Raw genomic sequence first — 144,179 nt, forward strand, 5'->3', positions numbered from 1 at the left:
CAGACCAGGGAGGGCAGAAGGGTGTGGCAGTACAATGGACCATGTAGGACAGGAGGAAGAGGATAGGGGCATGGCATGTGGACAGGCAGGGTGGAGGTGGCAGGGACAGGTTACAGTCATCTGACAATGCTAGGCAGGTGGGAGGGGAGTGGCAGCTCAACAGAACACTCAGAGTAGATAGGAGTGGCAGGTCCATGGGACATGGTGGGCAAAAAGGATGGAGCAGGGGCATGCACAAAGACATCAAAGGGCAGGGGGAAGGAGAATAGGGGCAGCAAGCTAAGCACAGAGTTTAAGCAGGAGGTCAATGATGGGGCATAGAATTGGGCAATGGAGGGCAGGAGGAGTGGACTGGTACATCATACTAAATTGAGGGCAGTGGCAGCACATCAGACCATGCATGGCATGAGGGAGGAGGCTAGTCGATGGATTCACACAACAGAGGATAGGGAGGAAGGGGATGGGGCAGCAAGCTAACTGTTCAGAGAAGGCGGGTATTAGGAACTTTATTGTTTTTAAAACATTGTGTCTGTGCGAACTACTTAAAATATGAACAAGTATGCAGCATAATCTCACTTTTATTCAGGAAGAAGAGGACGTTTGTGACTGTGACTCCGGGCTCACTTGGCAGAAACACCCCCTGACCCTCCACCCCCTATCGCAAAATGTAATGCCCGTGAAAAGGGTAGGTGAACACAGTGTTATATAGAACATAGTCCTGAGAGCACGATTGAAAATGAAAACTAGATATAGTGTATGGTATAAACTATGCACCAAAAAGTGTGATATAAGATGAACTGGGCGTGAAATATAATATGCAATACATTGTGCGCAATGACAGATTCATTGGAGAGCGCGAGATAGCACAGGCACTAGCGCGTGCTATGCGATATGCGCCTTGGAGTGTAATATGCACAGGGCAGTGTTGTGTAACCTAACTAGTCTCTAAAGCTGTAATATAAAATATGTGCTGGGGAGTGTAACGTTGCATATGCACTGTGACAAAGATATGGATCCCAGATTGTAATATGTATGGCATAGCACTGTGCGTTATAACATAGGCATCGAGAAAGGCACGTTAGATGGGGCAATATAACCCGTGCGAAGACAAGTGTGGCATGACATATTCACGGGGTGGTGTTACAGTGCACATGGGCTAGAGAGTGTCATAGCATATGCACTAGCTAGTGGAATACAACACAGAGGTGTGTGGCACTCGGCAGGCAATGGTGGGTGTAACACAGCATTGGGCTCTGTCAGGAGCACGCTGTGACTCTCAAGTGATGTTCGTCCCCTTTCCAGAGAGTAAAATAAAAAGTATTACACATCCGGCAGTGGATGTGTGTTTTATTAACCGTGAGGGGGGTTTCTTGCATAGTTTTGGTCGAATTTTTGTCGAATCCCCTTTGAATGGCTTGGTGTGCATGTGTATTAAATGTGCCCGTCAATAGCTACCCATGTTTGTATAAATAAACGACAAGGGTGTCTACCAGGATTAGGCACGGTAGGGCATCAGACATGTCAGAGCTTCACTAGTGGTGTAAATACATTCCACGTGTATTCATTGCATGCATAGTCGCCTTTTAATGAATATCACGCAAATCGTCATGGTGATAGGTACGTACGGTTTGTCCAGCATGTCCTAGGTGTGTCTATAAATATATATTTTTTAAAAATAATAAAAAACAGTGGCCGGCCCTGGGGATTGGGGTCAAAAAAATATAATTAGGAGACTGGCCCTGGGGGATGGGGTCATCAGGGCCAATAAATTAGAATAAGAAGGGGAACCAAACAGCCCCCCTTCTTAAAAAACTAAAATAAATAAAAGACTGGCATCGTGCCGGAGGCCATGCCCCCTCCGTGCAGCACTCTGCAAACGCGCCCCCAACAGGCATCTCCAGTATGCGCCAGGGAGCTGCGCTGCAGCCAGGTGTTCTGAGGCCAAGCCCCTTTTTACACCTCTCTGCAACGCAGCTCTGTGGCGCTTACTGGAGGTACCTAGTGGTCTAGTTTGACCCTAGGGACCCTTAGGATTCAAGGGGACTTAATCTCTCAACTTAGAACAGCCACAGGGCGTGTTTACACAGGGGTGAATGGAGGGGACGGGGCCTGAGGTGACGTGTGCAAACACGCATTATGGCACGTTTTAAATTGGGGATATAATTTCCCTTCAATACTGAGGGCCCCTGGGGGCTAACTAGCCCACCAAGTGCTTCCAGTAAGCGCCACTGAGCTGCATTGCAGAGAGGTGGTCCAGGCCGTGCCACTTTTTACACCTCTCTGCAACGCAGCTCTGTGGCACTTACTGGAGGTACCTAGTGGGCTAGTTGGACCCTAGGGACCCTCAGGATTCAAATGAACTTAATCTCCCAACTAAAAATGGACACAGGGCGTGTTTACACAGTGGTGAATGGAGGGGACGGGGCCTGAGTTAACGTGTGCAAAAACGCCCTGTGGCCTGTTTTAAGAGGTAGTTTTAATCCCCATGCCCTATTATATACTAGGGGCTTACAGAGGAGGTCATGCTAATCACAGGGGGACCCCAACGCATAATGTTCCCTAGTGTATGTAGGTGTTTTCACTGTATTCTAAGTGTCTTTTAACATAGCACTGGCTCTAGGACTGGTTAGTCAGACTCAGTTACCACCAGTATCCGTCTGAAAAAGTTGAGGGTACAGGATGATTTTGCAACAAGGCTTCTTTCTGCTCTTCTTTTTGTTCTTTCTGCACGTTATCCTTCTTCCTGCACTTATCTTCGTATTTGAGGACTTCTGTTGCTTCTTTCTGCACTTCTTTTGTTTCTTTCTGTGCATTTTTTCTTCTTTCTTCACATGTCCTATCTCTGTAGGCATAGTTAGAAATTAGCATTTAAAAAACCTTTGAAATTCACAGAAAAAACCATAGGTTTCAGGCACGTTATAGTTAGGAATTAGCATTTAAAAAACCTCAGAAATTCACTGAAAAAACCATAGGTTTCAGGGGTGTTATAGTTAGCTGGACTTTTCACTTGTACAAAACCATTGAAATTCCCCCGTTATAGTTAGTTCAGCTAACTATAACTCGCGCGCCCGCAATGCACTGCTGATGACGTCACATATTACATCACTCATGACATGGTCAGTGACATCACTCATGACATCACTGATGACATCTCAAATGACATCACTGATGACATCACTGATGACATCATCCTTGTGATAGAGTGGCAGACCTCCTCTCACCCTAATATAACCTTTGATACACACATTCAAAAATAGAGACTAAAATTTTCAAAACAATGGACATACCAATACCAGTTACAACAACCTCTTCAGTAATTCTAAGATCCACATACACATCCACTCATTCACCAACAGTCCTATACAGTCACTCATACATGTACTCACTCATCATATGTACTCATACACCTATACATCCTGTTACACAATGCCACTCATCCATAGAGTTACTCACACACATAGTCACTCATGCTAATAAAGAATCAAACATACATTTACTTGCATATACAGTTATACACACACCACCATACTTACTTCTACGGAAACTTACACATACTTAGTCTTTTAAACAATCACTTATAGAAACACATACTTATTCATACAGGAACTCTTTCAATCTCTCACTCTCACATATACTCACATATATACACCAATAGTCACATATACTAGTTTAAAACATATGTAGTTACTCATAAAGACACTATTTAGACAGTCATTCACTCACTAACACACCCATACACACACTCATCCACCCATACAGTCCTGCACACATGCTGTGTTCAACACATACAAACAGTGAGTCACTCATTCATGCACCTATGCACTACGTAATACCCCCCACCGAACCATGCAGACACTCAGACTGATACTCAAAAAAACAACTAATAACCTATATAGACACCCATGTAGCTACTCACCAACCCATGCAGCCACTTATACACAAAGTGAGAGACTGATACAGATATTTACATATTTAAACATTACTCACTAAGCCATGTATTCACTATGATACACTTAATCAGTCAGTTACACAATCAATTTTTCAAAAACAAATCATCCATTTAGACACTTATATACCCATTTATTCTTTCATCGACCTTGAGATATACATATATAAAACATATTTAATTTTCAGAAAAACACACATTCACTGGATGATGTCATCAGTGATGTCATCAGTGATGTCATTTGAGATGTCATCAGTGATGTCATGAGTGATGTCACTGACCATGTCATGAGTGATGTAATATGTGACGTCATCAGCAGTGCATTGCGGGCGCGCGAGTTATAGTTAGCTGAACTAACTATAACGGGGGAATTTCAATGGTTTTGTACAAGTGAAAAGTCCAGCTAACTATAACACCCCTGAAACCTATGGTTTTTTCAGTGAATATATATATATATATATATATATATATATATATATATATGAAATCATGTTTTGTCCTGTGCTTAAGGGAGCACTCCACGGCAGGCAATTCTTCTGAATTATTACCAACAGGGGAACCGGCAAATTGCATGCTGAGTTTATTTTTCGCCTGACGCGTTTCAGAGCCCCCAGCTCCTTTTTCGAAGGCTGCCTGCAGCTTTGCAAAAAACACCCAAGGTTCACTGGCTTTAACAATTTATTGCCCTTCAGTGGGAACAGGTGAGTATTTACACTAAGGATTCTGGTACCCGTAGTTTACCTTGGTGAAAATCCAGCCTTTCAGTAGGTTTTTGCGTGGCTGCAGACACATAATTAAAATGTTCAAACCCTCCAGTGGGCCTCAGGGTGTAACTTGCTCAGTCCGTTTATTTTCGCTCTGCTATGTCGCATGAAAAGTTAAGGAACAGTTCTTTAACTTGCGCCCCACGTTTCCTTAGTGGGTGGTGCTCTCCTCTACGGCCAGACTGCCGCATAGAATATGAAATCATGTTTTGTCCTGTGCTTAAGGGAGCACTCCACGGCAGGCAATTCTTCTGAATTATTACCAACAGGGGAACCGGCAAATTGCATGCTGAGTTTATTTTCCGCCTGACGCGTTTCAGAGCCCCCAGCTCCTTTTTCGAAGGCTGCCTGCAGCTTTGCAAAAAACACCCAAGGTTCACTGGCTTTAACAATTTATTGCCCTTCAGTGGGAACAGGTGAGTATTTACACTAAGGATTCTGGTACCCGTAGTTTACCTTGGTGACAATCCAGCCTTTCAGTAGGTTTTTAATTAATAATAAACATTTTAATTATGTGTCTGCAGCCACGCAAAAACCTACTGAAAGGCTGGATTGTCACCAAGGTAAACTACGGGTACCAGAATCCTTAGTGTAAATACTCACCTGTTCCCACTGAAGGGCAATAAATTGTTAAAGCCAGTGAACCTTGGGTGTTTTTTGCAAAGCTGCAGGCAGCCTTCGAAAAAGGAGCTGGGGGTTCTGAAACGCGTCAGGCGGAAAATAAACTCAGCATGCAATTTGCCGGTTCCCCTGTTGGTAATAATTCAGAAGAATTGCCTGCCGTGGAGTGCTCCCTTAAGCACAGGACAAAACATGATTTCATATTCTATGCGGCAGTCTGGCCGTAGAGGAGAGCACCACCCACTAAGGAAACGTGGGGCGCAAGTTAAAGAACTGTTCCTTAACTTTTCATGCGACATAGCAGAGCGAAAATAAACGGACTGAGCAAGTTACACCCTGAGGCCCACTGGAGGGTTTGAACATTTTAATTATGTGTCTGCCGCCACGCAAAAACCTACTGAAAGGCTGGATTGTCACCAAGGTAAACTACGGGTACCAGAATCCTTAGTGTAAATACTCACCTGTTCCCACTGAAGGGCAATAAATTGTTAAAGCCAGTGAACCTTGGGTGTTTTTTGCAAAGCTGCAGGCAGCCTTCGAAAAAGGAGCTGGGGGCTCTGAAACGCGTCAGGCGGAAAATAAACTCAGCATGCAATTTGCCGGTTCCCCTGTTGGTAATAATTCAGAAGAATTGCCTGCCGTGGAGTGCTCCCTTAAGCACAGGACAAAACATGATTTCATATTCTATGCGGCAGTCTGGCCGTAGAGGAGAGCACCACCCACTAAGGAAACGTGGGGCGCAAGTTAAAGAACTGTTCCTTAACTTTTCATGCGACATAGCAGAGCGAAAATAAACGGACTGAGCAAGTTACACCCTGAGGCCCACTGGAGGGTTTGAACATTTTAATTATGTGTCTGCAGCCACGCAAAAACCTACTGAAAGGCTGGATTGTCACCAAGGTAAACTACGGGTACCAGAATCCTTAGTGTAAATACTCACCTGTTCCCACTGAAGGGCAATAAATTGTTAAAGCCAGTGAACCTTGGGTGTTTTTTGCAAAGCTGCAGGCAGCCTTCGAAAAAGGAGCTGGGGGCTCTGAAACGCGTCAGGCAGAAAATAAACTCAGCATGCAATTTGCCGGTTCCCCTGTTGGTAATAATTCAGAAGAATTGCCTGCCGTGGAGTGTTCCCTTAAGCACAGGACAAAACATGATTTCATATTCTATGCGGCAGTCTGGCCGTAGAGGAGAGCACCACCCACTAAGGAAACGTGGGGCGCAAGTTAAAGAACTGTTCCTTAACTTTTCATGCGACATAGCAGAGCGAAAATAAACGGACTGAGCAAGTTACACCCTGAGGCCCACTGGAGGGTTTGAACATTTTAATTATGTGTCTGCAGCCACGCAAAAACCTACTGAAAGGCTGGATTGTCACCAAGGTAAACTACGGGTACCAGAATCCTTAGTGTAAATACTCACCTGTTCCCACTGAAGGGCAATAAATTGTTAAAGCCAGTGAACCTTGGGTGTTTTTTGCAAAGCTGCAGGCAGCCTTCGAAAAAGGAGCTGGGGGCTCTGAAACGTGTCAGGCGGAAAATAAACTCAGCATGCAATTTGCCGGTTCCCCTGTTGGTAATAATTCAGAAGAATTGCCTGCCGTGGAGTGCTCCCTTAAGCACAGGACAAAACATGATTTCATATATATATATATATATATATTATCTACTGGTGGTCGCCAGTAGATAGTTATAGTTAGGACCGTGTTTCCATAGGAAATCTGAAAATTCTATTTTGAATAACTTTGGCACCGGTTGACGAATCCTCGCAAATTTTTCAAAATAGGTGGGGCGCTCCGCTCCGCTCCTACCCTGAAAGTCTCAGGGTGATTAGTCAAGCGGGGGCCGAGAAAAAAGGGGGGTCCAAAAATGCGTATTCCCCATGCATTTTTCCATAGGGACCTTTAGTCCAAGGTACAGCCCGAAAGGCTGAACAGAATTATTTGAAATTTGGCAAAGAGAAAGTCCTCAGGTCAGGGATGTGTCTTTTGAATATCTGGAGTCAATCTGTTCAGTAGTTCCTGAGAAAATTTCAGTTAAAAGTACATATATATCTATAGGCGCGCACCGTGCGCGTACGGTAAGCATAACGTACGCGCACGCTGCCGTGCGTGAGCATAATTCTGATTGGTGGTTACATGACAGTAAACATTCCAGTCGGTCGAAATCAGGAAGTGTCGGCCACCATTTTGTCTCTCGCAGTCTGAGGCAGTGAAAAACAAATGTGGAGAATGTGAAAAGGGGGCAGGGTGGACAGTTCCTGACCCCCTAGCCTTTGTCAGAGGGTCACTGAAGGACCCCCAAGGATGAAAAAAACTTTTGTTTTTTTTCCGAAAAAGCGCGGGGTGCGCGCACTGTGCGTGCACGGCACGCACAACGCATCGTGGGCGCTCGGTGCGCGAAGCGCACCGACCACCCACAGCACGTGCACGGTGCGTGAAGCGCACCGTGCGTGCCCGGTGCGCGCACGGTGAAGAACCTGAATAAAAAAAAATATTAATAGAGACATAACTTAGCATTTAAAAAAACGTACAAATTCACTTAAAAAACCATAGGTTTCACACACGTTATAGTTAGGAATTAGCATTTAAATAACCTTGCAAATTCACTTAAAAAACCATAGGTTTCACACGTTATAGTTAGCTGGACATTTCCCTCGTAAAAAAACAATGAAATTCCCCCGTTATAGTTAGTGCAGGCAACTATATCTCACGCGACTGCAATCCTCTGCTGATGACGTCAGATATTACATCACTGTATTTAGACACCTATTTACCCATGTCTTCTTCCATTAATCTTTAGCTATACATATATTACAAATATTTATTTTTCAGAAAGACACATATTTAATCGGGGGAATTTCATTGGTTTTTTACAAGGGAAATGTCCAGCTAACTATAACATGTGTGAAACCTATGGTTTTTTAAGTGAATATATATATATATATAACTAAGGTAGGGGGTCTCTACTTTGCACGCTATTTTAGCATGTGTAGCCCCTCCTCCCCTTTTTCCACTGCAGGTGTTGTAGCTTGTTTCATTTAGATATTTTTTAAAGTATGTTAGTTATTATATCTCTTGAAAATTTTTTAGGCTGGGTCTTCCATCATCTTGAAATATTCATAATCCTGAAGATGATCTCATTGATTCACAGCGACAGAGACCTAAAACGTCAGTGTCCAATTTCCTTTAAAGTTATTGTCAAATGTGTTATTTGTAGCCTAGTTCTGCTTGCTAGACAGGTTCAAATAATGGATACAGGAATTGGGCATTCTGTACATTAGCGTGTGGTCTCTAAAGATATATGTGATTTAAGAAAAACTGTTGTCAATATATGTTGAGATTGAATGTTTGTGAACCCTATTGTATGTATAAATCTATTTTTTTCAATATAAAATTATTAATCTACACACCTGCTTTAGAATTGTTCTTTTTCTTCTTGAAATCATGTTTTCTTGAAGTTACTTTTAAATGACTGTCAATTGAATTGTTGATGTCAAAATATGACATATTGAATTGCATACAAATCGATGAAATGTAATTTTGTAAATAAATCTCTTACGGTCATCCTTACCTATATATTACTGTAAACCATAGGTCTCGCGGGAATATTGGTTTGCTCTTCTTTCCCCAATTTTTTTTTCTTTTTTTTTTCCTCATATGACCTCCGTAGCTACAGCCGCCTCTCGACCTGGTCCACCTCTGGTGCATATAACTTTGATGGTTCTTAGTCTCAGCTGGTATTTTCCTTACGGGGAGTGCCCGTTTATACGCAACTTGAGTTGACCCATAGGAAGGAACTTATCCTGTACCTTGATCTATTCGAAACTAATCGCAAAGTGGATCATCCAACCAATTCCAAAACAACCCAGAATCTGGCCTCTCTCTAGATACATTTACCCTCTGATCTAAAGCTCTGAAATACTTAACGGAATTCCACCAGGCATTCCAATTAGGAGGAGCTTCCTGATGCCACAATTTACAAATCTCTCCCCTTGCCAACAAAATAAAGTAGAATACCAATTTAAGTTGTAGCCCAGTCTGGTCTCGTACCGCACCCATCATAGGTACAATGCCAAATAAAATAAGAGTTGGGCTTACCTCCGCATAAGCACCCATGACCCTGGAAATAGTCTTACCCACATCACTCCAAAATTCTTGTATCTTAGGGCAAGAAGTCAATACATGAACGTCATCTACGTTCTGAAATCCACATCTCCAGCATCTAGCCTTTCCTCCACCCTTCATTCTGGATATTTTAAGGGGGGACCAAAATATCCTGTGGAGTGTAAAAAAGTGGTTTCTTCTGAGTGCAGCCGATTTAATCAAAGGGTAAAGCATGTCAATAGATACTTGCCATAACTCTTTCCGCTCTTCACTCGGCAAATAATACTCCCAGATCCGATGTGGCTTATCCATCTTTCTTTCTGCTGCAGCGAGAAGATAGTTATACCATAGAGCAACTTCTTTCTTCCTTGGGGCCTGGTTTTGTAGTTCATTTTCCATAGGATTATCCTCCAAGAGAGACTTGCATTGACTCTTGCACCAAGATGTAAGCTGATAAAATTTAAATCTAGACAAGGCTCCATTCGTAGTATGGCTCCAAAATTCCCAAGGGGGACATTTGTTACCCACTACAACATCCTTCCAGTGTGAAACTTCTGCCTCTTTTAGTGGCTGAGCGAAAGCGTCCAGAAGGCACTCCGGAGTTCCAGGGGAGTCCCATACCGGTGCCCAATCGCTATAGTAGGTAAGCCCCAGGCAGTCTCGACAGTCTGACCATAACTTGGCCGCCATACACAACGTCTTCAAGAGGATTTAAATAAAAAATTTAGGTGAGCCAAATTTATACATAAAGCTATACTCCCCTACCCCATCTAACATGGCTTTAAACATGCTGTCAATCAACGAGTCATCTGGAGTAAGCAGTAACATCCTGGTGTTTTTTAATAGGTAAGCCCAACAATAGAGCTGAAGATCTGGTAAACCCATACCTCTTTGTGTTAATTTGCGCCTACTTTTTTTCCAGGACAGCCTAATCCCTTTGCCTGCCCAGATAAATGAGGAAATCTTGCCCTGAATTTTAAGAATCTCAGCTTTTGCAAATTCTATTGGAATATTAGAAAAAAGATAATTGTATTTCAGCAGAACACACATTTTAATCAGGTTAACCCGGCGATAATGGGAGAGTGGTGTGTTCAGCCATTTTGTTAATAGGACCTCAACTTCCTTTAAAACCCTATCTAGGTTAACTTTTGGAATTTCTCTCGGGTCTTGTGTTATTGTGATTCCAAGGTATCTAAGCTCTGTGGCAAAGGACCCCTCCTGATTGGCAATATTCCATGCCATGATCTTCGTTTTATCTTTATTTCATAGCCAGAACATTTTCCAAAAGTTTTAGTTTCATTAATAAGTTCCTGGAGTGTAATACCTACATTAGAAGAGAATACAACTAGGCCATCCACATAAAGTGCTATTTTCCTCACAAACCCACCTACTTTAAAAGGAGCAATCTTTTGATTTAATTCTAAACTCTGAGCCAGGGGTTCTATATAAATGTCAAATAAAATAGGAGACAATGGGCAACCTTGCCCAGTGCCACGTTCAATATTAATGACAGGAGAGAGGCTACCATTAACCTGGATCCGAGCCCGTGGTGATCTATAGATTTTTTTAATAACCTCTCTGAAACCTGCAGTAAAGCCAAAGGCGTTCACGGTCCTATCCAAAAAATGCCAGTTCACATGATTGAAGGCGTTGGCTGCGTCTACCGTAATAATTGACAGAGGGAGACCCTGTGATGACACCATATCCACTGCTCCTACTAAGGTATATAGGAAATCTAACATCTGCCTACCTGGAAGAAAGCCCTTCTGATCCTCATGGATTATTGGGCCTATGATCTTACAAAGCCGATCATTTAAAATCCCTGCAAAGACCTTGTAATTGATGTTTAATAAAGAAATTGGTCGATATGAATGGCACTGAGAAGAGTCCATGCCGTGCTTCAGGATCAAGGTGATAACTGCATCACACCATGAGTCAGGCAAAGGAGATATACCCTTTAGTATTTCATTAAAGAGTTTCAGCCAAACCGGAATGATTTCCTTCCTCGGCATGGAGTTGACCTCAATCGGGATTGCATCCGGGCCAGCAGCTTTCCCTTTTTTTAAGCAGAATCTAACACAGCTAATATCTCACTCCTTGTTATTTCTAGAGAGAGAAATTCTTGACTTGCCTCAGTTATTTTTGGAAGCTGTTTCTCTTTAAGCCACCTGTCAATACACTCCTCCACCCCCTGAAGATCTTTGTGATATAAATCCTGGAAAAACTGTGCGAAAGCCTGTTCTATTTTTTCTTTCTCCTCTGTCATTTGTGTACCCACTTTGATCTTACTTATGTAATTATTGGCTCTATCAACCCTGGTCTTCATGGCAAGAAGCTTACCACAATTCTCCCTTTGGTCAAACTCCCTCATTCTACTTGTCTCCCATTTTTGGTGTAAGATCTCTTCTGACTTAAGTCTATACTTTAACTGAAGTTCCTCCACTCTCTTTATCCGACTATCTTTCTCAGGATCATCAGGACGACTTGCCTTTAAAACGGCTTCTGCCCCCGCTATCTGTTGTTCTGAGTCAGCCAGTTCTTCCCTCTCAGTCCTTGCCCATCCCACTACAGCCCCTTTTAGTATCCCACTTAACCAGGCCTTAAAGGTATCCCAGACAATGTGAAGGGGGGCAAACCCTACAATGTTTTGAAAAAAGGTATCAGTTTCAAGCTTCAGAAAGCCCGGGGTAGAAGATAACAAGAGCAATCTCCTATTTAATGTCCATCTCCTAGTAGTGAGCTCTGGAGGAAGATCAGTGTTAAAAACTATGGCTCCGTGATCCGATAAGTCAATAGGCAAATATTTAATTAGACTAACTTTATCGAGTTCCGAATGCTCCATGAATATGTAGTCAATTCTAGAATAATGAGAATTCTTTTTACTATAGAAGGAGTACTCCCTAATCTCTCCATTTTTTTTCTCCATACGTCACAAAGGTTAAAAAAAATTGAGATATTCAAAAGATGTGCATTAACCCGAGGAGCTGCTATCTGTGTACGAGGAGAAGACCTATCTAGCTTATTATTTAACCCCTTGCATGCTCATGACGGAACCACTCCGTCATGAGCCACGGGCGCCGTGTGCTCATGACAGAGTGGTTCCGTCATGCTGCGGCCGTTGGCGGCCGCTCCGCCCACGCGGCGCTGTTTTCCCGCCTGTGCGGGCGATCAGCACAAGTGGGTGGAGTCATGACGGAACCACGCCGTCATGAGCACAGCTCGCCCGTGACTCATGACGGCGTGGTTCCGTCATGAGCATGGTGGCGCCACGCTCACCCCAAACCCCCAGCGCTGCGGCGGAATTCGCGCCGCAGCGGAGGGGTTAAGAGCACGTTAAAATCCCCTCCCAAAATCAAAGGGGCCTCAATGTCAGCCAGGGCAAGACAAAGGTTATTCAAAGGTGTGGTGTCATCTTCATTGGGCCCATAGTAGCTGACTAAGGTATATTTGACCCCCTTACATTTGATTTCCACAATATTATAGCAACCCTTTTTGAACAACATTGCTGATCAGAGGCTATGATTTTGTCGACCCATCTTTGTTTTCCAAATAATGCCTAACATTCTGCTTGTTAAAGATGGGTCTCCTGAATCAAAAGAATCCTAGCTGAACTATATTTTAAATATTGAAGTATCAGGTGCTGTCTTCCTTTGTCTCTTAAGCCATTAACATTCCAGCTTAAACATTCAAGGTGTTGATTCCCTACCTGAGTAGGCCTATCCCCCACCATAATCCTGACTCCACCCTTTTCTGTAGCTAGTGAAGGTTATTATGTCACGTGAATTTAATGATACTTTTTTTATTTTCTCCCAATGCTCCCCACCAAAAAACATGAAAACCCCTACTACGCCTCAACTCTCCCCACCTCCCCCCCCCAACCCGCGGGAGCCCTCCCAACCTACCCATCAGCAATAGATATTGCCTTTTGAGCCAAAGCCCCCTAAACTCCTATGTGAATAATGAAAACAAAATAATGTTAGGACCACTTTCAAGAAGGCAGGAAATCACAGCTGGACTTGGGCTCCTATGTCTCTTAAAGCCAATTCCAATCTCCTGTCTTCCGTGACCCGAGAGATATCGGACCGAATTCTAAAGGTGGCATCTTGGACCTGTATAGTTTTGAGTTTAAGGGCCACCCCCAATAATTGCTCCTTAAGAGTATAAGAATGAATATAAACCAAGATCTTTCTAGGTTTTTTCCGGGCAGGATTCAACTTGAAAGGATCTCTATGAACCCGCTGAATTTCAGCTTCCCAGATCGGTACCACTGCAATCTGGGGATGTTGATAACATAGGATTTTCGGTTATCACCTTCCAAACTTTCTTTTAATTCCAATATTCTGATGTTATTCCTTCTTGAAGGGTTTTCAAGCTTCTACAATCTCTCTGCCAAGTCCAGCTTTCTCTCTTTCAGCCTGATCACTTCTTGGGCGTTATCTTTGACCTCCAGCCCCAGTTCCCCCACTTTATGTTCCAGATCTTCTATCCTTTTTGTCAGTGCCATTAGGTTTTCCTCTAAACCATTACAGGTATCTTGTATTTTTTTTTGGTTTGCTTCAGAGGTAGAGAAACAAGCTCCAATTTCTATTGTCAACTGCGTTAGCATCCCATGTACTGTTTCCGGGCTCTGAGTAACAACCTCTGATAGCATATCCCTCCCCTCCCCTCGTTCTTCTTGTCCGCCCCCCCTGTCGTAGAGGTCATTATGCTCAGGGGAGCGAAACGATTAGAGAGTGTAATGGAGGGAGCTACTTCCAAGCTTTCCTCTCCTACAACTACTGTCCCGCCATGTTTTACAAGATCCATGTTGCCCTGTGAATTAGCCAAAAAATAGGACCTAAGTAAGGGGGTCGCCTTTACCGGGACCAAGTTTATTATTTCTCTATTCGCTCTTTGCAGGAGTAAGCTTCGCCGGTTTATTAGGGGGCTGCCTTTGCTTATGCCTCTGCCTACTTTCACCAGTCTCAACAGCTTGACACGGCTGCATCGCAGGAGGTTCCCCCCCCAAAAGGTACGCGATCTTAATTTATATCTCTTGCCCAATAATATCTCAGTGATAGGAGCGATAGTAGTGGCCCCAAATCTAGAGACGCCTGGGTTTGACTGACCCTCCTTAATGGCCTCGGTATGTCCAGATTGCTGAATAGTGACCTCCATGGAGTGCAGGCACATATCTCAGCTTCGTATCCTGATTTAACCGTGCACAAGGTGTGACGAGCCTATCCACTAAAAGACTTTTTCTTACTACCCCTTTTGACTCTATACCAAACTCAAACTCAGTCTCAAACTTAATCTCAGGATTAATCCCAGGGTTGATCTCAAAGTAGCCCTTGCCTAAAATGGGGGTAGGACTGGCTATTCACTGATTTGACCTATAGTCAAAATGAAAATCATGTAAGGTGCACCAGGCACGATGGTGCTCTGCTAGCGCCCCCGCTGCCCTAAAAAGAATAACCACAGCAAAGTCACGCATCTAGTGCCAGAGAAGAGAAAGAAAAAAAAAAAACACCAGAACTGTCTCCTCTTACTTCTCAATCTGCCTTTTCTACAACCTTTTCTCCGGGCTCTCTGGGCTCTCTGGGCTCTCCACGCCAAACACTCCTCTGCACTCTACACCTCGCCTCCCCCACCTCCTACACCACGGGAAGCCAGAGGGATCAGACTACCATCTGGCGCTAGCGCTCGATCAACAGCGGGGAGCGTGAATCTCTGCTCTCTGCCCTCAGCGCTCTCTCAGAGCTCTCCAGAGCAGAGACGCCGCCCAGCACAGCCACGGCCCACAGCAATCCTGCTCAACCATCCGGTCCCGACAACGGCAGCTCCCAGCTGGGAGAAACACAGAAACAGAATCAGCAGTCCAGCACAAGGCACGAGGTACGATAAGCCCTGAAATCAGCCGGAACTCCACATATTCTCCACATATTCAACAGAGAGTCAGAATCAAAGCCGGCCAAAAACAGAGGTTTTACTGAGCGCTCGGCTCACAACCGGCTTCCTAGCTGGCCGCCATGTTCCCGCCTCCTCAATTTCTTTGGGTCTAAATTTTAAACACTTTCTCAAAGTGGAATTTTCAAACTCACAACTTAAAAACCACCTTTATTGTAATATGTAATTCTAAATCCTGATATCAGGTAGCTTAAACTCCAAATCTCTAGCTCTTCCCAATTAAAAGTTACACTTGTAAGATGTTACAAGGCAGATCCAATGATAACCTATGGGAGAGCTAGTCCTTGCATTAGTGAAAAACAAAATTGGCAATATCTCACTATCAGGACATATAAAATACACAAGTACATGTCCTTACTTTCACATACACTGCACCCTGCCCAAGGCACTACCTTGGGCCTACTTTAGCGGTTCCTTACATGCAGAAAAAGAGAAGGTTTGGGCCTGGAAAATGGTGCACTTATCAGGTCGACATGGCAGTTTAAAACAGCACTCACAGACACTGCAGTGGCTGGTCTGAGGCATGTTTATAGGGCTACTCATGTGGATGGCATAATCAGTGCTGCAGGCTGTCGCCAGTAAGTAGTTATATTTAGGACCATATTTCCATAGTAAAAGCTTTTGATGAATCTGCCTGAAATTTTCAAAAACAAATGTGCTGGTGATTCTAGTTAAGAATGGAAATTTTCAAGGTGATCTATCAAGTGGGATTCGAGAAAAGCAGGGGTGGGGGAGGTGTAAAATAAGTGTGTTTCCATGTTAATTCCTGAAGGAATTTTAGACATGACTACAGCCCAACCTCTGAACGGAATTACACCAAATTTGGCAGAAAGGTAGCTGTTGGTCCAGAAAGTGTCATTTTTGTAAATGAGTGCAAATCCATTCAGTAGTTTGGGAGATATTAAAGAAAACTCTTTTTATTCAGCAAAACAACAAAAAGGTCAGCATTACAGTCAGTAGTTTGACAGAAATCAGGTACATCACAGGTGCTTAATACATTTGATCTTTCAGTCCAAGATATTGCAGCATTGTTATTTCTCCCCTTCCGTATCCAGTACATCTCATGGTCTCCCCTCCCTCTGGTGTAGCTCCACTGTGGGAGATAGGCATATTTCACCCCGATACATCTTCAAAGCCACCCAGTTGCGGTCCCATTTTTTAGTGCATCCCCTGTTTCTAAAAATGCCTATCATTGCCCTGTCCATGTTGGTCTCCCATCTTCTTTTTAAGGGAGGTTCCCATACACCGCATTTTTGTGCTATGTTCCTTTTAGCGAGAGCCCACCCCAGTGAGGCTCAGGATTGTTCGATTTGAGTTAGGACGGTGGCCTCCCATATATTTAATAAACAGAGCTTTGGGAAAGCGTTCCCCCCCCCACATTTTCCATTATAGATGTAATTTCGGCCTAGTTTGTTTGAACGACCAGACATTCCCACCTCGTATTAAAGAAAGTTCCCTCCTGGGAACAGTTCCGGAGGCAAAGTGCGTCTGCCCTCCTCCCCATTTTAACCAGAACTCTCACTGCTTGGTAGGCTCTGTGTCATGTTTTAAGTTGTATTAGCCTTAGTTTCATGGAGATGGCAATTTCCCGGGGGGAGGCGAGCGCCAATCTTCATCTTCTAAGTCTCCCACATCCACCTCCCATTGCTGCCTAAGGCGTGTTGGCTGATCTGGACAATTATTATTCAACTTCTTATATGTTAGAGAATAGGGTCTAATAGCAATCTATCTTCTAGAGGGGATGAAACAGGTAAAGGGCCCCCCTCAGGTATAGTTGCTTTAAAGGTGTGACTGATCTGCAGATATCTGAAGGTTTCAGACTGTGCTAATTGATACTCTTTTTGTAGCTCTGCAAATGGTATCAACCCCTGTTTGTTCCACAGATCCCCCGTGCTGAAATGCCGATTAGACCCCATTTATCAAATCCGGGACAGTTGCTTAATCTTCCATACCACTCGGACTCCCAGAGTGGGGTTACCTGTGTGATTTTCCTATTCCATCCCATCTTTTCAGTGACTTAATGCCAAATTTCTATAGTACGGGCTGCAGGGCATGTTAGGTGTAGGCATTTGGAATTTGTGTAAAGGGCTCTATGATATCCACCCTGTCCCATAAGGCACCTATTTATCTGGAGGCTTGGCTCAGTTTGTGGACCAAGGACCAAGAAAAACAAATTTGAATATCTAGCAACGCTTTTGCTGAGATCTGAATGGCTGCCAACTCGTCAACCAGACAGTGTTGACAGCCATCTTGGGACTCAGCTTTTGCTGAGTTCCTGAAAAAAGGTTAAAAAAATGAAAAGTGGGGATGTTATGAATACCCTGACCTCTTAGTGTTGTTGCTGGGGTCCTAGAGGAACACTGCCAGGGCAAACATTTGAGCAGATTGGACTCTGGTTGTTTTCTCTTTTTTAAAGCGCAGTTTCCCATGCTTGTTTGTGAAAAAGCCCCTGGGTGGGCCAGGTCCCAGAGGGCATTGTTTAAAAGAAAGGAAGTGGCGCAACAGGCCCCCCTCCTGCCTTCTGGGGCTCACCACCTCCCCAGGCAATATAAAATGGAGGGAGGAACACAGGGCCCCTCCGTGGGCTCTATAAGCCCTGGGGATCACCACCTCTCGGGGGCTATTGAAACATTGATGGGGGAGGCCACACAGACCCCCCCCCCATCTTCAGTGACCACCACCTCTCTGGGGATAAAAAACACCTAATGGGAGGCCCACAGATCCCCCAGGGCCCAGGGACTACCACCTCCCTTAAAAACAATGGGAGAGGGCCATTCTCTGCCCCAGGGACCACCACCTCCCTGGGGCAGGCACTTGAAAGTCAAAGTAGGCGGGTCCTGGAGCCAAAAATGGCCCTGGGGACACCACCCGCCAGGGCCAGCTCCTGCTATGTCCCAGGGTGACCACCGGAATGACAGCTCCTGCCAAGCTAAAGCAAACACTCTTGTTCCAGCAGATGTTTCATCTCTTTCCCTGCCCACAAAAACGCAGGCAGAGAAAGAGATATACTATTGCTCCTACAAGGAGGCTGCTGCATTTAAAGCAGCTCTCTCTGTGCAGCAGCAGTGCCGGCTTCTGCAGGAGGTGGGGAGACGGCTGGGACCACAGGGGCCTTGAGGCTTCCCTGCAGGTCTTGTGTGAAAGAGAAGAAAGAGGCAAAATAAAGGTCAGAAATTAGCAGAAAGATGCATAATAAATGTCAGAAACGAGCAGAAAGAGGCGGAATAAAGGTCAGTAATGAGCAGAACAATGCATGGTAAAGGTGAGAAACAAGCAGCAAATGGCAAAATAGGAGTCAGCAACGAGCAGAAAGAGGCATTCTAAAGGTGAGGACTGAGCAGAAAGAGGCAGAATTAAGGTCAGCAATGAGTAGAAAGAGGCAGAATAAAGGTCAGCTATGAGCCGAAAGAGGCAGAATAAAGGTCAGAAACAAGCAGAAAGAGGCAAAAATAAAGGTGAGAAACGAGCAGAAAAAGGAGGCAAAATTAAGGTCAGCGATGAGCAGAAAGAGGCTAAATAAAGGTCAGCAAAGAGCAACAACAGGCAAAATAAATGCGAGAAACGAGCAGAGAAAGAGGCAAAATAAAGGTCAGTAATGAGCAGAAAGAGGCAGAATGAAGGTAAAAAACAAGCAGAAATAGGCAAAATAGAGGTCTGGAGTGAGCAGAAAGAGGTTAAATAATGGGCAGAATGAGGAGAAAGAGATAAAATAGAGGTGTGAAACGACCAGCAAGAGCCAAAATGGAGGTCAGAAATGAGCAGAAAGAGGCAAAATATAAGTGAGAAATGAGCAAAAAGAGGCTGAATAAAGGCAGCCAAGAGCAGCAAGAGGCAAAATAAATGTGAGAAATCAGCAGAAAGAGGCAAAATTAAGGTCAGAAATCAGCAGAAAGAGGCAGAAAAAAGGTCAGCAACGAAAAGAAAGACGCAAGATAAAGGTGAGAAACAAGCAGAAAGGCAGAATAAAGGTCAGAAATGAGCAGAAAGTGGCAGAATTAAGGTCAGCAACAAGTAGAAAGAGGCAAAATAAAGGTCAGCAATGAGGAGAAAGAGGCAAAATAGAGGTCAGAAACAATCAGAAAGAGGCATAAAAAAGGTCAATAGCAAGCAGAAACAAGAGAAATAGAAGTCAAGAGTGAGCAGCAAGAAGCAGAATAAAGGTCAGCACTGAGCAGATGGGGCAAAATAATGGTCAACGATAAGCATAAAGAGGTAAGATAAAGGTAAAAAAACAGCAGGAAAAGGCAAAATAGTGGCAATCAATGAGCAGAAAGAGGCAGATTAAAGGCCAGCAAAGAGCAGAAAGAGGCAAAATAGGGATTAGAAATTATTTTAAAAAAGGCAAAATAGAGGACAGACATGAGGAGAAATAGGCAAAATAAAGGTCAGTAATCAGCAGAAAGATGCAAGATAAAGTTAAAAAACAAGCAAAAAGAGGCAAAATGGAGGTCAGAAACTAGGAGAAAGAGCCAAGATACAGGTAAGAAGCAAGCAGAAGAGGCAAAATAAAGGGCAGAAATGAGCAGAAAGAGGCAAAATAAAGGTCTGAAACGAGCAGAAAGTGGCAAAATAAGGGACAAAACTGAGCAAAACTGAACCCGCTCATTCACTTGTGCATCCACTCACAAAACAACTCATATGGTTTCACACCCACTCACAGAACCAGATACTAATGCACCCACATACAGAATCACTCATACTCTATCTCACTCACTCACAGATCTACTCAGAGACTCACGCCCCGACTTACAGGCCCAATTAGAAACCACGCCGCCTTTCTCTACCACTCTGAAAATGCACCTCCTGGCATCCTGCTGCTTGGGGGATGAAGTCCACATTAGTCCTGAGGCCCTCAGGACGCAAGAGGACCTCATCGCCCTACCAGCAGTGAGCCGAGAGGCGCGTTTGCAGAGTGATGGAAAAAGGGTGTGGACTCCAACCACCTCTCACTGTGTGGGGCTTACTGGAGGTAGTAACAGGAGGGCTAGTAGGCCCCCAGGGACCCTCAAGAGGGAAGGGGACTTCAACCCCCAACCAAGAGCACGCCAGGAGGTGGCTTTGCAGATTAGTGGAGAAAGGGGGTGCGGCCTCAGGCGAGTTGCCAGCTTCATTTCTTTTTTTTTAATTTAGGAAGGGGGCTGTGTGGCCCCCCTCTCTTGACCCTTTTGGGACTGGGGACCCCCTCCCCCCAGGCCTCACCTATTTTATTTTTAAAATAAACATGGAGAGGGGCCGTGAAGTGCCCCTCCCAAAGCCGATTTCAGCCCTTGGGACCCCATCCCGGGGTGAGGCCTCTGTTTATATATATAGTTTTTTAAAGGGGAGGGCGGGCTGTGAACCCCCCTCCCAGGCCAAATTTAGTCCCAGGGACCCCATCCCCGGGGCCTGGCCAATTCAATTTTCTTGATTTATTTTCAAGGGGGGGGGCTGAGCGCCCCCCCTCCTGGGCCATTTTAGGCACCGGGTAACCCATGCCCCGGGGCCAGGCATTACTATTTTTTTAGATTCTTTTAAGGGCGGGAGTCAACGCGGACCCCATCTCCAGGCCTATTTTGACCCCAGGGACCGCATCCTCGGGGCCAGGCCCATTTTTTGTTTACATAAAAAAAGGGAGATGGTCAACTCCTTCAGGACTGTGGGGGGTGCCTAAAGACCCCCACGGTCCCGGCCGGCTCCCGCCTCCTGTGGGAACCGGCATTGCTTTTTACTCCCAGGGAGATGCTAAGATTGAGCTCACTGGGGGTAAAAAGCAAAGTGTGCTCGCTTCGATCAAACAAGAGCAAAGTGCTCTTGTTGGTTCAAAGCAAGCACACTTATTTGCTCATCCCATAGCAAACTGAAATGTCCCGGGGTGGGCACCCTGGGACATTGCTGGAGCCGGCCCTTGGGGGTGTCAGTCACCCAGGGCCATTTACGGCTCCAGGAAAGTGGCAAATTTAGCAAAACCAAAGGGGATGATGGACGGAGTGTTGAACATTGCAAGCACTCACCCCGAGTAAACTGATCTGGTTTTAATCCATCATCATTCTTTAGCTCACTCCGCCACCCCAGTTCAGACATGGCCATATGCAAATCAGTCTGACCCCGTGCCTCATGGGAACAATCCAGCCCAAACTGCCAAGCCATGTCTTCCCTGGACCGGAAACAAGCATCCTGGGACCGGTTTCGGGTTCATAACCTTCATCAGCCAGGCTATCTTGAATCCAGTGGCAAAGTTCCAGGAAAGGGGCTGCTCGAATCCCTCCCATCTTTGAAATAGCCCCGGGGAGTTAATGGTCCCCGGGACTGCATGAGTGGGCTAGAGACCCGCACATCTGTTTCTAAATATTGCCCGAGGGAGGTGGTGGTCCCTGGAGCTGCGGGGGGAGGGCTGTGGCCTTCCCGTATTTAAAAAAACTAGCCCCGGGGAGTTGTCGGTCCCTGGGGCTGGGGGGGGGTCTTATGTCACATGTCTTACGGATATAAAGATGTCTCTCCAGTCCTAGATCATGATGCATTTTTGTTTATAGCATTGTAGGTGGCCGCTACCATACCAGAATGCTGAATGGGGCACCAGAGCACAACAACCAACAAACATAAGTAATTGTAATGGTTTTGGACTCTGCTACATTTGAAAAATGATGATTTATCAATTCTTTGAAAACAAGTGATGTAGAATGGTTCGTGTTCTAAAGCTCTTAGCAATCACTTATCATGATTCCAGAGAGCGTTCTCTGCAGCACAACTTGTTAACCAGATGCAGGTCACTGATCAAACCGCACAGCATGATTCTGTTGCAGCGTGAGCATGTCTATTCAGTGCTGTACCTCCTTCATGGGTGCATTATTGGACAAGTTTGATCTGCTTCATAATCTGCATGCTGACTGTTAGACCTGGCATCCTTAGGGTGGTGTTCCCCTGAAGCCTTGGACTTTTTGCCTCCACATTTTGCTGATTCTTTTCATTGGCCTTAGGTCTCTGTCCATTTTACCACATTTAACCAGTGCTAAAGTGTATGTGCTTCTCCCCTAAACCTGATGAAATCGGTGTATACTGGATTGCCATATTTGATGTACTGGTATTTTCCTTTTAAAGTGGTATACCATATACCTAGGGCTAGTACCTCAAATGCTACTAGTGGGCTGCTGCACTGATTGTGCCTCTGTCAAAGCCACTCACCTGAACTCCAGGATGTTCCTCTGGGAAGACAATAGAACCCAAAGCCCCCTGGGACCTGACCAGGTAGAAATGACAATAGTAACAGCTCTGTATCAGGGAATGTCCAAAGGTGAAGGAGGTTTGGAGAGAAAAGAGAGAGATAAACAGACCGCACTGGACCACAGGACATTTTGTCATCAGGCGGATGCTCAGGTTGGAAGTCAGGGGTCTGGAGAGTTCTGTACCTTGGAGCAGATGTTTGGGATGTGCTGGATTTAGGTAGACTGTAGTATAATCTGTAGAAAACAAAACGCATTAATTATGACGTACAAATAAGACAAATAACCCAAACATATTACACATCTGACTGGCAATCAGCCCTAAACTGAGCACACATTCCTTATTTATGTAGTTTCAGAAGGGTCCTTCAATTCCAACAACAGTATTGTGCTGTGGTAAACCTTCTACAACATAGTTTGTTTTTGTTTAGCATGTACAATATTCCTTTAACACAATCTGCAACTTGGTAGGCTTTGTCTCTGCTCCTGAAAGTTGCTGAGTGTGTTGTAGCTGTTTGCCACAGCCAGCAAAATCAGGGCGCAAATGGTTATGCTGCACTGCCTTAAACCCAGTTCACTGCTTTTCGCACTGTCAATGTTCTCAACAAATGTCTATGTCCTTTGATTCCAATAAAAAATTATTTCTGGCCAAGTGATTGTTTTTTTCAGTGTCCTAATAATTCTAAAGGTAATTACCTTGTGAGTGCTTGGTAACTGCAAAACATGGCAATCAAGGAATTCCTGCTGTAACTTTCTTCTCTTCTTGTCTTACAGGAACTGCACGGGTTGGAACATTTAGAGAATCAGAACGCATTGCTGAGGAGAGAATGGGCATGTCCAAAAGGCAGGATCCAAAGACGACAAGCACTGAGCTGCCTTCTGGCAGTGAGAGCCGGAAGGAGAGCCGTCGGATTCCACTACTGCTGGACCGGAAACCAGGAAAGTGACGAGGCTAATTGAGGCCAAGCATCTCACACTGAGACTGGCATCCTTAAATAGCAGAGTTTTGGAACATGCTAGAAGAACACGTGGGGTTGTGGCTGCAGACTTCAGGTGCACGCTTCTGCCCTGCAAAGCATGTGGTGATAATTATAAATGCGGTGATGATTACAAACTTACAGGTCTTATTAAGCAATTGATGATAATTGCAAACTGACAGTTTCTTGCACGTGTAGCACATGGACAACCGTGCACGATAGTATACAAAACATCTCGTGCCTACCGCTTGCCACCAGGGATATGACATCTTGTTGGACATTGTTGAAAACACAGTACTATCAGGGCCAGACTGGCCATACCAGCACCGGGTGTTTCACTGGTAGGCTGGAAGGGTGGGGACTGGTTTTTCAGTAGTGGGGGCTGGTTTTGTTACTGGAGGCAGGTTTTGAAGCGATGCTTCAATATTAGCCCACAGTAACAACACTGCAGTGCTTAAAACGTGTGCCCTCTCACCTCCCCCCAGGGGCTGGTCTGACAAAATTGCCAGGGCTACAGTGAATTCCTAGTCTTGCCCTGAATACAATGCTTCAGACCATTTATATAACCCAGCCTGAGAATGTATATAACAATGAACACTGCCTACTCATGAACATCAGTGAATATATATCAATTAACATGGCATACCAATGAAACATCAATGAAACACCACATGAAAGTCTCAGGGAGGAGTGCCACACTCTTCTGAATTCATGCGTACCATGGCATGGGGCTGGAGCTCATGACAGAGACCCATAGAAGCAGCCTTTCAAACTTGTCTCATGCCTGCCACTGCAGTGACTGTGTGCAGTTTACTGCCACTTTGACTTGGCTTTTGAAACTGCTTGCAAGCCTCAAACCCCCTTTTATTATCTCTAAGTCACCCCTAATGTAGGCCATAAGTAGCCCTAAGGGCAGGGTGCATTATAAGTCAACGGTAGTACATATACCTTAATGTTTTCCATGTCTTGGTAGCGAAAACAGCCTGTTTTCATTTTTCCCTACCGTGAGGCCTACCTCTCTCATACACCAACATTGGGAATTCCTTAATACACTTTCAAGCTGTAAATCCAGATCTGAGAGGAGTAGCTTTTTAATGTTTCATACCTTTGGAATGGTGATGATACATCTTCCTTACTGGTGAAGTTGGATTTAACATTAGTATTTAGAAATGCCACTTTTATAAAGTGGACATTTCGCTGCACTTACTGCTCTATATGCCCGACAGCCTGTCTCCAAGATTCGTCTGGGGTGGTTGACTGCTGCACTTTGTGCATTCCCTCAAGGCAGCCACAAACATAGGAAGGTAAGGCTCATCTGCATTCTGAACACTCATCTGCATTCATCTGAATTCTTAAGTGCAGTGCTGGACAGGGAGGAATGGGAGGCACTGACACTTCTACTTCAATAGGTACTGTCCTGTCCACACACACAGCACTGATTTACCCCCCACAGATATCCTGACAGACAAGACCGAGATGAAAGGGATCCTTGTGCTCTTCAGAGAATTGCTTTGAAGCCACCTCCTACATCAAAGGCACTTTTGGGTATAAGTGCTGAGTTTCTGACCCCCTGAAATCAGACACTACTGGATCTTGAACTGAGCCTCTGTCAAGAGGACTGCTGAGCTGCTTAAATAACTCAGCTGGGCTGCTTTTCAGGACAGACTTATTTTCTACATGTTGCCCTGCTGCCTGCCGCTTCCTGACTCTGCTAAAGGAGAGCTGGGCTCTGCCTTCCCTTCAAGTGATCTCCAAGTGCTTGCTGGCTTGCCTCCTGTTTTTTAAAGTCTCAGGAATACAAAAAACGTCTTGCAATTCGGCTGGTGCTGTTGGGCTCTTCTTCCTGTGAGTGCCGGAGGTGCCCTCTAATAGTTCCAGCCTCAGAAGTGGGTTCTGCAGCTGTTTTCTTCAAAACCAACGCATCGTCACCACTGCGCTAATGGGATCTGACACATCACCCTGTGACGCTGACACAGAGGCTGCTCGATGACAGCAGTTCTACAACATGTGCACCCTGATGGCAATGCTCTACGTGGCTCATTGATGACACATTACCTTCACTTCAGAGAAGCTGAAAAATGACCCAGCGACCCAAATGCGAGGAAAAGTTCAACTCCTCAAGCCCTCAGTGTCAACCCTCTGCTGCGTCCAAGGTTCTTTTTTCAGAGCACCCTGCGTGGGTTATGTAGCCAGCCTTCCCTCCATTGCGGTTGGCCTGAACTTTGGATTTTCCCCTGTCCCTTGCAACGTAAAGTAACCTTTTAATCGCTATTGACTTCTAAGCACAATTTTTGCTTTTAATCTTTGAAAATTCACATCTTGACTTCTGCTGATTGGATTTTATGCCATTTGGTCTCATTTTGCTCCGATTAATATTCTCTATTTTACTAAACCTGAGTAGAGTCTTTGTGTGGTGTATTCATTGTGTGTGTGTTTTGCACAAATACTTTACACATTGCCTCTTTAGATAAGGCTGACTGCTCTGTGCCAAGCTACCAGAGGGTGAACCCAGGTTATGTTTTTGTGTGTATTTAGCTTACCCTGACTGGAGTGGTCATTCCTGCCTGGCCTGGATGCATGCCTCAGCCAACCAGGAATTCCATTTCTAACACTGACTCACAGGAATATCAGCACAGCACACCTATGGTGACAGGAACCACTGCAGAACCAAGGTGCACAGCCTGTTTAATGAATGCAGCAGAGCAATTAGCTCTTAACACTCACTCACGCAAACACTGGTTAAACTCAAAATTCTCCTCAGAATTACAATAATACTCCCACTTTTCTCTCTCTCGCTCACCTCAGACTCTAACTCAAACTCACACTCACCCTCATTTTTAGACATACATTCACATAAACAAAAACAACAGCTTGTACTCTCAATTCCTATCTGAAAAAACATGAAGACTGGAATAGACAACACTTCATTCCTTGCTATCTGTGAATGTGCTTTCCTTCTCTGCTGTGGATTGGCAGTGCAAGTCTTTGCCTCTCCTGGGGAAGTGTCAGCCTCGTAGAGGTTAGGATAAAGTTGGAAACTGGCCCTTCATGGACTGCCCTACCTTTGCCCAAGAAGGCTCCCGTACTTGACATGATGCACTTCCTGACCCCATAATCTTTCCAACAGGTAAAGGTTTCCACGTGCACTTCTGGAAATGCCACATGACTTTCCATGCAAGCTCCTATTCCCATTGTCCCATTTTTTAAATAATTGGTGTCTCAAAAAACAAAGTTATCTGTAGCCAGATCTGAAAATGATGGGTCGAGCCCATTACTAGAGAAACACATATGTTTTCTGGTGATAAGCATTACTGAATTCCAGACTCCAAAAAGTAGAAATCACAGATGTAGCAGCCACATTAATAATCAACCAATCAATCAATCAATAATATTAGGAGCCTGTTTCATGGCACCTGGGGATTGGATTGAGATCTTAAAACATTTTTGAGATAGATCTTTTCTGAAATTACATGAGCACGTGTAGGCTAAATGTTAAAGCAATCAAACTGCTTGCCAAAGTATGTTTACCAGAAGAAAAGTTGCCAAAAGGGACATAACAGGCCACAAAGAACACACTTACCTTTGCTACATCCACATCAGAACCTAAAATAGTAGAGAGACTACTTGTGAAAATTATCCTGAATCACTTGAACCTGCAACTCACCATCGAAAAAGGAATCAGACTTGAATCGAGGAAGTATGACTTGGTCAGGCTCTGGCTCCAGTAGTTATGGATGACCCAAGATGTGTTTCTAATTATATTTACACTGGTTGCTGGGTAACATTACATCAATGTGACAATTTAATCATGGAAGAGATTCCATCCATCATTCTGTATTGCGATTGTCCCTCAACATCTATGTACCTTTCTGATGTCTGGTAATGGAGTTATGCATGACAACTCAAATGCATTCTCCTGGTGGTTCAGATGCCTGCGTGGCCCTTTTGTTTAACACCGATAAGCAGGTGTCCTAATTTGTGTCTAGGGAAATCAACAGGAAATCATAATGTCTAACCGGTCAGAGAAGACCCTGGAGAGTGCAGCTTGCAAAACTATCTTTTTATGTGCGAAGCCTCCAACACCAGTCTGAAGACTCCGCAGTCGTGTAAGGTAATACTCAGAAAATGTGTTTGCGAATACCAAACACATCGCAAACTTACACTAAACAATGTTTATGAATTGGGCCCAGAGTGACTAACAATCATTTGGAAAGAAGATTTGAAATAGCTAATCGAGAGAATCATGGAAACTAAAGTTAAATGCGAGCTGGAAAAAAAGAAGCAGTCACATCCTCACGTTAATGTAATGTAATGTTAATGTATAAGACTTGTAAAGAGCTCTGTTACCAGATGGTGTCCGGGCGCTGGCCTACTGATCGAACCAAGGAAGGACAGGTATCTTACCATAAATCTGAAGAACTGAAAAGCCAAGTTTTGAGCTCCCGCCTGAAGTTAAGTAAGGAAGAAGCTGATCGGATGGAGGTCAGGAGTTTATTCCATATTTTTGTGGTACCCAGATAGAAACTTTGCCACCCCAGTTCCTTCTTTTAAATGTAGGTACTACCAAAGTTCTGGAATTAGATGATCTAAGTGCTTTGCAGGGCGTGTACCATCTGAATTTCTGGCGGTGCTTGTTTATGTAGTGCTTTATACACAATGCACAATGCTTTAAAATGAACCCTCTCCTTCACTGGTAAACAGTGTAATTGTTTGATAGTATTCCTGACAGATACATACTTTGATGTATGGGAGTGAAATCTCACGGCTGCATTTTGCAGCACCTGCAGTTTCCTAAAATGCTTGGTCCGTAGATTGACATAGAGGCCATTACAGTAATATAATCTGGCCAATATAAAAGTTGATATGACCAGTTGTTGAAATCTTACTGGGATAAATGGCAGGATCTTTCTAATTTTCCTCGGAATGAAAAAAGTAGAAGATGTAAGGGTGTTAAGCTATACTGCAAAAGTGAATTTATTATCTATAATTATCCCAAGACTTTTGGCCTTTACTACTGGTACTAGTAGCTCAATAAGTTTTGTTGACCACCAGTCTGTGGACCAAAAAGAGGGATCATTTCCAAAGATGACCACTTCCGTTTTGCTAGAGTTAAGCTTCAGACTATTAGCGCTCATCCATGAGCTTACTGCTAGCACACAGTTATGAAACTGCTTGCTAACGGAATGTGGCTGGTTCCTAACTGATACAACTATCTGTGTATCATCAGCAAAGGACGTTAAGTCAAAGCTAAAAGCTTTTCTAACTGGGGCCAGAGCTGCAGTATAGATATTAAAAAGAGTTGGGCTAATTGATGAGCCCTAAGGCACTCCACAAGTAAGCCGAAAAGTATCAGATTCAAACGGGTCCATAGCCACAAATTGCATCCTTTCTTCCAGGAATGATTTTAGCAGGTAGAGAGCAGCTCCCTGCACCCCAATTTCTGCTAATCTGTCCACCAGAATGGTATGGTGGACAGTACTGAAGGCAGCCGATAGATCTAATAAAATCAGTGCAGCCTTCCCTCCATTGTCTAAGGCTATCCTTATTTCTTCGACTGATTTATTCAAGGCAGACTTGGTGCTATGACCGGTTTTAAACCCGTGTTGAGTATTGTCCGAGCAATTGTATGTATTAATGTACTCCAACAACTGTTTATTCATTGCCCTCTCACCAAGTTTAGCAGGAAAGGGTAAGCGTGATATGGGACAATAATTATTGACTTCCCCCGGGTGAAATTATTATTATTTTTTTTTTTTTTAAATGGGCAAGATTGATGCAGTTTTCCATATTTTAGGGAACACCTCCTCTCCTAAAAATATGATTAAACATATTTGTCAAGTTATCCGCCACTAAATCCTGGGCCAGTTTTGCTGCCACTACTGGCCACAGATCGATTGGTGATCCTGATTTAGTATGTGCCATTAGTTCTACCACTGACGCCTTTTCCAGACCTGCAAATGTAGCAAAACAAGGTTTTCCATAGGCACTATCTACTGCTCTCTTCCTCTCTATAATAAAGGAATTGTCCTTAATTGTACTACTACCTACTTTGTTGTAAATTCTTTTCACCTTGTGCACAAAATGCTTAGCAATCTGATCACACAGCAATTGAGTTGGCGCTGTTACTGGAATGGCTGGCGAAGAAAGTGACATCACAGTTTTAAAGAGCTCCTTAGAGTTGTTTTTTGCACCCTCAATTTTTGTGTGAAATGTAAGGTTTTTTCACTCTGTATCGTTTCCTTATACTTGCTTAATAATTGCTTATATTTTAGTGCTTCTAGAGGATTGTAGGCCTACCTCCAGATTCGTTCCTGTTTTTACAACCTTATTTACAGGTCTTCAGTTTATCTGAGTACCACGGGCAGTCATGCTGCTGCGTTTTGAACCTACAAAGGTCAGGGGGACTAGTTGTGAACCGCTTAATTTCAGCCAGTGATTGTAGTTACTAGCATTTTTATCTACATCCTCCCCATATTCTGGCTGAGACTTAGCCAGGTTAACCAGGAAATCATGTTCATTGATCCTGCGCCATGCTCTCACTGCTCTTTTACTGCCAATTCCGCCAGTTCGAAAGGCAGATACTGTTAGCCTTATTTTAAATAGGATGGCTGAATGGTCTGACCAGGTAAGTGGCAGAATATCAGAAAATTAGGATTATTAGTAAACATCCCATCAAGTGTATGCCCAGCTTGATGGGTAGGCCCCTTCACTACTTGTGTGAGCCCAAAGCTCTCCAAAAGATCCTAAAAGGAGACTGTATCAGTCTCTGCATTGGCTTCTAAATAAAATGTGAAGTACCCCAGCAATGTGAGGTTTGAGTTTGCTAAATAAACTTCTAAGAGATTACGGACATTATTGATGAAAACACCTCTCCGGCCTGGTGATCGGTAAACTTGAATGCCTTTAAACTGCTGTTGGGCATTCGATTGAAAGCTGAAAGAAAGCGCTTCACAAAACTGTAAGGAAGAAGAGGAAAAGGCACTGGCCAATGACTCATCGTTAATAATAGCTAGACCCCCCCCTTTCCTATCCTTCCTATCCAATGTAAAAATCCCATACCCTCGTGGAGTAGCCTCTATCAAACTGGGACCAGAGGCCCCATACGTCCAAGACTCTGATGAAAATTAAATCACTGCCTTGACTTTCTATCAATTCTGCACGCTCATAACTGTGTTTGACTAAAGATCTGGAGTTAAATTGTTGCAGGGATTCTGCTTATACACAGAACTATGCGTAGAACCCCAGGACCTCAGTGAGTTGTGGTGTACCAGAAACTCACCTCAGAACCCAGAACCCAGTATCCGGCTAGCATAAGTGTCCCATTCGTTATCCGAGATTTAGCTCGGCGGTCCCAATGAAAAGACAACCCAGAACACGCGACTCAGTACATACTCAGGAATGGTGGGAATCGGAAATACTTGTTCGTATATTATTCTCACATCAGTCCACAACAAGAATCAACAGAGACACGGTGAAAATAAAAAGAGTTTATTTTTATAGACCACGTGTCCTAATATGCAGTACTTTGGCTAATACAAGCAGACAAATGATTAAAATCAAAACCATCAACATAGTTACAATTCCATAGAATATAAAAGGGGTGATCATGTTATAATGACAGTGGATACTACCACTTTCCCTTTACTAAGAAGCTAATATTATTATTAGTCTAACAGAAGGTCTCTTAGGCTTGAATAGGGGACCCCATACCTCAAAGATCAGCTTAGTGAAATCACATCACAGGAACATCAGGAGTCTTCTCGCAGGAAGGCTCGTCTTCGGTCTGAATAATAAACATGATGTCCGTGATATTAAAAGCACCAACTTTCAGGTATGTGCAGCTGCTCGTGTGTTATGACTAAATAGTGGGTCGATCAACCTAGAGTGGAAAACATGCATTGTCTAACAACTCAGACTGTTTGTCACATCGTGTGCAGACCAAGGTCGCTTCGCAGAGCTCGGGATGGTAACAACAGATTGCTCTCGTGTGAGGCACAACTCGAGTCAGCAGTCCGTTTAAGCAATAACATGTGAACGCAGTGTCGTGTGCAAAAGCAGCAAGATAGCTTTCTAACTTCTAACGTGGTTATGCTAACTTAACAATGTATGTACGTATTAAGGGAGTCCTTACTACATGCCCCCTTGATCGAAGCACTACTTAGTATGCAAGAAAAGAGAGAACGCAGAGTTCAAGCGCGACAGAGCAGAACAAGGCGTATCCAATTTAAAAAGGAACAGGTCTGTTCAGGCAAAGTTCGAACAGGAAAAAAAACCAAAAATAGAGAGAAAAAACAAAAAACCTCAAACGTGCCGTGGGAGGTGAAAAAAATGAAAAAACGCCTCACCGGGCAGAAGTGCAGACGTACAGGGACAGTTCAAGACACGTGAGGAAAACATTGTGGACGAAAGTTCACTCAATCCATAAAAGTATATGCAGCATATGTGGCCACTGCTTCCAGCAAAAAATCATTGGCACGGCCACTGAAGGTTTCAGCCATCCAGTTAAGTAAAGAAAAGGAACATACGTGTTCTTCTATCAGCGGAGCCTCTAGCACCATCAGAGGGCAACCAGCGTGTACTTCCAAGTAACTCATATTCAAGAAGTCATATGCCGCTCTCACGATGTCCCAATTACCCAGGATACCATGTGCCGCACCGCAGGCCATAATCCGAACACCAGAACAGGCAGACTCGTGAGACACTAAGGGCCTCATCAGTCGATCAAAATCCGGGTCCGGAGACACCATGTTGGTTAAACACAAATCCATAGGCCATTCAAAGGGACAATCTAGGCAGTGGAAGACAGGTTGCACGCAGGTGAAGTAGGAATACCGGAAGGATAATCCATATGCCAGGCTCAAAGTCGCCAACGGCAGGACACCATAGTAATCAAGCATCCTGTCACGAAGAAGCTGCAGACGGGACAGGCTGTCGTGTGGCACAGAAAGAGCAGCCATTCCGCAAGATGAAAAGTAGAAGTAGCACACCTGCCACTAGAGCCAGAATTAACGGGACACCTCCAAAGACGCTGGAGAAAATAGAATGAAAAAATGCCGGAATCACACCAAAAATAGTTTGGAAAGAGGTCACGAGGCCCGAGCCCACAAGTTTAAAAAAATGAGCCAGGCCTGTCGTGGACGAGGCATTGAAAATTGTTTGGATCAAAGCACCAAAATGCAGGGGGAGGTCAGTATTCAAAAGCGCCTGTACCTCGGTGCGCGTATTTGCTACGTGAAGGACAAATGTTTCCCGGGAGGAAGTCAATGGCACCTCCTTTTGGGACAATAGCGCTCTTATTCTGCTCATTTTGTCGAACTCTGCTTTCAAGGTTGGAATTGAAGGCCAGATAGAAGCATCCAGCCTCCCATGCGGGGGTGGAAACAGGACGTTATTGCAGCAGACAACCCTCTGTGTTACAGTTACTATATACGGGATCCCTACTAACATCCCGCAGCAAGCTTCATTGTTTAAAATTAAATAACTACCGTTTGCAAGCAGCGTGAAAGATGGCGTAATCACTGGTACCGGGATACCTTTGAGGACGCAGGCCAAATTCAGAGCATGTACATTACAAGCACCGTGCAATTGAATGTGCCTACATACAACAGAATGATCAGGTGACGTTGTACATTCTTCACCCTTCAGATAAACCTCAGTACCGTCCCTTGTACATCTATACGTAAAGGGGAGGGACCAGACTTCATGTATGAAAGCGGTACCCAGCTGTTCATATCTACCCAGAGCATAGTGTTTCATACAAGAGGTAAACTTAAAAAGCGCAAACGGTAGACTTATCAATCCGTGTAAGAGCCACACAGCGGAATCGACTTCCGCAACAGAAAAAGGTAACGGCTCCAATTTCTCAATATGGAGCAAGGAATATGTAGCATCCTTCATGGACATGAACTGCTGTTTGTCAGTAAGGTTAAAGGGAAGAAATAACGATGTTGTATTCAGATAGTCCCAAGGGACCTTCCCTGCCTTCAATGTTTGTAATGTCCATGCAAACTGCATAACAGAACGCAACTGGTTTTGACCATGATACAACACAGACATATCATCTTGCACAATATCAACAATTGAAGATACAATATTATCTAACGTATAAATGCGAGAAGAAAGAGTGTTAATGCTGTTATCAATAACTGCTAATACTTTTTCCATATTAGCCTGATCAATAGCTCTCAATCTTGAAGCTGCCTCAATTTGCGACAGTTTCCATACTTCGTTGTAAATAGCATACGCCCATCTCTTGGATCTGCCACCCACAGGACCTTTAACAAAATCATTCAAATCTATTTTGTCATGTAACTTTGATAAATGAACTTTGACAGATGCCAAGGTGGAATGTCGCAGCCAGGACTGACATAATTTCCCCACAGAGTATGTAGTTACTGTATGTGACGACTCAAAACGGGGGTCCACTCGATCTTGAGTATACCCCGGTTTCAGTCCTAGAAAACGACGTTGACAGGTATCAGAACTGCTTTGCCAAATTAACCATCCCTCACTATTAAATTTCGAAATATTGAAAGACGAATTGGAACCAATAACTGCAAAGCAGGAAGGGACAGATCTGTGTGATTATTCCAATTTGGGTAAGCACCCAGATCCGGCACAGAAGGCAAATTTAGTTTTTTAGAAGTGGCCAATCCGAAACAGGTGGTTTGGAAGATGGTTGCATTTAAAAACAACATATGATTTGGTACTAGACAGGCACGGTGTAAAGCTTCAGTTCCCTGAACCTGCCACGGTTTGGAACCCCAAACCGACTTAAGATCAATAGTAGCCTTCCATAGATCATAACCTTTGATTGACAACTCATCCATAAAGGACTTGGAATATAGCAATTTGGTGTGTGTCAGTCTAACCTTGGAGGCAGACTCAGGCTTAACTTTAAAATAAAAGGATGCCGGGGCTGAAACACTGAAATCAGTAAAATAAGTAAACTTATCAACTAATGTGTGTGAACTGCCAAACGAGGGGGTGGGACAATGTTCCCACTGGGTAACATTTACAAAATTCCTAAACGAATTTGATTTATGCAAGAAGTGATTGCCATAATGTTGAAAACAATACTGTTCCGCATAGTTAGCCGCATTGTCATACAAATCCTCAGCATCAAAGGCGGCATAATATTTCAAATCTGAAAACAGTGCTTCAATGGCGTGTACATCCCAATCATCAGAACGTATGTTCTGTTTAACTACATCACCCATAGAAACACTAAATACATTAGGCACATTAATGACCTCTGTAGGCCCATGAATTTGAAATTTAACTGCATCCCATGCGATTCCATCCATGACGGGCCAGGCAGTAATATTCACAAAAGTCTGGTCCCTTTTCATGATGTGGGATGAGGAGTGGGGGGCCAAAGTTCCATTGATAAGTCTAATTGTCGATCTCTCTTTGAGATAATGGCCATCCACCAAACGGAAGAAAACTACAACAAATCCAATGGACATAAACAAAAAAATACCAAAAAGCATCAACCAGATGTATGTCCAAGGAGCTATCAAAAAATGTTTCTTAAACCAGCTCACAAAAACAGCAATGTTTGACGGGGGAGTTGAGGGCAAAGAGTTAGTGTCAAAGGAAAAACGGGACTGGCCAAGTGCTGTAGATTGTAAAACAGGCGAAGGTCCACGTGTAGGATAAGCATACTCAGTCTCATCGGACAAACCACCAGCCGGTGGTATCAGCAAGGGATCAGTAACTGAATGCATCTCGATTGCAACATCAGACAAGGTGGTAGAAGCAGGAACCATCATTGAATTTCTTTGCATTGTCTGGCATGAAACTGCCGGAGTCATACTAAGAAGTATCGGCCACTCGCTGAAGTTTGACATTGTCAATAGAGATGTACCTGTTTTCTTTGCGACCAGGAAGTGGAGGTAAAATGACTGTTCTTGTACCCTGCACTCCAAGCACTGGAACTGGTGCACGATAAGAGGGGCCGAACTCCTTCTTGTTCTCCACCTTCTCACGGACCAGATCACCAACTCGGGGTAGCCAGCCGACTACCGGAATCTGAACCTCAGCTTCAGACGTGGAGGGCAAATGTTCTTTCGAAAGAGAGTCTCTGGCTTCTTGTAGAGTCTGCAAAACAGCACAGTGATAATCTACGTCAAAGGGTGCGGTCGACGCCGCAATGTCTAGACCATCAAGGTCTGGAACAAACATTCTGATTCCGAAGAGCATCATGTACGGGGTCCGCCCACCCAGAGACCTTCTAGGGAGATTATTTAGTGCACGTTGGACGTTATACAAATGGGCTAGCCGTTCCGGCCTGTGCCTAAAACACGTGCTGTCAATGATTGCTTTAAGTCACGGTTCATTCGCTCCACCACACTATTACCCTCAGGTCGGTAGGGAGACGAAAATTTGACAAGGACCCCCAAATTTTTCATAGCCTCCTTGTAAGCCTTAGAGGCGAACGCAGGGCCCTGATCAGAATGGAAGGTACCACACGCAAAAGTTCCCACAAAGACACGCAAATCCCTGATGACAGTCTGCGAGTCAGCACTCCTTTGTGGCCACACCCATAGAAAACGTGTGCACGAATCCACTGCAACCAAGATGTACTTGTACGCAGTATCAGAAGAAAAAGGACCGCAGTGATCTAAATAAACACAACCAAATGGCTTATTAGAGATGTACAGCTGTGTCTGTGGTGGGCGCGCAACAGTAGAAGGTTTAATCTGTTGGCAAATGTCACAATCAAGAACATAAGCGCGCGCTTGTTTATATAAACCAAACCACCAGTAACGTTGTTGTAGCAGAGATATTGTAGCTGACACACCGGCGTGGGCTGACGCCAACCCCTCGTGCGCAGCCAAGATCAGTGCTGATCTGCAGTCCGCGTTGGGAATTATTCTATCACCAACGTCGTTAATCCTCACTAACGGGACGTTATCAGGACTTAAATGATAAATATACCGAGAGGGAAAACCCTTCGGGTAATCTCCTCCCTTCTCTGTAGCAGCAATGGCTGCCAAGATGTCATCATCAATCTTACTTTTGGATCTTGTAACTGCTGCCACTAAGTATGTAGCCACTGCTGTTTTCGCAGCCTCGTCAGCTAAGCTGTTGCCGACAGCATGGACACCAAGCCGCTGGTGACCAAGAGTGTGTATAACACTTACGAGAGGGAGACGTTCTTTAAAGTCCGCCACTCGAACCCAATGCGTTTTATGCTTAATTGTGCTACCTTTAGTGTCGCGGTAATCATTCTGAGACCAGAAGTGTAAATTGTCATTGTAAGACTGGACACAGTAGAAGGAGTCACTCACTATAAGAGTAGTGACTCGGGGATCAGCAAACTCCAGTGCAAGCACCAGAGCCCGGAGCTCCGCCAATTGCGCGGTACAATCACCCAATGACTGCGTATGCACTGCATCAGATTGGAATTCACCATTTACGAATGTACCTACGACAATTGCGCAAGCCGCAGAATAAGCGTGCTTCGATCCAATTGCGGGTTGCGCAGACCCGTCAGTGTATATGACACAATGGTATTCTTCGAGCGGGCGCAAAGACAGAGGTGCCGGATGAACGAATTCATACTGCAAGTACTCTTGAGTCTGTAATGAGGCATCAAAGATGTAAGTGACGTCTGGCGACGTCAGTGTTGTAGCCCATTGTATCCACCGTGGATGCAAAGCTTTAGAATTGGGTACACTTGCTTTAGTCACTGCCTCTAAAGCAGGATATGGAGTTACAACCAGAATCTGTTTCCCATGCGACAGTGCGCGTTCCTTGAGGATCGCCATCTGCACAGCAGTCAGAACTTTTTCGACCGTGGAAAAACGTAATTCAGCAGAGGTGTACAAGTGGGATTTGTACGCAATGGGGACTGTGTCGCCCTCATTAAACGTCAAATACGTGAACCCCACGGCGCCTGGTACTATTCTTATTACCAGGTTGGTGCGGTTATCACGTGTCAGCAAGTATTGTGAAGCAAGAAGGTCAGCCTGTAAAGACTGTAAAATAGCAGAGTGTTCTAGCTGCCAGCTAGATTTCGAAAACGAAGGCTGTACCAAGGCGTAAAGCGGCTTGATACGCTGGGCATAATCAGGAATGTACGTACGGCCGAAATTCAGAAATCCCAGCAGAGATTGTAATTTCTTCAGTGTTGTAGGAGCACTTAAGCGTGCACACTTTTCCAGAAAGTGAGGGGCTAACCCCTTACCTTCATTGTTGAGCTCGTAGCCCAAAAACAACACCGTATATTCTGCGATGTGTGACTTCGCAAAATTGAATTTGTAGCCATAGTCTGCAAAACTCACGATAATATTGTCAACTCGAGACAGATGCGGCATCAGCTCATCATCCGTAAGATAGATATCGTCAACATATGAGTATGCTTCGGGGTCTATTCTTTCTAAAAGAGAAACCACGCGAGCAGAAAAGACGCCAGGGCTATTTTTGTAACCCATGGCTAATCTTGTAAACTGTTTTTGTTTTCCGCCCGAAGTAAACGCTGTCCACTGGCTACTCAGTGTGGACAGGTTGTGGCTAAAAAAGCCATTGGAAATGTCAAGTGTCGTTTTAAATCTTTTACGCACGAGACTGTCGACCAAAGCCGAGCTATGTGTATTTTGTACCGCGCAGGTCCGGCAGTGGGAGTTTAGGTGCCGGTAATCCAAAACTAAACGGTACGAGCCGTCAGGCTTCGTTACAGTGAATAAAGGGTTATTCATAGGGGACACACATGTTTCAATAACACCCTGATATTCCAATTGTTCAAGGATTGCCGCGACGTGGGGTCTCGCTTCACGACGCATAGGATATTGAGGTTGAGGCTGGGGCATAGACCGCAATGGAATCTCATGGCAGGGGGACAATCTGTCCCATCCCACCTGAGTACGATACACCGCCGGCGCAAGCGCAAGCGCCCACTCCTCAGCATACACTTCAGCTTGGTCCTTAGGCACTGTGTGCGCAAAGGACGGGAGGATTACTTCCTCCCCTCTAGGAGCCTCTAAAATGAAAGCTGGGGCCAATCTGCCTCCGCTAGGAGGATATCATAGGTGGTGGTCAGATTATCCCAAAAAATCCCTTTTATTGTACGTTGTATGTCACCCTCAATTAATAAGACTATTTCATAAAGTCTATCAGGGGGAGCCACTCTGGTGTCAGCTGTTTCAACAGTAACCGATATATCAGTTGCTGTCACCGCCAGAAATGGACGCAGAGCTTGACGGACTATGGTAATTTCCGCTGCGCTGTCCAGGAGCGTCAGCGCCCATGTCCGGTTCCGAAGCTGTGTCCGCACTATCTGAGGCATACCTTGCCGTCAGAGCCGCCACTTTCTTCTTCTGAAACGGGGGTCTTTGTCTTGCAAATTCGTCCTGCTTGCCTTTACCCTCAGTCTGTCGGGGCTGGTCACGCTGTTGTGGAGCACCCCGACCTTTGCCACCGCCTCCGCCACCGGACTGTGTAGCCGATGTTTCCTGTGAAGAACGAGGAGAGCGCTGTTCAGAAACCTGAAATCTATCAGGAGACTTTATAGCAGCACGATCGCGTAGATCATAAGTGCGTTCACTACTTGACTGTACGGGAGAGGCAGGCCGAGAGCCCTGTTTCTGTTGCTGCTGCTTTCCCTGTTGTTTAACCTGCCATTTTTGTTTAGGAAAAAAGGGCCGGTCGTCCTTACCAGACGTTTCTGCCTTACCCTGCTGTTTTAGATCGGGATTCTTTATTACAGGCTTAACTCCTAAAGAGCTACGACCCAAATCCCGATATGCCTCTGCGATTATTTTCGCAAATTCCTGCGGTTTGTCCTCCTCAGGAATTCGTTTCAGTTCATTACGAACCTGGAAATGCAAAGCATCACCCTTCAGGTTACCAATTATCATGGTAGCCACTAGGTCAAATTGCCCGAGGAGCCGCATCCCTAACTCTATCGCAGACTCCGCACCATGGTTCTCTTGAACTCTTTTGATTACGGAGGGCAGCTGCAACATAGACGGAGTGCCATAGCACTGCGCGTACGTCGCTGCAAAGACCTTGCCCCAATTTGCACAATCATCTATGTGGGGGACCAAGTCCTTAGGCAAACTAATGGTGAGGATCCTGTGTTTCTCCACAGGAGTAGTATTCGGATAAACCGCTTCTATTTGGTCAAATTTTTCAGCAAGCCAAAAGGGGAAATCATCCCTAGTTTGGGGGCGCTTGCCCATAACAGAATTGACCATAACAGGACTAATGACCACCGCGTGATGATCAGTAGGTTGTCCCGCAACAACAGGTGCCCCCGCCTGCATATTGCGTGACACATACTGCACTAACGCCCTATATACCGTAATGAGGGCAGTGTGTAGTACACGCAACTCAGCCACCGTCACCGTGAGGTAACGGGGATGAGGCGTAAATCTGGCTAGTACCGGCCAAGTGGCCCCTGCAATTGATAAAGGGCCCATTCTCGGCGGTATAACCACATGGGGAAGGGCGCCATTAAACCAAATAAGATGCTGCCAAGCAGATATTGGTATTTCCTGTGTCCTATACGGCGTATAGTTCGCCGGCACTGCAGCGGCAGTGTAAGAATGAAAGGTGTCATCATCCCCCACCGCTGGAATCATCACCCAAGAGTAGAACAACTCATAGGGATGAGCCGCATCGGCTCCCACTACAAAGATGACGTTCATACCAGTGTCCGGTACCCCATACTGCGTCAAATGACGTTTCAGAGCTGCACGGCTATGCGCCGCAATATCCACCGACATGAGGACAACACACGTGAAACTATCAGTAGCACAAGGGTTCAATAACCTTTTTAATTATCAAGCTTGAAAGAACCTATATCAATAGACCTAGGTAGGTTTAACTCCGTCAGACTTGTTATCCGGAAACAAGAATGAGGGTGTTGTGGACAAACGCGAGCACTACTAAGGCGTTTCAACTCATAGACCAAACGTTAGGTGCGCCATGTTGCAGGGATTCTGCTTATACACAGAACTATGCGTAGAACCCCAGGACCTCAGTGAGTTGTGGTGTACCAGAAACTCACCTCAGAACCCAGAACCCAGTATCCGGCTAGCATAAGTGTCCCATTCGTTATCCGAGATTTAGCTCGGCGGTCCCAATGAAAAGACAACCCAGAACACGCGACTCAGTACATACTCAGGAATGGTGGGAATCGGAAATACCTGTTCGTATATTATTCTCACATCAGTCCACAACAAGAATCAACAGAGACACGGTGAAAATAAAAAGAGTTTATTTTTATAGACCACGTGTCCTAATATGCAGTACTTTGGCTAATACAAGCAGACAAATGATTAAAATCAAAACCATCAACATAGTTACAATTCCATAGAATATAAAAGGGGTGATCATGTTATAATGACAGTGGATACTACCACTTTCCCTTTACTAAGAAGCTAATATTATTATTAGTCTAACAGAAGGTCTCTTAGGCTTGAATAGGGGACCCCATACCTCAAAGATCAGCTTAGTGAAATCACATCACAGGAGCATCAGGAGTCTTCTCGCAGGAAGGCTCGTCTTCGGTCTGAATAATAAACATGATGTCCGTGATATTAAAAGCACCAACTTTCAGGTATGTGCAGCTGCTCGTGTGTTATGACTAAATAGTGGGTCGATCAACCTAGAGTGGAAAACATGCATTGTCTAACAACTCAGACTGTTTGTCACATCGTGTGCAGACCAAGGTCGCTTCGCAGAGCTCGGGATGGTAACAACAGATTGCTCTCGTGTGAGGCACAACTCGAGTCAGCAGTCCGTTTAAGCAATAACATGTGAACGCAGTGTCGTGTGCAAAAGCAGCAAGATAGCTTTCTAACTTCTAACGTGGTTATGCTAACTTAACAATGTATGTACGTATTAAGGGAGTCCTTACTACAAAATAAGGCGCTGAACAACACTCCAGCACTGAACCAAGACACTACAGTTTATTCCTACCTACGTTAGCTTTCCTACCTCCTGGCTGTCTAACACCTTGACTAATGAAAGCTGGAAGGATAGAATTACAAACTGGACATAGCCGGTCCCATGCTTGCCCCTCACTCCCTGTATTAAGGCATGCAATACAAACCTTGCCCCTTGTATAGTTCCTCCCTTGAATAGATAATCAATTGCAGAGGAGGTGAGGTAAAATGCCGGGCCCCGGGGGAAGCAGAGTCGCAGACTAGTCTTCCCCCGGGGTCATTCGCGCAGGGGTAGGACCAGGTAGGGTCAAGGGGTGGAGTTAGGAGTTGGGTATAAGAGCGCAGTGGAGGAAGGCGACTTCCTCTTCCTGCGCTTGGCACCATCGGGAGGGTTTAGCAAAGGAGGGGGAGAGTTCTGGGATGTAGTGTAGGGCTAGGGCCTGGTCCGGTGATTGTCGTGTCCGGCGGTTGGGAGTGGCGTCGGGTAGGTGCGGACGAGAAGTGCGGAGCGAGCGGCACACGGAGGAAGCGGCGGGATGGAGATCTCTGAGGAGGTGAGGCGGGCTTTGCTGGTCTTGGGGCGTGCCGGGCGGGAGGATCTCCTCCGGCCCGGTGTGCTAGGGGAGGCGTGGGTGGGCTTCGAGCGGGCCCCGCGGGCGGCTTCGGCGGGGGTTGCGGCGGCGTTAATGGCATGTCAGGAGGAGCCCCTGCCGCCGACACTGCCGTCTCACTCAGGACTGCGCGGGAGGGGGCGGGGCACTCGGCGCTCGTGGCAGGCGTGCGGAGGCCGGCGTAGTAGCCTGCCTCCACATCTTCATTTCCCCCCGCTTGAATTTCATGCCCTCGGGGCTGAAGGGGGCGGGTCTTCTGTTACGGCAGCAGAGGAGCAGCTATCGGGGGCATTTTTTTAAGCCGGTCGGGCTGGATTGGGGGAAGGTGCGGCGGGCCTGGGGGCTGTGGGGCCCGGGGATACTCTACTGGTTGCTGGGGAGGGCGGGGATGCAGAGGCGGTGGCGGTTTTGGGAGGGGAGGCTTGGTGGCTCCCGGGGGGGCAGAGTGCGCAGTGGTTGGCGCAGGGGGGCAGGGGGGGTCGCGGGGGCGGCGGATGATGCGCCCCTTGATCTGTCTTGGGGGTCTAGGGCCTCTACCCCATGTTTGGCAGGGACTGGCGTGGGGGGGCAGGGAGGGGGGGCTGTCTCTGGACCATCCGGGGGGGTTTTGACACAGGTGGGGCCCACACAGTCTGGTTTTGGGCCGCCTGGATGGGGGTTTCTGGGCTCCCTCCCCCCCCCTCCGCTCCCGGGTTGGGGCGCTTGGACGTGGGAGGACAGGCTCCAGGAGCAGCGCATTTTGGCGCAAGTGGCCGAAGCGAGGCGGGTGGATCAGAGCGTGCGGAGGGTGTGGGCGGTGTGGGAGGGGGAGGTCGAGGGGCCCCCGACGCCCACGTCAGAGGAAGAGAGGTGGGCGGAGCAAGAGGAGTTGATGAGATAGGAGAGGGCGAGGTCACGGGTGGGGGGAGTGTCAGGGGGTCGCGGAGGCAGGCAGGGACGGCCGGGATGGCTTTGAGGCCCAATGGTGCCGGGGCCCACTCAGGTTCGAGCGGCCTGAGGGGTAGGGGGGATCCAAGCCGGCGGCTGTCGGCAGAGTCCGGGGGAGTACGGCGGGGCGCAAGACGGCCCCATGTCGCCGTCACGAAGCAGTAGGGCGGTCCGCGGCAGCCATCCCTCCGGCACGGGAGCGGGCAACGGAGGCGGGGGTGAAAGGGTCACGGGTGTCTGGCACTGTGAGTGGCAAGGGTGTGAAGAGAGCGGTGAGAGAGGTGCTGTGGATGCCTGAGGGTGTGGATGCAGAGGTGGAGTTGGATTATGGTGAGGAGAGTGAGGAGCTTGAGGATGGGGAGGTGAGGGATGACTGTGACCTGATGGGCGCGGGCAAGGACAACAGAGAGGTTGGTGTGTTACAGGTGCCCCAGAGACCAGCGTACAAAGATACGGCAGTGACACGATGGGCAGCCCCCTCCGGAGGACGGCCCAGCGAGCGACATCCGACATTGGCAGGTGAGCAGGCTTGGTGGTCTGTGTGGGATGGTGGCCCAAAAGGTGGGAGGAAGAAGGCTTGTAGGTCGATTGGGGTGGGAGAGGGTTCAGTGAGGGAAGTTGGGGAGGCTCCGAAGGCCGGCTCGCGAAAGGGGACAAATCGATCGAGGGCAAGGTGGTGACTTCGGCGAGGTGCAGACGGAGAAGGATGACGGGCCTGGGAACAAGGGGGACAAGTCAGGGGTTAAGCTCCCGAAAAATCTGCCCTACATGGGTTTGGCTATGCCCTTGGGGTCGCATCTGTCCGAGAAGATTAAGGGTAAGATCTGGAAGCACGAATACGTGGACGTGTTTAAATTGTTGCATAGGGAGGTGCAGGCCAAGGAGGGCTCAAAGGAGGAGGAGTGGGAGCTGACTAGGCGGCCGAGGGTACCCGTGAACATGGAGAATTGGACCTCGGCATTTCTCATTTATGCGAGCATATATTGCGAGAAACATCCCGACAGGGCAATCGCATTATGGAATTATATGGACATAATTAGGAAGGCTCAAATGCAGTTTGGGGGTTTCGCCTGGCTGAGTTATGATGAGGAGTTCAGGGCATGGGTTAGCACGAACCACGAGAAGCATTGGGGTGAGGTGGACCAAGAATTATGGATGCAATGGATGGCGTCAACGTATTCCTCAGCATCGACGCACACGGCTAGTGGTTTACCAGTCACGTACCGGTCTTTTCAGTCGTGTCCCACCCACAGTGGGGCGGGAGGGAACGCAGCAAGTAAAGGGGGCGCAGGACAGGCCAGCAAGCCCGGCACTTACAATACTGAGGCCTGTTGGAGCTACAATCGGGGATATTGTTCCTGGTATCCGTGCAAGTTCAAGCACGAGTGTTCTAAGTGCGGGGGAAGCACGCCCTTACGCAATGTTTTACGCTCACCACTCCTTCCGAACAATGGAGGAATTCCAAAGGTAGGGGGCAAGCTGGACAGAAGGGCCACTACACCGGTTAAGGTGGAGGCGATGGCCCCGTGGCTCTCCCTTTACCCGGACAGGGAGGCCGCCTTGAAGATTCAGTGGGGCTTTACGGAAGGTTTTCGGGTCGGTTATCAAGGTCCCAGATCACGGAGATGGGCCGACAATCTCAAATCAGCGAAGGAATTGCCGGGGGTGGTGGCGGCCAAACTCTTGAAGGAGGTGGAGGAAGGGAGGATTGCGGGCCCCTTTTATGACTGGCCGATGGAGGATTTGAATATTTCTCTGTTGGGGGTGGTGCCGAAAAAGGAGGAGGGTGAGTTTCGCATGATTCATCACCTTTCATGGCCAGAGGGACAGTCTGTGAACGATTTCATCGCGGAGGAGGATTCACGGGTGCTTTATGCGTCGGTGGATGATGCCATCCGCCTTGTGCGGGTGTGTGGGCCGGGGGCAGAATTGGCAAAATTTGATGTGAAGTCGGCTTTCCGCTTGCTGCCTATACACCCTGCGGATTTTGCGCTCCTCGGAATGCAGTTCGGGGGCCATCTTCGTGGACAAAGTCCTTCCCATGGGGTGTGCGATTTCATGCCCATTGTTCGAAATGTTTAGCACTTTCCTGCAGTGGGCATTTACGCAGCTGAGTGGGCATCGGGATGTCACGCACTATCTGGACAATTTCCTGTTCCTCGGGAGGGTGCGTTCGGGGGACTGTGGCAGGGCTCTGACCGGGTTCCAGGAGTTGGCGAGGCAATTTGGGGTCCCTTTGGCACCTGAAAAGACAAGTGGGCCATGTTGCATTTTGACATTCTTGGGCATTGAGCTGGATTCCATTCAGTGGACAGCGAGGCTCCCGGCCGCAAAGGTAGTGGAAATTTAGGGGTGTCTCCAATGGGCGATTGGTGAGAAGAGGATCGCGTTGAGGGCAGTGCAGCGGTTGTTGGGGTTCTTGAACTTTGCGTGCAGGGTGGTCAGGGTGGGACGGACGTTCTGCAGACGGCTCGGCATGGCCATGTCGGGGGCAGTGCTTCCACACCACAGGGTCAGGATCTCCATGGGAGTGAGGGCGGATCTGCGGACATGGTTGTTGTTCTTGATGGATTTCAATGGGGTGTCTTTGGACTTTGCGGAGGAAAAAACGGTTTGGCAAATCCAAATTTACTCTGATGCGGCCGGGGCGGATGGTTTTGGCATTTTCTGGGATGGGAGGTGGTGCGCAGAGACCTGGCCGGATCACTGGATGAAGCAGGGGACGAGCATTGCGGTTTTGGAATTCTTTCCTTTGTTGGTGGCTCTTGAAGTGTGGGGTCCCGAGTTTCAGAACAGGGCGGTGTTGTTCCATGTGGACAACATGACGGTGGTCGAGTTGGTCAACCGGCAGAGGGCAAGGGACCTGAGGGTGTTGCGTTTGTTGAGAAGTTTCATGCTGAAGTGTTTGCGTCTGAATGTGATGTTTCGAGCCAAGCATGTTCCGGGGGCGAATAATGACATTGCGGATGCTTTGTCTCGTTCGCAGTGGCAGCGATTCCGGCGATTGGCACCTGGAGCGGATCTGTGCAAGACGGGGCTGCCGGATGGCATTTGGGCCCTGGGGGAGTGAGGATGGTAGGCCTAGTGGAGAATTCTGTTGCTGCTACCACCAGGCGTACCTACAGACTGGCATGGGCGGAGTTTGGAGGTTTTATGGGCTGGAGCAGGGATTCTGCCTCTGGGCAACAGGCGACAGTGGAGCGAGGAGTGTTACAGTTTGTATTGCACTGCATGGACAAGGGGTTGTCGGCTGCAACCATTTCAGGGACGTTGGCAGGAGTGTCATTTTATTGTTGTTTGTTTTTTGGTTTTGACCCTACAAAAAGTGTAATTGTAAGTAGGGTGCTACGGGGTTGGAGCAGGGAGAGAGCGGGGGAGACTGTTCCGAGGGAGGCCATAACGTTTGAGGTGTTGGTCCAGTTGGTTGCGGTGTTACCGCTCTGTTGTTATGATGAGTTTGAGGTTCGGATCTTTCGCTTGTGTATGATTTGGATGTTTTTTGGGGCGTTTCGGGTGTCGGAATTGTTGGGCACGCGTGCGGGGGAGGGGCGGAGGTATGAGGAGATCAGATTGGATGCGGGGCGACTGGGCATTTGGCTGGGTCGGTCCAAGACAGATCAGTTGGGACGGGGCAAGTGGGTGTGGTTGAATGAGAATGGTGGTGGGAGTGTATGCCCGGTGGCTGAATGGAGGTCATTTGTGCTGGCTACACAGGTAGGGGAAGGGGAGATTTTCTGTCACAGGTCGGGGGCATGGGTGACGGCGAGGCAGTTGTTGGCAGTGCTGCGCATGGCATTGGTGCGTTTGGGTTTGGAGCCGGCGTGTTTTGGAACTCACTTGTTTCGGATTGGGGCAGCGACGGCGGCAGCCGGCTGGGGTGGTCCTGGGATAGGATTCGGCAGATTGGGAGATGGAGGTCACGGTGCTGTGAGCGGTATGTGAGGAAGTGATAGGGCTGGTTGCTGAGAGATGGAGACTGTGAGGGATGGGGGTGGCTTCTTTTCTGTGTGTATCTAACATCTGTTTCTCCCTTAGGTTGCGTGGGAGGACCTGGGGCCAAGACGGTCACATGGATTGTGGGGCATTCCTTTGTGCACTGGACGTCAAAATATGCGGAGCAACAGGTGTACGGCCGTAACCTGGGACTCAAAGGACAACATCACGAGGTGCACTGGTGGGGAAAAGGGGGAATGCGATGGGGGGCACTACTGCCCTGGCTCGCGAAGATGGTCCCACAGAAGGGTTGCCCGGATCTGTTGATCATCCATTTGGGGGAGAATGATTTGGTTCGGCTTTCGGGTTTGGCGCTCTTACAGCTGATGCAAAGAGACTTGGAGGTACTGAAGCACAGGCTGGCAGGGACTTGCATTGCCTGGACTGAATTTGTTCCGATGAGAATCTGGAGAGGCGCTGTTAAGCATGGGGCAATTGAAAAGGCGAGATAGAAAGTTAACAGAGCAATGCACGTTTTTTGTGGGGAACAAGACATTAAGGTGATCAGTCACCCGGGACTGCGACTGGAGGAACCACTACTTTTTAGGGATGAGGGAGTGCATCTTTCCAGAATGGGGAACGCGTACTACATGATGGAAATGAGAGATGTGGTCAGCAAGCTCTGGAATGAGGCAATCTGGTGTCGCAGGGATGTGTGAGCGGGCGGGGAGGTGTCTGCGTGGTGCCGGCCTAGGGGGTGGGGCAGGTATCCGCCCTAAAGGGGGCTACCTGGTTGGCGGTACTTTGGAGGGGTGGGGGGAGTCATTAGCGGGCACACCCATCCCTCGGGTGGGAGAGTGAACGAGGTGGGGGTAATGGAGGCATGAGTGAAATGGCCGATGAGAGCGGGGAGGATGCAAGGAGGTTTGTGGAATGGTGAGGAACGGAAGGGGCATGGAGTGGTACAAAAGGGGAGTGTGGAGTGGGTGAAAGGAGTGAAGGATTATAGAGTGTTGTGGGGAAGTTGTTATTCAGGTAATGTTTGGTTATTGTTTATTGTTGTGCAGCCTGGTCCTAATAAATGGCCTTTTACGCTTAAGACACGGTGTGGTCTATTTATTGCACGATGCCGGGCCCCGGGGGAAGCAGAGTCGCAGACTAGTCTTCCCCCGGGGTCATTCACGCAGGGGTAGGACCAGGTAGGGTCAAGGGGTGGAGATAGGGGGTGGGTATAAGAGCGCAGGGGAGGAAGGCGACTTCCTCTTCCTGTGCTCGGCACCATCGGGAGGGTTTAGCAAAGGCCACCCACCCACCCTGCAGTTGGGTTGGGGTTTAGGGTTGGCTAAAGCGTGCCAGTTTAGGACAGGCTGCGAGGGCTGGCGGTACTTTGGAGGGGTGGGGGGGAGTCATTAGCGGGCACACCCATCCCTCGGGGGGGGAAGAGTGAACGAGGTGGGGGTAATGGAGGCATGAGTGAAATGGCCGATGAGAGCGGGGAGGATGCAAGGAGGTTTGTGGAATGGTGAGGAACGGAAGGGGCATGGAGTGGTACAAAAGGGGAGTGGGTGAAAGGAGTGAAGGATTATAGAGTGTTGTGGGGAAGTTGTTATTCAGGTAATGTTTGGTTATTGTTTATTGTTGTGCAGCCTGGTCCTAATAAATGGCCTTTTACGCTTAAGACACGGTGTGGTCTGTTTATTGCGCGATGGGCAAAGTGGCTGGCACTGAGCCCGGGCCGAGAGCGGATGGCCGTAGACGGGCTTGCCTTTGGCACGTTGCGGACGCGCTGAGGCCGCTACTAAATACTCTCCCATGTGGGAGGGGTGCGTGTCTCCGTACCGGCCCTCATTAGGATCAGTTGGTCTGGAGGAATAGAACTGCAAAGTGTTCTTGTATATCCAACAAGAGATTCCGGATTGATGCCTCTCTCTCTTTCTTCTCCAGATTTCACATAACCCCCCAACATATCAAGTAGTGTTCCTAAAAAATGTTGTAATTATCATTTTTTTAAAATTATTACACCTAATCAACCATGAAGCAGAAAATGGGAGAGGATGGAGAGATTGCACTTTAAAGGTATAGCGCTGGATGAAGAGAAAATTGGGAGTGGGGCAGCCTATCACTCTGCCTCATTTGCGGGCAATAGCGGCATTTGCATTCGGATTCAAACATTAAGCTGGGTAGTTACTCGGATGCTCCATTTGCAGTCTATAATTGTGGTTACAGGCCTGCCCAGCAAGCATTCTATGGCTGTCAACTCACAGTCCTTCCAGTGCCCTCAGTATGGGTGGGCTGAGGGATCATTGCCCTCAACCCATACCCTAAATCCCTCCTACGTGGCTGCATGCAACATACATAGGGAGTGCAGTAGAAGTAGTGCTGTGACTAGGAGCTCAGAAAAAAATGTCTCCTGAGCGCTATGCTCCTCTCTTCATATAGAGCCCCGTGGCCCTCCTCTGCCTCTCTTTTGTCACATACCTTCTTGTGACATCATCTCCCTCCACTCTTGATGACACAAAGCTGCCCTCACTTCTTCTGCACTCTATGTCTGCTTCACCTATCATTTTGCTGAATGGCAATCCAAGCTTAAATGCTGAACCAGAAAAAATAGACAAAATGGTTGCCTGTGTGTGATAATTGGGCTGATATTTCATTCTTTTATTTGAGAGCTGGAAATGGCACACCACGGCAGAAAAGAAGTTCTCAAGTTGAGTTTCAGGAACTTCTTTTGGGTGTACAGGGCAGGGAGAATGGCCAGTATGACAGGGGGTAGGCAAGTAGACAACCAAACACACTGCTTTAGCCACTTAATTGTCGCTCTTCCATTTTTTTTCTGGAGGTGTGTAGGCTGGTGCTAATAGTTTCAAGTTTATTATTGTTATTGCAAAATTAATTAAAACTATTGCAAAGCAATAAAATGCCCTAACAAAATGCCACTTGCAATGGAGCATTACTACGCGTCAAAAAGCAATACAGTATAAGATACACCATAATCACAATTTTCCATTCATGCTGTGCCAATGCTACAAGTCATCGTTCTTCAGAAGCAAGCCCAGTTCACGTATGCTTTTAGCACAATTTAAAATTGTGACACAGCTTGTAAATGAGGTTCAAGGTGTCCATGATTACTTCACATTAAAACTCTGCAATTTAAAATCGATGTGCGAATTAATACAGTCACGCTTTTGCACAAGGAGTCCACAAGTGGTCGCCAAAGACCAAATAAAGTGCTATGCAAACAAATGATGGGCGGAATGCTGAATAAATCATACATTCACCCCCAGTCAAGACATCTTGGTTAAATCCATCATTCTTTTGCTCACCATGCCACCCCGGTTTAGACCCAGCCGTATGAAAATCAGTCTTGACCCTGTGCCTCATGGGAACAGTCCAGACAGAAACTGCCAAGCCTGGTACTCCCTGGACCAGAAACAAGCATGCTGGGACCCTTTCTGGATATCACCCTTCATCAGCCAGGCTAGCTTGAATCCATTGGCACAGTGAGCAAGGGACCCATTTCTGGGCATACCCATCCCACTTATGGTGAAAAGTGCTACGCAAACAAATGATGGACGGAATGCTGAATTCACCCCCAGTAAAAAGATCATTCTTTTGCTCACCAAGCCATCCCAGTTTAGACCCAGCCATATGCAGATCAGTCTTGACCCTGTGCCTCATGGAACAGTGCAGACCGAACTGCCAAGCCAGGTCCTACCTTGACCGGAAACAAGCATCCTAGGACCAGTTTCTGGGTATTACCCTTCATCAGCCAGGCTAGCTTGAATCCAGTGGCACAGTGAGCAAGGGACCCATGTCTGGGCATACCCATCCCACTTAGGGTGAAAAGTTCTTCGCAAACAAATGATGGACGGAATGCTGAATAAATCATACATTCACCCCCAGTCAAGAGATCTGGGTTAAATCGATCGTTCTTTTGCTAACCATGCCACCCCAGTTTAGACCCAGCCATATGCAAATTAGTCTTGACCCTGTGCCTCATGGGAACAGTTCAGACCAACTGCCAAGCCAGGGCCTCCCTGGACCGGGTTTCTGGGTATTACCCTTCATCAGCCAGGCTAGCTTGAATCCAAGGGCAAACTGGAAGTAGTCACCCTAGCTGAGACAGGCCCCTGCAGCAGTGAGTACTTTCCCCGAGGCTGTGGGTTCAGTTCGGTGAGACGGCTCAGGGCTAGTCTGTCTGAGAGCCAAGTTGTCCGCTTATTGACTGCAGGTTGTTTTCTAGCCAGTTTGTTCTCTGGGTGGCGGACACTTGGCTGTGACCAAATTCACAAGGTTTAATAGGGAATGGTCAGTTGGATGTGCAGTTTCTTCCCGTCGAAGACGTTGTGGAGAAAAGCGAGGAAAAAGTAGCCGTCCTTTAACTCTGTATGTGCCTCTACATGTGAAGCGATGTAATTTTCCGCAGTTATGTGGCAAAATCCTTAAATACATCCTCCAGTTATATAGATAAATCAATATTACATATAATTGATGACATGAATTTCATTTTTTAACCTAAAGTGTTTCTAGAACATTTCAACTAAAAGAAGTCATTTAAAAAAATGTAAGATCTTTATTAGTCTGAACGATCATTTCAATTATCATCTCAAAATCATGTGGTTGTGAATTTTATTGGCATAGTGCAGTGTCTTTAGGTTCATTAACCATAAAATGAGTTTGATCTGCTGCTTTAAATAACTTCAAGGATGAAATCACTTTTCTCCTTAAATGCCAGTTAATTACTCTGTTACTGGCCTGTTAATCGCCAGTTGTAAATCTTCCATTAGGTTGGAATACATGTTAAATGCATAACATATTGCTCGTTTTATGAGTAATTTGAGTATTGCTCCAAGGTGGTGCTGCAATAATTGCATGACTGGAGGTTTTGAAAGTGAAATTGCTCCCTGCAGTTTTTGTTTTAGGATTGAATCACAGGGACAGATGTTTGCTGTCCTGGTTACTTCAAACACCCCTGTTGAAAATATTTCTTGATGGATTTTGGGAGATTTTTGTGGAATGTAGTGAAGCTACAGTGCATTGATGGTGCTATAGAAATAGACTAAAACTCACATAAATAATGATTCAGGTACAAACCAAGCAATTTGTTTTTTAGCACATGGAACTGTGTTTGGGTATACCCGAAAGCAGCTAGGGAATCCTACTCAATCAATCAATCAATCAATCAATCAATCAATCAATCAATCAATGACATTTTTATAGTGCATAGCTGCTTCATCAGAAGCATCCCGGCTCTCATGGCTAAGAGAGACTGAATCAGGCGATAGCAGTGCAGAGGGGACTAGCCTTTATAAAAAATAATTGTTTTTAGTACTTTTTTGAAGATAGAGACAGAGGCAGCCCTATGGAGGTAAATCAGGAGCGCATTTCACAGTTTGGACGTTAGGAACATAAAGTATCTGCTCCCTGTCTAACCTTGGAGGATTTTGGAACCTGCAATAGTCGAAGGTTGAGTGATCTGCATAGCTTGTACAGGCGCAGTATGTTTCTCAGATGGGAAGGGGCCTTACCAGCAAAGGCCTTAGATGCAAAAGTAAGGGCTTTCAATTTGATGTGATTAATAACTGGAAGCCAATGAAGCTGCTTCAGATGAGGCGATCTAGATTTCATAAGAGTATCTTTCTGGATCAGTCTTGCTGCTGCGTTTTGAACAATCTGGAGTCTTTGAGTCGATCAAAAGAAAAGCACTTCTGTTTTATCTAAATTTAGCTTAAGTATGTTGGCATTTGTCCAACTAATAACTCCTTTAAGACACTCCTTAAGCTCCTTAAGCTTGGTAAGGGCATTTTACAAATTCTCCTGAGGGCAGTAAGAGCTGGGTGTCATCCCCATATGACACCACCTGCACACCCCAAGATTTAATCAGCTGGGCCAGTGGTGCTAAATATAGATCGCGGAGGATATGACTAAAAGTTGACCCCTGAGGGACTCCATATAGAAGGGGTTTAGAGAGGGATGAAAAAGGATGGAGATGAACCCGTTGTGATCTATCTTCCAAGAAACATTTCAACCAGGAGAGAGCCATGCCTTGGATGTTTTCCAGTCTAAATCTGTTTAAAAGGGTGGCATGCGAGACTGTATCAAACACTGCAGATAGGTCAAGCAGAACCACCATCGCTGAATGTCTGCAGTCCAGGATCTCTCCGATGTACTCTGCAACTTCCAATAGTGCAAATTCGGTGCTAAAGATTGTGAGTAATGAAGCAGGCCGCTAGTTTCCTCAAAGGAAGATAGCTGGCGGTTTACAAATTTCTCCAGAATGTATTCAGTTTGGGAGGGTCTGCATTAAGTTTCTTAAGTGGGGACAAAAGGAAAGCTAATTTACAGTCAAAGGTAAAAAGATCTACTTCTAAAGAGGTATTCCAAATTATATTAAGCACAGGTTTGATAGTGGTGGAAATCATCCTTAGGCTTTGGCGTGGGCAAGGGTCTGCTGGGGATCCTAATATAAATTGCGATAGTTCCTTCGGAGAAACTTCTTCTGGAATCGGGAGAAAATTGGAGAGTAGATGACTTTGAAATGGTGTGGAATTTGCCTGTGCCTCAGATATAATTCCTGTGGGGAAAGTTGCATATATTTTCTGACTTTTCTTGTGAAAAAAAAAACATTAGTCATTACAGAGTTCATGAGAAGGACTAACATTGCTTTGTGAAGCCTCAGTAGAAAGAAATGAGTGTGCAATTTTAGATACATTGTGTGATGTATTTGCAGCCACAGAGATTTGAACAAAGAAATACTCTCTCTCAGCCTTTGCACACAGTACCTTCTCAAGGTGCTTGACTCCAGCCAGGCAAACCGCGGACTGGGAGGTCCTCGTAGACTGATCCATTGATGCTGCAGTCATCTGCCTGGGGCCGCATGTGGCACTGTGGCAGTCTCCCTCCTGAAGGATAGGTGGGGCCCAGCATTTGCCAGGCAATGCTCTCAATCAACAAGCACTGTATTTCGGCTGCAGCAGACATAAGTTCGGAAAGGCAGAAAAGCCCCAACAAAGTGCGCATTTAGAGCATAGCACAAGCAGGCAATTAGATACCGTCCACTGTGTGAAAAAATGTGGCCAATCTCTCTCCCAGCAAAGTGCATGTTTTGAGCAAAGCCCACACGAGCGATCAGACACAATTTGCGGTGAGCCAAAGTGCAGTTGACAGACTTACGATGATCAGAGTCCCACAGCAGTGGTGAAGCCTATGAAGACCCTGAGGCTTCGAAACAGGGAGCAAGCCAACAAGTCCTTGGAGAGCATGTTCTAGGTAGCTTAGAAGAAGTTAGCAGACAACCGACCAGCACAACAAGGCAAGCAGCAGAGTGGCAGTCCCACCTGGCAGCACAGCAGTCCGTTTGGTATTGTGCAGATGTTTCAAGCAGCGGTGTCTGGTTACAAATCTAACAAAGTGTCTCATTTTAGGAGATCTGAGACCCAACACTTATATCCAGAAGTGCCTTTATTTTTGGGGTGACTTGAAAGAAGTTCTCTGAAGTGCACAAGAATCCCTTTCAATCCAGTCCTGTATGGCAGGCTCCTGGCAGAGGGTAAGCAGCCCTTTGTGTGTGTGTGAAGGACACCACTTATTGAAGAGTAAGTATCAGCCCCTACCATTCCTCCCTGCCCAGGAAGACCCATCAGAATGCAGGTGAATGCAGATGCTGTTGAGTGTCCTGTGTTGTGGCTGTCTAAAGGGACTGTACAAGTGTAGCTCTCACTCAGTCCATCCCAGATGTGTATTGGAGGCAGGCTGTCAGGCATGCAGAGCAGTGATTGCAGAGAAATGTCCACTTTCTAAAAGTGGCATTTATAAAACAGTTATACTAAACCTATCTTCACCAGTAAGGAGGATTTATCATTACCAATCCAAAGATATGAAACATGAAAAAGATACTGCTTTCTGATCAGGAATTACCACTTAAAGAGGTATAAAGCAATTGCCAATGCTAACCTTTGAGAGAGGTAGGCCGCACAGTAGTGACAATGAAATAGGCTGTTTGTCACTAACAGGACATATTAAGAAAAAGAGTACATGTTCCACCTTTTACTTACATAACACCCTGCCCTTAAGGCTATTTAGGGCCTAACTGGGGGTGACTGATATGTAATAAAATGGAGTTTGGGACTTGACAGGAGGTTTTAAATGCTGCATCGGAGTGGCAGTAAACTGCACACACAGGCCCTGCAATGGCAGGCCTGAGACAGGTTTGTAAGGCTACTTCTATGGGTGGTGCAATCAGTGGTGTAGCCCACTAGTAGCATTTAACATACAAGATCTGGGTATATGGTATTCCACTTTACAAGGGACTTACAAGTAAATTAAATATGTCAAGCGGATGTACATCAATCATACACGTTTAGGGGAGAAGCATATGCACTTTAGCATTGGTTAGAAGTGGTAAAGTGTTAATAAACCTAAGGCTAACAGAAAGAGAATTTGCAAAAAGCAGGTAAAAAGCAAAAAGTCTAGGGAAAGACCACCCTAAGGATGTCCGGTCTAACACAAGTGATCTCTAAAATGTGCTTGAAATAAAAGAGATGTACTCTCATTGTCCAACTGAGCTTTTGTTGCAACCCAAAACGTTTTTTGAGGTTTTTATTTACTTGGCTAATTCATGCAAATACTCTGCTGTATTCGTTGTTTCAATTACATAAAAACTAAATACAAATTGGAAGCTGTGAGTGGGATTTTTAAAATAAATTTTAACACTGTATATATGGTATACGTGAATGCATACTACATCAGATATAACCAAAGTGGAGAAACAGGGAGCGGCAGAAAGTAAAAGAGAGCATGAGAAGCTGACTGTGAGATTAAAGCTTTGACTGTGCCAGGCAGACGTCCTTTTCGGGGAGACTTTTGTCTCTGGAATGGAAATGTGAATTGTGACTATCCAAAATGCAGTTGACAACTGCCAAATCCATCTCCTCACAGCATAGTATATTGGGGAGTGTCCAAGGATATCCTGTTTACCACTTATTTGGACAGCCATGAAACCCAAGCAGGAATCATTCACAGAAAGGCTCTGTTAGAAATAAAATACTCTCCCCTTTCCCATCAGGCCTCTTCCCTGCTTTAAGGTGGTAAACATTTAAAAAGCCCCCGGCGCAAACTCTGGGGATCTGTTCAAGGGGGTGGGCCCAATTGCCCCCTCTCCAGGTAAGAGAAAATGGATAATTCTTATTGACTCCTTAAGGAGGGAAAGGGTCGGTCTGCTGGATGTGGGGCTGACCCACCAAAGCATCCATGGTTTCTAGTTGTGTATTGCTTCTTGGGAATTGTGGTGTGGCCATGATCCCTGAGTAGGAACCCTTCATTGAGAGGTACTGTTGGAAAGAGACTATGGGGGTCATTAGCATCGCGGGCGGACATACCCCTGGGAAATGGGACCGCCCGCAATGCATGCGGCGGTCCCGCACATACCATTAGGATGCGCCCGCCACACTGGCGGGTGCATCCCACATTCCTAACATTGCGGCGGACGGTGCTGAAAGCACTGCCCGCCGCAATGCCATCAATGCAAGTTGTGCATTTCAATGCACAACATGACAGGCACCGCTCGGTGCCTGCCACGTTGTACATTGAAATGCAGGGGGGTACCATAGTTACCCCCCATAATCCCTGGGGGCCCGCTACGGGCCCCCAATGTAGAAGACCGCAACGCCGCCACGGAAAGGAATAACCCCGCATGTATCTTAAAATGGATGGCGGTGTCTACCAGACACCGCCACCATATTAACAGCTTTTCTGCCCGGTCGACTCTTTGTCCGGGTGGAAAACCGGCGGCTGGTCTTTCCGTCTGCCAGGGTCCCCCCCCCCACCATAGTAATATGGCGGGGGGAATTTACATGCAGACGGAAGGAAATGTCGGGCGGATCGCCAACGCCATGCGGGCAGTGGCATCCACCCGACATACTAATGGGCCCCTTAATTTTTTACGTCAATTTAATTTTAGATGGATACCAGTCTTAACAATGATAATAAATAGATTTTACAAAATGCAGTATGACAAATTGTTTTCGTATATTAATATGGAATCATTTTCCTTTATTGTTTTACAAGAAAATATTTCTTGTCCTTTGGGAATATTTCACTGAACACAGCTTCTGTTCAAATAAATGAAGTGAAGAGTTGTTACAATATGGCATCGATTTAAACTCATTCATCTTCCAACCCACCAAGACTTTCAAAACAGAGCTAGCCAAAGTCAAAAAATGCAAGCATCTGTACAAAGGGTGTGCAGTTCCCAGTAAAAATCTTTTTTGTTGGAAAGTCTCCCTTTTTCAGCACAGTACTTTGTGCTGCTTTGCACCACTTTGCATGAAACACATCACATGGGAGGTATTTCGCCTTCCCAGAGCAAACTCCCACCTTCTAAATTTGTCTGAGCAGGTTTTGTGTAAAAAACATAACACTTCCTTGAGGCAGGTGCAAATGGGAGAAATATATTTCTTCAAGCAGTTCACTCGTGTCATGGGTGCTTTACTATATAGCACACATCCAATGTCTGAAATATTATAAGACGGCTAGGGCTAGGAGTTTGTAGTGCAAAGGTATACTTTGAATTCAAATCGTATGCTAGACATCATTCACATCTATGCAAAGGTGTGTGCATGACACTTGAAGTCTATTTGTGACCCAGCACAGGGGAAGAGAGCATAGCGGACCATACTTTGTAAATTTGGACTGTGCTGCTATCTCCCACTTGTGCAACACAGCCCAGCAACTTTGGTTGCTGGGCTGCGTTACACTACATTTTAGGATATTAATCCCTACAAATCTTAACCTTGAGCAATGAAGCAAAACAGCAGCTTGTAACAACTTCCTGATCCTCCTGCCAAATCAGTGCCATTGGGAGTGCAAATAGCAAAACTGAATTCAATATAACTGTAACTATTGTAATATGGAATAATGTTCTGTTTGTTTAATTTGAGCTCTTTTGCTAAATGATTTGGTTAACACCCATCAATAGCACGGTTGTTGTTCAATGAAATAAGGCAACCAGTCATGCAATATGAGGGGTCAACTGAATGGGACTAATTCTATGGTAGAAGTGCACACTGTGTTGAAGCAAAATGCCATCACTCACCCTGAGCCACGCCAATGACTGAAGTTGGCTGCCCCACTGCACATACCTTATACTGTAGTGGGCATAAGCAACATGTAAACAACTATTAAATGACCAATGGATGAAAGCCCCTCTTTGTACGTATATTATGTATATGTATGCTTTAAGAACAATAGTCTGGCGAAGCAGTGAAAGTTATCTCAAACGTCAAACTTAAAAATAAAACCTAAATCAAAATATATACAAATATATACATTGAGTGGTTTTGGATCATCCCTCTTCTTCCATTGGTCTGTTCAACTGTCATTCACCTGTTGCTTCTTATACCTCTCAGCATACAGAAAGGGGAATGGGTGGGGGGGCGTGGCTAGGCACCCGAGGAGAATGGCGGCGCCGACGTGAGAGCTCCGTCCGAACCAGAGCTCACCGGCGGTTTGCGCGTTATACGCGAACATTGGAGGGAAGGCTCTGCGGTTTGAAGATGCTGGGCATGCCCTGAGCCCACTTCTGCCGCCGTGGCGGTCTTGTTTCCGACTCTGGTGTTCATTTTAGTCCCGGTCGCGGCTCTGCAACGGCCGCGACCGCCATTTTGTTTTTTACATGCCCGGGATCCCCTCAGCAGCGCGTTTCAGCGCGCATTGAATTCCCGGCTGTTTCAAAGAACCTGCATTATTCACAGCACTACCAGCGACACAGATGCCACAACCATGCATCTCCAGGTGATTATTTTTTATTTTTTTTAATTCTTATGGCTTTTACATGACTTAATGGACATTTTTTGTTCTCCTCAAACCCGGCAGCCATTTTAGGACTTCATTCTGCTTCTCCTGGCTCTTGGAATTTTTGTCCTTTTGGCCTGACATATTTTCTCGCCAACTCTTTTTAGTTGCCTCTCTTTTATTTTTCACGTTCTTTGGATTCCGCAAAGCGCCTGTTTTGCTTCCAGTCTTACGGTGTGTTCTCAGTGAACCTGCACTTCATAGATGCGTCGATGGCTGATTGTTCCAGCAAGGTCCAAAAGCGCAATTATATTAAGAACTCCAAGCTTTTCACAGAACTGGCCCATTTAGAAGCTTCTCAGTCTCTCCCTACCAATGAGATGACGTCGCATATGGAAGCCTCTTCACAGCCTTCAGCAAAAACGATGCCTAAGAGGTTGAAAAAAGATCCACCTTCGCCTCCCAAGTCTTCTTCGGTCATCTCAATGGAGTTACTTCTTGAAGAGATACGGGCCTTGCGCCCTTTTATGGAAGAAACCAACGCTAAGTTGCAGGTTCTTACTGACAATTGGGCTTTGATGGATGAAAGAGTTTCGTCAGTGGAGCGTGATGTCTTCTCTCTTCAGGACTCTGCAGCTAAAGTGACCCATCTGCATGCGCAGGTCTCCTCTCTCCAGAAGCAGGTGGAGGACTTGGAAAATCGAAACAGGCGCAACAATCTTCGCCTTTACGGCCTGGTGGAAGGATGCGAGGGGAGTGACCCTATTATTTTTTTCAAGTCATTTCTTCCCAAGCTCTTACACTTGCCCGAGGACACACCGCTCAATATCCAGCGTGCCCACAGGCTTGGAGGAGTTTCCTCCTCTCTATCCGCGCCAGCGAAGCCCAGTGGTGTAATAATGTATTTCCTGGAATACACAGATCTGCTGAAAGTTCTTTCAGCAGCCAGAGCCTCTCCTCGTCTCACATGGTCGGGTTCTACTTTGTTCTTTGCGCAAGATTATGCCAGAGCCACTGCGAATCGCCGTAAGGCCTTTTTGGACATGAGACCTGACCTTCGTTCCATTGGTGCCCGATACGGTCTCTTCCACCCCTGCTTATTTAAAGTCACCTACAATAATAAAACTACGACATATGAGGAGCCTACGCGACTTCGGAGTTTCCTGAACTCTTGCGGCCAGGCTGACATGGAGCTTTCTGGGCCTTCCTCTTCTCTCCCACCGTGACTTTTTACCGAAGTTGTATTATGATGCTCCAGCTTCATGTGTTCGCTGATTTTTCTAACTCAAATGTTCTTAGACTTGTATGTTCTCCTGATGAGTTTATACTTTTTACCGAAATGTTTGTTACTTACGTTGTAGTTTCTTGGTTCGCCCTATTCATTGTTTGCCTTATGTCTCTGTCGTTTGCCGTTGCCTAACCCTGTTATTTTCTTCCCTCACAGCTCATTGTTCCGCATTCCGCCTTGTTCCTTTGGTCGGACGTCTCACTGACCGGAGTGTCCTGCCTTCTCCAGTTGGCCCTACCTTCCTCCCCTCGTCTCCACGTACGTCTTTGCATGTTCCTGTTCCTGATCGTACCTCCCCTAACTTACCCCTTGTAAGTATTCCTCATATCCTTTATGATATGTCTGTTTTTGTTCTGTTTCTTCTGACCTTGATTTTTCCTTCCATGTTTTCAGGTTTATTGGTGTCAATACCTTTTTTACGACCTTTTTCTTCTTCTCTCTCTCTTTCCCCCTTTCTCCTCACCCTTCATTGGCTCCCTCGGTCATGCTTCTTTCTCTTTATACATTTTATCCCCTTGTCACTTCACTTCTCCTTTGACTTATGCTTACGTTCCTCTCCTTTTGGCCGTCGTCTCTCTCATCCTGCTTCTTTATTGGTCTCTTTGCGCATGTTCTTTTTTCTCTTTCATTGGACCTTTCTTATTATTATCTCCGGACTTTATTTTATTGTTTCATTGATCTTAGTAACACCCTGGCTTTCCTCTATCTTTATGGTATCTCTCAGTCTTCTCTTACTCTTCTTGCTCCTGTCCATTTCATTTCTTCTCTATTCTTTTTCTTTCTTTCTTTTTTCTACGTTTTTTATTTTCGCGAGGCTTTTTCTCAATGCTTTAATCTCTTTTTGCATTACTCTTTCAATAATCTTTAATGTCAGTACGTATTGTATCCTGGAACGTTAAAGGTCTTCATTCTCCTATTAAGAGGCAAAAAATTATTTCTCATCTAGCCAAGTTGAATGTAGATATTGCCTTCTTGCAAGAAACACATTTGTCTGATATTGAAGCTGCTAAGCTGAAGAGGGGTTGGGTTGGTGATGTTTTTTCTGCTCCTGGGGATGGTAAAAGAAATGGTGTGGCTGTGTTAATTCGCAAATCTCTCTCTCATTCTCTCTTGACTTCTGAGTCAGATCCCGAGGGCAGATGGTTGTATGTCAAACTTTCCTCGAAGGGTATTCCAATCTCCCTTCTCAACATTTACGCACCCACTGGTGGTGACCCCGCCTTTTGGCGCACAATGGCTTCTCGTATTTCTGAATACGTCGATGATAATTTTATTTCGGCAGGAGATTGCAACTTACCCCTTGACCCCTTTTTAGATAGACATTCCAAAGCATCCTATGTCCCTAATAAGTCTCACAAATTGTTTGTTCAGGCAGATTCCCAGCACAAACTCGTTGATGCCTGGCGTTTATGCTATCCTACTACTAGAGAGTTTACCTTTTACTCCCCATCCCACCAATCACAGTCCCGCATTGATTACGTTTTTCTTTCCCATCATATCTCTCAATCCCTCACTCACGCCGATATTGGCCCCATCTTGTTCTCTGATCATGCCCCTGTTCTGGTTAACATTGATGTCTTACCCAAATCCACAGGGCCAAAACATTGGCGCTTTAATAACACTCTCCTTCTTGATCCCAAATTCATAACCTCCTTTGTTGAATTTACCACAGAATTTTTTGCCATCAATGATACACCCAATGTGCCCAAGCATGCTATTTGGGACGCTTACAAAGCTGCAGCCAGAGGCTTCATCATTGATTAGGTGGCTAAAAAGCGTAAAATTGCTCGCAAGCGTACTAGTGATCTCCTCCTCACGATAAAAAAACTGGAGCATTCTTTTTATACCTCCCACTCGCAGGAAAGTTTGACTACTCTTATTGAAGCTAAGATGCAATTTAACAAACAATCCACTGATGATGCTTCGTTATATCTGTTGAAATCTAGTTCAAAATTTTATGGGGGTAAGAACAGAGCGGGGAAGGTTTTAGCCAATTATTTAAAAGTTAAGCAACACAAACTGAATATTGAGTCTGTTTTTGATGTTAATTCTGTTTTAAGGCGCACAGATGCTGATATTTTAGAAGAATTCTCCCGCTTTTATTTCACACTTTACTCATCTGAAACTGACCCTACTCCCCAATCCCTTGCTGCCTTCTTCTCCAGCATTCAGGCTCCCCCCAACTTTCCTGTTGATTTATCCATTCTTGAAACGCCCATCTCCAGTTCCGAACTACACACTGCACTTCAGTCACTTAAGAAGGATAAAGCCCCGGGTCCGGACGGATTTACAATTGAATTTTATTTGCAATTCTCTAAATTACTATTACCCAGATTACACTCTCTTATTGATTCTTTTATCCTCAGTGGCACCTCCTCTGGCACTTTCTCAGACACCCACATATGCATAATACCCAAAGAAGGAAAAGATACCCAGTATTGCAAGAATTATAGACCAATCTCTTTAGTTAACATTGATTACAAGATATACGCTAAATCTCTTGCCGTAAGACTAGACCCCTTTCTTCCTGAATTACTGGGCCCAGAGCAGTCTGGATTTGTTAAAGGTCGTTTCATCACAGACAATACTAGACTTCTGTTTAATGTCTTGTCCAAATCCTCACGATTCCAGGAATCGTTAGCAGCAATTGCTTTGGACGCAGAAAAAGTGTTTGACAGAGTAGAGTGGACTTTCCTTTTTTCCGCCCTCAGGTGGTTTGGGTTTGGTCCTAATTTAATTTCTTTTGTTTCTTTCCTTTATTCCAATCCCAGAGCGGCGGTATGTGCTAATGGCCTAGTCTCTTCTTTCTTCAACTTAGGTAGAGGAGTTCGTCAGGGTTGTCCCCTCTCCCCTTCATTTTTAATCTGGCATTAGAACCCTTCCTCTCAAGACTCCGCCAAAATCCTAATCTGCATGGTTTCCAATTTTCTCAAACAAACATCAAACTTGCTGCCTATGCAGATGACATCCTTCTCTTTATATCCAACCCTGTCATCTTCATTCCTGCATTACTAACTGAAGTTCATGAATACTCCCAAATTTCTGGTTATAAGTTGAATAACGACAAATGTGAAATTTTACCCCTCACAAAATTTACCTTCAAACCCGATTTTGCTGCGTCCAATTTCACTTGGAGTACCTCACATATCAAATATCTTGGTTTGCACATTACCCCCTCCCTTCCCGACACTGCCTCGTTATGCCTTAGCAAGTGTACCCAGAGATTGTCTGACCTTACTTCCAGATGGCACCCGCTTTATCTTTCCTGGTGGGGTCGTCTCGACACGATTAAAATGATGCTCTCCCCAATAGTTCTTTACACTATTTCCAATATTCCAGTTCCTATTCCAGCTATATTTTTTAGGAAAATCAACACTATTCTTTCTTCTTTCCTCTGGTCCGGCAAAAAAGCGCATATGTCCTTGTTCAGACTACGACTCCCCAAAGCAGAGGGTGGGGTCAACTTTCCAGATTTTCCCACTTATCATAAAGCTTTCCTTCTACGACAAGCTTCCCTTTGGTTGCGAGATCCTGCTGATTCTCCCCTTTATGGCTTGTTATTGAGCGTCTTTCTCTATCCCCCTTTACTTTCGCTGAATATCTCTCATTTTCTCGTAAACCCCAGCTCACTTCCACTCCCATCCACAAATTCACTACCAAACTTCTTCTTTCCACTTCCCCAAGCCCTCCTTCCTCTGTAGCTGACTTTCTTAATACCACCATTTGGTATAACAATAGCATCCTCATTAATCACAAGCCCTTTTATTGGAAATCTTGGAGACAAAAAGGATTGATCTGGGTATCTCACCTCTTTTCTGGCTCTGATTTCTTACCTTTCTCCGTTCTTTTCCATAATTTCAATCTCCCCTACTCCTTTGCCCGTAAGTACCTCACGCTCAAGAATGCAGTTATGTCCACCTATGCCCAACTCTCCAACTCTCCCGCCCAACCCGATCCTCCCAACCCTACTCTTCGCCTCCATTCCTTGCTTCGCACTCACAATACTGCCTCCTTAATTTACCACTCATTTCACAAGACTCTCACCCCCAGATCAAAATCCACGGTAGAGGAACAATGGGAGTCTGATTTTGACATCTCTTGGCCCACCTCTCTTTGGGATAAAGTGTGGACCAAACTTCGCAAATCATCCAGGGCTGCCTCCCTCACGCAAACCCTTTTTTTACTCTACAACAGACTTCTTTTTTCACCCCATATGTTGAATAAGAGGTTTCCTTTAATCCCTGATCATTGTTGGTCCTGCTCGACACCCAAGGCTACTCTTTTCCACATGCTTTTTTCATGTACTGCTGTGTGCAATTTTTGGAAACAAGTTTGGGTTCAGATTAATGCCATTTTTCACACTACATTTCCCTTCTCCTTTGGCATTTTTTTTTAGGAAGTTTCTCTTCCTGCTGGGCAGATGTTGATTTTAATGTGCAGATTGTTGACTTGTTGCTAGCTGTTGCATTCCAGCAAATTACTGTAAATTGGAAAAATTTCGCTAATATTTCTTTCAGAGCATGGTGGTACAATATATGTCACAATCACAGGCTAGATACTGTTTTTATCTATCCCCTTAGTCTGGCTAAAAAGCGACATGATCTTTGGCTTCCTGTGACCTTGTACCTTGATATTTGTGCTGAACGCTCATCTCATTTGCCTCCCTTTCAGCAGGAGGTCTCCAAGCCTCCCTGATTGACCTTTTTTGTTCCTTTGCATTTTCTATAATCCATTTTACCGCATATTATTCCCAGTAATGCTTTCTGTTATTTAGCCTCAATTATTTATTATCTCTCAATTTCATGTTTATTTCCACAGACATGTTTATTCTACCTCTTATATTGCTGTTATGTTTTACTTTTTCTTATGTATCGTCACCTTTATTTCTCCAATAAAGATCTTTTGAACTTAAAAGAAAGGGGAATGGGTCAATGCACTTGAGTCGTTGCCTATCTCACATAGTGAGTGGCTAAATTTTTTCTAATATCATGAGCACATTCACTGGAAATGATTGTTCTTCGGTGCCAGGCTTTCGTACCAATATTTTACTCAGCCATTGTGTTTTCTCCTCAATGTTTATTCTGTATATTTTTGGGTTCTCACCATTGTGTATTTAAACTGTGTCCTTCAGAACCAAGTGTACCTTTTCCTTGCACCAGTAACAATCATATTTTCCTGTGATGTGAAATAAAGCAAAACATTTATTTTGTATTCCTCTTAAGTAGATCTGCCTGTACGTTATCACCCGTACTTTTGTATTAAAATTAGTGAGTTGACTGACATTTCAGAAGGTGTGTACCTTTGTTAAATAATACTGCTTCCTTCTAGCCTATCACGGAAGGCTCCTATATAACCCTGGGCGGACAACTACGCTACGCTCGCGAAGTTTGCATAGTTTGTGCTACTTTGCGCTACGCGAATTGCACGTAGCACAGTGCAAAATCACGTAGCATAGCGTAGTTGGCATTTTCTGCTCGCTCGCGGTCCTCAACGTCAAGTTGGCGACCGCTAGCAAGCAAAATGACATCCCGGCGAGACTTTTTCCTCGTTCGCAATCAGCAACATCAAGTTGCTGATCGCGAGCGTGGAAAATAAACCTCCCGGCGAGATTCTCAAAGCGGGAAGGTCAGGTTTCTCATTGCGAGTGGTCGCGTATGCTCGCGACCGCTCGCGATGAGAAACTACCAGTTCGCGTTGAGAAAGCTGCCGCTCGAGTAAAAATCTACTCGAGCGGCAGAAAACGATCGCTTCCACTGTGCAAGATGCCGTTTGCAATGATTGCACAGTGCGAACAAGCATCCGGCACTGTTCAATCATCGCGAACAGCGTACTACGCAGTTTGCGTAGTGCTACGTGTATCTCGCGTAGTGCAAAGTGCACTTCGCGTAGCTACGTGTCGCACTACTACACGAACTACGCCCAGGGTTACTCCTATATAACTATATTTGTGCCACAAGTAGGCATGTTCACTCAATCTCCAGTGTAGGTCGTCTCTTATCAAGCCATTGCCAGTAGTACAACGCAACAAACATTGATAGCTGCAATGTATTAATATTTTTCAACAAGTACTCAATAATCTCTGGCATATTTAGTATTATTCACAGGTCAGTGCAATAGTACAGATATTATATCAGTGTTTCGAAGCAGGGGCATGCTGCAAATATATGGAAATATTCAGCATGTCGCTAGGACAGCCTTCATGATTCCAAATTCAAAAGGGTAATTTGTTGGAAAAATAATACAGCAATTAAATAAGAAAGAATTCATTGGTATATGACTCACAATCAAAAGCTCAGGAATTTTTGATTGGTCACAGCAAATAATAAAATATATGAATATCAATTTCTTTACTGGCTTCTTCAAGTGCATTTTATGTCTACTTTACTTAAAGTTTGATGGTATTTTGCGTGTAAGTACATCAGCAGAAAATCTGGATTGTACCCAAGAGTAGCACATCAGACCAATCCGGAGGAAGATGTGAGCTGCAGTTGTTGAAAAATAATCACAGCAGTATTAAATTACACAAAGTATGAAAATAAATTATTGGTTCTGAAAGTGGTGAAATAATGCTATTGCGGAACCACCGTAGGAATATATAAAAGACGTCGGGCCAGATGTACAAAGCTTTTTTTTCAGTGTTTGCGAACACAAAAAGGCATTTTTAAATGTACAAAGACCCAATTGTGTAATTCAGTAACCTGTTGCCGAATCGCAATTTGGGTTTGCAATTCAGTATTAGTAAGGGAAGTGTTTAGGGCGCCCCTTCCAATCAAAGTGGTATGTATAAATATTTTGCGAAGGGAATGCAGTCGCGAAACATTCGCATTTTACCGCCTACTTCAAGCAGGTGGGAACCCATTGGCAGATTTTGTGAATGTTTGTTAAAACATTTTTTAAGAGCAGGTAATGGTCCCACAGTCCACTACCTACTCTTAATAAATGAAAAGAAAATGTTCATTTTTCTTTTTGAAGCACAATCTATTTTCCTTTAGGGAAAATGGGCTGCATAAAAAAAGGCGTCATTTAAAAGCAATCACAGACATGGTGATCAGGAGACCCAAGCAGGCCATCCCTGTGATTTTTGCGATTCCCAATGGGTCGCAAACTGAGATCTACCTCATTAATATTCATGTGTTAGACCAATTTGCTACCCACTGGGAATCACAAACTGTGTTGCCCTCCAGGTGTAGGGAAACAAATAGAGATGATACAAATGGAGCTGAATACATTAGGCAGATGTGTTCCTGCTACAATGTGAATCTATCTATGCTCGTCAAAATATCACCCTTACTATACTGCCAGAATTCGCAAGTGTACTACATGATATGGAATTTAATACTTCTAATAAAATGAAACCTCACCAGTGACTTCAGAGAAATGGATGTCCATTCTTTGGAGAATCATAGGAAGCTTGCCACAAGTAGAAGGGAGGGAGGTCTATGGATAATGATTCACCAAAATGCCATGGGTATCCAAAGTAACATGACACATCCTTTGACTTTAGTAACATCACAGGAAGTGATTTCATATGACTTTTGCCCCTGAATGATCCCCAGGAAGTAGTGTCACACGACTTTAACCACGAAGACATCACAATAATTGACATCACTGAAGTTCTATTATGACTGAATTATTATTATAAGACTATACAGTCAAATGTCGATTTTTAGATACTACTTATATTAAGGTGCTGACATGATCCTTGCAAGTAGTGGGGCATAATACTTGGCCTCACTTGTAGTAAGTGAGCAAGCCAGATCTCTTATGGGAGAGCTTGGGTGAGTGGATAAGTCACACTAGAACATTTTGATTTTTCTTTGCTAAATAGTTAATTTAAAATGGCAATTTTTACATGAATTTGGTAAAAAGTCATGGGCAATGAAAGGGTACTCCTTAAATATTTAAGTCCTTTAATAGTGCCTCAAGTCAATGAAACATGATGCTCCCCAGATGTTGGCCACATTGTTTTTAAAATGTGTTATGAGTGTCCTGCATATTAAAAATTACCGTCATTGTACCAGATTGTACCAGGGTTGTGTCATGTGTGCCCCTTAAAATCCTATGGGTGCAGCTATATGCCCAAAATTGTACAGAAAATGCTAGTGTCAGAAGTTTGCCATTAATGCCACCCATATTCAATGTGTGACCCTTATGTCAAAATGATATCTTGCAAGTCAGGGCAAGTATTTAGTCATGGTTTTGCCCTCTCATATAGCATGATTTTCTTCCCCTATCCTAAAGGAGATCACACCAGCATTTTGCCACAGATGCTCAAATACCAAGAGTTTCTGCAAGCGGGCAAATAGTTTTTCCCAAGTGCTCCATATGTCAAGAATTAGCTCCGGAATACCAGTACCAGAATTTTGCCATTGGTGCCTCTACAAGCCAAGAATTACCTCTAATATGCAGGCCAAAATCAGACTCTCGCGCATAACACTATATTCACACTCACACTCATTCTTATTAATCCGCAGTCCTTATCCTTCTAGATTTATTGGCTTCATTCGATATGGTGCACTATAAAACCCTGATTCACCGATTATCCAAAATAGGGATTAAGGACAAGGCCCTGGCCCTGCTCCCTTCTATTCTCTCAGATAAGAAACAGACTTCAGCGCTGGGCAAATTTGAATCTACACCATATTCCGTACCTTGTGGGATGGCACAAGGATCATCGCTGAGCCTCACGTTTTTTAACGTTTATGGGGTCGATTCAGGTCCGGGTCGGACAGCTCTCCGAAAGCTGTCCGTAGCCTTACCGTGCGACAGGCACGTACCCGTAGCCGGTCCGTCCTGTAGATGAAGTACGATGCGCATAATTGCCAAAAACACGACTGACACGTAGGCTGTGATTCAAGCTCCATTCTCCGTCTGAGCCGTAACTCCGAACGCCGAACCGAGTACCCCGGAAGCAGTATCCACAGCAGTTTCCGCCCTGACAAGTACAATGCGTGCTTCCTACGTGCTGGACAGGTCGCCATGTACGGCACGTCACAGCATCCGGAAAACAAGCATATCAGCTGCGATTCGCGCCACAACTCAATCCATGGCTACGAGATGGACCAGCAAGCAGTGTGTACGACACAAACACATCATGAATCCCATCAAGCAGGTCATACCAGTACTCTACATCTATGACCAGATCAGGAACCGATGCCGGCGGCGCAGGCGGTAAGTCAGATACCTACCACACAAACAAATGACACGTACCCGCAAACTGGCACACACACAGGGGATCCACATCCTGGCCAGTAACAACAGCCCACCATAGGGGTTGCATGGCCAGCACCACTACCACCCCCACCCATAGGGCTTATGTTGCCCAGCACTCTTGCCACCTCCATCCATAGGGGACCTTGTGCCCATCAATATTGCCACCCCCAGCCATAGGGGACCTGTTGACCATCACCCCTGCCACCCCCACTCATGGGGGACCTGTTGCCCATCACTACTGTCACCCACACTCATAGGGCTTATGTTGCCCAGCACTCCTGCCACCCCCATTCATAGGGCTTATGTTGCCCAGCACTCCTGCCACCCTCACTCATAGGGCTCATGATGCCAATCACCCCTGCCACCCCCAGCCATAGGGCATATCTCATCACTACAGCCACCCCCAGCCATAGGGGACCTGTTGCCCATCACTACTGCCATCCCCACTCATAGGGCTTATGATGCCCAGCACTCCTGCCACCCCCACACATAGGGGACCTGGTGCCCATCACCCCTGCCACCCCCACTCATAGGGCTTATGTTGCCCATCACCCCTGCCACCCCCAGTCATAGGGCATATGTTGCCCATGACTACAGCCACCCCCAGCCATAGGGGACCTGTTGCCCATCACTACTGCCACATCCAGCCATAGGGCATATGTTTCCCATCACTACTGCCACCTCCCACTCATAGGGCTTATGTTGCCCAGCACTCCTGCCACCCCCACCCATAGAGGACCTGGTGCCCATCACCCCTGCCACCCCCAGCCATAGGGCTTATGTTGCCCATCATTACTGCCACCCCCAGCCATTGGGCATATGTTGCCCATCACTACTGCCACCCCAAGCCATAGGATGGGTGATGCGCCACACATCCATCATACTCCAACATTAGGTATGTCAGCAAAATACATCCCCCTTACATCATGACAACAGTGTGTAGTCTGTGACAAATGCCCACAACAGTGATTATGACTTTGAATATACAATGTAACTAACAGCACATGTGTAACCAACAAATGAGTGTGCCCTACACAAGGCAAGCATCACTATAGCACTGTGTCAATGTAAAAAGACACCCCCTCACTGTGTAGAACAAAAGTTAAGTGTGTGTTTCCAAACTGCAGCAGACGTTGAGCACTGTGGTGATGGGGTCTAAACCCCCCCTCATCACAGTGACCAAAAGGTAAGTGTCATCATGGTCAAAGCTGCAAATAACAAACAGCATGTATGATCCCTGCTCCCAACACATTAAACACTTCTGGGGTGAAGTAGTGGTTGTTACCCATACCCACAGAGATGTGGTGCAGCTAACAGTGCTGTGAAAACCTAACACACTCTTGGCCATGTGCAGACAAGCACCACCCATGGGGGCTAACAATGCATACACTGTACAATGACACAAAAGCAGAAGCGACCATCACAAAGCATACACACATCTCGAAAATAGACACACTAATCAAAACAACCTGTGGAGACTGTAGGTGTCAGGTCACAAACTCACATTCCATGCCAGCAATGGCACCTAACAACCAGGATGAATGTCCACAATGATGTGATATGACTCACAGGGACAGCAGGAAAAATCACAGAAACAGCATCCAGACAAAGACCCACAACAGCAATACCAATGCACTGATGCAAATGCACAAACACAAACAGGCAACTGCACACTGCACATCTGACACAACATGTGTGTGTGTGTCTCAGTATCCCCAGGCAACTACACAACACATGAAGGGGGCTGAACCACAGTGACATAGATGTGGACACAGTGCCATACAAAAGTAAACTAACATCATTGGGACACCCTTAGTGGGCAATCAGGCATTGTAAGATGAGAGGGAGCACAAGAGACATATGTGACACAAGCTTGAATGAACACCAACTAACACAGCAAGAGACTGACCCACAACAGCACTACCCCCAGTGACCAGACATTGGGGTGACACAAGCATGCATGACACCTCCACTGTGATGACAAAGGCAGATGTCGTACAAACTGAGAAACCCAGGCATGTGTCCTGTTCCACAAACATACATCACACCTACACATACACAAATCACTCAGCATGGCCCCTCATCCATGGACAAATGGAAGCTAGGGGACCATCCATGCAAACATTTACATCAGTCCACCCTCAACACCACACACCCTGAACAGCAACAATGTGCATCTGTGAAGCTCACATGGACAAGTGACATTGCACATATACCCATGACAAACTCAGGAATTTTGGGAGGAACTAAGGTGCACAGACTCATCACACAAGGACAGTTTACAACCCTGGTGAATGACAGACATATTGCACAGTATGCGGTACATGGCCATGACGTCAAAGCTCACGTAACCCGCAGAAAAACTGGCACAGTCCCAGGACAATGCAGAAACCAAGGAGAACCACAAGGCACCCATGCTGACACCTGCCAACATTGCAGCCCTGAACCCGACAAGTGGGAGCAGTCACACACACATACACATGTCTCAATCACTGAAAGGTACCAACTAGGGACAACTACATGATATTGTGAATAAACAAGTGCCTTGGGGAACCCTGACTGTGTCCCATCTGCGTCTGACAACATCATCACCACTCAGGACTGACAAATCCCAATGATGATACACCAATTAACAGTAGTGTGTCATGCACCCACACATCTGGTAGCCCATGGCAAAGAAGTGGGATGAACACAGTACCACTCAGCAAGCATCAACAACAGGAACATATCAAGGGAGCACTGCCTGTGTATGAAAAGGGATGTCGACACACACACATGCTCATACAACACACACCATGGGCCCAGGCTATGTAACGGGACAACACACATACTTGAGGGGACCCAACTCCTGTGGAAGCCCAGCTGTGCCAAACATATTCACAGCACGTCTCACTCATGTCAGCAGAACACTTGGTCAGTCAGCCATCAGTTACCACACAATGAAGGCTCTGGTCACAACAGCCTGGGTAGGTGAGTCTCCCCTAAGTCATCTGCACATACTCAAAACATATGTCTGGCAAGTTGCACAGAGGACCCAGTTGCTCCTATACCAATGATGCCCACACCTGCAGGTCCAGTGGTGATGCGCACAAAGTCTGTGAAATTGACAAATTGGACAATGGGAAGCACATCATATGTGCATGGGTGCAAGCCAGAGATGTGACCATGCAAATGAAATGTTCACAGAGATGTCCGCAAATAGTTGATCATGACACACCCAGACAGCTGCAAAGAATGACATGGATACCCACCAGAATAGGATACATATCTCATGGATCACATGGAGTACCTCACATAAACACCTCAGTATTCAACATTGGAAACCAAGCATTACAGGTGCAAGGGCATGTTAAACATCATCAACATAATGTACAGCCAAATCAAGTTTACAGGGATAAAGAAAGAAGCTTTATTCAGCATATTAAAAGTTAAACGTCCGTTCAAACAAAAGGCCAATGGCCAGTCCATGTCCAAATGCCAAGGAGTGAACTAGAGTGACAACTGTCACACTTTGCTTGCCTGCACTGCTAAGGACCGGGGTCATCCCCTCGGAGGGGCATACATGGGGGCAGGCCAGGCACCGCAGAGACAGGATCAGGGCGCAGCAGAAGGAGGCAGTGAAGAGGTGGTGGATGCAGACGAGACACTTGCAACTGCAGTGGAGCTGACTGAATTGGTGGGTGCAGTCACAACTGTGGGGCACAAGTCAGATGGGGTGGGTGCCGGCACAACTCCAGTGGACAGGTCAGATGGAGTGGATTGGGTCCCCACTGCAGTGCCCAAGTCAGACAGGGTGGTCGTGGACTCCACTGCAGTGCCTACATCCATGGGAGCGGAATTGGGTGCAGGTAAGGTCGGCAGGACGGGGGGGGCGACACGGTCCCCACATCAGTGGCACTAACCGTCTGACCAGGTGTGGAGGAGCAAGTGATGGGGGGAGGGCCTTAGCATTTTGGGGATGGTGTATCTGTAGGTGGCGGAACCCGGGGCAGGGAGTGCGGGGGAACCTCTGGAGTGGTGGCCTGGGGGATGGAGGACTGAGACTTTGCCTTGGAGCTGCATTGTGGCGGGGGCGTCTTGCTCTTCCGGCACTGGGGGACTTGCGGGTGGGGGTCTCAGTCTGACTGCACCTGGGGGAGGGTGTCCGGGTATGAGGGTCACTCCCCTCTGTGTGTGGGGACTTCCTCTTCCCCTTGTAATCAAGATCTGCTGGGTTGGTGGGGAAGAGGCCAAGGTCACAGAGGAAGAGCTTCTGTGGAGATGGGGTTGCAGGTGAGGCAAGGGAAGGGGGCTGGGAGGTAGAGGTTTCGGAGGACTGTGGAGTGGTTGTGGATGACTGTGTGTGTGTCTGCAAACCAGCCCCTGTGAGTGTGGTATCAGGCCCCTGCGCTTGCTTGTGTGCACGTCTAGACCTTGGTTTGGGTGTTTGTGTGCTGCCCGTGACTGTGGCTCTGGAGAATGTGCAGGTGTTTGTGTGCTTGGGACAGGTAGGCTGCTAGGAATCATGGGTGGTGTAGGGGCAGGAGGGGTGCAGGACTGTTTGAGGAGGGACACTGCTGCCATCAGGGAGGAGGCCATGGACTGATTGGTCCTCTGTAGGGCAGACATGCCCAATGAAATGCCCTCCATGAACGACACCAGTTGCGTCAACAGACTTGTGTGTGCATGGAGGACCTTCAGCATCGACATCTGCCCTACATAGATCTGTCTAAGTAAGTCCACAGACTCCTCACTCAGGGCAGCAGGGGACACGGGGGCAGGGGTGTGGTGCCTGGCACAAAGGAGACATGCTCACGAACACTGGAGCCTACAGGGACCTCTAGGATGGGAGCCGATGTGAGGGTGGTGATGGTGGTGGTGGTGGCGGGGACAGCCTCACTAGCTGGGGTTTGGTGGCTGTTGACACCCGCCTCCACAAGGGAGTCATCCTCAGAGCTGCTGTGACCCTCAGCTGGGGGTGATGGTGCTGACGACTCCTCTGTGTGGCTCCACTCGCCCTCCGTGCCACTGGGTACCCCCAACTCCTCTCCTTCTGTCCCTGTCAGGCTCTGTGGATCCTCTTGGTCCGTAGAGCTGTCCCCTCCTGTGGCCGTGGATACATCTGGATAGGAATAGGAAGTAAGAGAACAACATCAGTCACCTGCACTGACTGCACACACCACAGTGAGTACATCACATTACAGGGCAAGCCCTGGCATCATCAGCTGAACACAGCTCAAAGTGCCAACACTGTTTAGAATAAGCCAATTGTCATTCTCAACATCAACCATGGCAAACATATCCCTCATTGACTTGCACACATATGTCTGTTGCATGTTGGATGCTAATACCCGAATGTACCAACATGCACCACCCACACATTAGTTGTACATGCAAGTGAACATGTAGGAGTATGTCACTATACACACAGCACATCTCTTGCTACTGACTCAGTACAGGTGTCCGGATGAAGGGATGGGCAGAGACCATTTCACATGTTCATGATGCATGCCAGCAACACAAACTATGATGTTCTCTTGTCCTGATGGGCAATGCCACAATGGGGTGCATGGTGCACACTTGAACACAATGCAGGATCACTCATAGCAAGCTAAATGCCATGGCACTGGGATGGCTAGAAAGTCAGTCAACACTGTCTCCTGTCACAGGGGCAGGGCATCCAGACAACAACAATATGCACTGACTCACTGTTAGAATCCGGGGTCTCTGGTTGGCGCAAGTATGCACTTGCGACAAGCAGGGACCCTTTCCTCTAAGTCAGGGCGAAGGATTACTCTGAGAAAATAACCCCTGCTCACCCTCTAGGTAACGTGGCGCGAGCAGTCAGGCTAGATTCCAGAGGGCATTAGGTTAAGCATTCAAGATGTCCCACAGAATAACCACCAACCCACCACACAGAGACACAAGGCTGTATTTTTGTAAAAATATACCCTTTATATAAAAGGTTTCTTTTAGCAGGCTTTCAAAAATATAGTTCTTTACTCCAAATGGGGTTCCAGTTACTTGCAATCCTTTTCAAAGAGTCCACAGTTCTTAAAAGGCACTTTTCATGTTCAAATATGTTTCTTTTGGGGTCTGTGCGCTTCGTAGCACCTTCGGTACGTTTCGTACGGGGTTTTAGGCGCGTCGTGCCGTTTCTCATGCTTCTCGCGTGAGCACGCGTACGCTGGACTGAAGCCGTACGGACCGTACCCTCGTAGGTACGCGTCGTACAAGTCCGGTATGCCTCTTGCCGAACCTCACGCTTCCCGCGTGAGCAACGCCTATATATTTTCACCGGTACGGACCGTACCTTCGTGGGGACGCTTCGCACAGCTGGTACAAACCGTACCAAAGCTCATGCTTCACGCGTGAGTGACGTAGCGCGACGCTGGCACCGTACAAAGCCCGTACAAAGCGAAGGAAGCTTCGTACAGGGGCGCTTCAACACACAGTACCTGGTTCTTTGGGGGCAATGTTCGTGGCGGCCTCAGCAGTCCCGTAAAGGGCGTCCCACGTCGCTTTGCAGTCCCGGCTCTTCAGCGGACGGCGATGCTTCGTGGGGCGCTCGGGGACGTCTCAGCACACAACGAAGGGGTCAGAACAAGGAGGGGCAGCTCAGGGGTAATCATCAGCGGCGCAGCGCTGTCGGCTTCGGCCAGACGGTGAACAGGGTGCTTTGGGTCCTCACAGTGGTCTTGGCGGCGCAGGGTTGCAGAGGCTCGGCGCTTGGACACGAGTCGTCTCTCCTCACGTTGCGAGCTACGGCTCGAGGGGGCAGATGCTTGCTTTGATCAGACCAGGCGGGCTGGTTTTCACGGTCCTCACAGCAGCCCGGGCAGCCAGAAGTTGCGGTGCTCAGTGAGATTGGGCACACAGGTTCTCTGTGGTCAGCGTTGCAGGGTCACCCACAGCAGCTTTCTCTTCTTACAGGGGAAAGGTAGCGCCCACTGTTCCTGGGGCGCAGTTCAGGGGGCAAGTTCACAAGCAAGCCCTTGGAGATTGCTTGTAAAGCACAAGTTGAATAAAAGTTTCTTCTTCAGTCTTTTCCGCTCCTTCCAGCAGCAAGGCACCCACCACAGGCCAGTCTCTCAGGCTTAGAGACAGTACTCCTCCATGCAGCTTTCCCAGGTCCTTCTCTTCAGGCAGAGTTTCTTCTTGGCGCAAACAGGATCTGATTTCTTAGGAGCAGGGCTCCTTCTTTTATACAGCAATTCTTTTGTTCTTTGTCGCCAGGGGGCCTGGGCCTGGCTCAGTCCGGTTTTGGAGCACTTTGTTGTGGTGACTCTGCTCTTTCCTTTCAGCAGCAGGGCAGAGACATCAGCCGCTCCACAGGGGGCGGAGCCGGCATTGTGGTGGCAGAGCACAGGTCTATTCAGAGTCAAGGTGTACTCCTCCCACCCATCCTGGTGTAATCTCTCTACCCACCACCTGGCAGCCAGCCTGTCTCCTGGAATTCCCCAGCCCTGCTCCCCACTGAAACTAGGCAGCACACACAGCAGAGGCGGACTGAAATGGTCAGGTCAGTAAATACTAACTTTCTAAAAGTAGTATTTACAAACACAGGATATTAAAATAAACTTTACTAAAAGAAGTATTTTATTATTCTGAGTTCAGGCATACTAAACTTGACTTTCTACCATGCTCTATGAGTCCACTGGGATTACAGCGTGTAGTAATTCCAGCAGCCCATTCTGGCCTATGGAGAGCAGGTAGCCTTCAATAGTGAAAAACGAAAATGGCTGTAATTCACTATTAAGACATGCCACACACATCAGGGCATGTCCTACCTTGTGCCTACAATGCACCCTGCCCTTGGGCCTACCAGAGGGGTGACTAATATGTAGTTAAGGGAAGGTTTAGGGACTGGCAAGTGGGTGCACTTGCGCAGTCAGCGCAACAGTACCAGACTGCACGCAGGTTCTGCAGTGGCAGACCTTAGACAGATTTTACTAGGCCGCTTCTGTGGGTGGCACAACCAGTGCTGCAAGCCCAACAGCAGCATTTGTATTTACAAGCCCTGGCACTCCTGGTGCACTTTACTAGGGGCTGATAGTAAACCAAATAAGCCAAACATGGCCACCTATCAATGTATACATTTTACCATAGGGAGAGCATATGCACCGTAGCACTGATCAGCAAAGGTAAGGTGCCCAGAGTCATAAAACAGCCAACAACAGGTCAGAAAAAATATAGGAGGAAGGCAAAAAGTTTAGGGATGACCCTGCAAAAAGGGCCAGGTCCAACACAACCCCCTTCCAGCCAAAGCGCAGGGTAGACCAATCACCACCGTGATGGTCTTCCCTGCTTGGGGCGATAGAACAAGGACCTGGCCCGCAACTGCAGGGGCAGACTCCAGTTCTACGCCAATCTGAACCTATTGGACTCCCTCTGTACATACTCTCGGGCCCACCAAGCCAATCCATGGGGAACCCTTCTCCTCACCTGTGGACACCACCTGTGCAGCACCTAACCTTAACTGGCCCACAGGTGTGTCCCAACAGACAGACAGCGAAATGCTACAGTGGCCACTGACAGTAGTCAGGGATGAGACCCAGGCCGTATGCCTCTCAGGGCTCTCAATCCTCTGTGGCGCCAGGGAGCAGGGGGCCGTAGCCCCAGGTGCTTGGCACCCTTTGTCCATTCTCCCCCTTGTCAGGTCAGGTATGACATACTGGCACTGACCCACAAACCCCAGGACTGTACCCAGCGGCTGGATTAAAGACTGGGGTGGCCTCTCCCACACCCGGTCCTCCTCCTTGGGGCTCTGTACCCTCCCATCTGGAGTGGTACCCCCTTCCATAATTGCCAGGGCACCTGGGGCAGGTGTCCTGCGCAATTCGCCCACCAGTTCAGGGGTTCTATCCTGCAACTGGGCGTCCAGGTCAGGGGGCACACCCTGAACCTGGCCCTCCAACCTAGGGTCTAAACCCTTAAGTTGAGCCGGGGTCAGAGGCGAGGACTCCCTCCCTCTGCACCCCCTTCCAGAGTCCTGCCCACTCCCAACTGGCGTGGTACCCCTAGAAGCAACATGGGTCAGGACACTGATTAAAGTTGTCCCACCCTCCAGGTCAGACAACACCTGAACCTGGCTTCCCAACCCTGGGACCAACCCATGCGGTCGAACGCTCGCCTGGCGCACCAGGACTTCCCGGGGAGCACGCATGCCCCCCCTGAGGGTGACACATAACTCATGTGTCGTGTGAGAGTCTGCCTGGCACAGATCTTCAAACCCCAGTCCGTCTGACAGTGCATGAAGATCCCCCAGGACAGAAGTGGTGTCACCATGGTCATTCACTGGTGACGCAGCCCTTCTGGCCGGCCCCTGATCCACTGGTGTGGTATGTTAATGTTACATCTGTATTACTATGGTTACGGTTGTATGATGCAGGTATAGTTCTAGAATGGAGGAGATACAGTTCAGTTAGAGAAGGATGCTGTGAACGAAGGATGTACCTGCTTGCTCCATTAAACTACTTATCTTCATGAATCATTCGTGGAGCTTTATTACAATGGCGACGATCGGGATTTCAAGTTAAACTGGAACTCGTAAATAGGAATACTCCTCCCTTGAAGTTTCTTAAATTTTTTTTAACGGCAAGTTACAGAAGCAATTACCCTGAGGAGGAGAATTAATGTCGAACATTGAGCAGATCTAACAAGGAGTAAGCAGAGAAGAAAATACCGCTCAAGCAGTCAAGCAAGATAACAAGGAAATTTTGTTTTGCTGAGAGGAACCGAATTTCGAACTTCCACATAAAGGAATTATAACATGATGTATTCGTGAACTTAAGGAATGAGGAAGCAACGCGTGTATTCGGCAACATCTTGAAAAATACGTTCTCACCGTGAAAATCAAGTAAATTGCAGAGACAGCGTAAGTGCATCCTTTAAAGAAGGCAACGTTCCAAAGCTGATGTTCAGCGTACAGACTCCGCAACGAGGGAAGAACGTTTCAACTTCTCACGTGAGTCAAAGTCTGTTAAGTAGCGCGTGAATGAGACGACTACTCCGGTTGCCTTAGAGGATGAACACTGACGTCTCCACGCGTCGCGTCACCACGTAAGGTCACGCAACGTAACCTTACGGAGCCGCCATCTTGGATTTTTTTTTTCACATCGAGAATACACGCGATAATGATCAGATAAGCAGGAAGCAGTCACAAGACAGGAATCGTTAACCATAACGGTACTGTACTTCATTCTGGAAGAAACTTTGGTATATTCTCAGTTTAAAAGAGTATTTTTTCGATATTTGGGTGCAAATATATAATCCAGTAACCATACACTGCACTTCACCAATAATCACAATGGCAAACCAAGGATGTGGACTTGGACTTCCAGTTCCATTTTTGACTCGTCCTGGTGAGCCTGCATTAAAGTGGCTTGACTGGAAGGAATACTTTTTGAACTATATTTCTGCTCTAGAGGAAGAAAATGAGGAGGAATTCACAGCTTCAAGGAAAAAGAAAATGCTCTTGCACAGTTTAGGACCCGAAGGCTCAAGAATTTATTATCAGATGGAAAAAAAGTCTGGTGTAAATGCGAATGTATTTCTAGATGCTTTACAGGACTTAGATACTTACTATCAACCTACAGTATGTGTAGGAATTAATAGATATGACAAGAAATGAATCTGTAGAAGATTATGTTTCTGCGTTGAAAAAACTGTCTGTAAATTGTCAATTTGAGAATTTACATGATAGTTTTATTAGAGATCAATTGGTAATGCATTCTAATAACAGTGCCATACAAGAAAAATTATGGGTCTGTGGGGATTCTCCTTTGAATGAAATTATAGCCATTGTTAAAAAAGGTGAGATGTCAAAAAGATGTGCACAGATGGCATTAAAAAAGAATGAAGAGAATAGTGTAGTAGGAAAAATATCTACTAATAAAACTAATATGAAAAAAATAGAGAAGAATAGTTACAAAGACGCTGATAAAAGAACGAGTAGTTATAACAAGAGTGAGCATGAAGACAACAGGATAACTTGTTACAGGTGTGGTTATAAGGGCCATACTGCCAGAGACAAGTGGTGCCCAGCCATGAAATCTAAATGTAGTTATTGTGGGATGTTTGGCCACTTCACTAAAGCATGTAGAAGGAGAATTAACAAAAATAGTAAAACATATGTAAAGTGCATTAATGAGGCCAAAGGTGTAAAGGAGGAAGAGAATGTTGATTCCACTGATGAAGAAATATTGTGCATTGAGGATTGTGAAGAATTTGACAATGTAATTATGAATGTAGGACTAAAAAAGAAGAAGAAACCTGTATGTGTGATAAATATCAGTGGTATTGACCTACAAATAACTCCTGATTCTGGTTCACCATATACCATCATACAAAGAACAGTATGGGAAGAAAAATTTGAAAAAGTTATTAAGCAAGAACTAAGAGCTCCAGATATACAACCAGTAACATACACTGGTGAGAAGATTCCTATGGTAGGTTTTGTAGAGCTGATATTCAAGTTTAAGGACAGGAGCACAACAGGGAAGTTATATGTGGCAGAAAAAGGTCCATCCGTGCTAGGTTGGATGGACCAAGGTGATCTGGGCATAATACTCAACCCCAATAGTGAAGATCAAGTTATGTTATTGGATGAATCAGAAAAAGGCTTGGTAGATGACATAGTTAAACAGTTCCCGAAAGTATTTTCAGGAGATGTTGGGAAATTGGAAGGCTTTGTACACAAGATTGTACTTAAGAAAGACGCCATACCAGTCATGCATAGAGCCAGGAACATTCCTATTGGTATTAGAGAAGGGGTAATGAAAGAACTAGACCAATTAGAAAAAAAAGGAATAATTGAACCAATAGAATGCGCAGAATGGATCGCCCCTTTGGTGGTAGCACGCAAACCGGACGGACGTTTGCGTCTATGTATTGACTTAAGAGACCTTAATAAAAATATTGTAGTTGATAAGTTTCCATTGCCCAGAATAGACGAATTATTGGCCCAATCGAAAAATATAAAATATTTTTCCACAATCGATTTAACATCTGCGTACCACCAGGTTCAATTACATGACAGCAGTAGAAGTCTGACTGCCTTCATAACTCCTTTTGGATGTTATAGATTTGTACGAATGCCTTTCGGGTTGGCTTCTGCTGCTGCCGTGTTTCAAAGGCTAATGCATAAAATGTTTAAGGGATTAAGGGGCGTTATATACTTCCAAGATGACATCTTAATAATGGGACGAGACAAACGTGAGCATGATGTAAGACTTAATTCTGTACTATCAAAATTGGCAGAGAAAGGGTTGACAGCGGAAATCAAAAAATGCAAATTTAGAATGAAATCTGTCACTTATTTGGGACATGAAGTGGGAGGTGATGGTATTTCACCGAAGAAGAGTTTAATTGAAGCTATCGAAAATGCTCCTTCTCCCAAATCAAAGGATGATTTAAGATCATTTTTGGGGATGGCGGAATTTTACGCAAAATTCGTAAAAAACTTTGCCACCAAAACATATAATATGAGGCAACTGTTGAAATTAAAAAGTGAATTTATTTGGAACGATGATCTGGAACGTGATTTCAATAGTGTAAAGAATGATTTACACTCTGCCCTTCCCCTTCAAGCCTTCGACACCTTGTCACCAACCATAATTACGACAGATGCTAGTGGGAAAGGTCTGGGAGCAGTACTGTCTCAAGTAAATGAGAATGGTGAAGAGATAACCATCTCATTTGCATCTCGTTCTCTTTCACCGTCAGAGGAAAAGTATTCCGTTAAAGAGAAAGAAATGTTGGCAACAATATGGGCAATGGAAAAATTTAGACAGTTTGTATGGGGTTCTAGTTTTAGGCTACGTACAGATCACAAACCGTTACTCAAAGTCTTAACTTCTGAAGGCATATACAAAGCCACACCCAGGATAGCAAAGATGACCTTAAAACTTTTGGATTTTAACTACAAGGTAGAATATTTACCTGGTAAAAAGAACCAAGTGGCAGACTACTTGAGTAGATCTCCTTTGCCATATGAGAGTTTTGTACAAAATGATTGGGATGAGTTCAATGTAGCAGCAGTGTATGATGGATCCTCTGCTATTTCTAAAGAGGAATGGGACCGTGAATATTCACAAGATGAGTGTTTGAAGAATACGGCACAATTCATAACCGAGGGTTGGCCTACCAAAAAAGATATTCAAGGTGATTTAAGGGCATTTTGGGAGATACAATGTGAGTTATCTATAGATGATTCGGGGTATATTTGCAGGGGAGTTAGAGTCATAGTACCTTTAAAATTGAGATCAAGAATTTTAGAACTAAATCATGAAGGTCATCTCGGTATCTCTAAATTAAAAAGTAAACTGAAATCATCTTACTGGTGGCCAGGTATTGATCGTGATTCTGAGAGATGTGTAAGAGATTGTGTTATTTGTCAAGATTCTGATAAGTCACTTCGTATGCTAAGACCTTCACTAGGTGCAAAATCAATTCCCAATGGGCCGTGGGAAAACCTAAGTATAGATTGGCTAGGTCCCATTGAGGGAGACGATGGTTCCAATGCATATGTTTTTGTTGTCATTGATGATTTCTCGAAATGGCCAGAAATAGAAGTGTATGAGACTTGTGACACAAAACATACTATTACATTTTTGGAAAGTTTATTCTTAAGAGAGGGGATTCCAAAGTTGATACGCAGTGACAATGGTCCACAATTTTCTTCTGACAAGTTTAAGAATTTTTTGGTAAGGAATGGAATTTGTGAAAAAAAGACTCCTGTTTACAATCCAGCGGGTAACGGTAGTGTAGAGAGGTTTAACAGGGTCATAATGGGAAGTGTACAAGCTTCATTAAAAGCTGGTAAAAACTGGAAAAAGGAACTGCTCAGTACAGTTTGGGCATATAGGATTACGCCGACTGGTACTGGGTATAGTCCTTTTAGAATACTGTGTGGCAGAGAACCATTTTGTAAAGATAATGTGGCATGGTCTAACATGCAAATATATGGGAAATGGTCACCTGCATTGGTTAGGGCCAATTTAAGGAAAATGCAAGAGAATTACAAGACCAACTTTGACAGAACCCATGGTACTTTTGATTGTGCACTTAATGTGGGTGATTGGGTTAAGGTTAAATTGGCTAACAAGGTAAGAAAAGGGAAAAGTAAATTTTCAACACCGTTACGAGTAATTGCAACATATTCAAGATCTGCAAAATTGAGTGATGGGAAAATTTGGCACTATAATAGAATGTCAAAATGCAATGTTCAAACAGGAAAAACAATGGATACTGATGGTATGAAATCTGACATGAAATGGTTATGGGATGAAGTTCATGACACTGACATTGGGAATTGTAGCAATAGTTTGACACAGTCAAATGGTACATTTTCCAGTAGTAAAGCAGGAACCTCGGGTGAGGGGTTGAGAACATCACGTGTTGGGAGAACGATTGTCATGCCATTAAAATATCGGAATTATGTTGTTAATAATGGAAAAGGGGAAAAGGATTGTTCATGAATTTAGTATAATTTATGATTATTGAATTATTTTATTTGTACTTAAGTGAAAATATGTTACAGAACTTTTTGTAAATATATGTGTAACTCTTATCAATAATTAGTTAGGTTGTTGGGAAAGAGGGAGATGTGGTATGTTAATGTTACATCTGTATTACTATGGTTACGGTTGTATGATGCAGGTATAGTTCTAGAATGGAGGAGATACAGTTCAGTTAGAGAAGGATGCTGTGAACGAAGGATGTACCTGCTTGCTCCATTAAACTACTTATCTTCATGAATCATTCGTGGAGCTTTATTACAACTGGTTTTTCCACTGGGGACTCTTTCCCCCTCTCACCCATCAATCTGGAATTCTGCACCCTCCCAACTGGAGCGGTACTGCCAGACACCAGAACTGAGGGAGGCCTGCTTACAGACACTCCCCGTTCACCAGACACTAGGGGATCCCGTACAACGGGCAACCCCTCAGGACAGACTAGGCTCCCCACCTGGTGTTCCCTTAAAGAACCATCCAGGCTCTGAGACTGAGGTTGGGCACTACCGGGACATAACCCCTTCTCACTCCTTCCCCTTAAAGACAGGACGTGAGGCCCTACACTCCTCTCACTCCTACAGGACCTAGCTGGGCTACTCTGATCCACTTCCACCACACTGGGTTTGAAGATTCCTGAACCACTCCTCTCGGGATCACTCCCCAATGCCTTTCCAGACCCTCTGGACTCCACCAAAAGGTCTGCCTCCAATGTGAGCTCTCTGCGGTCAGAGAACTCACCCTCACACAGGTGTTGGCATAGCTCTGGAAAACAGGGACTTACAATATGCTCTCCCACAATTGGATCACCCCGCCCCCTAGCAGGGTTAACCAAACTATCCTTCACCTTACCATCCAGTGCCTCACTTACGTACTCCACACCACTCTTCTGAGACTGGCAAGACAGTATCTGAATGCCTCTGTCACACAAACCACACTCTTCTGGGCGGTCTTCACACTCACATACCAGGACTTCAATGTTGGGGGAACCCCTCTCCCTGCACCTCTCATCTAGAGTCAGTAGAGTGTCCCTCCCACCCCTAGGACCATGAACCCCTGCGCCAGTTACCCTATTCCCTTCAGGGATACGGCGCGCTACTGGAGCTACCTCATGCCCTTGAACCTCCTGGTGTATGTTAACGCCCTCCTTCAAGTCAGGCGCCACATCTCTGGGTGTGCGTACTACTCTCTCAGCACAAGAAAATTCAATATTGCTGCTACCATCTGAGCTGGATTCCTCCTTCCACTCAGCAAAGCTCAATCTCTGAGCTAAGCACCTTTCTGGTTGCTGGGCTGAGACACTCCTGGCCTCAAGCCTCTCGAGCTCCATATCACAATTCTTCATTATGAAGTCACACTCCATCTGAATCTTTCTTTCTTCAAGAGCCATTTTCTTTTCTTCCAGAGCCAGCTTCTTGCTTTCTAGCTCCAATTGGCTTTTAAATTCCAGCTTTGCCAATGTTATCTCATGATCCCTGGTGGCCTGTCTGTCTGCCAGCTCCTCTGGCGACAGGCCTCTGCCAAAACTGTGAACGTTTTCCGCTGGTTTCAATGGTGTAACTTCCTTAGTTGCACCCCTTGATTCAATCCAGGCTTTGAGCGCCTTGTAGAGATCTGATTTGTTTTTGCATCCTGCATGTGGAACCTTGAGCTTCCTGCAGAAGTACTTGAGTTCAGTTCTCTTGTAGCTGTCCAGTTTTGACGCCTCCCATTCCATTCCTAGGATTTCAGAGGTTTCAGAGATTGATTTATCAATGCTGTTTGGGCCAGGCATGACTCCAAACACAAGGGATCTTCTTTCTTGGCAAGCGAAGTTAAAATTTTAAAGTTCTGTGGCTCAAGCTACTGGACTGTCCTCACTGTGCAATGGCTAGTAATCACTGCGCAGACACCAAGAATGCAAATCCGTAAATCCTCACCGCTGCTACCAATGTGAGAATCCGGGTTCTCTGGTTGGCACAGGTAAGTACTTGTGACAAGCAGGGAACCTTTCCTCCAGTCAGGATGAGGGGTTACACTACTAAAACAACCCCTTGCTCACCCTCTAGGTAGCTTGGCGCGAGCAGACAAGGCTTATCTCAGAGCGTTATAGGTTAAGCATTTGTGAACACATACAGTAACCAAGTGACAGCACTACAAATGGACACCACACAGGTATTTATATTAAAAATAAGGAATATTTATATAGGATTATCACAAGACCATTAAACGATTAAAAATACACAATACGGTTGCTTAGTTGGTAGAAGATTGCTTAGTTTCTCTTAAGTTCTTAAATGCGACACTTTAAGTCAATGTTCCTTAGATGCGACACGCAGGGCAACAAAAGTGTTGCAGCGATGCAGATGCGTTGAAGTTCTTGGTGCAAAAGAAATAAAGGCGGGTTCTTTCAGATGCGTTACGCTTCTCCGATGTTGCGAGAAGGCTCGACTCAATGCGTCAGCTACAACGGCGTCACCTTTGGCAAGATGCGACGGCAGCGCCCTTGGCAGCGGCACTCTTCTCTGACGTTGCGAGACGCGGCGACACCCCTTCTGCGAGATGCGACGGCAGCGGCTCGGACGGCGGCACGCTTCTCCGTGGATGTGAGGCGCTTTTCTGGATGCGGTGCAATGCGACAACTACGATGGCTGCGATGGCGACACGCATCCTCCTCGATGCGAGACTCTCCTCTCGATGCAGTGCAATGCGACAGCTACGATGGCTGCGATGGCGACACGCTTCTTCGGCGTTGCGAGACACTTCCGGAATGATGCAAGACGCCTCCACTCGATGCGATGCTGCAGCGGTGACACTCTCTGCGAGATGCGATGGCAACAGCTCCGACGGCGGCACACTTTTCTCCCTTGCGTCACGCTACCAGCTACGTGCGACACGCAGTCCCTCAGAAGGCCCAACAACAGCAGCAGGCACTTTCAAAAGACTTTGGGGAGCTGGGGATGAAGTCCACTGGTCCTGGGACTCCGTTCAGGGGGCAAGCTCAGTTCAAGCCCTTGGAGATCTTTGTAGTCTTTTCTCCTCTCCTTCAGCAGCAAGGCAACCACTGCAGGCCAATCCCCCAGGTCAGGGACAGTTACTCCTCCTACAGCTTTCCCAGTTCCTTCTCCTCAGGCAGAGGTTCTTCTTGTTTCAGCAGGATCTGATCTCTTAGGAGCAGGGCTCCTTCTTTTATACAGCAATTCTTTTGTTCTTTCTCGCCAGGGGGCCTGGGCCTGGCTCAGTCCGGTTTTGGAGCACTTTGTTGTGGTGACTCTGCTCTTTCCTTTCAGCAGCAGGGCAGAGACATCAGCCGCTCCACAGGGGGCGGAGCCGGCATTGTGGTGGCAGAGCACAGGTCTATTCAGAGTCAAGGTGTACTCCTCCCACCCATCCTGGTGTAATCTCTCTACCCACCACCTGGCAGCCAGCCTGTCTCCTGGAATTCCCCAGCCCTGCTCCCCACTGAAACTAGGCAGCACACACAGCAGAGGCGGACTGAAATGGTCAGGTCAGTAAATACTAACTTTCTAAAAGTAGTATTTACAAACACAGGATATTAAAATAAACTTTACTAAAAGAAGTATTTTATCATTCTGAGTTCAGGCATACTAAACTTGACTTTCTACCATGCTCTATGAGTCCACTGGGATTACAGAGTGTAGTAATTCCAGCAGCCCATTCTGGCCTATGGAGAACAGGTAGCCTTCAATAGTGAAAAACGAAAATGGCTGTAATTCACTATTAAGACATGCCACACACATCAGGGCATGTCCTACCTTGTGCCTACAATGCACCCTGCCCTTGGGCCTACCAGAGGGGTGACAAATATGTAGTTAAGGGAAGGTTTAGGGACTGGCAAGTGGGTGCAATTGCGCAGTCAGCGCGACAGTACCAGACTGCACGCAGGTTCTGCAGTGGCAGACCTTAGACACATTTTACTAGGCCGCTTCTGTGGGTGGCACAACCAGTGCTGCAAGCCCACCAGCAGCATTTGTATTTACAAGCCCTGGCACTCCTGGTGCACTTTACTAGGGGGCTGATAGTAAACCAAATAAGCCAAACATGGACACCAATCAATGTATACATTTTACCATAGGGAGAGGATATGCACCTTAGCACTGATCAGCAGTGGTAAGGTGCCCAGAGTCATAAAACAACCAACAACAGGTCAGAAAAAATATAGGAGGAAGGCAAAAAGTTTAGGGATGACCCTGCAAAAAGGGCCAGGTCCAACACTCACAATCCTAGCTCAGAGGTAAACCTAACTCTGCAGATGACCGGCACACTTGCCCATCCCCTGCAAACAACATATCCAGGACCCAGAAGACCCCACATCATGCAAATCAGACATATGAGTCTCTGCAAACACAACTCCCTGTACATTAACACATCACAGTCTGTCATGCATGTAACCCAACTGCATGAAGGACACAGTTGCATACTCCATTGTGCGCTGTCAGATGATCACACACCTATATGTCACACAGGTCTTGTCTCTCACAGTCACATCTCAGATGTCCTGCTGACCCTCTGAATCATGGACACCCCAGTTGTACGTAACAACAAGCCACACTACAATGGCACAGAGGCAGACACCTGAAGGCACAGGTCACTAAGCACAACCTGTATTTTAATACACAGGAGTGGGATTACAGAGTGTGTCTAAATGCCCTTGAGGAGGCATGACTGCCCAGGTCTACATGAAACAGTGTTTGGCCCTGGACAGTAGTCAGGTGGCTAAGCAAGTGTGGCATACTTGATATACATACTCCTGAGGACCCAAAATTGGAGTCCCCTGCTGCATTGGTTTGTTTGGAATACCCCAGCCACATGTGGCGAGTCAGACCAGCAATTGGAACACATCTCAAGGGCACACACAGATCACATGTCAGACCTCAGGAATTGGGCAAACAATTGAACCACCCATGAAACACACAACAGAGTCACGGGAACAGATGCTGTCTGGTAGATGAAGCATAGCTGACTGCAGGGACACAGTGCCCTAGTGACACAAGCAACAGACTGTAGGGGCCACACCTGTGGAACAGATGAGGAGGGTGCATCACACAATTGAGGGACCTGAGTATTGGACTGCAAGACCTACGTAATGTGGAAGTGTGACCAGGCCAAAAGACTGCAATTAGCATGTCAGACATAGTACACAGATTAGGCATGGACTTACCCCCTTCCTGCTGCTGTCTGGCCTTCAGCTGCCTATCCAGGTCCAGGAAGACCACTGCCAGGATCCAGAGCATGTGGGGGGTCAGGGTCCGGTGTCCGCCCCTCCTGCGTGGAGGTGACAGCTTCAGCTGGACTCTAGCGATCCTCCGGGTCCAGCCCCTAAGGTCCTGCCACCTCTTCTGACAGTTGCGGATCCGGCGCTTGTAGACCCCCACCGAACGAACTGCCCGGGCGATGCTGAGCCATATCTCCTGCTTCTGGTGGGCATCAACCTGTGAGGATGACAAAGACAAAAGTCCATTAACACACATGCCCCAGATTTGTGCTGCACACATTTTGATATGCATGTCATCATCACAAAGGGAAATGAGTTACACAGGTAGTGCAACCATGGGGAAGGACAAATCACCTGCGTTTCTGACATGTTAACAATTGCCTGGATAGTTTAAGCTTGCACTAATGCACTTTAGCAGCAGGACACCTGTTCATTACATGTACCTACACACATTGGGTGATGAAAGTAGTCAGTGAGAATGCTTGCCACTGGTGTACACACTGCTAGTACTGCTAGTCAGACAACATGGATAATTAGGAAGGCAGTGGACTGCACATTCACCTGCTCCCCTGGTTTCCCATAGAGCTTGCTGTACTGTGGAAGGAGCCCATCCAGCAGGGCCTGGTTCTCCTCCTCAGTGAAGGCTGGGGCCCTCTCCAAAGTACGTGCCATAGCAGGAACCAGAGGATGCAGAGACAGCAGCAGTGGTAGCAGGGATGTGGTCCAGTAGCATGTAGTGCAGGCAAGTGAGTTCCCTGGGGGCCAGCCAGCCTTATATCTGTGTTGCAGAGGCAGAATTAGTGCCATGTGTCCCAAGTGATAGGTCCGACACAGTTGCATTCTATGAATCTGGCCAATCCATGGAAATGTACGACTCGTGCACGCCTTCGCATCGTTCAAGTCTTCACCTTCATGGAACACTTGAAATTTCAACATTTTTGTAGGCATCCAACTGAATTCCAGTGCACAACTCGTACAAGTTTTGGATCCAAATCCCTCTCCATGACAGTCCAGAGCCAATGGGTGCACCCGGCTCGATCAACCGACTGTACAACGCGTATTTTGAAAATACACACACACCCGTCTCCATATGATTCAATGGCCAAGGCATACGCCTGTCTCGGACCATGCCTGCCCGACTAGTATGCATGATAGCCACCCGCGTCGGACCTCATTGCAGTCAATGACAAAGCACACGCACGGCTCGGTCATGAACCATACAATGCATACGCATTGTCACCTGCGTCGAACCTCAATGCAGTCAATGGCAAAGCGTATGCTTGGCTTGTTCATGAACCGCGCAATGCGTACGCATTGTCACCCGTGTCGGACCTCATTGCATTCAATGGCAAAGCGTACGCACGGCTCGGTCATGAACCGTGCAATGCGTACGCATTGTCACCCGCGTCGGACCTCATTGCAGTCAATGACAAAGCGCACGCACGGCTCGGTCATGAACCGCGCAATGCGTACACATTGTCACCCGCGTCGGACCTCATTGCAGTCAATGACAAAGCGTACGCACGGCTCGATCATGAACCGTGCAATGCGTACGCATTGTCACCCGCGTTGGACCTCATTGCAGTCAATGACAAAGCGTACGCACGGCTCGGTCATGAACCGTGCAACACGTACGCATTGTCACCCGTGTCGGACCTCCTTGGTGTGACTATTCGACGGATTCAACACACAGTTACTTGCCAGGGACACCTGTGCACTCCTACCACACTACAGCATTGACCACACAGTGTCCCATGGCAGGTGAGGCTGCATTCCTTGGGGTTTGGAGGGGCATATTTGGTTTGTTGGGTGGCACTTTTATGCAGCCACTCCCGGGCTGTGCACGTGTACATGGGGGCAGAATCATTTGTGTGTTGTGCACATTACCACTGTGATGTGCAATTGTACAGTAATGGGCATGAGTCATGGACACAGTTTCATGTTGGATATGTTTGGGCCATGTCACATACACCTTGAGTCCTGGGGGTGATGGCATGTACGTCACAGTGAGACCTGTATCCACAATACTGATGTGCACCCACAGTCTGTGTGCATGTTGTGTCTCAGATGTGTCTGATCAAATGTGCCCAATGGGTGAGAGTCTCCACATCCATGTGGTATATGCATCAACCTTGATGGTGTGTGTGTGTCTAAGAGACGTACATTTAGGGCCTGCAGGAACAACAGTGGCCACTACCTGTGGGACTCACGCTTGCCTTGGGGTGTGTACGTGATACGCTATGTCTATGCCAGTGTCGATGTGACCAAAATGGGGACCCTGGGTTTCTGCATGGCAAAGATCTGTGATGCCTGGGAGACATCAGGCCTCACTTGTCACTGTGGTGTTGAGGTAATTCAGTTTTCCGATCCCGTTCGTATTTAGCCACCATTTTGTGTCCCGCCGCCTTTTTGTGTTGCCCTCACTCAGGCAGCACGGTGAACGAGGTGTTGTTTTCCATCTTCCTACTGCAAAGTGTCAAATAACCTCCTGCCTCTGTTTAAAGCTGGTGTCAGGGTCTGTCGACTCCACTAATCCTCGTCTGGTTTGAATGATCCCTGTCTCGACTATCTGTTGGTTCGCACAATTCTTTCCTGACTTTATCTTATCCTCTGGCCTTCGCTATTCTTTACTCGTATTCTCTCATTTCACAACTGTCCTCCGGGGGATACAAATGTGTCCTGCCACCTGTAAGTCGAATTATAAACACTACCATTGATTAACTTGTGGGGAAGAGTGACAAACACAGTTGGAAGAGAGGCTTATTTGAGTTACTTAATATCTTGTTTTCACATTCTTCTCATTGGTTAACCCTGTATGCATTGGGAGTGTTCTTTGTGAATATGTGTGTTATAAAAGATTGTGCGCCATGAAGTAAAGTGGCAGTCTCCTAAGAACATACCGAGTGTACTTCTGGGACAACTGTACTTAGCTGCAGCTAATAAACCAAACCTTCTACGCCTAACGGAGTGTCCCGTGTCTCTGTTCGACAAAGCAGGTGAACTCAGGAGATTAAGGCGTACCCTGCGCCGCCAGGCCCATATGTCTAGGTTCTTCAAATTGGCGCCCAACATAGGGCGGCTTCAGAGGTAGCAGTTCTGCCCGAGGATCGTGAGGAGCCCCGCAAGAAAATTCTGGAGGAATCGCGAACCACGTCAAGCGACCCCTGTATGTCGAAGTGGTCCTAAGGTCTTTGGCAGCGCGGTTTCTCCTTTCTGATGGCTGCTGATGACTGCTGCCCTGACTGCCGCCCTGCTTTGGTCCCTTTGATGATGTTTGGTATCGCGAGACATTAGATGGGCCTCTGTTGGCGTAAGAAGACACTTAGTTAAGCTCCCACTATTTTGTTTTGATTTGGGTCTTTGATTCGGCTATTGCAAAAGATGAAGCAGAGGGGTGAGTACGTTTGTGCTGTATTATTTGATTTAACCCCTTGATGTTTGTGAACAGTCGAGTGAAATAACGATGCCTGGTCTGAGTAAGTTTAGGAAGTTCTGTTGCCTTGGTTGTAATAGAGATTCCCGGCTGGAGGACTCTTGTCCGATTCCTCCGGTTGGAACTCCCACCTATGAGCTTTATTCAAAACATGGTGTCGGCCCCATTGTCTTTAATAAGGCATGGATCCGATACACGAAGAACGATGGCGTTCTACAGTGGCCACAGAATGTTAGTTTTGAGCCTGACATTTTAGACAATTTGGAAGCGATATTGGCCGGCAATGTTTGACTCTTTCCGCCTCTGGCGTAAGGAAGCCAAACAGAAAGAGATTAAGCAGGAAAAACCAGATAAGAAAGCACAAAATATGACGATTATACAGGCTGCCCAGCAGTTTAAAGATAATGAGATTGATAATGCAATGGAAATTTCAGAGAGACAGCATCGTATGGCAATAGATAGATGCTATCTGGTGTTGCCTAATTCCCCTTCTGATAAAAGTAAGGATCTGGAGGAAGACCCTTTGATGTCTCACCTATTGAGATTGCATCCACCCTATGTACAAGGTGCTAATGCACCCCCGTTGTTACAACCTGTTCAGTTGCCAGTTGTCCCCCACCTGTTCCGGTTCTTCCACATTTGCCCCTTCCGGTATTGCCACTCCCACCTCCTGTGCCACCGATTCCTTTGTCTCCATCTCCTGAACATCAATCTCCTTTGCCTTCGGCTCCCCTTATAACTGCCAGTTCCTCTCCTGTATCGCCTAATACCTTGTACCCTGTCCTTATGTCTAATTCTCCTACTGTGCGCAAACGAATAACAGATACTGTCTCTGGTTTTTTGTCCCCTTTCTTTGAGACTCAGAACATGTCTCCGGCTTTTTCTTGAAGACAGTCTCGTAGTCAACTTCCAGGTTCCGACGAACGGGTGGCGTTGGACTCTCTCCCTCGCAAATGGATCGAGAAGGGTCCCCTGTATAGTGTGAAAGATATCATGATCACCTTTCATCAGTGGGATTCGCCCACGCAGAGATATGTGTTTAATGTTATGTGTGACACACTTGCTAAAGGATGAGAGAATATGGATTTGGGTTTACTTCCCCAGGGTCTATTGGATGTTCAGGCTAATTTTGATAAAGGACTCATTGTGGGTTCTAAGGTTGAGGACGCCGTAAGGACACTTGTTACTTTTAGGTCCTTATTTTCTTCACAAACTTTTCTTGATTCTGATCCTGCTGTTCGGCAGACATTGAAACATTACCCAATGAGAGAGGTTCCTCCGATATGGAGGGAAGAGGTTGCGCAAGCAGGTAATAATCCAGCTATTCCCGCTCACTTCCAGCGTATATGGGTACATATGCCCTGGAAGAGGTCTGATGTTTTGGCCCTCAAACAATCTTTACCGGATCCCCGTAAAAACCCTGCTGGTTACTATAAAGAATTGTCTCAGACTGTTGATGCCTGTATTAGGAATTTAGCCAATATTGACATGTTGATGGGAAATGTAGTCCCACAAGCGTTATGGGCTCGGATTCGTAGAGAGGATCACGTTCAAGAATTGGGTGGTACATGGGATGCTATAACTGCCTCGGATAAAGCACAAGTGGGTGGTGCTAAGCCTGATGTTTTGATCACAGAACTCCCTGGTAGGATTATTTCTTTAATGAAAACAATGATGCCCGCCTTACGAGTTAATTGGGATAAATTAGCTGCGTGTAGACAGAAGAAAGATGAGAGTGTCTCCGATTTCTTCACTCGTTTTGAGGAGACGTTTATTGATCACAGTGGTCAGGATATGACTACGGAGGGTGGACAGCGATTATTTGTAGATAAATTTGTATTTAATTTGCTCCCCGAGTTGTCCCATAAATTAAAAGACTCTGAAAGTTCATGGGCTGTTTCTTCTTCTGCTCAGATATTGGCTACTGCTCAATATTATGAAAACAGGGACAAAGAGGGAAAAGACAAGCAAGAGAAAAAGACTAAAGAATTAAAAACGAAGGTCTTCTGCAACAAGCTTATCCTCCTCACTCTGCTCAGCGCCAGTTTCAACAGCCTCCCCAGTTTCAGAGGGTGTTTCAAAAGCCTGAGTCCTATATTCCGCGGTCTTTGTTAGTTCCTAACCAATGCGCCTATTGTAGGGAGGAAGGTCATTTTAAGAATGACTGCCCGGTTTTATTACAGCGTAATGGAGGACTATCTACTCCATGAGGTCGTGGTGGTTTCCAGTTAGCACCCAGGGGTAGAGGTCGAGGTATGTCGCCCCAGACACAGCGTTCCCTTCCACGTAACTACTTTGATCAGCAAAATACTCAGTCTACACAGTATTACAATGATGATTACTATGTTGAAGGTGAGAATGACGGTCTTCACGCTAACTAGGACAGCCATAGACAAAGTGAGGGAATTGTATCGATTCCAGTAGATCAGAATGGGCCTTATGTTAATGTCACTACAATGGGTGTTTCAGAGCCATTTCTTTTAGATACTGGTGCGATGAGAAGTTCTATTATTCACTCCAAACTCCCTGAGGCACCTTTGTCTGGCTTAATAAACGTATCCGTAGGATTTTCTGGCGCCCCAGTTCATAGTCAGGTCTCTTGTCCTCTGCCTATTTCAATTGGTTCTTATGATTTGGAAGCTCCGCTTCTTTTAACGACCGGTTGCATCGAAAATCTGTTGGGTTTGGATTTATTGAAAAGATTGCATGCAACGATATATTGTTCTCCTTCTGGTGTACATCTTGCTTTGGGGCAGAAACTGACTTCTCCAATGTATTTGTCTAAAGATCAATTTCCACCTCAATTGCTCTCTCTCCCTGCAACACTTTGGGCTATGGGTCCAAATGATGTTGGTTGTCTTGAGATCCCACCCTATGTCGTTACCCTCAAGCCCAATGCTAAATTGCCACGCATCCCTCGATACAAAATTCCCAATGATGGTGAAAGAGCGCTTTTTGCTATTATTTATGATTTGGTTCAGAAGGGTGTGGTTGAGGAGATGAGGGGAAATGTATGCAATAGTCCTGTTCTCCCGGTTCTTAAACACACTAATCCTTCTCAGCCTCCTGTTTATCGCTTTGTTATTGATCTCCGGGAGGTTAATAAAATTGTTGTACCGCAGTTTCCTGTTGTTCCAGATATCACTGCCCTGTTAACTATGATACCTGCCTCGGCAGCTTGGTTTTCTGTTATTGATCTGAAAAATGCTTTCTTCAGCATCCCCATTGCTGAAGAGAGTAGGGATATTTTTGGCTTCTCTTTAGGAGGCCGAAGTTTCCTGTTCAAGCGCTCACCCCAAGGCTATTGTGAAAGTCCCTCCATCTATAGCCAAGCTCTGAAATGCCAGCTTGATGCTTTTCCTTTGCCGCCAGGTGCTACCCTTATTCAGTATGTGGATGATTTATTGATTGCTGCTGATACAGAGGATATTTGCCAGAACGTGACTATTGCACTATTGCGTCACTTGTATGACCTTCACCATAAGGTTTCACCTTCTAAGTTGCAATATGCCCGCCAAGAGGTTACCTATTTAGGTCATCTCTTGTCGAAGGAGGGAAGGCGACTGACCCCAGAACGTATTCAAGCAATTGCACAAATGTCTGTGCCCTCTTCCTACTGCAAAGTGTCAAATAACCTCCTGCCTCTGTTTAAAGCTGGTGTCAGGGTCTGGCCGACTCCACTAATCCTCGTCTGGTATGACTGATCCCTGTCTCGACTATCTGTTGGTTCGCACCATTCTTTCCTGACTTTATCCTATCTTCTGGCCTTCGCTATTCTTTACTCGTATTCTCTCATTTCACAACTGTCCTCCGGGGGATACAAATGTGTCCTGCCACCTGTAAGTCGAATTATAAACCCTACCACTGATTAACTTGTGGGGAAGAGTGACAAACACAGTTGGAAGAGAGGCTTATTTGAGTTACTTAATATCTTGTTTTCACATTCTTCTCATTGGTTAACCCTGTATGCATTGGGAGTGTTCTTTGTGAATATGTGTGGTATAAAAGATTATGCGCCATGAAGTAAAGTGGCAGTCTCCTAAGAACATACCGAGTGTACTTCTGGGACAACTGTACTTAGCTGCAGCTAATAAACCAAACCTTCTACGCCTAACGGAGTGTCCCTTGTCTCAGTTCGACAAAGCAGGTGAACTCAGGAGATTAAGGCGTACCCTGCGCCGCCAGGCCCATAAGGTCTAGGTTCTTCAGTGTGTGTTTGTTACGTCACAGCAGTACATAGGTCGGGTGACACAGCCAGATGATTGGCCATTGCACTACATGGGACTCATGTGGACATGTGGAATTGAGATGTGAGGTGATGGTCATGTAGGTGACATATGTGTCCATGCCCAACAGCACCCACCTCAGTACATTGTGTAATGTCATGATCTATCATGTGATATTGAGGCTGGTCATGGCCACATGGGTGGATGAGCCGACAATCTTCCTTTGTTCATCTCTGTGCTGCAGGGCACCAGCTGTCCATCGACTGTTCTCAGACCTTGCAACCATGCAGGAACGCGACTGCATCCGACGGTACCGCTTCACCAGGCCACTGATTGTGGAGTTGGCGGAGGAGTTGGCACCACATCTGCTACCTGGCCGGACATACCCTACAGCACTGACCCCAGAGGTGAAGTTGATGGCAGCCCTGCACTTCTTTGCTACTGGTACCTTCCAGTACACTGTGGCTACTGCTGGTGGTATGTTGCAAACTATGTTTAGTCGGGTGCTACGCGATGTCTTGGAGGGGATGTTGCATTTCCTAGACCTGTACATCACGTTCCCGAGCCCTGCTGAACTCCCTGAAATAAATGATGCCTTTTGTACACTGGGGAGGATAGCGAACGTCATCGGATTCATTGATGGGACACATGTGGCCCTGATACCACCACAGGCACATGAGCAGGCATACCGGAACAGGAAGCACTACCACTCCATCAATGCTCTTGTGGTATGTCTTGCTGACATGTGTGTGTGTTTGTCAATGTTGTATTCCGCCCTCCTACAAAACTCAGCTACTTGTTCATTTGTGTGTGTGTAGGTGACTCCTGATACCCCAACATGCCGTGGCTGCTGACACCCCTCCGGAAACCTGTGACTCCAGCCGAGATGCGCTACAATTAAGCACATGGTCGGAGCAGGAGGCTGATTGAGCGAACATTCGCCCTCCTGAAAAGCCGCTTTCGCTGCCTGGACAAGACCGGAGGGGCCCTCCCATATGAGCCTGCAAAGGTGTGCAAAATAATCCTTGTATGCTGCATGCTACACAACATGGCAGTGCGGAAGAAGGTGCGTCTCATCCAGGATGACGATGACGATGACCAACCTCTGGCACCTATGGAGGATCCCGGCTTGGGCCAAGATGCTAGTGATGATGAGGATTAGGGTGACGTCCGCTCACTGCTCATCAACAACTTCTTCACCTGAATGTGAGTTTCCAGGGTTGTTATGTCAATATATGGAGTTAGCGTGGAATGTGTTGTGGCTGCTCTGTTGCTGTCTTAGTGTGCCTGTGTGCCACTTGACTGGATGTGTGCAGTGATGTGTCCAACAGGTGGTCTGTACTCCACAATAGGGTAGTACTGCTAACTAGTTTTTGAGTAGGTTTCTTGCGACATGTTTTGTGCATGTGTCTTGCATTTCTCTCCTGTTCTGCTGTGCTTTTGACTGTGTCTTGTGTCTGTCCTCCACAGGGTAATTTGCCTGATGGATGTTCAACACTGACCCCCAACACCCAGAATCCAACACCAGTGTTGGAGCAGTCAATTGACATGAAGTGATGTGCCACACACCCCTGGACTACAATTCTCAGACACTCTGTGACTGTGTGTCCCCCGTAACGTACAATTGCTTTGCAACTATTTTTGAATAAACATGTTGCTGATGTGTAATGAGCCTGTGCTATGCCTTGTTAGGTGCGTTATCGGTCTTCCCACATCTGACTGACATTTGCTTACCTCACCTGTGGACTTGTTACCACTGACTGTGGATAGGTGTTGTGGTTGTGCATGCCTATGTGTTTCAAGTCAACATCATTGTGTGTGATGAGTGACATGGTCATGGTGAGTATGTGTTGTGGTGCCATAGTGGTGTGTCTCCCTCACATGTGTCACATCACCATGACTCACCTAAAGTTGGTCACATTGTTGCAGTATTTGGCATGCACTGTGTTGTGTAGCAGATCGACATCTCCACGACACATGACAATTTGGAATCACAACAGAGGCAAGTATGGTGTACTGGTGAGTTTATTTTCGAACATGTGTGAGGAAGGTGCACAAGATGGTGGGTGCTGTACATTGGTTTTGGAATCTAAAGTTCACATTAGAGTTGGAAGTGCTGGTAGATGAAATGTCCAGAGTAAAGTCCAGAGTCATCTGCTACATTGGCCCAACATGAACCCTCCATGTCACGTGGGCGAGTTGTGTGCGATTGGACAAGGTGAACGGGTTGCGCACAAAGAACAATGTCCAGAACAGGTTTAGAGGCCCTGTGGGATGTACTGGGACATCTGCCTCTCACATGTCCTTCTTCGGACGACCCCTCTTCTTCCTGGGGGGGATCCTCAGGTGCAGGCCTCTGAGGTGCAGGGGACTCTCCGCCAGAGTCCTCCTCCCTCCCTGTGGCGCTGGCAGATGGTGTTGCAACAGATGTTGTTGCCACACTGGGAGGTGTGGACAGGTTTGTGTTGATCTGGTGGAGGCATTGGAGTATGTCCCGATGCACCACAGTAAGGGCATCCAACTTGGCCTCCATGCGGGCATGGTGGGCAGCCTGCTCCTGTTGCATGCCCTTTAGGATCCCCACTACCTGGCCAAATCCTCCGGTGCTATCTTGGTACGCATCTATGATGCGTGCCAGTTGGGGGTCATCATGCAGTCCAGACCCCTCTGCAAGGCGTGCCCTCTGCCTCGCACCCCTCCCAGCACCCCTATCCACACGGACAGGACCAGTGGCGTGATGCACAGGTGACACTGAGATCCCTTGGGTGGTGTTGCTGGTGGTGTTGCCTGTAGCTTCGGGGGGGGGGTCCTGTGTCCCTGTGCTGTGGGTGTTCAGTGGTCTTGGTCTGTCCGTGTTGGTGGGGGTGCACTGTCAGTTTCCAGATGCTGGAGGCGTGGGTACAGCGGGTGCAGATGTTGATGCTGCTGGTGCTGCATGATGACTCACACCGGAGGGGCCAGGTTGGTTGTCATCCGAAGAGGACAGAGACAGAGTCAAACCAGAGAGCTCAGTGTCCACCAGAGTCTGGGCCGGGGGATCCACTTCATTTGGTGCTGGGTCCCCAGCACCACCTGTGTTTGGAAGAGACACACAGGGGCCGATTCCGATCCGGGTCGGAAAGCACTCCGACCGAGTCAGATCCGGAGTGTTTTCCAACCGAGCCGGACCCCGCCAGTCCGACCGAGCGAATACGATGCACACGTATGCTGTCAGACTCGGTTCGGTCGGACTCCCATAGAAGTCGATGGGAGCCGGTCGTACGACACATACATGGGCTCCCATTGACTGAATGGGTACGTCTCGAACAAGTGCGCCCCCTACAGTGGGTACGTGTCGGTGCCACCCGCACCGTACATGCCTGTGTTGGGGAGACCCATAGGTCTCTCCCTGTGTCTGAGTCGTAGGGCTGCGTGTCTCAGGGGGTCCGACGCGGACCCCCAAAGTCTGACTCCAGGAGCTTTTGCGAGCCGGACACTCCGGCTCGCACAGGCTGTCCGACACGTGCATCGTACTGGCTTGGGTGTAAATCGCATCCATTGCATGCCACGATTAGCTTCCGACCGGGACGTACGGAGCGGTTCGGACCCGGAAACGACTCGGTCAGTGAATTTAGTGTAGCCCGCATCGTACTTGCTCGCTCGTTCAGCTGTACGAGTCGGCCGGAAAACACACGTACGGCTCGTAGTTTTTCCGGCCGAACCCGATTCGGTGCCCTTCCGACCGAGATCGGAATCGGCCCCACAATGTGAGTTATGTTTCTACATGCATCGATGGTTCACAAACATGACATTTTCTACTGTACAAACAGATGCCTGCCTGTACACTTTGTTTTCCCAGCTTGTAACGGACAGAGTTTGATATTGTTGTTGCCCATGTCCCAGCAAGGCCTTGTGCTCCCCACAACAGAGCCCAGTGTCAGAGATCCTGTCAGTCCCTTTCCACTCCCTGTGGGGTGAGTATGGTTCAGTTAGAACTTGCTGGGCCATGTGGGTGGTTGTAGATTCTCTGTGACTGCAACTCCCATCATACTCTTGGCTACACCCCCCTTCCCAGCATGCCCATACTTCCTCCCTCTTGACTCTTCTACCCTGTGAGGGGATGTGACGGCAATGGCAAGATGGCTGACTGTGATGTCCTGGTGTTTGTTGGTGCCCATTTCCCAGCATGGCCTTGTGCTCCCCACAACAGAGCCCAGTGTCAGACATCTTGTCAGTCCCTTCCCACTCCCTGTGAGGCAAGCATGGTTCAGTGTATGCTTACTGGGCCATGTGGGTGGGTGTAGATTGTCTGTGACTGTGACTCCCATCATACTCTTGGCTACACCCCCCTTCCCACCATGCCCATACTTCCTCCCTCTTGACTCTGCTTCCCTGTTAGGGGGTGTGACAGCAATGGCAAGATGGCTGACTGTGAAGTCCTGGTGTTTGTTGGTGCCCATTTCCCAGCAGGGCCTTGTGCTCCCCACAACAGAACCCAGTGTCAGACATCTTGTCAGTCCCTTTCCACTCCCTGTTAAGCGAGCATGGTTCAGTGTATGCTTCCTGGGCCATGTGGGTGGGTGTAGATTGTCTGTGGCTGCGACTCCCATCATACTCTTGGCTGCACCCCTCTTCCCAGCATGCCCATACTTCCTCCCTCTTGACTCTGCTTCCCTGTGAGGGGGTGTGGCAGCAATGGCAAGATGGCTGACTGTGAAGTCCTGGTGTTTGTTGGTGCCCATTTCCCAGCAGGGCCTTGTGCTCCCCACAACAGAGCCCAGTGTCAGACATCTTGTCAGTCCCTTTCCACTCCCTGTGAGGCGAGCATATTTCAGTGTATGCTTACTGGGCCTTGTGGGTGGGCGTAGATTGTCAATGACTGCGACTCCTATCATACTCTTGGCTACACCCCCCTTCCCAGCATGCCCATACTTCCTCCCTCTTGACTCTGCTTCCCTGTGAGGAGTGTGACAGCAATGGCAAGATGGCTGACTGTGAAATTCCGGTGTTTGCTTGGCTACAAGTCCAAAGAGAGCCCCTGTGCTTCACACAGCAGCACCCAGTACGAGGTATCTTTTGCTGATATTTCACAGAGGTGTGGGTCAATGCATTCTACCCTGTGAGTTGTTTGGAGTTTGTGTTGAGGGGTGTGTGTGTCTCCGCATGCTGGTAAGTATGGTCAGAGCTGTCAGTCCTCCTTCCCACCCGGCCAGACATCCCACCATGAAACGTGCTTCCATTGTAGGGCGTGCAAGTTGTCTTTCAGGATGTCAGCCAGTGGTGTCCTGCTTCTGATTTGCGCACATGCCCTTGCAGGGCCTTGTGCTCCCCACAGCAGGACCCAGTGGCAGCCATCTTGTCAGTCATTTTCCACTCCCTGTGATGTGGGCATGTTTCAGAGAGGTCTTGATGGGCCAATCAGGAGGGGGAGCATTATCTGTAACTACAGGCCCCATCATGCTTTTGGATACAATCACTTCACCTGCATCCCCACTATTCCTTCCTGTCAGTCAGCTGCACTGTGAGGTAGTGTGTTTGTGGTGGCAAACTGTCTGGCAGTGTTTATTTGGCTTTGTGCCACTGGCTTGCTCTATTTGTTTGTAGGTTGGTGCATGTCGTGACACAGTTCCAAGTCACTATGAGAGGGCAGGTATTGTGTTTGTCTGACTGGCATACACATCTTGGGCTGATTATCTATTGGTTACTGTAGCTTTGCTTACGGTGCATGGTTTCACTGTCCCCTTGCCACACAATCTTGGGTATGTTGTTTGTGTACTCACCTGGCTCTGGTATGTCTGTTAGCCCATGGACGCTCTCTGGTGGTAGGATGTCCCGCACCTTCTCATCCCAGGTCCTGAAGTAGACTGGTTTGGCAGGAGGGCCACCGCCGGTGCACTGACTCAGGGCGTGATCTTTTTCGATTAGTTTCTTGACCCTCCTGCGCACGTCATACCACCTGTTCTGGATATCGTCCTTTGTGCACCTTGCTGGTGGTTGAGCATTCACCTTGTCCACAATCCTCGCCCACATCTTGGTTTTCTGTGACATGGGGTCCTTTGGACCAATGTACCAAACAAATGTGGCTCTACTCTGATGATCTCGTCTACCAGCACTTCTAACTCACTATCTGTAAACTTTGGATTCTTCTTTGGGGGCATGGTGATGGGTTGTGGTGGTGAGGGATGTGTGTGTGAGGGTGCAAGGGAGGGTGGGTTGGTGTTGGTTTTGCTGGGTGTATGTGTGTGTGCTTTTGGATGAGGTGCTGATGGTGTGTGAGTTGTGTGATGGGTGAGCTGTGAGTGTGTCTGTGGTTGCTGTGTACTGGTGTTTGCTGCTGGCTGTGTCTCCTGTATGCAAGGGATGATGGTAGTGATTGTAGTCCTTTAAATAATTGGAGTTTTGGGTGTGTCTTTGGCCCAGGTTTTTTTTATTTGATATTTATTGGCTTTGTCATTGCTTGTTTGGTCCTTTTTTTGTCTTTTTTCCTTTGGGTTTTGTAGGCATGAAGGAGACGTTCATCTGACGGATACGGACGCAGATGTTGTCTCGTGCGGGCTTCTCCGCCTCGTTCACGCTGCCTATCTTCTGTGTTTCATACGCGTCGGTCGCGAAGGTTTCTATTGCTTGTGGGCCCGGTTGACTGTGCGTGCCGGTCGTGCAGCTTGGCCTCTGTGCGAGTCGGTCTGGTTTTACACGCATTGCATCATACTGCGCGGATCGGACATCACGGGTACGGGTCGGTCGGGTTCATTACGGGTTCGTGTCGTTCACTGAAAATCGCGTCGGTTTTACGGTCGGTTCACTATTTTCCCAACGGCTCGGTCGTACGGCTTGTGTTCCGTACGTGTTGGTTGTAATTCACACGCGTTGCATCGTACTGCACGGGTCGTACGGTGCTGGTCCGTGTCGGTCAGTATCCGGTCCGGGTCCGTGTCGGTCGGTTCGTTTTGCGGCCGGAATCGGAATCGGCCCCTAAGTGTCTAAGCTGGCCCCACTTATCAAAAGCTTCAATCTGGATCTTACTTCCTATACTGATGACACCCAATTTGTAGTCGCAGCTTTTAACAACGATTTGTCAGGACCTCAAAGATGTCAAGACTGTATCGAAGCAGTCAGCTGTTGGATGAGCAGGCACTGTTCAAAACTCAACTTGGGAAAAATAGAGGTAATTGTATTTGGGAATCCCTCTCCTGCCTGGTCCCCTAGCTGGTGGCCAGAACTTCTGGGTCATCCCCCAATTCCGGTCCCCAAAGCAATTATTGATGACATACTCAATCTGGGAGCCCAAGTGTCTTCTGTGGCATCATCATCTTATCACATCCTCAGAATGATGAGAAAAATCCTTCCATACATTCCTAATAACTCCAGGAAAAAAGGTGATTACTGCAATAGTCCTCTCACAATTGGACTACTGTAACAGTCTTTATATAAGTGTGCAAGAAAATCATGCAAGTAAGCTGCAACTGGTGCAGAATGCTGCAGGCAGATTGATCTTGAATCTACCCAAATTTCATCCAATTTCCCATGGGTTCTGAAAATGACATTGGCTTCTGATTCGTAGCCGGGTAAAATGTAAATCCCTTTGCCTTGAGCATAAAGGACTCTACAATACAGGTCCAGAATTTCTTAGGAATGCTTTTCGTTGGCACATCCCTAATTGATCTTTACGTTCCGCAAACTCCAACACTTTAGTGAGCCCTAAAACCAGGTAGGCATACTGGGAAAGGGAGGAGCATCATATTATGCACTACAAAGCTAGGGAATAGCCTTTAAGCCCAAATTAGAGCTATTCCATCAGTGTTGGCATTTAGGAAAGAGATTGAGACATGGCTTTTTTAAATAATTAAGTGCACTATATTAGCATGCTCAGCTTTCAGTCAGCGCAAAGATACCCTTGGGTATTCGCACGCTTTAGAAATTTCTCACGTATTCCTCCCCACACATTTGCACTCACTCCTTCTCACTAGCTCTCTATCACTCTTTCTTACTTATTTAGACTCATCATTCTAATTCTTACTGACTCACTCATACTGAAACACACTTGTACTCACTATTACTTCCACTCACCCATTCTCACTCACTTATGCTCATATGCTCCCATTCACACAGTGATTTACGCTCACTCTCACTAACATTCACTCTTGCTTTCACTCACTGATGCACACTCACTCTTATTTTCACTCACTGTCACTATTTCTCGCTCACTTTCATTTTCTCATTTTCACTCACTGTTACTCACTCACAGTCATAAAATCTCACTCGCATTTTGTTGCAAAATCATCCTTGTGCCCTGTGCACCCATTTCTTTGCTGACTGTTACTGGTGGTAGCTGACTCTGACTGTCCCTGGGCTCTGCCTGACCAGGCCCAGGGCCAGTGCTATGCTGAAAAAGACACTTAGAATACAGTGAAAACACCTACATGCACTAGGGTTATGGTACCCCTATGATTGTCATGACCTCCCCTATAAAGCCCTTGTACATAATAGGGCAAGGGGATTAAAACAAACTTTGAGTAGCTAGTATATAATAGTGCATTGCAGTTTAGAGGCCAACAGCCCTTTCTGTGCTTTCATGTGAGCACTGCTGAAGCCCGAGGTCAGATTAAAAGCAGCCCTGTGTTGCAGGGCTGCTTTTAAAATGCAAATTGTGCCCAAACCCGACTTCGGTGTTTGGGGCACTTAGAGATTAATAAACTACAATGTGATGGCATATTAGGTAACTCCAGTGTCTCGCCTAGGTGTCCCAGGGGTAGGGTGTCAGGTATTTATAAGGAGGGTCTTTATAAAATGTTTTTATATTCCCAGGGGTTAGTGAAATTGCACATTCAACTGCCCACATTGTAGTAAAGTGCTTCACAAAATCGAATTTTGTGCTAATAGCACTGTGGAGTGCGGATCTGCAATATATCTACATATTCAGAAGCCCTAAAGTCTCCCCTACATATCCCTGGGGTGTGGGGTCCTGTAGAATATAGGCAGGGTCCTTATAGAAGATGTTTTATAAGCCCTGGTGTTGGGAAAATGGCCCAAGTCATGTTTCCCGCTGCAAATCCCCAGCCACATAGGTTAACATGGCAAGACGTTATTAAACATTAACTAACGTTAAGGAGGTCATAAAAATATAATTCAAGGACTACCTAGAACGGTACTGATAAATCCAACAATATGCTGTTGTTGGATTTTTCCTAAAATGCACAGACAAGAAAATATAGGACTTTCTTGTCTGTAAGCCAAACTTCAGCCTTCCTGTGGTCTGTCCTGATTGGTCAGAGTTAAGTGGATTAGCCAGGCTGCTTTGATGAGGTGATAAGTAGACCCTGGGGTTAAAGAGCCATTCTGTGTGGCCAGGGTTCTACTACATAGGAATGCCAGAGCAGGGGGAGGGGTTATAAACAATATCTGCAATAGAAGGAGGAGACAGGCAAGGGAGGCCAGTTTCATTTACACCCCTACTCTCTGAACCCAACAAGATGGCAGGATTAAGGAAGAAACAAGCAGATGCAAGGAGGAAGGGACAATAGCCAGCTCTTGTCTCTCGGTTGGAAAATCAGCCCTGTTGAATTTTGGAGAAACGGTGGTCTCTGGGAGACAATAGTGCCACCCTTTGGAGGATATGGGCATACTCTGGGGTGTTGCCCTGCACGTTATTGAACAGGAGTGCCCTCCTGCTTGACCCATAGAACTTGGAATAAGTATCTGAGAGAAGAAGGATTGCCAAGATGGAAGCTTGATTTGCCCCGTCAGGCCCTGCACTCTTAAAAGACTACACCTGCTGCATTATCTGGAACTACAGCACTTTAGATGTACCTTGATTCAAGAGGAATAGAAAGGGGACACCAAGCTGGAAACTTGATTTGCACCATCAGGCCTTGTATTCTGACAGACTGCGCCTGCTGCATAATCTGGAACTACAGCCCTTTGGATATACCTTGATTCAAGAGGAATAAAGTGTGCACTCCCTGCACGCTATAGGCTAACAGAGCTAACCTGCATCCACTCCATTAAGAGTCCCCTGCCTGGAGTGTATCCAGAGGACTTTTATGGATGTTGCACAGGTGCATTGTGGGAATTGTGATCCCAACCTTTCAAGGACCATCTTGGAGATTCCAGACCCTTGGATTGTGTTTCAGACACTTTGAACCCTCAGTGAATTCGGCCTGCTGGAGGAGGCTGCATGATGTCTGGTGAGAAGTCCTCTAGAAAAGTTTCTAAGTGTGAAGCTAAAATATTGACTGGGGCCTCCCGCTTAGTGTATCCGACCAGTGCTCCATCGTTGTCAGCTTCAAACTTTGACTTTGTCCCAGTCAGAGGCGACTAAATTTACGGAAGTGGCACTACTGATTTCTAAGTGCTAGAAAGTATTTAATCTTTAAAAATCCATATCTCTAGTTACCTTCAGTGGATTTTTTTGTTTTGGTGTCATTTTAAAAATAAAAGAAGTCCTATTTTTAGGTCAAGCCTAGAGTTGCAGGGCATGCGCTGCTCGCCTTGCGAGGCGTGCAGAATTGAGTATGGTGTGGAAGCTCCGCCCACTCTCCGCCCATGTTTTTTATTGGCTCAGGTCCTTAATGCTGCCTTCCATGGCTACTGGCCCCATTACTTTCAGCACTATTTTGTTCCTGTGGCTCCCCCCTCCCGCAGTCTGTGACTTCTCGGCCCACCACCACCCCTCGCACTCCTGTTTGTGCCGTTTTTACCACCTGCACTCCCGTTTCAAATGCAATAGGACTCACATAAATAACCCTGTAGTGGGGACGCGTCTGTGCCACCCGCACCATACATGCACGTTTTGGGGGGACACTTGCATCCCCCCCTGTGACCGACTCGTAAGGCTATGGGTGAAAGGGGGTCTGGCGTGGACCCCCGAAGTCCGCTTCCTGGAGCTTTTACGAGTCGGAAACTCCGTCTCGATCCGGCTGTCCGAATCGTGCATCGTACTGGCTTGGTCGGAAATCGCCTCTATTGCATGGCACGGTTCGCTTACGGCCAACACGTACGGAGTGATCCGGAAACGTCTCGGTCGGCGATTTCACATTTCCCGTATCATACTTGCTCGCTCGTACAGTTGTACGAGTTGGTTGGAAAACACGTGTCCGGCTCGTACTTTTCTCGGCTGGATCGCGTTCGGACCTATTACGAGCGAGATCGGAATCGGCCCCTTAATGTACCAAAAAATGGCTAGAAAATGAGGGCAGGCCCGACACCCATAAGGGAGAGGCACCCTTGTCTTCTTGGACCCAATTTTACTATCTCCAAGATCCGGAGTCGTAATGGCAGTACCCGGGGTCACAAGGGTCAAGCCAGTGGTTGAAGCTGCAACCCCTGGTGACACCTACCTGGTGGGGGCAGTTGGAGGTGGATAGTTTAGCTGTATCAGTGTGGAATGAGTGAACATAGGAGCATTTGGGAGAAGGGTTTAAAGCAGAAAGGAAGCAAGACCAAGGGAAAATACCTGCGGAGGAAAAAGAGTAAGGCAGGAACTGGAACAAGGTCAGTGAAATCTCTTAGCAGGTTTTATACTGAGGAAGTTGTTTAGGCACTGCTCTTTTAGGGTTGTGCATTATTTATAGGCTTTTCATGAACGCAAAATGGTCTCAGGAGATCTGGCTGGTTGTGTGCTTAGAGAGCCCCACCAGAGTGATCTGCACTATAAATGCAGACTGTACTTGCCAGTGACTTCCAACTCCCTGCATAGTGCTGTTGCTTTATGGTGCCAGCGCTGTGTACACTGCCCCATACCACAATGGCCGCAGCCTCCACAATGCCCATCCTTGCTGCTGCAGTCTCCTAATGCCACCAGTTTGCATGTGGAAAGGCTGTATGCATCAGAGGGGCAAGCACTGCATGCAATGGGGTGGGTAGATTGAAGAGAGGAAAAAACAATGAAGCTCACTTCTATCACTCATTTTTTCAGCAATGAAAGTTTATCATCCAGATGTATTACCTTTTTCATTGCACCAATGTATTTCAGACTTCTAAACGTTCTGGCCGATAGAAACCAATAGACTTACAAAATATAGGCGTGCCATTATTTGTAGCACATATGGTGCTCACAAACATCTACAACTGATTGAATTTGTTTAAAGGGGTTTGTCAACAATAAATTACACTTTACCTTGTGAGCAAGATACTTGGGTTTTTAAATTATGGATGGCTATGAGGCTACTAATTTCTGTATTTGGTTGGGTGTCAATTAACTGCTTCCTTGCTGTTGCTTCTGCAGGTTCTTCAGGTTTTTTTTCTCATCTTAACTCTTTGTTAAAAGTATCAACCTTACCATATATGTTGGTTTAGAGAGAAAGATATGTTAGTCATTGTGACATATCAACATCTCTCTCTCTTTGCCTCTCTTGCTTTTGAAGACACACTTTTTCTCATTCAACATTCCTGCAAATAAATGTTTAGAAGTTTTCTGAAGACATTACTTAAACTCAGGTAATCAAACAACTCCAAAAGCTTACACAATTGATTGCATAATTTCCAAGGTCTGGTGTCATTCTCCATTGACTCCTGCGGATAAAACTTAGGGGTCTATTATGATGGTGGGCGAATTTATCGTGTCGGCAAATGGGACCGCCCGCCGTGTGTGCAGCGGTCCCGCAAATCCAAGTAGGATGCGCCCGCCACACTGGCAGGCGCATCCTGCATTTTTAACATTGCGGCAGGCGGTGCTTTCAGCAGCACCCGCCGCAATGTTAAAAAGGCATTTGAGCATTTGCATGCACAACGTGGCAGGCACTACGTTGTGCATGCAAATGCAGGGTAGTACCATAGGTACCCCCCAAGTGCACCCCCACAACCCCAGCACCCTGGGGGCCCGCACTGGGCCCCCACATGCAGACTCCACATGCCTTTCCATGATGGCTATGCTGCCATGGAAAGGCACTTCACCGCCTGCATCTTGATATGGATGGCAGTGTCTTGCAGACACCACCACCATATCAATCCCCTTTTCTGCCCGGTCTTCTGTTAGACCAGAGGAAAACCGGCGGATGGTCTTTCCGTCCGCCAGGATTCCCCCCCCGCCATCCTAATATGACGGGGGGAAATGGGAGGCGGGCGGTGAATAATGGTGGGCGGATCGCCACCGCCATACGGGCGGTGGTGATCTGCCCGCCATTATAATAGACCCCTTAATGTATAATGAAGGTTCACAGGAGACCAATATCAACATGAACAACATTTCCAGGATTGCTAATGCAATAGATGCCCCTAGCAATGATTATGTGTAATCAATCGTAAAAGATGATCAGAAGCTCACATTACATCAACTATTTTGCTACCCATTGCTTGCTTTAGGGCAATGCCAGCTGTAGACTTTGTGGGCTATTTAAATGTGTCTGACATTCCCTCAGTCCTATTAAGAATGTACACCTGGAAATACATTTTAAATAGACTGGACAAACAGGACATCCACAGATATGTGGATGATGCCCTGCATGGGTCAAACTGCAAATCAACTGCTTTGTCATTTCTGACATCTGATTGCTGAGTGAGTCTTACCTGTTACCTCCACAAATGTTCTAGTGTGGTTAGAAGCAATATCTTGCAGATGTTGTGCCACTAGGAAATCAAGAAAAGGATGAGCACTAGGCTGTATTACTTTTTGTCACTTCTTTGATTAGCTGAAATTAAAAAAATCTATTTCTCATTGATTAGTATGAGAGAGCGATTGCTGACATATATATTAACCTTTGACTGACTCAACGCGACATTCAAGTCCTACATCTATATCCAATAGTGCAGGTTGACTGAGAGCAATCCAACTGAAAGCCAGAGAATCTGGATATTTATTGGAAAACATTCACTTACAGCTCTACAATTAAGACCTGCCATACATCCAAATGATGTAGGGCCTTATTTAAATATGGGTAGTAGTGAGATATCCTCTGAATATTGAAAAAAGTCCCACCAACCATCCAGACTTTAGAGGTCACAGAAATTTGATGTTTCTGTTGGCTCTCTCAGAACTACCTTTGTGATAGGCCGGCTGGTCCAAATCTATCAGCTCCATGGAATCGTAAAAGCTGCTACTCTTCTTAGAAAGGGTTCCAATGCTTTGTGTTATGTGTTTTTCCATACTTGGTCTGCCATGCCCAAAACGTTGGTACCCAGGCAGAGGGGTTTCCTTTGAGCTGCAAAAAAACTCCCAGCATGTCCGGGACACTGAACGTTTTTCTAAAACAAACCCCACTTTTGTGGGTTTGACAAAAAAACTTCCTGCTAAGTTTAAAGATGTACCGCCCAGTTTGTGGGCAACAGGCGACACAGATATGGGACTGTTACTGATACCGCCGGTTTCCATCCAAGTTAAAGACAATGCTATCTTGCCTTGCATCTTTCCTTATAAAATACCGCAGGCTGGTGAGTGAGCTTTATTGCAAATTGGAGAGGATTTGATTGAGAAAGGTGTGGTTGAGGAGACGACTGCTAATATTTGTAATACCTCTATTCTCCCCATTCTCAAACGGACACCTTCTGGTTCCTCTGCTGATCATGCATATGTTTATCGTTTTGTGATTGATTAGCGCAAAGTAAATAAAATAGTAGTTCTCCAGTTTCCTGCGGACCCTGACATTCCAACTCTTTTGACAATGATTCCTTCTACTGCTTAATTCTTCTCTGACACTGATTCGAAAAATGCATTCTTCAGTGTTCCTATCCATCCAGATAGCAGGTATTTGTTAGGTTTTACACTAGCTGGCAGAAGTTTTAGATTCTGTTGAGCTCCTCAGGGCTATGCTGCGAGTCCAAGTATCTATAGTCAAGCTTTAAAGAGCCGATTCGATTCCCTGTCTCTTCCTATAGGTAATGTATTAGTATAGTACATTGAAGATCTCCTCATCGCTTCTGACACAGAACAAGGCTGCAGGAATAGTACAGATAAATTATTGTTGCATTTGGCATGGCACCGGCATAAGGTGTCCCTTTCTAAATGTCAGCATTGTCGACAGGAGGTCACCTATTTAGGTCCTCTACTGTCGAAGGAGGGTAGGAGATTGCCTAATGAGCACATCAGTACCATTGTTAAAATGCCCGTTCCACAAACTCAGAAAGAAGTGTGCTCTTTCATAGGTATCACTTCTGTCGCCAGTGGATACCTAACAACTCTTTATTAACCAAACCCTCGCTTGCACTAACTAGGGGTGGGCGGAATTTGCGAAATTAACTTTCGCAAATTATCGCGAAAATGTTTAAAATTATCGCAAACAAGTGGAAATATCCCGAAGATGCGGAAGTTTTTTTCCCGCATGTTCGCGAGATTTTCTGCATGGTTGCGTGGTCGCCAACTTACCCATGTGGTTGCTTGCGGGCGCGGCCATCTTGTTTTGAGTTGTCTCGCGGTGCATGATCGCGAGAAGAAAGACGTGATCGCGCGACGCATGACGTCACTGCGGGCGCGAACTGTCGCGAGACAGCGCAAATGGGTAAAAACAATACAACATCTCATGGAGAACGCGACCGGATCAAGAAAACTTGTCTGCGAACGCAGGGATTCAGGTAAAGCGATCGTGCGCACGCGAGAATGTATTATTTTACAGCGCGAGCAAGAAACAAATTATCGCCAAGCTGCGGAAACCGGAAATTTTGACATTTTCGCGCTCTCCGCGGAACGCGAAAATGTCAAATTATCGCAATTTCCGCGAACGGAACGAAATTTTCACCCAGGCCTAGCACTAACCACTAAAGATGTGCATGAGCCCAACTTGGCTCCCTGAATGTCAGCAGTCTTTCGAGCAACTAAAAAGTGCACTTTGATCAGCTCCAGTGCTTGGCACGGCTAACCACAGCAAGTCATTTGTATTTTATGTCCATGAGGCAACTGGTTGTGTGCTTTCGGTTCTAAAACAAACATGTGGAGATAAGCAATGACTGTGTGCTTATTTCTCAGCTGTTCTTGACCCTGTTGCAAGTACCCTCCCGAGCTGTCTAAGAGCGGTAGCGGCCGTGGCCGTCTCGATAAGACAATCGGCTGGACTTGTGCTTGATACTGACCTCACAGTCATGGTACCCGATGCTGTGGATACACTTTTAAATTAGACCAAGCCACAGCACCTCACCAGTGCACGTCTGACCGGTTATGAATTGATGCCATTTGCAAAACACATCACGATCAAAAGTTGTGCCATTCTGAACCCAGTCACGTTACTACCCCTCCCTTCTGAAAATGATGAAAATGAGAAACATGATTGTATCTTCCGGACAGAAAAAGAGACTAAGGGAAGGGTAGACTTGACTGATGTTCCCTTATCTGACCCACAAGGGGAACTATATGTTGATGGCTCTTGTTTCAAATCGCCACATGGCACTATAACCTGCTTATGCTAACACTACATTGCATAAAGTCGTAGAGACATCACAAGTCCCTTATCAGTCAGCCCAAGCAGCTGAGTTAGCCGCCCTTATTCGAGCTTGTGAATTGAGCGAGAGACTGGTTGTCAATATTTATACTAACAGCCAGTATGCCATCGGGTCGCACACAACTTTGGGCGACTCTGGGCTGAGAGAGAGTTCCTTACTTCCCATGGTACAATGATCCAGCATGGTCACCTTCTATTGGGGCTTTTGTCTGCTTTACCACTCCCTAAGAAGTTGGCAATAGTGAAGTGTAGTGCCCATAGGAAAATTACTGATGATGTAGGTAGGGGAAATGCTTTTGCTGACCAGACAGCTAAGGAAACGGCACGGACCAAAATGAAGAAAGTGTTTGTAGCAGGTCACGCTAGGTGGGTGCCTGAAGTTACTATGTTAGAGGATATGCTTGAGAACGTGAAGGAGATACAAAGTGAGGCTACAATAGAAGAATTAGCAATATGGCAAGAAATCACAGAACAATTGAACGATAACGGATGTTGGATTGACAGGTCGGGGAAACAGAGATTGATTTTGTTAGATGCATATGTTCTCCCTTTGGTCAGAATGGCCCATGGCCCATGGCCCATATCAGCTCTAAAGGTATTTTCAAGTTGTTAGAACCTGTATGGCACAATGACAACATTCCAAAAACAGCTGTACATTTAGCGAAGTACTGTATGGTGTGTATGATGCACAATCCTGGAAAAGGTAACCCTACGACACCCGGTAATTTTGCACCACCTACTTTTCCCTTTGACGTCCTCCAGATGGACTACATAGAGCTAGACAGGTGTAATAATTTGAAGTATGTGTTGGTGGTTGGCTGTGCATTTAGAAAATGGGTTGAGCCTTACCCCACTGAAGACAATCCAGCAGTTACGACTGCAAAGGTACTCCTGAAGGAGTTATTTTCTAATTTTGTCTTGCTCCGTTTGATTTGGAGTGATAACGGAAGTCATTTTAATGCCAAGGTCATTCAGCTTATTTGCGATGGTTTGCACATAAAACAGAAGTTTCCTGCTGCAAACCACCCACAGTCAGCAGGTTTGGTTGAGAAGTACAATGGTACTCTCAAAATGAAATTGGCAAAGATTCAGGAGACAACAGGGTTACAGTGGCCTGAAGCTTTACCATTAGCTATTTTATCGACAAGAACAACAGCACATTGTAAGACAGGATTGTCACCATAGGAGGTGGTGTTTGGACGCCCAGCAAATGTCTGGGGCGTACCGCACCATCACCGTTTTTCAGGTATTGAGTACCCGTTATTGATCGATTACCTTTGCCAGTTAACTGAAAATGTGCGTTTTATTCACCAACAAGTCCGGGTATCCCTGCCAGACATACCAGCGGGGCCCAGACATGATATCCAGCCTGGCGATTGGGTTCTCATGCGCAACTTCCAGCAGAAGAAGAGTTTGGAGCCACGGTGGAAGGGGCCAGAACAGGTCCTCCTATCCACGCGCACTGCTGTGAAGGTTGCTGGACGAAAGAACTGGGTGTACACTATCCACTGCTGTAGGGTCCCTTTGCCCTTGCCCTATGACCAGTGGATGAGGGAAGAAATTGGGGACTCTGAATGCTAGAAGGTGCCTCAGTATGTCCCCTTTGGTGATGCACTGCTGACTTGGACCCAAACAGAAAAGGAGAATGATGATGTGTTAAATGCAGCGGTTCCCCCTGAAGTAGTAGCTATTAAGGAGCCGCTGTTTGTTGATCCAATGGTGCCTGGGGCAGCCAGGTACAATTTGCGTCCTCAGTTGAGAAAAGGTGCACAAAAGGAGAAGTCAGATTAGATAGAGATGGACTGTGTAAGTAAGGTGTACTTTGTGATAGTACCAACGGAATTAGTTTAGGGTGATGTGAGACTTGTGCACTGATTGTTTTTTACATTGGACAGGATAAATTGAACATGCTCCTTTGTAGGAGGGTGCATTATCCTGATTGGCGTGGGATACATCAAGAGGTTAGGACTGAGCAAACTCCACCGCTGGTGCTCAAGAGTGCCAAAGTTTGATGAACAATAGGATCCTGTATCAATGAGGCTCTGACGGACACTGGGAATACTTACCTTTCCTATCATTTTTGTTGCATTTCTTTCCTTGCTTAATAATGCATCCCTTTGGTCAGCCTATTGATGAGAAGGAACAGCCATTTACACCACCACGTTTAACAAGGGGTTGGTCGATAAAGAGTAAAATTATTTTAATATTAATTGTTGTGATTGTACTAGCAACAATATTTGGAATATCCTGGTTTTTAGAGGAGAAATTCCCTGTCCATTCCTTGGTTGGTACAACTGGTGACTAGTCCTAATATCGATTTTCTAATATCGATATACAATAATATCGAGTTTAGTGTATCGACAATGCTAAAATATCGATGTTATTGATATCGATGTAAAAACATTGTAATAAAATATATTGTTTTTTAGTTTTGTGTAAAATATCGAAAACAAATATAGAAAGTATAAAATATAGATTTTTCTAAATATTGTTATAGTATTATTTTATATTAAATATTGTTGTTTTTTATGTAATAATAGTTGTTGAATTTTTTTTAAAAAAAGTTTTGTAATAGAAATGTTAGGAGCGGGATGTTGGGTTTTTAGGGGATAAGTGTGGGGAGTATTTTTAAATAATTCAAAATCAATTTTATAACTTTTAAATATTTGAAATTTTTTATTATGAAATTTTGTTTTAGGAGCGGGATTTAGGGTTTGTAGGGGACAAGGGTGGGGACTGTTTTAAAAAATTTAAGAAATAAAATGTTCAAGTTTTAAAATGAATTAATTGAAATGTAAAATTTGTTTTAGCATTGGGATGTTGTGTTTTTAGGGGATAAGGGTGAGGAGTGTTTTAAAAAGAATGAACATGTTTATAAATTAATGTATTAATTTAAATTGTACATTTTAAAAATAGAGTTATTAGGAATGAGATGTTGGGTTTATAAGGGATGGGTTTGGGAAGAATTTAAAATTTGAAAAATTAAATTAAAAATTAAATTGAAATTTAAAATGTTATTTGAAATATTTTATTTATGAGTGCTAATTTGTGTTTATAGGGAAGAGGGCTGGGGAGTGTCTTAAAATATAATGTAATTTTTATTACATTTATATATATTTTTTAAAAATATATTAGAAAAATATTAAAAACAATTAATTAATTTAAAATGGAATATTTAATGTGTGTACATTTTATGAATGTATAGAATTTTGAATATACAATTTTAAATATTTTTTATTTTTAAGTAATAAGAATGGTAAAAATATTGGTGAAAAGAATTAATGTAAATGTGCATTTACTAACTATATTTAGTCAATGTATTTGAGTTTATTAATAGATTCAAATATTTAATTCTATGTAATTTATATAATGAGAAAACAAAAAACTAAGTTGTTTTGTTTCATAATATTTATTGATTATATATTATTAGTAATATTTAATTTTAAGAAATATTTTTTAAAAATTGAAATAAATCAAAATTGAGAGTAGGGGTTTTATCAATTATTTATTATGTATAATATGTTATAATTTAATTTATTAATGTGTAGTGTACAGCAAATTCCATTATTTTATAGTAACTGGAGGAGTAATAGTAAATTATATAGTTTTATTAAAAAATATATTTCTTTATTTAATATTAACTGGAGTGGGAATAGTAAATTATATATCTTTAGGGGCCGATTCTGATCCGGGTCGGAAAGCACTCCGACCGAGTCGGATCCGGAGTGTTTTCCGACCGAGCCGAACCCCTAGAGTCCGACCGAGCGAGTACGATGCGCACGTATGCTGTCGGACTTGGTTCGGTCAGACTCCAATAGAAGTCAATGGGAGCCAGTTGTACAACTCATACATGCGCTCCCATTGACTGAATGGGTACATCTCGAACAAGTGTGCCCCCAACAGTGGGCACGTGTCGGTGCCATCTGCACCGTACATGCCTGTGTTGGAGAGACCCATAGGTCTCCCCCTGTGTCCGAGTCATAGGGCTTCGGGTGTCAGGGGGTCCGATTCGGACTCCCGAAGTCCGACTCCGGGAGCTTTTGCAAACTGGACACTCCAGCTCGCACAGGCTGTCCGACGCCTGCATCGTTCTGGCTCGGTTGAAAATCACATTCATTGCACGCCACGGTTAGCTTCCGACCGAGACGTACGGAGCGGTTCGGACCCGGAAATGACTCGGTCGGTGAATCTCACGTAGCTCGCATCATACTTGCTCGCTCGTACAGCTGTATGAGTCAGCCGGAAAACATGCGTACGGCTCGTAGTTTTTCCGGCCGGATTGCGTTTGGTGCCCTTCCGGCCCGGATCGGAATCGGCCCCTTTGGAGCCAATTCCGATCCGTTAAAAAATATTTCCGTACGACTCGTATCTGTATTTTTTTCCGTATGAATCGTACAAGTCACGTCCGACCCGTGAAGTACGATTCGTACGGGAAAAAGTACATACGGATCGGCCCGCTCCGTACGATTTGTAGTGGGAAAAGTTGTACGAAACGTACCCGGACACTTTTCGGTATGATTCGTAAAAAGACAGTCCGAGCGTACAAGTACGATCCGGACCGGCTATCCGATTTACAAGTCGTACGGAAAGCGGCCCGTACATGGGGAATGACTCTACCTGCTACGAAGCGAAGTTTGTACGACTCGGAGCCTGGGAAAAGTTGTTCCCGGGGTACAAGTCGTACAGGCCGCCCCCGTATGTATGCACTGTATCCCCACCACCCAGCGTATGTACGTACCGTACCCCCACCACCCCTGTATGTACGCACCGTACCCCCACCCCCGTATGTACGCACCGTAACCCCACCACCCCCGTATGTACGCACCGTACCCCCACCCCCATATGTACGCACCGTACCCCCACCACCCCTCGTATGTATGCACCGTACCCCCGCCCCCGTATGTACGCACCGTACCCCCACCACCCCCTGTATGTACGCACCATACCCCCACCCCCGTATGGACGCACCGTACCCCCACCACCCCCAGTATCTACGCACCGTACTCCCATCCCTGTATGTACGCACCGTACCCACACCACCACCGTATGTACGCACCGTACCCCCATATGTACGCACCGTACCCCCACCACCCCCAGTATGTATGCACCATACCCCCACCCCCGTATGTACGCACCATACCCCCACCACCCCTGTATGTACGCACCGTACCCCCAGCGCGGGGTACGGTGCGTACATACAGGGGGTGGTGGGGGTACGGTGCATACATACAGGGGTGGGGGTACGGTGTGTACATACGGGGGTGGTAGGGTACGGTGCATACATACGGGGGTTGGGGGGGCCTGTACAACTCATACCCCTGGGGAATCAGCTTTTACGGCTGTTTTTGGCTCCCGTAAAAAAAGAGCCGTACGGAGTGCCGTAGGGACGGATCGTACTTGCTGGGCCGTAAAACGCTGCATACATACATACGGACAGCGCGTACAGGCTGTTCCGGATCTGATTCGTAGGGTTTTTTTACACATACGGTCTTTTGTACGATTCGTACGGAAATAGGCTTTCTGTACGAATCATACTTCCTAGGTTGTACGGACAGTTTACCGGGTACGAGTCGTACGGAGAAAACGCTCCGTACGACGATTCGTAGGGCCTTTTTACCGGATCAGAATCGGCACCTAAGCGTCAAGCACCTTCTTTGACTTAATAATAACTGGAATGTGAATAGTAAATGATATAGGTTTAGTGTCCATCACCTTCCCTGACTTAATACTAACTGAAGTGGGAATAGTACATTATATTTTTTTAGTGTCAAGCACCTTCTTTGACTTAATACTAACTGGAGTGGGAACAGTAAATTATATAGGTTTAGTGTCCAGAACCTTCCCTGACTTAATACTAACTGGAGTAGGTATAGTAAATTATATATCTTTAATGTCTAGTACCTTCCCTGAGTATATATTAACTGGAGTGGGAATAGTAAATTATATATGTTTAGTGTCCAGCACCTTCCCTGACTTAACACTAACTGGAGTGGGAATAGTAATTTGTATATGTTTAGTGTTCAGCACCTTCCATGACTTAATACTAACTAGAGTGGTAATAGTAAATTATATATCTTTAATGTCCAGCACCTTCCCTCAGTATATATTAACTGGAGTGGGAAAAGTAAATGATATCTGTTTAGTGTCCAGCACCTTCCCTGACTTAATACTAACTCGAGTGGGAATAGTAAATTATATATCTTTAATGTCCAGCACCTTCCCTTAATATATATTAACTGTAGTGGGAATAGTAAATTATATATGTTTAGGGGCCGATTCCGATTCTGGCCGCAAAACGAACCGACCGCCACGGACCAGGGCCGAATACCGACCGAAACGTACCAGCGCCGTACGACCTGTGCACAACTCCAACTATATAAAGGACTACAATCACTACCATCATCCCTTGCAAACAGGAGACACAGCCAGCAGCAAACACCACTACACAGCAACCACAGACACACTCACAACTCCCCCATCACACAACTCACACACCATCAGCACCTCATACAAAAGCACACATACATACACCCAGCAAAACCAACACCAACCCACCCTCACTTGCACCCTCACACACACATCCCTCACCACCACCACCCATCACCATGCCCCCAAAGAAGAATCCAAAGTTCACAGATAGTGAGTTAGAAGTGCTGGTAGATGAGATCATCAGAGTAGAGCCACATTTGTTTGGTACATTGGTCCAAAGGACCCCCATCTCACAGAAAACCAAGATGTGGGCGAGGATTGTGGACAAGGTGTACGCCCAAGCACCAGCAAGGCGCACAATGGACGATATCCAGAACAGCTGGCATGACGTGGGCAGGAGGGTCAAGAAACTCATCAAAACAGATCCCGCCCTGAGTCAGTGCACTGGCGGTGGCCCTCCCGCCAAACCAGTCTACTTCAGGACCTGGGAGGAGAAGGTGCGGGACATCCTACCACCAGAGAGCGTCCATGGCCTAACAGACATACCAGAGCCTGGTGAGTACACAAACAACATACCCAAGATTGTGTGGCAAGGGGACAGTGAAACCATGCACCGTAAGCAAAGCTACACTAACCAATAGATAATCAGCCCAAGATGTGTATGCCAGTCAGACAAGCACAATAACTGCCATCTCAGAGTGACTGGGAACTGTGTCATGACATGCACCAACCTACAAACAAATAGAGAAAGCCAGTGGCACAAAGCCAAATAGACCCTGCCAGACAGTTTGCCACCACAACCACACCACCTCACAGTACAGCTGACTGTCAGGAAGGAATAGTGGGGATGCAGGTGAAGTGAGTGTATCCAAAAGCATGATGGGACCTGTAGTCACAGATAATGCTCCCCCTCCTGATTGGCCCATCAAGACCTCTCTGAAACATGCCCACATCACAGGGAGTGGAAAATGACTGACAAGATGTCTGACACTGGGTCCTGCTGTGGGGAGCACAAGGCCCTGCTCGGGGTTGTGTGCAAATCAGAAGCAGGACACCACTGACTGACATCCTGAAAGACAACTGGCACGCCATGCAATGGAAGCACGTTTCATGATGGGAAGGAGGATTGACAGCCCTGACCATACTTCCCAGCATGGGAAAACACCCCCCCCTCAACACAAACTCCACACAACTCACCGGGTACAATGCATTGACACACACCTCATTGAAATATCAGCAAAAGATACCCCGTACTGGGTGCTGCTGTGTGAAGCACAGGGGCTTACTTTGGACTTGTAGCCAAACAAACACCAGGACTTCACAGTCAGCCATCTTGCCATTGCTGTCACACCCCCTCACAGGGAAGCAGAGTCAAGAGGGAGGAAGTATGGGCATGCTGGGAAGGGGGGTGTAGCCAAGAGTATGATGGGACTTGCAGTCACAGACAACCTACACCCACCCACGTTGCCCAGCAAGATCAAACTGAACCATACTCGCCTCACAGGGAGTGGGAAGGGACTGAAAAGATGTCTGACACTGGGGTCTGTTGTGGGGAGCACAAGGCCATGCTGGGAAATGGCCAAAAACAATATCAAACTCTGTCCGTGACCAGCTGGGAAAAAGCAGTGTACAGGCAGGCATCTGTTCGAAAAGTAGAAAAAGTCATGTTTGTGAACCATCAATGCATGTAGAAACATAAATCACATTGTGTGTCTATTCCAAACACAGGTGGTGCTGGGCACCCAGCACCAAATGATGAGGATACCCAGTCTCAGACTCTGGCGGACACTGAGCTCTCTGGTCTGACTCTCTCACTGTCCTCTTCGGATGACAACGACCAACCTGGCCCCTCCGGTGTGAGACATCATGCAGCACCATCAGCATCAACATCTGCACCCCCTGTACCCACGCGTCCAGCATCTGGACACCGACAGGACATCCCCGCCAACACGGACAGACCAAGGCCAATCAACACCCACAGCACAGGGACACAGGACCCCCCGGAAGCTTCAGCAAACACCACCAGCAACACCACCCAAGGGGCTCCAGTGTCACCTGTGCGTCCCGCCGCTGGTCCTGCCCGTGTGGAGAGGGGTGCTGGGAAGGGGTGGGAGGCACAGGGCGCTCCTTGCAGAGGGGTGTGGACTGCATGATGACCCCCACCTGGCACGCATCTTAGATGCGTACCAGGAAAGCACCGGACGATTTGGCCAGGTGTTGGGGATCTTCAAGGACATGCAACACGAGCAGGTCGCCCACCATGCCCGCATGGAGGCTAAGTGGGATGACATTACTGCGGTGCATCGGGACATACTCCAATGCCTCTGTCAGATCAACACCAACCTGTCCACACCCCCCTGTGTGCCCACAACATATATTGCAACACCATCTGCCAGCGCCGCAGGGAGGGAGGAGGACTCTGGCGGAGAGTCCCCTGCACCGCAGAGGCCTGCACATGAGGATCCCTTCCCCGGAAGAAGAGGGGTTGTCTGAAGAAGGACATGTGAGAGGCAGATGTCCCAGCACATCCCTCAGGGCCTCTAAATCTGTTCTGGACAATGTCCTTTGTGCGCAACACATTCACCTTGTGCAATCGCACACAGCTCGCCCACATGACATGGAGGGTTCATGTTGGGCCGATGTATCAGATGACTGTGGACTTTACTCTGGACATTTCATCTACCAGCACTTCCAACTCCAATGTGAATTCTCAAACCAATGTACAGCACCCACCATCCTGTGCACTTCCCTCACACATGTTTGTAAATAAACTCACCAGTACACCATACTTGCCTCTGTTGTGATTCCAACTTGTCATGTTCAGGGAGATGTCGATCTGCTACACAACACAGTGCATGCCAAATACTTCAACAATGTGACCAAAGTAAGGTGAGTTATGGTGATGTGACACATGTGAGGGAGACACACCACTATCGCAACACAAAACATACTCACCACGGCCATGTTACTCATCACACACAATGATGTTGACCTTAAACGCATTGGCATGCACAGACACAACACCAACCCCAGCCAGTGGTAACAAGTTCACAGGTGAGGTAAGCAGATGTCACTCAGATGTGGGAAGACAAACAACACACATAACAAAGCATAGCACAGGTTCATTACACATCAGCAACACGTTTATTCCACAATAGTTGCACGCTAATTCTACGTAACAGTGGACACACGCCCTCAATGTGTTGGAGAATGGAAGTCCAGGGATGTGTGGTACATCAGTTGATGGGAATTGTCAACTTTCACACTGGTGTTGGCTTCTGGGTGTTGGGGGTCAGTGTTGACCACACAACAGGCAAAGTACCCTGGGAAGGACAGACAAGATACAGTCAAAAGCACAGAGGAACAGGAGAGAAATGCTATACACATGCACAAAACATGTTGCAAGACACCTACACAAACACTAGTTAGCAGTACTACCCTATTGTGGAGTACACACCACCTGAATGGACACATCACAGCACGCATCCAGTCAAGTGGCACACAGACACACTCAGACAGCAACATAGCTGGCACAACACATTCCAGGCTACCTCCATACATTCACATAACAACCCTGGAAACTCACATTCAGGTGAAGAAGTTGTTGATGAGCTGTGAGCGGATGTCACCTTCATCTTCATCATCACTGGCATCTTGGCCCAGGCCGGGATCCTCCACAGGTGCCGGAGGTTGGTCATCGTCATCGTCATCCTGGATGAGAGGCACCTCCTTCCGCACTGCCATGTTGTGTAGCATGCAGCAGACAAGGATTATTTTGCACACCTTTGCAGGCTCATATGGGAGGGCCCCACCGGTCTTGTCTAGGCAGCGAAAGCGGCTTTTCAGGAGGCCGAATGTCCGCTCAATCACCCTCCTGCTCCGACCATGTGCCTCATTGTAGTGCAGCTCGGCTGGTGTCACAGGGTTCCTGAGGGGTGTCAGCAACCACGGCATGTTGGGGTATCCGGAGTCACCTACACACACAAAAATGAACAAGTAGCTGAGTTTTGTAGGAGTGCAGAATACAACATTGACAAACACACACAATGAGAAACAGTCAGTACACACCGACAAGCCAGGCATGCTAAGCTGGCATCTGTGACATCAGCGTTGCAATGCGACTACTCCTCATAATGTAGGCATCGTGCGCAGAACCAGGGAACCGTGCACACACATGTGTGATCGACATGTCAGCAAGACAGACCACCAGAGCATTGATTGAATGGTAGTGCTTCCTGTTACGGTATGCCTGCTCATTTGCCTGTGGTGGTATCAGGGCAACATGTGTCCCATCAATAGATCCGATGACGTTCGGCATCCTCCCCAGTGTATAAAAGGCATCCTTTATTTCAGGGAGTTCAGCTGGGCTCAGGAACTTGATATACAGGTCGAGGAATTGCAACATCCCCTCCAAGACATCACGTAGCACCCGACTAAACATCGTTTGCGACATCCCACCAGCAGTAGCCACAGTGTACTGGAAGGTACCAGTAGCAAAGAAGTTCAGGGCTGCCATCACCTTCACCTCTGGGGTCTGTGCTGTAGGGTATGTCTGGCCAGGTAGCAGATGTGGCGCCAACTACTCCACTAACTCCGTAATCAGTGGCCTGGTGAAGCGGTACCGTCTGATGCAGTCGCGTTCCTGCATGGTTGCAAGGTCTGGGAACGGCCGATGGACAGCTGGTGCCCTGCAGTACAGAGATGAACAAAGGAAGATTGTCAGTTCATCCACCCATGTGGCCATGCCCACGATCAATATCACATGCTAGATCATGACATTGCACAATGTACTGAGGTGTGTGCTGTTGGTCATGGACACATATGTCACCTACAAGACCACCCCCTCACATCTCAATTCCACATGTCCACATGAGTCCCATGTAGTGCAATGGCCAATCATCTGGCTGTTTCACCCAACCTATGTGCTGCTGCAACATTCCAAACACACACCACAGTGACAATTGAGGCCTCATGTCTCCCAGGCATCACAGATCTTTGCCATGCAGAAACCCAGGGTTCCTGTATTGCCACATCAACACAGCAATGGACATGGCGTAGCACGTACACACCACAAGGCAAGCGTAAGTCCCACAGGTAGTGGCCACTGTTGTTCCTGCAGGTCCTACATGTACATCTCTGAGACACACACGACACCCCATCAAGGGTGATGCATATACCACATGGATGTGAAGACTGTCACCCATTGGGCACATTTGATGAGACACATCTGAGACACAACATGCACACAGACTGTGGGTGCACATCAGTATTGTGGCTACAGGTCTCACTGTGACGTACATGCCATCACCCCTAGGACTCAGGGTGTATGTGACCTGTCCTAATCATATCCAACCTGACACTGTGTCCGTGAATCATGCCCATTACTGTACAATTGCACATCACAGTGGTAATGTACACAACACACAAAGGATTCTGCCCCCATGTACACGTGCACAGCCTGGGAGTGGCTGCACAAAGTGCCAGCCAAAAAACCAGATGTGACCCCCCCAAACACCCAGGGAATGCAGCCTTACATGCCATGGGACACTGTGGCCAATGCTGTCGTGTGGTAGGTGTGCACAGGTGTCCCTGGCCATTATATGTGTGTTCCATCCGTATAATAGTCACACTAATGAGGTCCGACGCAGGTGACACTGCGTATGCATTGCACGGGTCATATCCGAGCCGTGCGTACGCTTTGTCATTGAATGCAATGAGGACCGATGCGGGTGACACTGCGTACGCACTGCACGGGTCATGTCCGAGCCGTGCATACGCTTTGTCATTGAATGCAATGAGGACCGACACGGGTGACACTGCATACGCATTGCACGGGTCATGTCCGAGCCGTGGATACGCTTTGTCATTGAATGCAATGAGGACCGACGCGGGTGACACTGCGTACGCATTGCACGGGTCATGTCCGAGCCATGCGTACGCTTTGTCATTGAATGCAAAGAGGACCGACGCGGGTGACAATGCGTACTCATTGCACGGGTCATCTCCGGTCCATGCGTACGCTTTGTCATTGAATGCAATGAGGTTCGACGCGGGTGATTATCATGCATACGCGTCGGACAGGCATAGTCCGAGACAGGCGTACGCCTTGGCCATTGAATCGTATGGAGACGGGTGCATGTGTATATTCAAAATATGCGTTGTACAGTCAGTTGAACGAGCCGGGCGCACCCATTGGCTCCGGACTGTCATGGAGACGGATGCGGATTCAAAACATGTACGAGTTGTGCACTGGAGATTCAGTTGGATGCCTACAACAATGTTGCAATTTCAAGTGTTCCATGAAGGTGAAGATTTGAACGATGCGGAAGGCGTGTACGAGTCGTACTTTTAAATGGATTGGCCAGATTCATAGAATGCAACCGTGTTGGACCTATCACCTGGGACACATGGCACAGATTCTGCATCTGCAGCAGAGATATAAGGCTGGCTGGCCCCCAGGGAGCTCACTTGCCTGCGCTACATGCTCCTGGACCTCATCCCTGCTACCACTGCTGCTGTCTCTGCATCCTCTGGCTCCTGCTATGGCACGTACTCTGGAGAGGGCCCCAGCCTTCACTGAGGAGGAGAACCAGGCCCTGCTGGATGGGCTCCTTCCACAGTACAGCAAGCTCTATGGGAAACCAGGGGAGCAGGTGAGTGTGCCGTCCACTGACTTCCTAATTATGCATGTTGTCTGACTAGCAGTACTAGCAGTGTGTACACCAGTGGCAAGCATTCTCACTGACTACTTTCATCCCCCAAAGTGTGTAGGTACATGTAATGAATAGGTTTCCTGCTGCTAAAGTGCATTATTGCAAGCTTAAACTATCCAGGCATTGTTAACATGTCAGACATGCAGGTGATTTTTCCTTCCCCATGGTTGCACTACCTGTGTAATTAATTTCCCTTTGTGATGATGACATGTATATCCAAATGTGTGCTGCACAAATCTGGGGCATGTGTGTTAATGTACTTTTCACTTTGTCATCCTCACAGGTTGATGCCCACCAGAAGCAGGAGATCTGGCTGACCATCGCCCGGGCTGTTTGTTTTGTGGGGGTCTACAAGCGCTGGATCTGCAACTGCCAGAAGAGGTGGCAGGACCTTCGGGGCTGGACCCGGAGGATAGTTAGAGTCCAGCTGAAGCTGTCACCTCCATGCAGGAGGGGCAGACACCGGACCCTGACTCCCCACATGCTCCGGATACTGGCGGTGGTCTTCCCGGACCTGGTTAGGCAGCTGAAAGCCAGATAGCAGCAGGAAGGGGGTAAGTCCATGCCTAATCTGTGTACTATGTCTGACATGCTAATAGCAGTCTTTTGGCCTGGTCACTCTTCCACATTACATAGGTCTTGTAGTCCAATACTCAGGTCCCTCAATGGTGTGATGCACCCTCCCCATCTGTTCCACAGGTGTGGCCCCTACAGTCTGTTTCTTATATCACTAGGGCACTGTGTCCCTGCAGTCAGCTATGCTTCAGCTACCGGTCAGCATCTGTTCCCATGACTCTGTTGTGTGTTTCATGTGTGGGTCAATTGTTTACACAATGCCTGAGATCTGACATGTGATCTGCGTGTCCCCTTGAGATGTGTTCCAATTGCTGGTCTGACTCGCAACATGTGGCTGGGGTATTCCAAACAAACCCATGCAGCAGGGGACTCCAATTTTGGGGCCTCAGGAGTATGTATATCAAGTATGTCACACTTCCTTAGCCACCTGACTACTGTCCAGGGCCAAACACTGTTTCACGTAGACCTGGCCAGTCATGCCTGCTCAAGGGCATTTTGAAACACTCTGTAATCCCACTCCTGTGTATGAAATTGCAGGTTGTGCTTAGTGACATGTACCCTCAGGTGTCTGCCTCTGTGTCATTAGGGTGTGGCTTGTTGTTATGTACAACTGGGGTGTCCATGATTCAGAGGGTCAGCATGACATCTGAGATGTGACTGTGAGAGACAAGACCTGTGTGACATAGAGGTGTGTGATCATCTGACAGCGCTCAATGGTGTATGCAACTGTGTCCTTCATGCAGCTGGGTTACATGCATGGCAGACTGTGATGCGTTAATGTACAGGGATTTGTGTTTGCAGAGACTCAGATGTATGATTTGCATGATGTGGGGTCTTCTGGGTCCTGGATATGTTGTTTGCATGGGATGGGCATGTGCGCCGGTCATCTGCAGAGTTAGATTTACCCCTGAGCTAGGATTGTGAGTCAGTGCATATTGCTGTTGTCTGGATGCCCTGCCCCTCTGACCGGAGACAGTGTTGACTGACTTTCCAGGCATCCCAGTGCCATGGCATTGAACTTGCTATGAGTGATCCTGCATTGTGTTCAAGTGTGCACCATGCACCCCATTGTGGCATTGCCCATCAGGACATGAGTACATCATAGTGTGTGTTGCTGGCATGCATCACAAGCATGTGAAATGAGCCTCTGCCCATCCCTTCATCCGGACACCTGTCCTGAGTCAGTAGCAAGAGATGTGCTGTGTGTATAGTGACATACTCCTACATGTTCACTTGTTAGCATCCAACATGCAACGGACATATGTGTGAAAGTCAAGGAGGGATATGTGTGCCATGGTTGATGTTGAGAATGACAATTGTCCTATTCTGAACAGTGTTGGCACGTTGAGCTGTGTTCAGCTGATGATGCCAGGGCTTGCCCTGTGATGAGATGTACTCACTGTGGTGTGTGCAGTTGGTGCAGGTGACTGATGTTGTTCTCTTACTTCCTATTCCTATCCAGATACATCTACGGCTACAGGAGGGAACAGCTCCATGGACCAGGAGGAGCCACAGAGCCTTACAGGGACAGAAGGAGAGGAGTCGGGTGGACCCAGTTGCACAGAGTTCGAGTGGAGCCACACAGAGGAGTCGTCAGCACCAATCCCCCAGCTGAGGGCAACAGCAGCTCTGAGGATGACTCCCTTGTGGAGGCGGGTGTCAGCAGCTACCAAACCCCAGCTAGTGAGGCTGTCCCCGCCACGGCCACCACCACCACCACCACCACCCTCCCATCGGCTCCCATCCCAGAGGTCCCTGTGGGCTCCCGTGTTCGTGACATGTATCCTTTGTGCCAGGCACCGCACCCCCTGCCCCTGTGTCCCCTGCTGCCCTGAGTGAGGAGCCTGTGGACTTACTTAGACAGATCCATGTAGGGCAGACGTCAATGCTGAAGGTCCTCCATGCACACGCAGGTCTGTTGACACCACCCGGTGTCATTCATGGAGGGCATTTCCTCGGGCATGTCTGCCCTACAGAGGACCAATCAGTCCATGGCCTCCTCCCTGACAGCAGCAGAGTCCCTCCTCCAACAGTGCCGCACCCTTCCTACCCCTGCACCTCCCACGATTCCTAGCACCCTACCTGTCCCAAGCACAAAAACCCACCCAACAAAGGTCTAGACGTGCACACAAGCAAGTGCAGGGGACCGATACCACACTCACAGGGGCTGGTTTGCAGACACACACAGTCATCCACAACCACTCCGCAGTCCTCCGAGACCTCTCCCTCCCAGCCCCCTTCCCTTACCTCATCTGCAACCCCATCTCCCCAGAAGCTCTTCCTCTATGACCTTGACCTCTTTCCCACCGACCCAGCAGATCCTGATTGCAAGGGGAAGAGGAAGTCCCCACACGCAGATGGGAGTGCCACTCACACCCGGACACCCTCCCCCAGGTGCAGTCAGACAGAGACCCCCACCCGCAAGTCCCCCCGGCGCCAGAAGAGCAAGACCCACCCGCCACCACGCAGCTCCAAGGCAAGGTCTCCGTCCTCCATCCCCCAGGCCACCACTCCAGAGGTTCCCCTGCCACTCCCTGCTCCGGGTTCCCCCACCCACAGATACACCATCCCCAAAATGCTAAGGCCATCCCCCTAGCACTTGCTCCTCCACACCTGGTCAGACGGTTAGTGCCACTGATGTGGGGACCGTGTCCCCCACTGCCCTGCTGACCTCACCTGCCCCCCATTCTGCTCCCATGGATGTAGGCATTGCATTGGAGTCCACGACCATCCCGTCTGACTTGGGCACTGCAGTGGTGAGCCAATCCACTCCATCTGACCTGCCCACTGGAGTTGTGCCGGCACCCACCCCATCTGACTTGTGCCCCACAGTTGTGACAGCACCCACCACTTCAGTCAGCTCCACTGCAGTTGCAAGTGTCTCACCTGCATCCACCACCCCTTCACTGCCTCCTGTCCCTGCGGTGCCTGGCCTGCTCCCATGTATGCCCCTCCGAGAGGATGAACCCGGTCCTTAGCAGTGCAGGCAAGCAAGGTGTGACAGTTGTCACTCTACTTCACTCCTTGGCATTTGAACATGGACTGGCCATTGCCCTTTTGTTTGAACAGACGTTTAACTTTTAATATGCTGAATAAAGCTTTTTTCTTTATTCCTGTGAACTTGATTTAGCTGTACATTATGTTGATGATGTTTAACATGCCCCTGCACCTGTGATGCTTTGTTTACAATGTTGAATACTGATGTGTTGCTGTGAGGTACTCCCTGTGGTCCATGAGATATTTATCCTATGAAGTACCATAAAAATAAACTAAAGGACTATACCTACCAATAGTCCCAATACCATTACCAAATAATCAATCAGTTGGCAGTGAAGAAGGTTCAATTGTTTATTAAACAAAAATACTCTATAGAGGAGCCTCTCCGAACCTCACCCATCAGATGCGCCGAGAAGACTGTTGGCTCGTATTCAAACATGAGGTTATATACTTTTCGGTTCAACACATATAATCACTGTAAAAGGAAAAACACCAGTTGGTTCTCGAGCTCCAGGAAAGGACCATATATGGCACACATCAGACCAGTACAAAGGCTTGAATATCTATTACTGATGAGGTCAGGAGGGGTGACTCCCTTTCGTCTTGGTGCCTGGGAGTGTAGACACTGTGCCTCCAGGAATGCGCTTATCGCCCCCAAAGCCAGATGCGACCTTGAGTCTTAGAACAGTCAAGTAAACAGCCTACCTTCAGCTGCTACCAGGAACTCAAATGTTTGGGGCCTGACAACTGCACGTGATCAACACATGATCACGGCCCGTGCTCGAGCATATGATCATAAGATGGCGTCTGTATGGTTCTCGGCCTACTCTTTTAGCAATAGATATACAGGGAGGAAACAAACGAGTTTCCTCCAAGCAATAGCATATATATATATATATATCAAACAGGGAGTGTACATATAGATGCATCATGCTAACATAATATAGGTCCGATACTCTTTATATACGGGAAATCTACTTTTTTTATCCCTCAGAATGGCCCTTTTAGCATGATGTAGCTAACTAAAACAGTTCAATCTTCAAATATTCCCTCATCAATCTGCATTAGGTCTTTGAGCTCCTGCTGAACTAGCTGAGCTTTTACCGCTGTTGGGGATGGACCAGACACAGAGGAAGTGAGTTTTGTCGCGCAATAAGAGCAACATGTAGGTCCACATTGTACACAAACACAACATGTGAATATGATACCGCCTATACATGTCAGCACCATCAAAATTTTTGATCCCCAAGTAGACAGCAAACCCCAGAACCAACCAGAGAAAGACCACGTACCAGTTTCTACATGTATCTTGGAAGCTAAATGATGTATCTTCTGTATAGCCAAATGAACAGAGGGGGCGGAGTCAGGAATATAAACACAGCAAGAGCTGCCGATCACACAGCATGCTCCTCCTCGATCTGCCAAGATAGCGTCCAAAACCATACGGTTTTGAAGCAAAACAAGTCTGGTCGCCTGTAGCTCTACTGTTATATTGGTCAGTATTCCTGCAGTAGTGTTAATTACCCCTTTAACTACTCTAGACAAACGTCATACTTCTTGGCTAGTAATCATAGTCCCCCAAAAGGGTAACACTTCCTTCATAATGTTGGTGAAATACTGCAGTGGAGTATTGGTCTGACCTCTATCGGTGGTATCTATCACCCTTTTATCTCTCCTAATAAGCACGCTACGTTTATCTAGTCGGTGATCCTTGTGATAATTATAAGGGGCAATATAGACTGGAGGGTACAGGAAGGACAGATAGTAACGTCCAGTCCAACCTCGTGGAAGCCAAGTATAGGCACTTTCTCCACAGACAAAATATACATTAGGAGGGGTTTTACAATGGAGGGCTGCTAAAGGTAACTGATAAGTGTAATTACATCGGTTTTCCCCTACTGATATGTACCCTACTCCTTGAACACAAAACGTAGAGAGGTACTGTTTAATACAGGCACTGGAATAGCCCTATCTTCAGTAACAATACGGTCCTGAAAGTGTCGATAATATTGAGTGAAATTGAAATCAACAAAGTCAAAAATTTCATTTTTCAACCAAGTGGTATTTTCATGCGTCATATACATATTCATACAGGCATTCGGATCTAAGGTTCCCTCTCCATTATTCCCATCGGGGTTGAATCCTTGATGAACCTCAATATCTGCTAAAATCATTTCATAATCTCTCTCTGAAAACCTTCGAGCGTCCACAGTGTAATGCACATACATCATAGAAAGCAATTTGAAGCAAACCTCGCAACTTCCCAGATGAGACAAAGGTAGGGATATAAATAAGTCGTGCTTGTGCATAACAGATGGTAAAAGACCACAAACCCAACAATTTGTAGTATTGGTGGCACTATGTGCTTGATGAAGCATTTAAATGAATGCGTTTTTCACATAGGTCTGACGATGCCTTTCCTTATGAGGGGCTAAAGTATGAAACCCATGTTCCAGAGGTGGGATAGTTGTTCCTAAAACAGTATGCATAGGGTGGCGAAATTCTAAATATATGAATACTCCCAATAATATAATTAGCAATATTGCTATAGTAGCTATAAATGCAATTTTAACACGATTGGTCCAACTAGAAAAAACAGGCTTATATGTAGGAAAAAAACGTGGTACACAAGGACGTTCCTCTTCAGGAACAAAACAAGCAAAGGGATACATGCTTAACTAAAAGTCCAACAATAAACTAGGGCAATGCAGTCCAACCTGCCAGAGGGTGCTTATTTCCTGTGTCCGTTTAGAGCCTCACAGGCAGGCTCCTATCGTTCATCACAGATAATACCAAAACAAACTTCTCACGTTGGAGTTATGCTCTCACACAACCCTTGAAGAAAACACAACCTGGGCCCCTTTGAACATGAAATTCGGTCTTTCTTTCTGAACAGAGCAAACAAATGTTCAAGGCTCTCAGCGTGTTCAGTCCAGTGTCTCGCTCAGTACACCAGAAACGTATTAAACAGACATTCATAGCACAGGTCTGTACCCTATCACTCAAGTCTCTCCCTATCTCCTACCATGTTCACCTGGTGTACCGTGTTGTTTTGTGGGCCACAGATTGTATCGAGTATGGCCAGGCACTTCTTGATCAGAGAATAAAACAGAAGATGACGAATCCGGTGAAACAGGGGTACTGCCAGCCCCTGGGTTAGCTGTAGGAACAACAGAATCTGGGGCGATCAATTGTGCTGATGACAGAGCCCCTTCCAAGCTCAGTACACCTTCACCTTGCCCTTCTCCAATTACCTGGGTGTCAGAAAAAGGGATGAATCGAGGAACTCGCTCACTTTCCTGAGTCAGAACCCCGTCCTGGATTCGCTGATCATATGGAAGCGGGAGGGGTAGTTTTTTCAGATGTGACACATGAATCCAGTGTCGCTTGCCGTTCACTTTTTCCGCCGTCCGAGTTGACAACAAGACTTGAAACGGTTCAGACCAACGACCATCCAAGCTGGATATTCGCTGATAGCTACGGCCCAGAAACCAATGTCCTGGTTCCAAGCAATGTCCAGGACCCTCCGGCAGGGGCTGCAAAACTGCTGAGACCTGTTGATGAATGGAACGAAGATCTTTAGTCAAAACATACAAATAGTCTGTCAACATAGGATACTCTATTTCACGAAATGTTCTGGGTCTCGGGACGCCCCACACATTAGTAGGGCACCCAAAAATAACCTCATACGGAGACAAACCAGAACGAGAATGTGGGGTAACTCGTATTGACATTAATGCCAGCGGCAGAGCATCTGGCCACCTCAATCCAGTACTTTCTTGAATTTTAGCCAATTTGAGCTTTAATATCCCATTATACTTCTCGACCAACCCAGTGGACTGGGGGTGTCGAGCCGCATGGAATTTGTGTTTAATCTGTAGTCCATTACACATATGTGTGATGAGTTCTGCATTAAAATGACTTCCGTTGTCACTCCAGATCACACGAGGCAATCCATAGCGAGGGAATTACTCCTTTACCAATGCTTTTGCCGTGGCCAAAGCAGTGTTTTCTTTTGTCGGGTAGGCTTCCACCCATTTACTGAAAGCGCATACCACGACCAGGACATACTTCAAATTGTTAACGTGCTCCAGCTGGATATAATCCATTTGAAGCACCTCAAAAGGCAAAGATGGCGGTGCAAAGTTTCTACTCAGAACAGGCTCCCTGCCCTATGGATTATGTCGCAAGCAAACCATGCAATATTGTACCAAATGAGCAGCAGTCCTAGAAATATTGGGATTGTTCCATACCGGATCTAATAATGCACAAATACCTTTCACCCCAATATGAGCTGAACCATGTGCCATTGTCACCACCGCATTCACTAATGCATTAGGCAACAGCCACCGCTGCTTTTCTGTCAGATCAATCCAACAACCATCTGCATCTAATCTCCCAATTCGCTCTTTCCAGTGAGCCAGTTCAATAGGGGTAGCTTCTTTCTGTATTTCTTGGACACTCTCCATGGTATTACCAAACATCTCTGTTTCAGCCACCCACCTAGCAGAGCTAGTCACAAACATTGAGGTCAATTTGGATTTTGCAGTTTCCTTAGCTACTTGATCGGCAAAGGCATTACCCTCCCCCACTGCATCAACCACTGCCTTGTGTGCACTACATTTGACTACAGCCACTATTTCTGGTAACGTCAATGCTGTCAGTAATCGCAAAATCAAGGGGCCATGCTGTATTCGCTGACCATGAGAAGCAAGAAAACCTCTTTCTGCCCAAAGTCGGCCAAAACTATGAGCCATGCCAAAGGCGTCGGTGTAAATATTTACTCTCAGTCCTTCACTTAATTCACAGGCCCGAAACAATGCCACTAATTCAGCCGCCTGTGCTGGCTGATAGGGTACTCGAGAAGCCTCAACTATAGTGTGAAGAGTAGTTATCGCATATGCAGCAGTTGTCGTGACATCTGGTAACTTGAAACAAGAGCCATCGACGTACAACTCCCCTTGAGGGTCAGATAGAGGAGTGTCAGTCAGGTCTACCCGTCCCTTCATTTCTTCCTCAGTCCAAAATATGCAATCATGAACATCATTGTTCTTTTCATTCGAAGGGAGGGGTAGTAACGTAGCAGGGTTCAGAGTGGCACATCGTTTAATCTTAATGTGTGGAGCAAACAAAGTCAATTCGTATCCTGTAAGACGCGCACTCGTAAGGTGCTGGGTCTTTGTTTTGTTCAATAATGTATCCACAGCGTGCGGTACCATCACTGTGAGGTCAGTGTTCAGAACGAGCCCTTCCGACTGTCGAATAGCCACCGCAACCGCAGCAGTAGCTCTTAAACAGCTAGGGAGTGCTCTGGCGACGTTATCCAACACCGCCGAGAAATAGGCACAAGGTCTCTGCTTACCACCAAATCCTTGTGTTAACACAGAAAGCGAGCAACCGTCCACCTCGTGTGCGTAAAGCACAAAAGGTTTTCGGTAGTCAGGAGTACCAAGAACAGGTGCAGAACAAAGCGCAGATTTCAAAGAGTCAAAAGCATCTTGACAAGCATCAGTCCAGGGAAAAGGTTCATGCACATGTTTAGTGGTTAAATACAGAAGAGGTTTATTAAGAACGGAATAATTAGGGATCCATTGGCGACAGTAAGAAGTTATGCTGAGAAATGCGCGAACATCACGCTGAGTACGAGGTACAGACATATTAAAAATGATAGTCGCACGCTCAGGGGTTAGTCTCCTCCCCTCCTTCGACAGTAGATGACCTACACAGGTCACCTCCTGTCGACAATATTGAAATTTAGAAAGGGATACTTTATTGCTATTAGCAGCCAAATGAGACAATAATTGTACAGTGGCCTTCTTACAACCTTCCTCGGTATAAGAGGCCACTAACAAATCATCTACGTATTACAAAAGCACATTACCAGGGGGCAAGACCAAATCATCCAACAATGTTTTCAAAGCTTGACTATAAATACTAGGACTCTTTGGGTAACCCTGGGGAGCGCGACAGAACCGGAAGCTGCGACCAGACAATGAGAAGCCAAAAATATGGCGGCTATCAGGATGAATCGGAATGCTAAAGAATGCATTTTTTAAATCAATCACAGAGAAATATTTAGCAGTAGGAGGAATCATAGTGAGAATAGTAGAAATGTCAGAAACCACAGGGTATTGGTTGGGGCACCACTATTTTATTAATTTCACGCAAATCAATCACAAAACGATAAGTATCAGCATAGTCAGGAACGCTTCCAACAGGGGCTCTCTCTAAGATAGGCAAAATGGGGCTGTTACACACATTAGCAGCTGTCTCTTCCACCACACCCCTTTTTACCAAATCTTGTATGATGGAGAGCAAAGCCTTCTCACCTGCCGGAGAAATTTTGTACTGAGGTATACGAGTAAGCCGAGCATTTTGCTTCAAAGTAATAGAAACGGGCGGAATCTTTAATAATCCTACATCTGTGTCACTGGTGGCCCACAATGTTGCTGGAATAGCAGCAAACTCAGGAGGGAGGGGTTCATTTTTAGTGAAACACTGCACAGTATGCTTCCCAAGGGAATTGATAGTCAAGTAAACACCATCAGATGAACAATGAATCTTAGCATGTAATTTCTTCAACAAATCCAAGCCCAACAATTTTTCGCCACAATGGGAAGTCAAAAGAAACGGGAGTCTATCGTAACAGGACCAATTGTAAAAGGAATAGGTTTGGAGATGGGGCTCACCACCGGAATTCCCGAGAATCCTACCGACACATTATTGTGCCCGGACAGAGCAGCCCCTGGGACCAGGGAACGAGAAATAGAACTATTCATTGCACCCGTATCAACTAAAAACTTTTCAGATGTCCCCATCAAATGCGCCTCTACATAAGGGCCTTGCTGATCAACGGGTACTGACACCTGGCCCTCACTCTGTCCATGGCTATCCTATGTATAAGCATACCCTTCGGTCGCGTCCATTGCACACTCCTCATTATAATACTGCCTACCTCTTGGATTATCAAAATAATTCTTTTCTTGTCCAACTCGTGCCGCCTCTTCTCATTGTATATCACTGCGATCCACACTTCCCCGACCTCTTCCTCTACTTCTAATAGCCCAATTCTGGGCCGGCAACAACGGACACTGAAATCACCAATGCCCTTCCTCCTTACAATAAGCACACTGATTTGTTCCCAAAACGACAGCTGGCCCTCTGCCTCGTCCAATTCCCGCCCCCTCGGGACGGACCCTCTACTGCCTCTCTCTCTGCCTCGTCCTTGAACAACTTGTTGCAACAACACCCGTGTTTTAAGATCCTTCGTTCTCTTTTCCGTCTTATCCTTACTCTCATTTTCTCTATGTTCGTAATATTGGGCCATACTCAATATTACCGAGGGCTCGGAAGTGGTCCAGGTAATTTCAGCTGCTTGTAGCCATGCAGAGAATTTTGGTAACAAATTTGTCACAAAACGATTAACAAATAATCGTATACCGCCTTCCAACGATATATCCTGTCCACTAAAATCAATGAATACGACCTCAGATCTAGTGAAAAAATCAGAAACACTTTCATCTTTCTTCTGTTTACATGCGGTCATTTTTGTCCCAATCCACCTTACGAGGCAGAATTAAGGAATACATGTAAGTGATAATACGACCAGGTAATGCCAAAAATTCAGGTTTCGGCTTATTTCCAGGCTTACGATCCTTGTCCCAATCTTTTATCTGCTCCCATGCTCCGCCTAATTCTTGAGCATGGTCCTGATCATGCACCTGACGCCATACGTCAACGGGAACTAACAAAGCAAAAAATAGCTTTATGTCAGCTAAGGTCATGATGGCCAAAGAGGCCGCTTCTGTGAGTTCTTTATAATAAGCCGTGGGATTCTTACGGGGGTCGGGTAATTGTGATTTTAGCTAGAGGACTTCACTCCTCTTCCAGGGGGTGTAAACTCATTGCTCCTGCACTCGGGCCTCTACACGAGGTCTAGTCACCTTTAGTTCCAGTATTTCAGGATGAAAGATAGGATGAACTTCTCGCACAGGATGCTGAGTGTCCCACGAGGGACACTTTTGATGCATCCGTTCCCGATAATTTAATAAAATCTCCACATTTCTATACACTTCATCTGGGCTAAATTCAGACTTATGAGCCCTGTCCCGGATGTCATACATCACTTGGAGGGCCATCCCTCCTGGAAAACACTGTTCCCAGAGAGTAATAATACGAGCAGCCATGTGTTTCAAAGCATGTTGCTGCATAACAGGCTCATAGTCTCGAAGCGTGTTCCATATGTCAGTTATAGTGTAAATAGGCTGTCGCATCCACTGAGAGGACTGATTCTCAATCATCTGTTTCTCATTCTGTCCTACAGCCGAACGAGTAAACAACTTCCGTGCGTCGAAATCCCCCGGAACACGAAATGGAGTCGAAACAGATGGGTTCGTGCTTGCAGAAAGGGAAGGGGTGGGGGGGAGACAAAACAGCTGTGGACATAATGGAAGACGGCAGTGTAACAGGCCATAAAGTAGCCGTCTCAGACACAGAGGGAGACAAAACAGGGGACGTTCACGGAGAGTCAAGGGAAGAGGAAACAACAGGGGCGGAAGCTGAAGGGGCCTGTACTAGATTTGGGGGAACAACGGGATATATACGCTGCGGAGCATAAGGTGGAGGTGGACGAGTATCCAATAAATCCTCTATCTCATCCTCTGCTTCAGTCCTAGCAACATAGGTCTTATCCACTTGCAATCCAAATTGTCTGTCTGCACAATCAATCCCTTGTTCAGTTTTTGCTTTATCATAAGCTATAGCTTTCTGCATAATCGTCTGATTTCCTTTCATCCTACATACTTTCTCCTCCCGCATACGTCTACGCTTTGCTTCCTTCTGCCACAGGCTTAGGGAGTGAAACATTGACTGTCGACTACGTTTAGAAAATAATCGATCCTGCAGAAAATGTATCTTTTTTTCATCAAAAGACCCGGTTAAGGGCCATTGTAATTCCACATTATCTTTAGTATATGTATGCCATAGTGTATTAAACAAGAGAGGTGTAATACCATGCTTTACATACATATCATATCTTGGGCTGCCCTCAGGCGGTGCAGGTTGACTTTCAGCCAAACGCGTATCATTAGGGCGGCAACAACATCCAAAACAACTCAATTTGCTAAAACATGGCATGGTTATTGTCGTCACGCGTTCCTCATTCGATCATAAAAATAAACTTCCAAACATGGCCATGTTCAAACATTCGCAAAACATACAACCTCACGCTCATTCAAACATACAAGACGATAATATATATATACATACAAAGATATTCAGAACGACGTCTTTTCAAACAAAAAACAGAGCCCGTCGACTCCTGTTCGTGGAGAATCAATCAAATTCAGATTCCAAGACCGACAGATACCAAAATCAAGCAGTCCAAAGACTACCAAGAGACAGTCAGACAGGTATAACCACAGATCGACCTACAGACCATCCCGCGGCCTTCCTGGTTCACTCTTGGGACTATTCTGACTAAGCCCGCTTCATTAGCACTGCTTCAGATGTGTTCCCAAGGCTACCCAGGTACAATCACAGGCTTTTCCGAGATGCTGCCCCGTCAGACCCCCAAGATTCTCTGTGGTACACTGACCACCAAATACTTACACAGTTAACTGCTACAAAAGCACTGCTCAACAGTGCATGCCAAGAACGTCAAAACAATTCCACTCACCTGATGCACATAGGTACAATTGAGTGTTCTCCACTGCCAACTAATGAAGACCAACACGGTCAGCTCCTGGGTTACGCCCGTAGGACTCCGGTGCAGGGTCACTAGCAGCTGGGGATACTCTGATTGTGAGAGCGGAGTAAGTTCATACCAAAGATGGCTAAATTTCAAAGGATCCTTTTTCAGTCCACCCGCTCGACCAGAATTACCCCTTGTCCTTACCACCCATTTACAGGGAGGACGACTCAGTCGCAGAGTCCCACCAGAGTCGCCAACTGAAGTACCATAAAAAGAGGTTCGGAGAGGCTCCTCTATAGAGTATTTTCTGTATAATAAACGATTGAACCTTCTCCACTGCCAACTGATTGATTATTTGGTAAGGGTATTGGGATTATTGTTAGGTATAGTCCTTTAGTTTATTTTTATGGTACTTCAATGGCCAACATAGGCCCTATGGGGGTGGTGGCAGGGGTGATGGGCAACAGGTCCCCTGTGAGTGGGGGTGGCAGGGGCGATGGGCAACATAAACCCTATGGCTGGGGGTGGCAGTAGTGATGGGCAACAGGTCCCCTGTGGGTGTGGGTGGCAGGGGTGATGGGCAACATAGGCCCTATGGCTGGGGGTGGCAGTAGTGATGGGCAACATAAGCCCTATGGCTGGGGGTGGCAGTAGTGATGGGCAACATAAGACCTATGGCTGGGGTGGCAGTAGTGGTGGGCAACATAAGCCCTATGGCTGGGGGTGGCAGGGGTGATGGGCAACATAAGCCCTATGGAGGGTGGTGGCAGGGGTGATGGGCAACAGGTCCCCTGTGAGTGGGGGTGGCAGGGGTGATGGGCAACATGAGCCCTATGGCTGGGGGTGGCAGTAGTGATGGGCAACATAAGCCCTATGGCTGGGGTGGCAGTAGTTATGGGCAACAGGTCCCCTATGGGGGTGGGTGGCAGGGGTGATGGGCAACATAAGCCCTATGGGTAGGGGTGTTAGGGGTGCTGGCCATGCAACCCCTATGGTGGGCTGTTGTTAGTGGCCAGGATGTGGATCCCCTGTGTGTGTGTGCCATTTTGCGGGTACGTGTCGTTTGTTTATGTGGTAGGTGTCTGACTTACCGCCCGCACCGTCGGCATCGGTTCCTGAGCCGGTCATAGATGTAGAGTACTGGCATGACCTGCGCGATGGGATTCATGATGTGTTCATGTCGCACACGCTGCTTGTTGCTCCGTCTTGTACCCTCTGCAAGTTGGTCCATCTCGTAGCCGTGTATTGAGTTGTGGCGCGAATCGTAGCTGATATGCTTGTTTTGCGGATGCTGTGACGTCCCGTACGTGGCGACCCGTCCGGCGCGTCGGAAGTACGCATCGTACTTGTCATGCCGGAAACTGCTATGGATACTGCTTCCGGGTGACTCGGGTCAGCGTTAGGAGCTCCGGCTCAGATGGAGAATGGAGCTTGAATCACAGCCTACATGTCGGTCGTGTTTTTGGCAGTTATGCGCATCCTACTTACTCTACAGGACGGACCGGCTCCGGGTACGTGTCGGTCGCATGGTAAGGCTGCAGACAGCTGCCCGACCGGCTATCGGAATCGGCCCCTTAGTGTCCAGCACATTCCCTGAATGAATACGTACTGGAGTGGGAATAGTAAATTATATTTCTTTGGTGTCAAGCAACTTCTTTGACTTAATACTAACTGGAGTGGGAATAGTAAATTATATATCTTTAATGTCCAGCACCTTCCTTGAGAATATATTAACTGTAACGGGAATAGTAAATTATTTATGTTTAGTGTTCAGCACCATCCCTGACTTAATACTAACTCAGTGGAAATAATAAATTATATATCTTTAGTGTAAAGCCCCTTCTTTGATGTGATACTAAATGGAGTGGGAATAGTAAATTATGTAGGTTTACGGTCCAGCACCTTCCCTGACTGAAGTGGGAAGAGTAAATTGTATATCTTTAATGTCTAGTACCTTACCTGACTATATATTATTTGGAGTTGGAATAGTAAATAAAATATGTGTAGTGTAGAGCATATTAGTTGAGTTTATACTAATTTGTGTAGAAATATTATATTGGATATGTTTATAGGTCTGTGACTTTAAAATATTTGTATAATCTGTAATAGTAATGTGTATGTATAATATTTTTTATATTTACAATTACAATAATGATAACAATATATTTTGTTAATAGATATTAGGTAAAAAAAATATACATTGCATTAAAATATACATTTTAGAAAAATAGTTAATAAAAATCAATTAATAGAAAAATAATCAGACTTGTACATTTTTAATGATCTTTATTTTCTAATAATAACATAGAGTAAAACAACATATTTTATTAAGGGAATATTATACACATTATGAAACATAAATACACATTTTTATTTTTGTAACATAAAGAGGTCTATTAGGATGGCGGACGGACTCCAGTCTGCCCGTCACCCTAGTGGTGCTTGGACCGGCTGCCAGTGGTGTGGCGGCCCCACTGTGCCAATTAGGATGCGACCGCCACCATGGCTGTCGCATCCTGTATATTTAACATTGTGGTGGGCGGTGCTGTATTCAGCACCCACCATAATGTTAAAAGGGCATGTTGTGCATTTCCATGCACAACATGACAGGCACCGCAAGGTGCCTGCCACCTTGTGCATGCAAATGTAGTGGGGTACCATGTGTACCCCCCAAGTGCAGCCACCCACCCCCCAACCCCATGGGGGCCCGCAACAGGCCCCCAAAGGCATTCTCCGCATGGAAAGGCATCAGACCGCCATCATCGTAATATGCAGGCACCGCCAACATATTGCAAGTCTTTTCTGCCCAGTAGGCAATTGGGCGGATTGCCTACTGGCAGAAAACTGGCGAACGGTCTTTCCACCCGCCTGGGTCCCCACCGCCATCGTAATATGGTGGACAGAAATGTTAGGCGGGCGGATGGAAATGGCGGGTGGATCGCCACCGCCATATGGGCGGTGGCAATAAGCCTGCCATCCTAATGGACCCCAAAGTATTTTGGATATATGTTTATTTACATATATTATATTTTTTTAAACACTTTTTTTTACATTGCTATATTTTAGGATACAGGTATTTATCTTTAGTAACAACATTTTTTTGGGGTATTTTGGTTTAGAACATTTTTGTAACATAAATTAATTTTGCAATATAATGTTACAGTTTATTTTTGCATGTTTAACAGTTAGGAGGTCATACCAGTACTGTACATCTATGACCGGATCAGGAACAGACGCGGACGGAGCATATGGTAAGTCAGACACCCACCACACAAACAAACAACATGTACCCGCCAAATGTCACACACACCCAGGGGGTCCATATCCTGTCCACTAGCAACAGGCCACTATAGGGGTCGCATGGCCAGCGCCACTACCAGCACCACACATATGGGACTTGTTGCCTATCACTACTGCCACCCCCACTCATGGGGGTATGTTGCCCATCACTACTGCCACCTCCACTCATAGGGGGTATGTTGCCCATCACTACTGCCACCCCCACTCATAGGGGACCTGTTGCCTATCACTACTGCCACCCCCACTCATAGGGGACCTGTTGCCTATCACTACTGCCACCCCCACTCATAGTGGGTATGTTGCCCATCACTACTGCCACCTCCACTCATAGGGGGTATGTTTCCAATCACTACTGCCACCCCCACTCATAGGGGACCTGTTGCCTATCACTACTGCCACCCCCACTCACAGGGGGTATGTTGCTTATCACTACTGCCACCCCCACTCATAGGGGACCTGTTGCCTATCACTACTGCCACCCCCACTCATAGTGGGTATGTTGCCCATCACTACTGCAACCTCCACTCATAGGGGGTATGTTGCCAATCACTACTGCCACCCCCACTCATAGGGGACCTGTTGCCTATCACTACTGCCACCCCCACTCATAGGGGGTATGTTGCCCATCACTACTGCTGCCTCCACCCATAGGGGGTATGTTGCCCATCACTAATGCCACCTCCACCCATATGGGATATGTTGCCCATCACTACTGCCACCTCCACCCATAGGGGACTTGTTGCCCATCATTACTGCCACCTCCACCCATAGGGAACTTTTTGCCTATCACTCCAGCCACCCCCACTCATAGGGGACCTGTTGCCTATCACTACTGCCACCCACACTAATAGGGTGCTGTGTGACTATCAATATCAACACCCACACATCGCCACACATCCATCATACACCAACATTAGGTATATCAGCAAAATACATCCCCACTAATATCATGACAACAGTGTGTAGTCTTTGACAAATGCCCACAACAGTGAATATGATTTCGAACATATGTAACTCCCATCACATGTGTGACCAAAAACTGAGTGTGGCCTACACAAGGAAAGCATCGCAATAGCACTGTGTCAATGTGCACTAACCCACCCTCACTGTGTAGAACAAAAGTTAAGTGTGGGGTTCCAAACTGCAGCACTTGTTGAGCATTGTGGTAATGGGGTCTAAACCAACCATCATCACAGTGACCAAAAGGTAAGTGTCAATATAGTAAAAGCAGCAAATGCCAAACAGCATGTATGATCCTGGTCCCAACACATGAAACACTTTTAATGCAAAGTAGTAGTTGTGTCCCATACACACAGAAATGTGGTGTGGCAAACAGTGCTGTGAAAATCTAACATACTCTTGGCCATGTGCAGACAAGCACCACCCATGGGGGCTGACATTGCATAAAGTGTACAATGACACAAAAGCAGAAGTGACCATCATAATGCATACACACATCTCGAAAATAGACACACATATCAATACATCCTGTGTAGACTGTAGGTGTCAGGTCACAAACTCCCATTCCATGGCAGCAATGGGACCTAACAAACAGG

The sequence above is a fragment of the Triturus cristatus genome, chromosome 10, assembly GCF_964204655.1.
Source record: "Triturus cristatus chromosome 10, aTriCri1.1, whole genome shotgun sequence".
Classification (NCBI taxonomy): domain Eukaryota; kingdom Metazoa; phylum Chordata; class Amphibia; order Caudata; family Salamandridae; genus Triturus; species Triturus cristatus.